Source organism: Zea mays, chromosome 5 (assembly GCF_902167145.1).
Source record: "Zea mays cultivar B73 chromosome 5, Zm-B73-REFERENCE-NAM-5.0, whole genome shotgun sequence".
Classification (NCBI taxonomy): domain Eukaryota; kingdom Viridiplantae; phylum Streptophyta; class Magnoliopsida; order Poales; family Poaceae; genus Zea; species Zea mays.
Genome location: NC_050100.1, coordinates 117,622,449 through 117,766,627, shown reverse-complemented (window position 1 = coordinate 117,766,627; position 144,179 = coordinate 117,622,449). Strand labels below are relative to the sequence as shown.

Here is a 144,179-nt window from a genome sequence, read left to right as displayed (position 1 = left end):
CTGGATCCGGTGCTACCTCCTGAGCAGCTCCTTGCTCCGGTACGAGGATGTACTCTCCGTCAGCAAGATTACAGTCTATCGAAATGCAATGAACATGTATGTCATGATTATGCAGGATTCAATAATATTATGCTAAAGAGAACTAGGTTAAGAAGTAACTTAGGGTTTCTTAGTTATGCGGGGCTTCCAGTGGGTTAGGCTTATTACTCTTTAGGCTTGGGTTTTCAGTGAATATAACATAGTGGATTGGTATTGTCTGGATACATTGTAGTGGACAAATTTACAAAGGTTTTAGGATGACATTGATTTACATTATTCATCTTCCTTTCTTTAATTTCCAATTAGGGTTTCTAGTGTAGGTTGAACTACGACAGTGTTTTAATAATTTCCAAAAATTCTGTAAAAATTACAGTGGGTTGTCATTTGCTATTCTAACTTGTTTTAAGAATTTGAGGCTTAAAGTACAAAGGCTAGGCTTTAAACAAAAATAACAATAGTTAGGCAAAATGGGCCACTTTACACTACACCTCTTAGTTAGGGGTAGGTTCTGTCCTAAAGGTTATTTTTGCTGGCATCCCATAGTAATAATAGGCCTCTGTGCTAAAAATCACAGAAAACTAAGGGGTGGTTATTTAGTTATGATTTTCTTAAGTTTAATGTCAAAAGGCTCTTTCTACTACATTATTATTTGAAAAATGTCAAACAGCAGATTTCATATTTTTCCCAAATTCTCCTTAATAAAACATTAGTTATCCCAAGGGTGGGGGTGTTTTTACCTTGGGGTTATTTTTGTAGAGTTTTTCTAAGTTTCACTTGTTTTATTAAAACAAAAGGGATCCTACTTATTTTATACTAAAACAGGGTATGATATATTTTTCCAGTGAACTATATTGAATAAGTATCCTAACAAAAATAGAGGTACTCTCTGGTTTATTAATTAAATTACATTTTCTATTTTCCTTATCCTTAAGCATATTATAGAATAAGGGGTAAAAACTAACTTAATGGAGTGGACAGAGAGGTTTAGCATTTTTATTTGGTTTAGTAGGTAGATACAAACTTCTCAAAAATTTTCTAACCCCAGTCAAATAGTGCAACTAATTTTGGCCCTATTATTAAGCTTTTGGTCAAAACTATAATTAAATCAGAGCTTTAAAGTTTTCTATAGTACATAGGGAGTTTTATATTTTTCTTAAGTAGGTTACATTATTTAGAGTCTGACAAAATTGGTTTGACCAAATTTGGATGAATTAAACAGAAGTTATGCATTTTCAAAGTTTCTGTCCAATTTAAAAACAGATTTAATAAAGGTTTTCTGGAAAAATAGTTTACACCGAGGTCCCTGGGTTTAAACTAAATCAACTTGCGCAAATCTACCCTCGCGCCACTATTCCCCTGTGTCTCTGACATTTCACAAAACCCCCTGACCTTCTCTCCCTCTCACCCGCAGTCCTTCCCCTTATGCAAACAGTAACCGCGGAAAAGAAAAGGGTGGCGCGGCTTACCAGCGGCGAGGGAGGTCCGGCGAAGGGTGGGGTTGGCTCGGGGAGACTCTGGCGGTCACGTCGAGGTACGGCTTGACGTCGGAGATGGCCGGAATCGCCCGGTCCACGCGCGCAGGCGGGTGTTCTCGTCGGCGGCGAGTGTACCGGCCAAACCATGGCGAACTGGTTCAATCCGAGGGCACGGTGAGCTTCACGGGGTAACGTAGCGACCGTGTGCACAAGGAATCGAAGGATGGTGGAGTGGTTTACCCGGTCCACGTACTCCGGCGGGGTTGAGAGCTCCGGCGAGCGTGGACTGGCCTCTCCGGCGAAGCAAACTCCGATTCCTCGCTCGGGGAGCCTCACGGAGGTGTGCACAGTCTTCTCCGAGGGCTGGACGGAGGTGGGAATGGCTCCACTGGCCGGTCTACGGTGGCAGAGGGATTGGGCGGCCGCGGACTCGCTGCGCACGGGCAAACGGCGACGAGCTAGGCTCCGGTGAGGTTTGAGGGTGCGCGGAAGGGTACAATCTAAGTCTGGGAGGGTTTTATAAGCGCGGGCGCGGGCCATGGCGTTGGCTTGGCTCGGGCGCGGCGCTGGGCATGCGGGGGCGCGCGTGAGCGTGCTCTGGCGCGTGCAGAAGGCGTCGAACACGTGGAGGTGTGTTTCTTCCATTGTTCAAACGTCTCCAGAGATCGCAAACGTGCGAATCTTGCCATGAATCCGGCGCAGACCTCTTCCTGGCACCTAGGGCTATCTCACATGTGTGAGTTCCAATGGAGGATACGCCCTAGATCAGGAGATAGACGGGCGCCAAATCTGGCTTGTCTCACTGCCCACATTGCGACAAAACTGATGTCAAGAGCTGTCAAACGTCCGAGTCTCGGCTTCCACTTTTTCCAGGGGGTGCCTCAAGTGGTATACCACATTTTTGGTATAGAACCCAAGTGGTTTTGGCGCCATCTTCAAAGTGAACACGGTTGAACTTTAACTTAGGGTTAGAATTTGACTTAGAGGGAAATAGAGAGCTCTAGCTCTCTCTCCACGTGGAGATTTGAATTGGGGTTTCTCCAGGGGTCTTTTTGCAATATTTCCCTCCCCTAATTGATGGTTACTAGGTTAGTTAAGGTTTGGGTAAAATTTACTCATGCTTTGCACACTTGTTCACTCTCTTTCCCTTCTTACCTAGGGTTTTGGGAGATAGGGTTTAGGAGAGGTCTAGGGTTCTTCTCCCCTCTTATCCTAGGTAGTAAGTGTGCAAGGATTAGAGTAATGCTTCTTATGTCATTGGCAACTTTATTAGCACTTGATCTCCAAGTTCTTATGTGTTGCCCTAAGCCTTTACCCCTTGTGATCACAGCTTCTAGTGCCAAGGTGGGCTCTAGCCAAGGTAACACCTGGGGTGTTATAGAGTCTTTGGTAGCAAATGCTTTATTCTTGTTAAAAGAGGTAGAAAATCTAAATTTGCTCCTAAGACTGTAGAAGGCTTTTTACTAGGATATGATTCAAACACAAGGGCATATAGAGTCTTTAACCAGTCCACTGGACAAGTTGAAGTTTCTTGTGACGTTGTGTTTGATGAGACTAACGGCTCTCAAGTAGATCATGTTGATCTTGATGAGATAGGTGATGAAGAGGCTCCGTGCATCGCGCTAAGGAACATGTCCATTGGGGATGTGTGTCCTAAGGAATCCGAAGAGCCTCCAAATGCACAAGATCAACCATCCTCCTCCACGCAAGCATCTCCACCGACTCAAAATGAGGACGAGGCTCAAGTTAATGAAGGAGAAGATCAATCAAATGAGCCACCTCAAGATGACGGCAATGATCAAGGGGGAGATGCAAATGATCAAGACAAGGAGGATGAAGAACCAAGGCCGCCACACCCAAGAGTCCACCAAGCAATCCAACGAGATCACCCCGTCGACACCATTCTCGACGACATTCATAAGGGGGTAACCACTAGATCTCGTGTTGCACATTTTTGTGAGCATTACTCTTTTGTTTCCTCTATTGAGCTACACAGGGTAGAGGAAGCACTTCAAGATTCAGATTGGGTGGTGGCGATGCAAGAGGAACTCAACAACTTCACTAGAAATGAGGTATGGCATTTGGTTCCACGTCCTAATCAAAATGTTGTAGGAACCAAATGGGTGTTCTGCAACAAGCAAGATGAGCATGGTGTGGTGACAAGGAACAAAGCCCGACTTGTGGCCAAGGGATACTCCCAAGTCGAAGGTTTGGATTTCGGTGAAACCTATGCACCCGTAGCTAGGCTTGAGTCAATTCGTATATTATTGGCCTATGCTACTTACCATGGGTTCAAGCTTTATCAAATGGACGTGAAGAGTGCCTTCCTCAACGGACCAATTAAGGAAGAGGTCTATGTTGAGCAACCTCCCGGCTTTGAAGATAGTGAGTACCCTAACCAAGTGTATAAACTCTCTAAGGCGCTTTATGGGCTAAAACAAGCCCCAAGAGCATGGTATGAATGCCTTAGGGATTTCCTTATCACTAACGGATTCAAAGTCAGAAAGGCCGATCCTACACTCTTTACCAAAACTCTTGAAAATGATTTGTTTGTATGCCAAATTTATGTTGATGATATCATATTTGGGTCTACTAACAAATCTACATGTGAAGAGTTTAGTAGGATCATGACACAAAAGTTCGAGATGTCTATGATGGGGGAGTTGAAGTATTTCTTAGGATTCCAAGTGAAGCAACTCCAAGAGGGCACCTTCTTAAGCCAAACAAAGTATACTCAAGATATTATAAGCAAGTTTGGGATGAAGGATGCCAAACCCATCAAGACACCCATGGGAACCAATGGGCATCTCGACCTCGACGAGGGAGGTAAGTCCGTTGATCAAAAGGTATATCGGACGATGATTGGCTCTTTACTCTATTTATGTGCATCTCGACCGGATATTATGCTTTCCGTATGTATGTGTGCAAGATTCCAAGTCGACCTAAGGAAGCTCACCTTACGGCCGTAAAACGAATCTTGAGATATTTAGTTTATACTCCTAAGTTTGGGCTTTGGTATCCTAGGGGATCCACATTTGATTTAATTGGTTATTCAGATGCCGATTGGGCGGGGTGTAAAATTAATAGAAAGAGCACATCGGGGACTTGTCAGTTCTTGGGAAGATCCTTGGTGTCTTGGGCTTCAAAGAAGCAAAATTCCGTAGCTCTTTCTACCGCGAAGCCGAGTACATTGCCGCAGGTCATTGTTGCGCGCAATTGCTTTGGATGAGGCAAACCCTTAGGGACTACGATTACAAATTAACCAAAGTCCCTCTTCTATGTGATAATGAAAGTGTAATCCGCATGGCGGATAATCCCGTTGAGCATAGCCGCACTAAACACATAGCCATTCGGTATCACTTTTTAAGGGATCACCAACAAAAGGGAGATATCGAGATTTCATATATTAACACTAAAGATCAATTAGCCGATATCTTTACCAAGCCTCTTGATGAACAAACTTTTAACAAACTTAGGCATGAGCTAAATATCCTTGATTCTAGGAATTTCTTTTGTTGATTTGCACACATAGCTCATTCCTATACCTTTGATCATGTCTCTTTCATATGCTATGACTAATGTGTTTTCAAGTCTATTTCAAACCAAGTCATAAGTGTATTGAAAGGGAATTGGAGTCTTCAACGAAGACAAAGGCTTCCACTCCGCAACTCATCCTTCGCCGTCGCTCCGAGCCACTCTCCATTTTTAGGGGAGAGAGCATGAGTCCAAAGCAAAAGAACTTCGTCTTTGGTATAATCTTCACTCATTTATTTATGACCAAAGGGGGAGAAAGTAATTCTAAGGGCTCTAATGAATCCGTTTTTGGCGATTTATGCCAAAGGGGGAGAGAGCATGAGCCCAAAGCAAAAGGACCGCACCACCACCAATTTCAAAATTTTGGTTTTTTTTCAATTGGTACTAATTTTAGAAAGAAGTTTTTCAATTGGTATGATTTTTCAAATTGGTATCTCCTTGTGTTCAAAAAGGGGGGAGAGTAACATTTTCAAAATCAATATCTTAAAACCCTCTTGAACACTAAGAGGAGGGATTTATCAAGGGAGAGTTTTGTCCAGTCAAAGGAAAAGCATTTGAAACAAGGGAAAAAATTCAAATATTGAAAATGCTTTGCAAAACCTTATTCATTTACCTTTGACTGTTTGCAAAAGAACTTTGAAAAGGATTTACAAAAGAATTTGCAAAAACAAAACATGTGGTGCAAGCGTGGTCCAAAATGTTAAAAATGAAGAAACAATCCATGCATATCTTATAAGTGTTTATATTGGCTCAATTCCAAGCAACCTTTGCACTTACATTATGCAAACTAGTTCAATTATGCATTTCTATACTTGCTTTGGTTTGTGTTGGCATCAATCACCAAAAAGGGGGAGATTGAAAGGGAATTAGGCTTACACCTATTTCCTAAATGATTTTGGTGGTTGATATGCCCAACACAAATAATTGGACTAACTAGTTTGCTCTAGTGTATAAGTTATACAGGTGCCAAAGGTTCACACTTAGCCAATAAAAAGACCAAGAATTGGGTTCAACAAAGAGAGCAAGGGATAACCGAAGTGTGCCCTGGTCTGGCGCACCGGACAGTGTCCGGTGCACCAGGGGACTTCACGCTGAACTCTTCACCTTCGGGAAAATCCAGAGGCGCTCCGCTATAATTCACCGGACTGTCTAGTGCCCCAGAGGAGAGCGACTCTGGAACTCGCCAGCTTCAGGAATTCGCTCCGCTATAATTCACCGGACATGTCCGGTGTACACCGGACTGTCCGGTGAGCCAACGGAGCAACGACTACTTCGCGCCAACGGTCACCTGCAGAAGCATTAAATGCACGCCAGAGCGCGCAGAAGTCAGGCATGCACGAAGTGGCGCACCAGACACTCTACAGTACATGTCCGGTGTGCCATCGGACATCCAGGCGGGCCCAACAGTCAGAGCTCCAACGGTCGGAACCCAACGGCCTGGTGACGTGGCTGGCGCACCGGACACTGTCCGGTGCACCATGCGACAGACAGCCCCCACCAAACGGCTAGTTTGGTGGTTGGGGTTATAAATACCCCCAACCACCCCACATTCAAGTCATCCAAGTTTTCAACCTTCCAACCACTTACAAGAGCTAGGCATTCAATACAAGACACACCAAGTGATCAAATCCTCTCCCAATTCCACAAAAGCTTTAGTATTAAGTGAGAGTGATTTGTTGTGTTCTTTTGAGCTCTTGCGCTTGGATCGCTTTCTTCTTTCTCATTCTTTCTTGTGATCAATACTCAATTGTAACCAAGGCAAGAGACACCAATTGTGTGGTGGTCCTTGCGGGAAGTTTTGTTCCCGGTTGATTTGAGAAGAGAAAGCTCACTCGGTCCGAGGGACCGTTTGAGAGAGGGAAGGGGTTGAAAAAGACCCGGCCTTTGTGGCCTCCTCAACGGGGAGTAGGTTTGCGAGAACCGAACCTCGGTAAAACAAATCCACGTGTCACACTCTTTATTCGCTTGAAATTTGTTTTGCACCCTCTATCGCGGACTCGATTATATTTCTAACGCTAACCCGGCTTGTAGTTGTGATTAAGTTGTTAAATTTCAGATTCGCCCTATTCACCCCCCTCTAGGCGACTTTCAGGTAGCAACAGAGAGACGAATGGAGTCACCGCCTCAATATGATTGCGGAGATCGTGTTGTCATCGACGAGGACTCTGCGAAGCACTTTGTGTGTCTGAACATTGATTATGTGAGTACATAACAAATGTCCAAACTTTTGTTATTTTTGCACAAATTTACTAAATTTTTCTCTTGTGGCCATATAGGTGGCGTACGTGTCATTTCTTAGAGTGGTTGTATGGTCCTATGTCCCATTGGTCAGAGCCAGAGGCAAAGGAAAAGAAAAAATGAGTGGGCAGAAGAGTTGAAGTTCGATCTAGTACTCTGCAAATGTGGTATTGAAGCTAAGTTTGTATTAGTTCCTTCCAAGCTTGGTGTTGGCTATTTTTGTGGACATATGGTAGATTACGATGAGGTTGGTATTTATTTTTTTGTTTGCATCAGCTGCACTGTTGCACCCGTACTTATTGCCTTTTGTGTAGGAGACGATGAAATGCAGTTGGGAGAGATACGATGACAAATAAGAGGTGATGCATACAATAAAGTCCAAGAGACTAATGGGGCATAAGATGCATTGTGGATCTTAGCTCGTCGATTCATACATTAACGATCGCATACAGGACATGCGAAGGTTCGCGAAATCAATGAGTTTTGACAGCCCGATGCGTGCAGAGCAGAGGAGATTGAAGGCGGCAAATGAGAAGAGAGCACATGATGCAAGGGAATGGGAGGCGGCTAGAGCCGAGAAACAGATGTTGGGGAATCATGCTGATCGTCTCAGTGGAAGTGAGTGAGAAAAATGACATGATAGTTTCACTTGTACAATTTATTTATCCTGACTTTGCAAACTTATTTGTCTCATTACATTTGCAGAGATTGGATGTGCTGTGAACTATCTTGCAGATGAGGCTCGTGTAAGATACGTTCAGAAAAAAATGGTGATGGTGGAGCTGATGGAGGAGGAGGACACATCAAGGTTGAGTGAGCTTATCGCTCTCGCTGAGGCAGGATTACATGGGAAGAGGAGGACGACACATCAAGGTTGAGTGAGCTCATCGCACTAACTGAGGCAGGATTACGTGCTCAGGAGGAGGAGGATGAGTTTATGTCTTAGGCCGCCGAAGAGGTAGAGGCCGCTTATTACAAGCAGAAGTGTGATGAGGCTGAGGTTGAGGCTGAGGATGAGGATTAGCTATTCTCCCAAGCTGTAGATGAAGTAGAAGCCAATTATTACAAGAGAAATGCAGAAAAGTGTGATGTAGGACAATGCAACAAGTGGAATGAGGTTATCATTGAGGATTGCACGACAGATGACTCTGATGATTAGTTACTTATAGATTGCGATTCTGGTGGTGTGGCTACCTAGTAGGTCATCAGGAAGCAGTCTCCCAAGTAAGGCCTCAACCCTCTGCCTCCAACCATCAGCTGCTGCCTGACCGATCACTGGACAACCCCAAATGCTGAGACCAAGAATCTTCTGACAATCTTCCAGCGTCACGGTCATCTCGCTGCAGGTGGAAAGTGTGAGTCTCTGGCCACCACCTATTGGAACACAAACGAATACAAATTCAGAAGTATGGAAAAATATGCAATGATTGTACATATTAAAAAAATGTGGAAGACTTTACCTGTTGACCATAGTCATCAACGCCGCAGGGTTGAATGTCGGCAACCCACGGCGAACCTGGAACGATACGACGTCCAAGCCAACCCTCTCTAGGCGAAAAGTGTACTTGTCATCGTACCGCATCTCCTCCAGAAACCGGTCGTGGGTCCATACCCGCAAAACGGGCAACACCTAACAATCATAGTAATTTCAGTAGTCAAATATACATTGCATTTACTAATATGAAAGTTTAATATATATGCAAAAAAATTACCTCTCCCTCTATGGTGAGATGGCCCCTATGGTGCTCGTCGTAGTGAGGGTCCAGCAAGTGGAACTGTGCCATCTTGCAAATTAAGAAAATAAGGTTAGTAAAAATATTAAAATGTAACAACAACAATGGCATACTAGAATAACAGTTGTGTACTCTGCGTGCGAGATAAACATTATATCACACCTGACTAAGTGTCCAAATGCATGTATGTGAGTTGTGGCCAAGTCTCCCGCATTTTCCGCATTCATTCTGCTCTGGGTCCACGAGAAAGGGGGACGCTCGACCTCTCCTAGTGCAGCCAGAAACCTGATCCATGACCATGTTGCACCGGCTCCTTTTCCTAGTACCACGTTTGTCCCAACGATGTGCTGGATCAGCAATGTATATCAGACCGGTGTACGTTGGCCACTATGACTTGTCAAGAAATGGCTCAAAACAAGGGCTCCAGGTACGTACTAAGCTCTCCACACTAAACTCCGAAGGGATCCTGTTATTAAATGCAAAGTTGTGATGATGTGCGGCGTCAACATAATGAAAACATGGAAAGTGGTACTGTCTAGGTTTACCACAACCACACGAGAATGCATCAAGTAACACAACATGTGTCCTCGAAGGCCACACCTCACCGTCGGAAGTTGTGGCACCCATCGTTGTTACCTCGTATTTTCCCAACTCCTCATTAAAGCATTGTACCTCATGTCTATTGGTCTGTTCCTTTGCATTATTAAGATGTGTTATTGGTTTAGGTGCCCATATCTAACCTCGCGTCTACATTGCCTTGGCCTATGCGTGTCTATCTAAAAGGGAAATGGGTTTAAAACATTTTCTATAATCGATTTTGGTGTTTGACGTCCATCACAAACCACATAGACTAACTAGTTTGCCTAGTTGTCATTTATCTCATGTGCATAAAGTTCAACAAAAACCAACAAAGAAATTAAGTTGGGGACTCAACAAAGATTGGAGCAAAGACTAGCAATGGTGCTGCTAGTGGCGCACCGGACACTGTCCGGTGCCTAGGCCGAGCACTCCACGAACTGGCCACTCTCGGGATTCTCTGGGAGATGCTCCGCTAAAATTCACCGGACATGTCTGGTGAACCAACGGAGCAACGGTCAACTGCGCCAACGGTCGACTGTGTGAACAATAAAAAGTGCACAGTGCAGAAGTCAGAAGTTAGAGCTACAAAGTCAGAACACACCAGACATGTCTGGTGTGCCACCGGACAGTCCGGTGCCACAAGAGGACAAAGGAATTCAATGGTCAACTGCTCCAAACCCCAACGAGCAGCTGATGTGGCATGCATTGGTGCCATGTCCGGTGTACCACCGGACTGTCTGATGTGCCCATCGATAGCAAAGCCAACCAACGACTAGGAAGTGGTTGGAGGCTATAAATACCCCTCAACCACCTCCATTCAAGCCATCCAAGTTTTCTGAACTCCACATTCAATACAAGAGCAAAAGCATACACTCCAAGACACAATCAAAAGATCAAATCCTCTCCAAGCCTCAAAATCAACTCAATCATTTAGTGACTTGAGAGAGGGTTTTTTGTGTTTATTTTGTTGCTCTTGTTGCTTGGATTGCTTTCTCCTTCTCATTCTTATTCTTCTAAGTGCTTTGTAAAGCTAGCAAGAGATAGCTAAGTGTGTGGTGATCCTTGTGGGTCTTAGTGACCCAAGTGATTAAGGAGAAGCCTCGGCCGGTCTGAGTGACCGATTGAGAGAGGGAAAGGGTTGAAATAAACCCGGCCTTTGTGGCCTCCTCAACGGGGACTAGGTTCTTTGGAACCAAACCTCGGTAAACAAATCACCGTGTTCATTTGTGTTGATCTCCACTTCATTTGTTTCCCTTTCTTTCCTCTCTCTAAAAGTTTCCTTGCTTATATTGATCTGAGTTTGCTCCCAAGGTCATCCGCATTTATTGAGCAACTCATAGCAAGGAGAACTATCTTCCACACTCTAAATTCATTTCTAACACTAACCTCGAGCATAGTGCATGTTCAAAGTTTGTAAATTTTAGGTTTCGCCTATTCACCCCCTCTAGGCGACTTTCAATTGGTATCAGAGCCTGGTGCTTCATTAGAGTCTAACAACTCGAAGTGCTGTTGGGAGAACACGCCAAGAGGGAGATGGTCACCGGTGAAAAGCTCGAAGGCTCAGGAAGGAAGAACGATGAACGGACTCCATCTCCGTACCTCTAGGCAAACCATCATATTTTGATGGTGAAGATTATTGTATGTGGAGTGATAAAATGAGGCACCATCTAACCTCACTCCACGAAAGCATATGGGATATTGTTGAGTTTGGAGCACAGGCACCACAGGTGGGCGACGAGGATTATGACTGCGATGAGGCCGCCCAAATAATGCATTTTAATTCCCAAGCAACTTCTATACTCCTTGCCTCCATGTGTCGAGAGGAGTATAATAAGGTGCAAGGGTTAAAAAAATGCCAAAGAAATTTGGGACGTCCTCAAAACGACGCATGAAGGGGATGAGGTGACCAAGATCACTAAGCGCGAAATGATCGAGGCAGAGCTCGGTCGATTCATCCTCAACAAAGGAGAGGAGTCACAAGCAATGTACAACCAGCTCAAAACAATGGTCAACCAAGTCCGCAACCTCGAGAGCACCAAATGGGATGATCATGAAATGGCCAAGGTTATTCTTAGATCTCTTATTTTTCGCAATCCCACTCAAGTGCAACTAATCCGTGGAGATCCTAGATAGAAACAGATGTCTCCCGAGGAAGTAATTGGCAAGTTTGTGAGCTTTGAACTTATGATCAAAGACTCCAAACACATTGTCAACTTGGAGCAAGGCGCCACCTCCACACCCGAGGTGCAACCTGTTGCATTCAAAGCAACAGAAGAGAAGAAGGACTAGTCTACACCAAGTAGACTCCCAATCGACGCCTCCAAGCTCGACAACGAGGAGATGACTCTTATCATTAAGAGCTTTCGACAAATCCTCAAACAAAGGAAGAGGAAGGACTACAAGCCCCGTTCCAATAGGGTGTGTTATAGGTGTGGTAAGTCCAGTCACTTTACTGCTAAATGTCTATATACAAGTGACAGTGACAGGGACGATGACAAGAAAGGGAAGAAGAAGATGGAGAAGAAGAGATATTACAAGAAAAAGGGTAGCGAGGCGCACATGGGGCGAGAATGGGACTCTGGTGAGAGCTCCACCGACTCCTCCTCCGACGAGGACGCCACCAACATCGCCATCAATAAGGGCCTTCTCTTCCCCAACGTTGGCCACAAATGCCTAATGGCTAAGGACGACAAAAAAAGAAGGTACATTCTAGAGATACCCCCAAATATACTACATCCGATGATGAGGGTAGCTCTAGTGATAATGAAGATGATTTAACTTCTCTTTTTGCTAATCTTACCAAGGACCAAAAGAAAAGGATAAATGAATTGATAGAATACATTAACAAGAAGGATGATCTCTTGGAATGCCAAGAGGACTTGCTCGTTAAGGAAAATAAGAAATTTGTTAAATTGAAAAATGCTTATGCTCTAGAGGTAGAAAATGTGAAAATTTATCCAAAGAGCTTAGTATGTGCAATGATTCAATTTCTTGTCTTAGAATTGAGAATGATATTTTGATTGCTAAGATTGAAGAATTGAATGTTTACAAACCATATGTATCTACTATTGAGCATGTCACCATTTGCACTAGATGTAGAGATGTTAATGTTGATGGTATGAATGATCACATTGCTATGATTAAGGAACAAAATGATCACATAGCTAAATTAAATGCTAAAATTGTCGAGCATGAATTATAAAATGAAAAATTTAAATTTGCTCGAAATGAATTTGGATTAAGAATCAAAAAGATTATAAGCGACAATGGAACGGAGTTCAAGAACTCTCAAATTGAAGGATTTCTTGAGGAGGAAGGCATCAAGCATGAGTTCTCTTCTCCCTAAACACCTCAACAAAATGGTGTAGTGGAGAGGAAGAATAGAACTCTTTTGGATATGGCAAGGATCATGCTTGATGAGTACAAAACACCGGATCAGTTTTGGGTGGAGGCAATTAACACCGCCTGCTACTCCATCAACCGTTTATATCTTCACCGAATCCTCAAGAAAACATCGTATGAACTCCTCACTGGTAAAAAGCCTAATGTTTCTTACTTTAGAGTTTTTGGGAGTAAATGTTTTATTCTTATTAAGAGGTAGTGTAACACCCCTGGTGTTACCGTAACTAAAACTTGAGCATGACATCATAAGCATTAGCATTGCATATGTTTGACACACCTAGAGTGCATTCACTAGGCAAAAATTTCAAACAAGTTGTATTGTTTAAGTGTTTTGCAAATAGGACCCTTGATAGGGAATTCAACCCTAAATAGGGATTAATGGGGTAAAACTTAACCCAAGTTGAGAAAACCTAAAAGCTTTAGGGTAAAAGTCATAAAATGACACCAAGAATAAACTTGAATCACTTTTATACCCCTGGGATACCAGAAACTCTAATTGGAACCCTGGAAAACCCTAAAACCAAAACCCTAGGGGCTTATGTGCAAAAGTGATGAACCTTTGGACTAAAGTGTAAAAACTACTATGTTTAAACATATAAAGTCATTTGGTTCATAAGTATGTGAATTTGCAAGCTAAACCCTAAGTTTTGGGCTTATTTGCAAAAATCACCTCTTAAGTACTATAGAGCCTAAGTCTGAAATTCAGTTTAGTTGGTTCAGCTTTGGAGCCCTGTATCTTTTAAAATATAGGGATTTTGTCCAAAGTGACCATAACAAGTTTGAAGACCAAACATAGGAGAACAACTTTGTTTAAGGATTCAAGCCATGTTCTTATAAGAAATGTGGAGAAAATCTCCACCCAAGTTGGACTGTCAGACTGCTAAAGGACTGAAATCAGGCTAACAGTGAGCTAACAGCAACTTCAAGCCCAATTTCGAGTATGATCTAATGGCTTTTAGTGGCAACACCATATTGCAACATGGTATATGGTACATTGCTCTACAATTTTTCTGCAGAGCTTGACATGGGTTGTCATTAGAAATTGAGAGAGAATTGGGCTCCAAAATTGGCTGTCAGGCCAACTGAATGGTTTTGTCGATGGTACAGTAACCTGCTTGGGTTCAGAGCACTTCACCGCCGTCGATCACTCCTCCGCCGCAATACGTGTCGCCGGCGTTGGGATTCGCGCTCGGGTGGGTGGATAACATCGCGAGAGGAAAGATATTTGTCGTCGGTGGGCTGGAGGTCACTCCGGTGACTCACCGTCACCATCTCCCTCTTGTTTTGCGGCTGAGCAGATAAGCTCGCCGGGGAACCACCGTCGCACGGCCTTGCGCCACGTATCTGAGTACCTCCACCGCATCGCCGCGCTTCGTTTTAGCTTCTCGCCGATCACCGGAATTGTCGCCACGACGGTTGCCACGAGTTCACTTGCACCAGTAGCCTTTTTCCTCTCCGGCCGCCACCGCGCCATCTTCAATTCATGTGCCACCGACGAAGCTGCCTATAAATTGAGCTCGTGGCTAGCTTCGCAATATCATTGTGCACCCCCACACCAAGTATTGCTCCTAGTCAATTCCCTACGAGCTCTAATTTTGCATTCGCCCCAATTCTGTTCAAGCACACCTGAAATCCAACCTCATCGTGGCCAGCGCCCCTCCGGTCAGTAATGATCAAATTACTCTTTGTTTTAGTTAGTATGTGATCTCTTATTGCCCCAGTATCAACCAATCGAATTGCGGCCGAAGCCTTTCACCAGAACGCGTGCTTGCTCAGAAAAATACCGCCGTAACCAACCCTCACCGCCGCCCTGCTCTTCGAGTCTCGTATTACCCAAACCAAAGCGTGTCCAGGATCCCTGGTGAACCCAGGAACCTCTCCCTGGCTTCAATTCATCCAGCCCAACCTTCGGTGATCCGGAACACATAATTCACTTGAACACCCGCACTGACACCGTGGCCAGAACGTGACAGACCGTCCCTAGCAAAATTGATTGAGGGGAAAGGTGCGGATTGAGCCTAATTTGGATCCTGTCGCTTGAAAACTCCAGCTGTGGCGTCATCCGATCGGTCTAGCTCGTCGGAGCTCGGCTCCTAGCTTGGACCGCCGTCGAGGGCTTCATGGTGTAAAGAATTAGAAGATTGAGGACCTATCCGCAAATCGTCAGAGACTCTTAAAAATAGTAACTGAACCCGTTCGCACTTTGACAGAAACGCGAGGGCCCCTATGCAAAATAGCCAGCGCGCGGGCGCGGGCGCGCCCTGTTTCTCAGAGTAGCTGGGCCGTATGGGCTGCTTCCGGCCCAGTTCTATTCACACTTTTTCATTTTCTTTTTCTGAGAAACTTGAGAAATGTGTAGAAAACTAAAGAAAATTCGTAAAATTGTGAAACCAATTTTCCTAGGCTTATTATTTTACCTAGAATTTAATAAAAATATTTTCATGAATTTTAGGTTAAATAAGGAATTTTAAGGCATTTAAAATAGCTTAAAGAAGTAGTTCTGGATTTTTAGAAAATAGATAGTAATCCCAAAATTGCCCAAACTTTTTATGTGAGCTTTTCACAATATTTAGAAGCCATGGGTAGAGTTTGGTTTGATTTGAACATTGTTTGATAATTAGAACCCAAAACCCCTACCCCTGCCCTTTGAACTCCTTTACCGACTCCGGAAACCCTAAGTTCCCGGAATTCCGTGAAGGAAAGTTGTATTCAAGACCTAGTTAATAAACCTTTATTATCTATGCACTCTCATGAGCATGACATGGCATTCATTCTTATATATATACCTATATGGTTATATTTAGAAAACGAAGAAGAGAGTGAAGTGACTCAAGAGAAGACATCACCACCTTTGGAATCTCAGGCAGAGACTTGGCTCTACTTCGACATTTGCGAGTCCGAGCCTGACTCACCTACTAACGAAGGCAAGCCCCGGTGCATGCAACCCCTTTCCTTGTGTTTTTAAAATACTTTTTGCACACTTAAGTCTAGTGAAATGTGCATTAGGTTCATAGGAATTGCTTGAAACCCTTTGATGCATTGTTTTCCTTGATATCCATACCTTTATAGATACTTCTGTGAAGTATCAAAATATGATTTACAAAAATGCTTAGCCTTGCTTAGATCTTGTGGATAGAGGTGGTCCTTAATTTAACTCGAGAAAGGATGGCTTCTACCTGCAAGAATATTTTCATTTGGAGCAATGGTGGGATCTTACTGCAAAGTTCCCTGTGATGCTCTTTCATCCTAAGGAACAGACACAATCCTAAGGATGGAAATACTTAAATTGTGACTTGGGGTAGGAACAGGTGATGTTCTCCCCAGGTTGATTAAGGATTAACGCGTATGTAGGCTTGATGATAGAGGACCCTTTAACTGGTCACATGCCTCGTCATGGGTAAGCCTTGCCTCGGGCAGACTAAGGCCGGAATAAGACAACACGAGATGGGCGTGGAGCGGTGGCGAGAGTAGCGTGTACCCTCCGTGGCAAGAGGCTGGACGGTGGTGTAGCTGTGCTCTCGGTCTGCGTGAACCTGATCCGGTCTTAAGAACCCCGGTGGCGGGTTGACATATGCAAGGGTTAAGTGCTACATATGTCGTGTGATTGGAGATCCTCAGCTGAGTATAATCGATTCGGATCGCCGTACCTTCGCGGTTATGAAGACTTGGTCACTGCCCTGCAACCTAAAGTCAGGATGTGAACACTATGGATAAAAATGATGTTGTATTGATGAGATGTTGAGATTAGACTAGATGCAAATAGAGTCTATTAATACTTAATATGGCGTTAAAAGATTGAAAGTAAGGACTCACTTTAGTAAGCTACTTCTGCAAAAGTATAAGTTGATTTTTGCTAAAGCCTCTCCTTGACTCCTATTTATCCAGCATACCCTTGAGAGTCTTTTCCTTAGTCGGGTAAGACTTGCTGAGTATTCCATACTCAGGGTTTATCCCTTTGTTGTTTTTAGGTGAGGAAGCGACATATTTTTGTTGCTTTTGCTCCAAGGTGGTACCTAACGAGGAAAAACAAGACTGAAGTGCGGGAGGACTCGGTCCTCCACTTAGGATCTTTTGCTTATCGGGAGGAGTTTGTGCCTCCCTTGGTTTGTATAATATTGCTCTGCACTCACTTTTAGTTCTGGTCTGTAATAAAGTAACTCAAGCTTGCTTTTGAAATAAATGTAAGTTTATGTAAATTGCTTCCGCATTTCTTTATCTCCGATGTTCTGTAATGTCTGCAAGACGGGTGAGACGTTCCTGGTGAGGTAAGGAAAGATACCGAACTTGTCAAGTAGTTCAGGGACACCTACAGGGTTGTCTGATGTCCGTTGGACAAGGACAACTGTAGGTGGGCCTAATTACTTGGGAGGTTCCGTCACAGCTGGTATCGGAGCGTAGCCCTTCTTTGCAGATATTATAAGGCATCTTCAAAAGGATTTTCAAAAGCCTTACCTAAAAACTCTTTTCTCTTCTTACCTAAGTATTCTGAAGAATCTATCTTAAAGACCAGATAGGAAGAGTGCAATGTATAGAAGATTGAATCAACTAAGGTTGATTCTGTAATTACACATGCATCATGTCATACAAACTTTAAGTTAAACCCCCTACGTAGCTAGATTCATCTACCTTGTTCATACATCCTTAGTGAATAGAGTGTATCCGTTGCCCTTCTCTATAGATGAATCAACAAGAAGCTCCTACAGGAGTTGGAGAGTTTCTACGAGATTTTGGTGTTCCAGTGGTCCTGTGGCGACTACTTCAAGAGGTCGGATATACCGAAGCACCCAAGTACCAGTGGTCACGCACTATTCTTAGAGGACAACCATGGTATGAGGTAGTAGTGCGTATTCCAGAGCGTGCTAGAAAACCATCTTGGCCGTATTGGATGTTCCATGCCGAAGGAATGACTCCTTGGGAGGGTGCTCAGGTAGCTGCCTTAGAGGTGTTAACAACCATTTGTTACCAGAAAAGGGAAGAAATACAAGCCACATCTATGAGGTTGTTCCCTGCAGTTGCCTTAAGTGACCCGTTGGTGTATCATCACCAGGCCCGATTAATGGAAAGCATTCCTATTGGGCAGGATTCTGTTGAATCGGCATCTGTTCGAGTTTTGATGGCCGTGCTAGAGTTGCAACTTACTCGAGGGCACAGTCGTCAAAAGTGGCAGCAGTTGTACACTGGGAGTTATGCAGCATTTAAGATGATGGAAATGGCCAAGAATAGTGCTTGTACTCAAGCACAAGAACGACTTGGGGAAACAAAGGTTCAAGCGGAATAGGTTATTGGACTAGAGCATCAGGTGACAGAACTTCAGATGCAACACCAAGCTGATCAGATTCGCATTAAGGAGCTTGAGCATCAGCTAACTAATGCTCATTCTAAATCAAAAATTCTGAGTCAGCAACTAGAAGAAATTCACTTGTATGCCGTTGCTGTTAGAGAAGACCTTAAGGAAACCATGAGCTTCATAAGCCATCAGGATCAGGCGATCAAAGAATTGAATCGTGCTCATCCCATGGAGTTTCAAGTAGCACAACGGCTTGTCAACCATCTGCAGCAAGTAGTGCATAGGCTCAATGTTGCCTTTTATCCTACTCCTGCACCGGCGGACTAAGGGTTCCTTGGAAGAATGGCAACAAACATCTGGCAGATGGTGTAGCTAGAGAAGATGTAGTAGATCAATGTAATAAGGTAGGTGTAGATAGACCAGCTTGGTAATAATGACAGGTTAAACTTTGTTGGAAAGAGTTTTCCCTGTTTCACCTAGATCATGTAACATGTGAAGCTTTTATATGACTATGGTGTAAGAAACGACTGCCGGTTTCTGAGGCAACTTTTAATATCTACAGTAGTTTGTCAAAATTCAAGAGTTAAGATGGTTATTCCTTTGGATATTCCATGTGGATCACCATGTTGCCTTATTAACCTAACCTAGGAAAGACATGTTATCTATCGAAGGCCTACCAACTTAATCCTTGACCTGGTGATCCCTATGATGGGCATAGAAATATGTTTGGGCTGAATTACGAGTCTCCCATCATACTTCTTTCATCAAGTTTAGGTTATGGCCATGCTTTGTTCACTTCCTTGGGCCATGATCTATTTGGATCTCTACTTGTAATCGTACTTACAGGTGGAGCCTCTTTTGTACCTTGTCATCCTTGATCAGTCTATTTGTGTTGTGCAAGATTTCTTATTGGTTATGTCTGGTATTGGCGTTATGACTAAAATTGATGATGCTGCGCCAAAACCGAGAGCCTCTTGTGGGTATACACACAAGGTTGTGCTGCTCGATGCACGCTTGTATCACAGTTAGTAGTCATAATCCATTATGAGATTATATCAATATGTTATCTCTACACAAATTGTTCTTGCCACGAGAGATCCATTATTGGTGTCAGTTTTGTAATGGTGTCATGGTTAAGAACTTATGGTACCGCGGCGAAACTAAGAGCCTCCTGTGAATGTACACACAGGATTCTGCTGCTTGGCGCATGTTGGTATCGAGGTCTCTGGTCATGATCCATTGTGAAACTACACTGATATGTGATCTTCTGTGGACTCCTTCCTTAAAACAATTTCTTGTTGTTTGTAAAGAGATCAAGCAACATCTGTCATTTCCATTGGATCAAAAGGGCATACCACTTTCATGTGTGGTCTTATTTCTTTTAATCTTGGTAGTGACTCCTCATACAAGTTCCCTTTACATCCTTTGTGTAAAGGTGAAGCCCTGGAGCTTTTTAGTGTTGGACAACAACTGATTAGCTCCTAAAATGGAGATCTGTTTCTCTGCTGTTGAAATGCAGGAGTTTGTTCATTCGCTTTCCTAATTAATCTATGTATTCCCTAACCAAGTGGATAATTCATCTCGCTTGAAGAAACGGATGAACAACCTGACCAAATGGACTTCTACCCAAATGCATGACCTTTGCGAGTAAATGTGAACTCTCGACCATTGGCTTACCGATAGTACTGAGAGGACATGTCCAATGTCAATAGTAGTTCAACAAGTTGGTTTTACTAACTTGAAACTGTTTTGTAAACAAAGGTTGAGTTTAGAGATCGTTTTATCGATTTGCCTGAGCTCACTTTGGTTCAACCTATTTTAAGAAAGTACTCACAAAAATTAAGTTAAGTTGGCCAGTAACCACCTAGTCGTCGCTCTAGTCGTGCCTCGATTGCCTCACGTGTGCTTTTCCAGCGTGTGTGATCATGTCGAGCCATGCCTAGTGCTTGATAAAATGGACTAGTTGCAAAGTCCGCATTTTTAGATCCATCCACTGGTGATTTTTCTTGAATCAATATCACCTTTCGTGAATTTGGATTCCCTGGCTAACACGAGTTGACCGTGATGTTATTCGACATTCACACTCGTCTCGTGTGCTATGAACTTACTGTAACCACTTGTTGGTAAACCTCTTCTTGTGTGTTTTACCCAAGATGGTGCATCTGATTCTATTTGGGTAAAGTTGCATAATTGCCACCCAACAGACTCAGATAGTACAGTGTCATCAGAAAAAGCAAGTTGCACACGTGGAAATGGGAAGATATTGTATGGACTTTATCATGGGATTACCCAGGACTACAAAAGGGTATGACTCTATTTGGGTTATTGTTGATCGGCTTACGAAAATTTCTCATTTTCTGCCAGTCAAGATCGATCCCCAGTTACTGTCTATACCCAATTGAACATTGCTCACATTCTTAGTCTGCATGGTGTTCCGAAGACCATAGTGTCGGATCGTGGATCGCAATTTGTATCCAAATTTTGGGAAGAACTTCATAAATCCCTGGGTACTAAGTTGCTCCACAGTTCGGCCTATCATCCTCAAACCAGTGGACAGACTGAGAGAGTGAACCAAATACTTGAAGATATGCTGCGGGCATGTGTCCTGGACTTCTCACCAAAATGGGATGAATGTTTGCCTCTAGCGGAGTTTTCATACAGTTATCAAGAAAGTATCATGATGGCACCTTTTGAAGCTTTATATGGGCGACGGTGTCGAACTCCGCTAAATTGGTCTGAACCTGGAGAAAGATACTTCTTTAGGCCTGATATGGTGAAAGAGGTCGAAGAAAAGGTTCAGAAAATTATTCATAATATGAAGAAAGCTCAGACTCGACAAAAGAGTTATGCAGACCGACGACGACAACCCTTATGCTTTCTGGTAGGCGATTATATCTACTTAAAAGTTTCACCAATGAAGGGTGTATCGCGTTTCGGGGTTAAAGGGAAGCTTGCACCCAGATACATTGGTCCATTCCTGGTGCTTGAGCAATGTGGACCAGTGGCATATCGACTTCAGCTCCCCGAAACATTGTCTGCTATGCACAATGTGTTCCACGTGTCACAATTGAAGAAGTGTCTTCGGGTTCCCGATCGAACCGTTGAAGTGACTGATGTTGTCCTGGAACCAGATTTAACACACTCGGAGCATCCTATTCGAGTCTTGGATCTAAAGGACAGGATCACCCGAAGAAAGACTCTCAAATTCTACAAGATACAGTGGAACCAACATTTTGAAGATGAGGCTACTTGGGAAACTCAAGACTTTTTGAATAAGAATTTCCCAGGCTTTTTAGCCTCTTGTAAATTGTAAAGCCTGTATAACTGTGTAATAGAGAGGTGACCCTCACATCACCCCTGCCTTGTACCAGAATTTGGGAAATAAAAATGTGATGTGTTTCCTTTACCATTACCTACCCTAGGATTTTTAATCTCGGGACGAGATTCTTTTATGGGGGGAAGGATGTAACACCCCTGGTGTTACCGTAACTAAAACTTGAGCATGACATCATAAGCATTAGCATTGCATATGTTTGACACACCTAGAGTGCATTCACTAGGCAAAAATTTCAAACAAGTTGTATTGTTTAAGTGTTTTGCAAATAGGACCCTTGATAGGGAATTCAACCCTAAATAGGGATTAATGGGGTAAAACTTAACCCAAGTTGAGAAAACCTAAAAGTTTTAGGGTAAAAGTCATAAAATGACACCAAGAATAAACTTGAATCACTTTTATACCCCTGGGATACCAGAAACCCTAATTGGAACCCTGGAAAACCCTAAAACCAAAACCCTAGGGGCTTATGTGCAAAAGTGATGAACCTTTGGACTAAAGTGTAAAAACTACTATGTTTAAACATATAAAGTCATTTGGTTCATAAGTATGTGAATTTGCAAGCTAAACCCTAAGTTTTGGGCTTATTTGCAAAAATCACCTCTTAAGTACTATAGAGCCTAAGTCTGAAATTCAGTTTAGTTGGTTCAGCTTTGGAGCCCTGTATCTTTTAAAATATAGGGATTTTGTCCAAAGTGACCATAACAAGTTTGAAGACCAAACATAGGAGAACAACTTTGTTTAAGGATTCAAGCCATGTTCTTATAAGAAATGTGGAGAAAATCTCCACCCAAGTTGGACTGTCAGACTGCTAAAGGACTGAAATCAGGCTAACAGTGAGCTAACAGCAACTTCAAGCCCAATTTCGAGTATGATCTAATGGCTTTTAGTGGCAACACCATATTGCAACATGGTATATGGTACATTGCTCTACAATTTTTCTGCAGAGCTTGACATGGGTTGTCATTAGAAATTGAGAGAGAATTGGGCTCCAAAATTGGCTGTCAGGCCAACTGAATGGTTTTGTCGATGGTACAGTAACCTGCTTGGGTTCAGAGCACTTCACCGCCGTCGATCACTCCTCCGCCGCAATACGTGTCGCCGGCGTTGGGATTCGCGCTCGGGTGGGTGGATAACATCGCGAGAGGAAAGATATTTGTCGTCGGTGGGCTGGAGGTCACTCCGGTGACTCACCGTCACCATCTCCCTCTTGTTTTGCGGCTGAGCAGATAAGCTCGCCGGGGAACCACCGTCGCACGGCCTTGCGCCACGTATCTGAGTACCTCCACCGCATCGCCGCGCTTCGTTTTAGCTTCTCGCCGATCACCGGAATTGTCGCCACGACGGTTGCCACGAGTTCACTTGCACCAGTAGCCTTTTTCCTCTCCGGCCGCCACCGCGCCATCTTCAATTCATGTGCCACCGACGAAGCTGCCTATAAATTGAGCTCGTGGCTAGCTTCGCAATATCATTGTGCACCCCCACACCAAGTATTGCTCCTAGTCAATTCCCTACGAGCTCTAATTTTGCATTCGCCCCAATTCTGTTCAAGCACACCCGAAATCCAACCTCATCGTGGCCAGCGCCCCTCCGGTCAGTAATGATCAAATTACTCTTTGTTTTAGTTAGTATGTGATCTCTTATTGCCCCAGTATCAACCAATCGAATTGCGGCCGAAGCCTTTCACCAGAACGCGTGCTTGCTCTGAAAAATACCGCCGTAACCAACCCTCACCGCCGCCCTGCTCTTCGAGTCTCGTATTACCCAAACCAAAGCGTGTCCAGGATCCCTGGTGAACCCAGGAACCTCTCCCTGGCTTCAATTCATCCAGCCCAACCTTCGGTGATCCAGAACACATAATTCACTTGAACACCCGCACTGACACCGTGGCCAGAACGTGACAGACCGTCCCTAGCAAAATTGATTGAGGGGAAAGGTGCGGATGGAGCCTAATTTGGATCCTGTCGCTTGAAAACTCCAGCTGTGGCGTCATCCGGTCGGTCTAGCTCGTCGGAGCTCGGCTCCTAGCTTGGACCGCCGTCGAGGGCTTCATGGTGTAAAGAATTAGAAGATTGAGGACCTATCTGCAAATCGTCAGAGACTCTTAAAAATAGTAACTGAACCCGTTCGCACTTTGACAGAAACGCGAGGGCCCCTATGCAAAATAGCCAGCGCGCGGGCGCGGGCGCGCCCTGTTTCTCAGAGTAGCTGGGCCGTATGGGCTGCTTCCGGCCCAGTTCTATTCACACTTTTTCATTTTCTTTTTCTGAGAAACTTGAGAAATGTGTAGAAAACTAAAGAAAATTCGTAAAATTGTGAAACCAATTTTCCTAGGCTTATTATTTTACCTAGAATTTAATAAAAATATTTTCATGAATTTTAGGTTAAATAAGGAATTTTAAGGCATTTAAAATAGCTTAAAGAAGTAGTTCTGGATTTTTAGAAAATAGATAGTAATCCCAAAATTGCCCAAACTTTTTATGTGAGCTTTTCACAATATTTAGAAGCCATGGGTAGAGTTTGGTTTGATTTGAACATTGTTTGATAATTAGAACCCAAAACCCCTACCCCTGCCCTTTGAACTCCTTTACCGACTCCGGAAACCCTAAGTTCCCGGAATTCCGTGAAGGAAAGTTGTATTCAAGACCTAGTTAATAAACCTTTATTATCTATGCACTCTCATGAGCATGACATGGCATTCATTCTTATATATATACCTATATGGTTATATTTAGAAAACGAAGAAGAGAGTGAAGTGACTCAAGAGAAGACATCACCACCTTTGGAATCTCAGGCAGAGACTTGGCTCTACTTCGACATTTGCGAGTCCGAGCCTGACTCACCTACTAACGAAGGCAAGCCCCGGTGCATGCAACCCCTTTCCTTGTGTTTTTAAAATACTTTTTGCACACTTAAGTCTAGTGAAATGTGCATTAGGTTCATAGGAATTGCTTGAAACCCTTTGATGCATTGCTTTCCTTGATATCCATACCTTTATAGATACTTCTGTGAAGTATCAAAATATGATTTACAAAAATGCTTAGCCTTGCTTAGATCTTGTGGATAGAGGTGGTCCTTAATTTAACTCGAGAAAGGATGGCTTCTACCTGCAAGAATATTTTCATTTGGAGCAATGGTGGGATCTTACTGCAAAGTTCCCTGTGATGCTCTTTCATCCTAAGGAACAGACACAATCCTAAGGATGGAAATACTTAAATTGTGACTTGGGGTAGGAACAGGTGATGTTCTCCCCAGGTTGATTAAGGATTAACGCGTATGTAGGCTTGATGATCGAGGACCCTTTAACTGGTCACATGCCTCGTCATGGGTAAGCCTTGCCTCGGGCAGACTAAGGCCGGAATAAGACAACACGAGATGGGCGTGGAGCGGTGGCGAGAGTAGCGTGTACCCTCTGTGGCAAGAGGCTGGACGGTGGTGTAGCTGTGCTCTCGGTCTGCGTGAACCTGATCCGGTCTTAAGAACCCCGGTGGCGGGTTGACATATGCAAGGGTTAAGTGCTACATATGTCGTGTGATTGGAGATCCTCAGCTGAGTATAATCGATTCGGATCGCAGTACCTTCGCGGTTATGAAGACTTGGTCACTGCCCTGCAACCTAAAGTTAGGATGTGAACACTATGGATAAAAATGATGTTGTATTGATGAGATGTTGAGATTAGACTAGATGCAAATAGAGTCTATTAATACTTAATATGGCGTTAAAAGATTGAAAGTAAGGACTCACTTTAGTAAGCTACTTCTGCAAAAGTATAAGTTGATTTTTGCTAAAGCCTCTCCTTGACTCCTATTTATCCAGCATACCCTTGAGAGTCTTTTCCTTAGTCGGGTAAGACTTGCTGAGTATTCCATACTCAGGGTTTATCCCTTTGTTGTTTTTAGGTGAGGAAGCGACATATTTTTGTTGCTTTTGCTCCAAGGTGGTACCTAACGAGGAAAAACAAGACTGAAGTGCGGGAGGACTCGGTCCTCCACTTAGGATCTTTTGCTTATCGGGAGGAGTTTGTGCCTCCCTTGGTTTGTATAATATTGCTCTGCACTCACTTTTAGTTCTGGTCTGTAATAAAGTAACTCAAGCTTGCTTTTGAAATAAATGTAAGTTTATGTAAATTGCTTCCGCATTTCTTTATCTCCGATGTTCTGTAATGTCTGCAAGACGGGTGAGACGTTCCTGGTGAGGTAAGGAAAGATACCGAACTTGTCAAGTAGTTCAGGGACACCTACAGGGTTGTCTGATGTCCGTTGGACAAGGACAACTGTAGGTGGGCCTAATTACTTGGGAGGTTCCGTCACAGGTAGAAATTCTAAATTTGCTCCTAAAGTAGTAGAAGGCTTTTTACTTGGTTATGACTCAAACACAAAGGCATATAGAGTCTTCAACAAGTCCACCGGATTAGTTGAAGTTTCTTGTGACACTATGGTTGATGAGACTAATGGCTCCCAAGTGGAGCAAGTTGATCTTGATGAATTAGACGATGAAGAGGCTCCGTGTGTCAGGCTAAGGAACATGTCCATTGGAAATGTGTGCCCAAAAGAATGCAAAGAGACTCCACAAGCATAAGATCAACTATCATCTTCCATACAAGCATCTCCACCAACTCAAAATGAGGACATGGCTCAACAAGAAGAGGATGAAGATCAACACGATGAGCTACCTCAAGATGAGGACATTGATCAATGGGGAGATGAAGATGATCAAGATAAGGAATATGATCAAGAAATTCAGGATCAAAGACCGCCACACCCAAGAGTCTACCAAGCAATTCAAAGAGATCACCCCGTTAATTCCATTCTTGATAACATCCACAAGGGGGTAACCACTAGATCTCGAGTTGCTCATTTCTGTGAACATTACTCTTTTATGTCTTCTATTGAGCCATACAGGATAGAGGATGCACTAAGAGATCCGGATTGGGTGGTGGCAATGCAAGAGGAGATCAACAACTTCACGAGGAATGAGGTATGGCATTTAGTTCCACGTCCTGACCAAAATGTTGTAGGTACCAAGTGGGTATTCCGCAACAAACAAGATCAGCATGGTGTGGTGACAAGGAACAAAGCACGACTTGTTGCAAAAGGTTATTCACAAGTCGAAGGTTTGGATTTCGATGAAACATATGCACCCGTAGCTAGGCTTGAGTCAATTCGTATATTACTTGCTTATGCTACTTACCATGGCTTTAAGCTATATCAAATGGACATGAAGAGTGCCTTCCTTAATGGCCCTATCAAGGAAGAGGTGTATGTTGAGCAACCTCTTGGCTTTGAAGATAGTGAGTACCCTTCTCATGTTTATAAGCTCTCAAAGGCGCTTTATGGGCTCAAGCAAGCCCTAAGAGCATGGTATGAATGTCTGAGAGACTTTCTTATCACTAATGGCTTCAAAGTTGGAAAAGTTGACCCTACTCTCTCCACTAAAACTATTGCTAAAGACTTGTTTATATGCCAAATTTATGTTGATGATATTATATTTGGATCTACTAACAAGTCATCCTGTGAAGAGTTTAGTAGGATTATGATACAAAAATTCGAGATGTCTATGATGTGGGAGTTGGAGTATTTCCTTGGATTTCAAATCAAGCAACTCCAAGAGGGCACCGAGGAAGTTTGGGATGAAGAATGCCAAACCCATCAAGACACCCATGGGAACAAATGGGCATCTCAACCTCAACACGGAAGGTAAATCCGGAGATCATAAGGTATACCGGTCGATGATAGGATCCTTACTCTATTTATGTGCTTCATGACCGGATATTATGCTTTCCGTATGCATGTGTGCAAGGTTCCAAGCAAATCCTAAGGAAGTTCACCTTAGGGCCGTGAAAAGAATCATGAGATATTTAGTTTACACTCCTAAGTTTGGGCTATGGTACCCCAAGGGATCTACCTTTGATCTAATTGGGTATTCCGATGCCGATTATGCCGGATGTAAAATTGACAGGAAGAGCACATCAGGAAATTTTTAGTTTCTAGGAAGAGTTATGGTGTCTTGGGCTTCAAAGAAACAAAATTCAGTAGCTCTATCCACCGCCGAAGCCGAGTATATTGCTGCAGGACATTGTTGTGCACAATTACTCTGGATGAGGCTAACCCTTATGGACTATAGCTACAAGTTGAGCAAAGTCCCTCTCCTATGTGATAATGAGAGTGCAATCCGCATGGCGGATAATCCCATTGAACACAGCCGCACTATGCACATAGGCATCTGGTATCACTTTTTAAGAGATCACCAACAAAAGGGGATATCGAAATTGCTTATGTTAACACCCACAACCAATTAGCTGATATCTTTACCAAGCCCCTAGATGAAAAGACTTTTAGCAAGCTTAGGAATGAGCTAAATATTCTAGATTCTTAGAACACTGATTGAAACATTGCACACATAGCTTATTTATATACCTTTGATCATGTCTCTTTCATTTGGTACAAATGTATATTTCTTATTCTTCTTGTGCCAAGGCTAAGACTAATGTGCTTTTAAGTGTACTTTTATGATTAGTCTTAGATTGAAAGGGAAATGGAGAATTCGGCAAAGGCAAGGCTTCCACTCAATTCTGTCGGTATCATTTATCCTTTGCCCTCCTCATAAAATTTCACTCATATTCCTTTTACCAAAGGGGGAGAAATTAGGCCCCAAAGGGGGATAATTGCAAGGCCTCTCAAGATTCTTCATTTTTGGCGATTAATGCCAAAGGGGGAGAATTTATAGGCCCAAAGCAAAAGGACCGCACCACCATTCATTTCACAAAATTTTTCAAATCCCATTTCACAATGGGGAAGAAATTATTTCAATTGCAAAAACCCTCTTGACAACTAAGGGGAGAACTTCTTTAGGGGGAGCTTTTATTTAGCTAAAGGAAAAGCATTTGAAACAGGGGGGAGAACTTTCAAAATCTTGAGAAGTGCGTTTTGAAATCATATTCTTATACCATTGGCTATTTGCAAAAGGATTTGAAAAGACTTTTCTAAAAGATTTGCAAAAACAACCTGAGTGGTGCAAATATGGTCCAAAATGTTATAATAGAAGAAAGCAATCACATTTACTTAGACATATGTAGGAATCCTTTCAATTGGTTTAAATATAAGTAACCTATGCACATCTGTCATAATTGCAAACTAGTTACATTTCTACACTTTATATTTGCTTTGGTTTGTGCTGGCATCAATCACCAAAAAGGGGGAGATTGAAAGGGAAATGGCCGGACACTGTCCGGTGCCCAGGCCGAGCACTACATGATCTGGCCACTCTCGGGATTCTCTGGAAGACGCTCCGCTAAAATTCACTAGACTGTCCGGTGAGCCAACGGAGCAACGGTCAACTGCGCCAACGGTCAACTATGTGAACAGTAAAAAGTGCACAGTGCAGAAGTCAGAAGTCAGAGCTGCAAAGTTAGAACGCAGCGGACATGTCCAGTGTGCCACCAGACTGTCCGTGTAACGCCTCGAATTTGGAGTTGATTTTTTTTTCCTTTTCTTCACTCGCCAAATTTGGGTGTTACCCTTTCCTTTTTCTTTTTCTCCTCGCTAAGCCTTGATCTTTTCCAAAGTTATAGCGAGAATTAGCTCGACACCTGGTGTAAGTAAACCCTAGAAATATTTCTTTTGGTTGATGCATCATGTCGGATCATACATTTTTGTTGTTCGATTGAGAGGGTTTGTGAATCATGCGGTCTAGTGATGAATTTTAGCTAAAATAGGAAAAAAATAGAAAAAGGAAAACCCCCAGGCTTCTTGGGCTCGCTCGGCGGCCCAACCAAGCCCCCCCCCCGCTCCCCACGCGTGTGGAGCGCGCGGCGGTTAAGCCGCCGCCGCCTCCCCCTGTGGGCCCCGCCTGTCATCCCCCTCCTCCACCCCAAAATCCTCCTTCCCTCTCTCCCCCGCGCACAATCCCCTTCCCCCCCCCCGCTCGGCTCCCCTGCCCCCGTCCGGCGCCGCCCTCGCCCCCTCCCCGCACGGTGAGCCCCCTCCCCCTCTCTTCCCCGCCTTCCCACTCCCCTTCTCGAGCTTAGCGCAGCCCCCTCCCTCCCTCTCCCCCCCCTCCCGCGCTCACCGGCCATGGCGGCTCGCCCTCGGCGCGCCCAGCCCTGCCCCTCCCCGCGCGGCCGTGGCCCCGGCGTCCCGCCCCGCCCCGGCGCGTTCCCCCTCCCCTTCCCGGTGTGGGCGCGGCCCGGCGCGGCTCTCCCGCCACTGTCCCCTCCCTCGCGCGCGGCCCGGCCCCGGCTCTCCCTCCCTCGCACCCCATCCCGGTGCGGTCGGCCATGGTGCGGCCTCGGCGCGGCGCGCCCGCGCGGCCTCGCCCGCTGCACGGCTCCCCTGCCCCCGGCCCGTTCGGCCGCCGTCCCCGGCGCGGCCTCCCCTTCCCCGCCCCGTGCAGCCCCGCCCCGTGCAGCCCCGCCCGATGCGGCTCCCCAGCCCCGGCCACCATCCCGGCGTGCTCGCCATGGCGCGGCGCGCGTCCGCCTCGGTCGTGGTGGCGCGGCCCGGCCCCTGCTCTTGCACGGCGTGGTCCCTGCGCAGCGCGGCCCCGGCCCGACGCGGCTTCGGCTAGCGCGGCCACGGTGCCCCTGTGTAGTGCGGCGCGTGCGCGGCTCGGCTCCGGCGTGTGCGCGGCCCGTCCGCGACGCGTCAGCGCGGCCTTGCGCGCGCGCGTGCTCACGTGGTGTGCACGGTGCTTTGGCACGGCTCGTCGTGCCCTTGGCGCGCTCGTCTACCCCTAGATGTGCCTGTCTACCCCTGTGTATTCCATGCGTAGTGATCATGTTCTCTATATTAATGAAAATGGAAACTCAATTCAGAAATTGATTACGTTAGTTATTTCATGTAGTTAATCATTGACCTTGTTTAATGTTGATCAATTGAAAATAGTTATAATTCTATTAGTGCATGTGACTAATACATGTTAGTGTAACTAGGTGGAACTAGATCACATAATGATTAGCTATGCATCTACTCGTAATACGCTTCGATTATAGCTTTAACCACTGCGAGACCTTCCCTCTTCTCTTTCTAGCCATGGTGAATGCAATATCGTATGTCATATCTTATGCATATTTGACTTATCTGCTCTCTTGTATGGTGTACTATTTATTTCCTAATTCGAATGGATGGATGTATGTATGTTTGCGCTCGCATAGAGAAAGATCTAGTTGAGGAGCCCGAAGAACTCGCAGGAGAAGCCCCTGAGCAGTAGCTGGTTGGTGGAGGCAAGTGTCCCTTGACCTATCTTTGTCCTATATATTCCTTAATTTACTTTCCGCATTTACACAGTTATACCTAAGGATTGACTAGCTTTTGTTATCCATGTCCTTGCTTACCTATTTGGGTTGGATTATTCTGGTTTAGCTTCATGCTAGTGCTTAACATTAACCAATGAACATGATGAGATTTATCTATGATACGTTGTTTTATCTCTTATTTATGATGATATACTTGTGGCATTTAAGGGGGCTCGAGCGGTTTCTCGAGTGCCTCTCCGTAAGGACCTGTTCGTTGGATGACCACCCGGGAAAATAGTGCAACCATGAGGGTGGAGTGGGATGCCCTTAGCTGAATAATTAGAGGAACCGGGGTGTAGTTCGCTTAGCCGTCGTGCCGTTAATGGGGCTCGGTGTATGAGGCTCGTTCTGCCAAGTTGGTTCGCCCCTTGGAGAGGAGTGTGGTGCATTTAGGAAACCTAACGGGCGGCTACAACCCCGGGGAATCTTTTTAAAGGCTACATAGTGATACCCTGCTGGGTCACCTTGGTAGTGATCAATGGAGAGTCATGATCTCTGGGCAGAAAGGGAATCACGGCTTGTGGGTAAAGTGCGCAACCTCTGCAGAGTGTTATAAAACTGATATATCAGTCGTGCTCGTGGTTATGAGCGGCCAAGGGAGCTCCATTGATTAGTGATACTTGATCAGAGATGTTCGGTTTACAAGTGGTGATGAGAATGTTGGTTTTGGCATTGACTCTGATGATGATAAGTGGTATTCTTTCCGTTTGGAAAGGGTACGTTTGGGTTAATAACGTGGGTTAATTCTAAAACTTGGCTTTCTCTACTAGTAATAATAATCCGACCAACTAAAAGCAACTGCTTGACTTACCCCCACATAAAGCTAGTCCACTACAGCCAAACAGAACACTTGCTGAGTATGTTGATGTGTACTCACCCTTGCTCTACACACCGAACCCTCCCTTCCCCAGGTTGTCCGCATTGCAACCACTGCTCAGGAGAAGATGAAGCCATGAAAGGACACTTTCAGGAGTTCCAAGATTACGACGAGTTTTAGGCGTGGGTTAGCGGCAACCCCCAGTCGGCTGCCTATGAAGGCCGCGTGTATCTACGTTTCTTTTCCGCACTTTTATTATTGTAAAGACTATGTGGATGTCTCAGACATATGATGTAATCGACTATTATTACCCTTTTATGTTATTATTTGAGCACTGTGTGATGATGTTCAGTTATGTAACTGCTGTGTACGTGAATTGCTGATCCTGCCACGTACATGGTTTGCATTTGGTTTGCCTTCTAAAACCGAGTGTGACATAGGTGGTATCAAAGCCGTGCTGACTGTAGGACCGCTAACCTAGACTAGAATGGTCGTTCTAAGGATTATAGACCCCTTTTATCACCTTGACATTGGTATCCCTTCAAAAGTTGGTCATATCGACCAAACCTATGTTCTACTATATATTATACCTTGCTAAAAATCTTTTTGTTTACTCTAATTCCTCATTTTATTTATGGTTTATTACTTGCTGGTCATATTAGTTCTGTTCTCACTCTTGTGCTTACGGTGTCTTATGTAGATGGCTCGTCTTAGACACACTGCACGGAAGTCTGTCATCCCCTTCTTACCCTCCCATCTCACGGAGTGTCTGCTTTGCCGTCCAGTGACTAGACAGTCCCGCCACTTGGAGAGGCTGCACCATCGCCTGCACGAGGAGCAGGAGCGTCGACGACAGGATCAGGAGCAGTAGGGCTCTTCTTTCTCGCTCCAGCAGGAGATAGAGTCTGTGAGGAGCTGCTCCCCTGTGCTCCCGCTGGAGGCGCCCCCTGCACCACCACTGAGCGCCCCAGCCCCTGGAGTAGCTCCTGGAGGAGACCCAGACGACGGAGGTGGCGAAAACAGCTCGAGCTTCAGCACCGACCTTTCTGCCGACCAGGAGCTGGAAGGATGGGTTGCTCGACCCATCACTCGTGACGCTGCTCGCGGGTGTCACTTCCACGATGCGCTCGACACCCTGCTACGTCGACCATTTGACCGGCGTACTTGGTCCATCAAGTATCGCTGTGTGGTCTTCCAGCACAGTCGCGGTGTTTACCCAGACCGCTGGGAGGTGACCTGCTTGGTGTGTCGTCCGGAGAACAGTCTCCAGGGTGCGGAGGTCTGCTCAGAGCACTATTCCATCTCTAAGCGGGACTCAGCTGAGGCAGCCATGCAAGATGCCGCACGGTGTGCGCTTTTGCACTACTGTTCAGTGCTCGGTGGGGTAGCTGATGGTCTCAACCTGTTGTATTACCCCCGCCGTCCATCTGGCAGCACATGAGGCATGATTGTCTCACCTGTTGGTGAGGACAATCCTAGGTTGAGCAGCACAATCAACCTAGCCACCGTGCTAAACATGGAGCTGGACCATGCACTAGACGAGCTGAGTAGGGCTCATGCTGAGATCGCCCAGCTGTGGGCTGAGCGCATGGAGCATCGTCACCTGGAGGATGGCTCCCCCGCTCCCGTCGGGACTCAGCACCCGTACCGCTCACCTCGGCGTGGGCACCAGTCCTATGGCAACCCCGACTGCAGGACCAAGATAAATTTAGAACCATAGATTGTCAGTGTTGGATCCTGTAATAAATGCTTAATATAGAAGTTTTAGTCTTAGTCTCAGTCATAGTCTTAGCGTTAGTCTTGCTTTTAGTTAGTCTTAGTTAGACAGGGTAGTTTGCTTATCCTGTGCATTTATGTTTGTCATTATGAACCATGTTGGATTTGGATCTTTGTAATGACTGTCACCAGAGTGTGGGTATCCCCTGCATTTTGGTTTACCTGTTATATGTTAATGAAGTTAGTTATCTAGTTGGGAAGCCTTTTTATTCTACTTTTCTCTTTATCTGAGAAGCTGTGTTGGTCTGTGTTGGAGATCAGTGAAGATGTTCATCTGCTCAGTGTTGTGGAAGAATTCTATACTCTTTTCTTATACTGCAAGATTTGCAAGGTCAGTTCTGATGTGTGGTTGCATTCTACAGATGTCAGAAAACAGGCGTAGAGGAGAAAGGCGTGCTTAGCAGGAGCATGTAGCCCCGCAGGATGAGGCACCCCAGCAACAGCAGCTGCCACCCCCGCCCCCGATGTCCATAGAGCAAATGTTTTTGATGCAAACTCAAGCAGTTCAAGCCATCGGTCAGACATTGGCCGCCATTCAGCAGCAGCAGCAGCCACCACCTCAACCTCAGATGCCCAGGGACAAGCGTGCTGAATTCATGAGAGGTCATCCCCCAGTGTTCGCTCATTCTTCTGACCCCATGGATGCTGAAGACTGGCTGCACACTATGGAGCGGGAGTTGCATACCGCTCAGTGTGATGACAGGGAGAAAGTTTTGTATGGTCCCTGTCTGTTGAGAGGAGCAGCTCAGTCTTGGTGGGAGTCTTACCTCGCCACCCATGCCAACCCCGACGCCATCACCTGGGAAGAATTCAGAGGTAGCTTCCGTCAGTACCATGTTCCTGCAGGTCTGATGACAGTGAAGAAGGAGGAGTTTCTGGCACTCAAGCAAGGGTCGATGTCTGTCAGTGAGTATCAAGACAGGTTTCTGCAGCTGTCTTGCTATGCTCCTGAAGATGTCAACACCGACGCCAAGAGATAGTATCGTTTCCTGAGAGGCTTGGTCGACCCTCTACAGTATCAGCTGATGAATCATACCTTCCCAACGTTTTAGCACCTAATTGACAGAGCAATCATGACAGAGAGGAAGCGTAAAGAGATGGAGGATCGCAAGCGCGAGATCAGTGGACCCTAGCCTGGAAGCAGCAATCGTCCTCGTTTCTCGGGCAATCCACCTCAGCAGTATAGGCAGAACCAGCGCCCGCCTCAGCAGCAGCAGTTCCAAAGGCAGTATCCTCAACACCAGCATCAGAATCGCCAGAACAATCAGTCAGTAGGAGGTCAGTTCCAGAGGTAGAATCAGTAGACACCTCGTCTCTCTGCCCCAGCAAACCAGCAGAACAGTCAAGCAGCACCAGTTTAGAGTGGAAACAGAGCATGTTTCCACTGTGGAGAGCAAGGCCATTGGGTGATGCAATTTCTGAAGAAGGTAGCCCAGCAGCAGTCAGGCCCCAATGCCCCAGCAAAGCAGAATATGCCTCAGCCTGGAGCAGGCAACCGCTCTCAGCCACGCTATAATCATGGGAGACTGAAGCACTTGGAGGCTGAAGCAGTTCAGGAAACCCCCGGCATGATAGTAGGTATGTTTCCAGTCGACTCCCATATTGCAGAAGTGTTATTTGATACTGGAGCAACGCATTCATTCATTACTGCATCATGGGTACAAGCACATAATCTTCCAATAACTACCATGTCAACCTCCATTCAAATTGACTCAGCCGGTTGTAGAATTCGAGCCGATAGCATTTGCTTGAATGTAAGTGTGGAAATAAGGGGGATAGCGTTTCCCGCTAATCTCATAGCAATGGGTACTCAGGGAATAGATGTCATTCTAGGGATGAATTGGCTAGATAAGAATCAGGCAGTTATCAGTTGTGATAAGAGGACAATCAAGTTGATGTCCCCACTAAGAGAGGAAGTGGTGACCGAGTTAGTCCCGCCTGAGCCGAAGAAAGGAAGTTGTTATCAGATGGCTGTTGATAGCAGTGAAGCAGATCCACTTGAGATTATCAAGGTTGTGTCCGAGTTCCCAGATGTGTTCCCAAAGGACCTACCAGGTATGCCACCTAAGCGAAAAGTTGAGTTTGCCATAGAGCTTCTTCCTGGAACCGCCCCCATCTTTAAGAGAGCTTACAGAGTATCTGGACCAGAGTTGGTTGAGCTTAAGAAGCAGATCGATAAGCTATCAGAGAAAGATTACATCCGGCCAAGCACCTCGCCTTGGGCCGCCCCTGTCCTGTTCGTAGAGAAGAAAGATGGCACCAGAAGGATGTGTATCGATAATCGAGCTCTGAATGAGGTCACAATCAAGAACAAGTACCCCTTGCCCGGAATAGAAGATCTGTTCGATCAGTTGAGAGGAGCCAGCGTGTTTTCAAAGATAGATCTGAGGTCAGGTTATCACCAGCTCAGGATTCGACCTTCAGACATTCTGAAGACGGCATTCATTACCAAGTATGGGTTGTATGAGTTCACTGTGATGTCCTTCGGTCTAACAAATGCACCAGCCTTCTTCATGAATCTAATGAACAGTGTATTCATGGATTATCTTGACAAGTTTGTGGTGGTATTTATTGATGATATTCTCATATATTCTCAAAGCGAAGAAGAACATACAGATCATTTGAGGATGGTTTTGCAGAGATTGCGAGAGCACCAGATGTATGCAAAGTTGAGCAAGTGTGAGTTCTGAATTGATGAAGTCCTGTTCTTGGGTCACATAATCAACAAAGAGGGATTAGCTATGGATCCGAAGAAAGTAACAGACATTCTGAACTGGAAAGCTCCAACAGATGCCCGAGGAATCAAAAGCATCATTGGAATGGCCGGATATTATCGGTGATTCATCGAAGGGTTTTCAAAGATTGCGAAACCAATGACAGCTTTGCTAGGCAACAAGGTTGAGTTCAAGTGGACCCAGAAATGTCAAGAGGCCTTTGAAGCGCTGAAAGAGAAGTTGACTACAGCACCTGTCTTAGTCTTGTCTGATGTGCACAAGCCCTTCTCAGTGTATTGCGATGCTTGTTACACTGGTTTGGGATGCATGTTGATGCAGGAGGGAAGAGTTGTGGCTTACTCGTCCCGATAGATGAAGGTTCACGAGAAGAATTACCCAATCCATGACCTAGAGTTGGCAGCAGTGGTTCACGCACTGAAGACATGGAGGCACTATCTGTATGGGCAGAAATTTGATGTTTACACAGACCACAAGAGTCTGAAGTACATATTCACTCAGTTAGAGTTTAATATGAGGCAAAGAAGATGGTTAGAGTTGATCAAAGACTATGAGTTGGAGATCCATTACCATCCAGGCAAAGCGAACATAGTGGCAGATGCTTTGAGCAAGAAGAGTCAGGTCAACCTGATGGTCGCTCATCCGATGCCTTATGAGTTGGCCAAAGAGTTTGACAGGCTGAGTCTCGGGTTTTTGAACAATATGTGAGGAGTAACAGTTGAGTTAGAACCCACCTTGGAGCGGGAAATCAAAGAAGCACAGAAGAATGATGAGAAGATCAGTGAAATCCGGCGACTGATTCTAGACGACAGAGGTAAAGATTTTTGGGAAGATGCAGAAGGTGTGATAAGGTTCAAAGACCGCTTGTGTGTTCCCAATGTCCAGTCTATTCGGGATTTGATCCTCAAGGAAGCTCATGAGACCGCTTATTCGATACACCCTGGAAGTGAGAAGATGTATCAGGATCTGAGGAAGAAATTCTGGTGGTACGGAATGAAAAGGGAGATCGCAGAGAATGTGGCTATGTGTGATAGTTGTCGACGGATCAAGGCAGAGCATCAGAGGCCAGCTGGATTGTTGCAACCGTTGCAAATTCCTCAGTGGAAATGGGATGAAATCGGTATGGACTTCATAGTCCGATTGCCTCGCACTTGAGCCGACTACGATTCCATTTGGGTTGTAGTGGACCGCTTAACCAAGTCAGCCCACTTCATACCTGTCAAGACCAACTACAGCAGTGCAGTATTGGCAGAATTGTACATGTCTCGGATCGTTTGTCTTTATGGTGTGCCAAAGAAGATAGTGTCAGATAGAGGAACGCAGTTCACCTCTCATTTCTGGCAGCAGTTGCATGAAGCCTTGGGTACACATCTGAATTTCAGTTCAGCTTATCATCCGCAGACAGATGGTCAGACCGAAAGAACCAATCAAATCCTCAAAGACATGTTGAGAGCCTGTGCATTGCAAGATCAGTCCGGATGGGACAAGAGGTTGCCTTATGCAGAGTTCTCCTATAACAACAGTTACCAGGCCAGTTTGAAGATGTCACCATTTCAGGCGCTTTATGGAAGGAGTTGTAGAACTCTGTTGCAATGGGACCAGCCTGGGGAAAAGCAAGTGTTTGGACCAGACATTCTGCTTGAAGCTGAAGAGAACATCAAGATGGTTCGGGAGAATATGAAGATAGCACAATCAAGGCAGCGAAGTTATGCGGACACAAGAAGAAGAGAGCTGAGTTTCGAAGTCAGAGATTTTGTCTATCTGAAAGTGTCACCTATCAGAGGAGTCAGAATATTCGCAGTCAAAGGCAAGCTAGTGCCCCGCTATGTTGGTCCGTATTAGATTCTCGCAAGGCGTGGAGAAGTGGCCTATCAGCTCAGTCTGCCAGAGGGCTTGTCCGCAGTGCATGATGTCTTTCATGTGTCTCAGTTGAAGAAGTGTTTGCGTGTGCCAAAAGAGCAGTTGCCAGTGGAGGGTCTTGAAGTCCAAGAAGACTTGACCTATATAGAGAAGCCAGCGCAGATTCTTGAGACTGCAGACAGAGTCACCCGGAGGAAGACTATCAAAATGTGCAAAGTCAGATGGGGTCATCACTCTGAAGAAGAAGCAACTTGGGAGCGTGAAGATGATCTGATGACTAAATACTCTGAGCTCTTTGCTAGCCAACCTTGAATCTCGAGGGCGAGATTCTTTTAAGGGGGATAGGTTTGTAACGCCCCGAATTTGGAGTTGAATTTTTTTCCTTTTCTTCACTCGCCAAATTCAGGCGTTACCCTTTCCTTTTTCTTTTTCTCCTCGCTAAGCCTTGATCTTTTCCAAAGTTATAGCGAGAATTAGCTCGACACCTGGTGTAAGTAAACCCTAGAAATATTTCTTTTGGTTGATGCATCATGCCGGATCATACATTTTTGTTGTTCGATTGAGAGGGTTTGTGAATCATGCAGTCTAGTGATGAATTTTAGCTAAAATAGGAAAAAATAGAAAAAGGAAAACCCCCAGGCTTCTTGGGCTCGCTCGATGGCCTAGCCAAGCCGCCCCCGCTCCCCACGCGTGTGGAGCGCGCGGCGGTTAAGCCACCGCCGCCTCCCCCTGTGGGCCCTGCCTGTCATCCCCCTCCCCTTCTCTAGCCCGGCGCGGCCCCCTCCCTCCCTCTCCCCCCCCCCGGTGCTCGCCGGCCATGGCGGCTCGCCCTCGGCGCGCCCAGCCCCGCCCCTCCCCACGCGGCCGCGGCCCCGGCGTCCCGCCTCGTCGCGTTCCCCCTCCCCTCCCCAGCGTGGGCGCGGCCTAGCCATGGTGCGCTCGCGGCGGCCCGGCGCGCCCGCCCGGCGCGGCTCTCCCGCCCTTGTCCCCTCCCTCGTGCGCGGCCCGGCCTCGGCTCTCCCTCCCTCGCGCCCCATCCCGGCGCGGCCGGCCATGGCACGACCTCGCCTGCGGCGCGGCTCCCCTGCCCCCGGCCCATTCGGCCGCCGGCTCCGGCGCGGCCCCGCCCGCGGCACGGCTTGCCCCTGCCCCGGTGTGGCCTCCCCTGCCCCGCCCCGTGCAACCCCGCCCGATGCGGCTCCCCAGCCCCGGCCACCGTCCCGGCGTGCTCGCCATGGCGCGGCGCGCGTCCGCCTCGGCCGTGGTGGCGCGGTCCGGCCCCTGCCCTTGCACGGCGTGGCCCTTGCACAGCGCGGCCCCGGCCCGGCGCGGCTTCAGCTCGCGCGGCCGCGGTGCCCCTGCGTAGCGCTGCGCGTGCGCGGCTCGGCCCCGGCATGTGCACGGCCCATCCGCGACGCGTCAGCGCGGCCTTGCGCGCGCGTGCTTGCGTGGTGCGCACGGTGCTTTGGCACGGCTCGTCGTGCCCTCAGCGCGCTCGTCTACCCCTAGACGTGCCCGTCTACCCCCCCCCCCCCCCCCCCCCCCCGTGTATTCCATGCATAGTGATCACGTTATCTATATTAATGAAAATGGAAACTCAATTCAGAAATTGATTACGTTAGTTATTTCATGTAGTTAATCATTGACCTTGTTTAATGTTGATCAATTGAAAATAGTTATAATTCTATTAGTGCATGTGACTAATACCTGTTAGTGTAACTAGGTGGAACTAGATCACGTAATGATTAGCTATGCATATACTCGTAATACGCTTCGATTATAGCTTTAACCACTGCGAGACCTTCCTTCTTCTCTTTCTAGCCATGGCGAATGCAATATCGTATGTCATATCTTATGCATATTTGACTTATCTGCTCTCTTGTATGGTGTAATGTTTATTTTCTAATTCGAATGGATGGATGTATGTAAGTTTGCGCTTGCATAGAGAACGATCTGGTTGAGGAGCCCGAAGAACTCGCAGGAGAAGCCTCTGAGCAGCAGCTGGTTGGTGGAGGAAAGTGTCCCTTGACCTATCTTTGTCCTATACATTCCTTAATTCACTTTTTGCATTTACACAGTTATACCTAAGGATTGACTAGCTTTTGTTATCCATGTCCTTGCTTACCTATTTAGGTTGGATTATTCTGGTTTAGCTTCATGCTAGTACTTAACATTAATCAATGAACATGATGAGATTTATCTATGATACGTTGTTTTCCCTCTTATTTATGATGATATACTTGTGGCATTTAAGAGGGCTCAAGCGGTTTCTCGAGTGCCTCTCCGTAAGGACCTGTTCATTGGATGACCGCCCGGGAAAACAGTGCAACCATGAGGTTGGAGTGCGACACCCTTAGCTGAATAATTAGAGGAACCGGGGTGTAGTTCGCTTAGCCGTCGTGCCGTTAATGGGGCTCGGTGTATGCGGCTCGCTCTGCCAAGTTGGTTTGCCCCTTGGGGAGGAGTGTGGTGCATTTAGGAAACCTAACGGGCGGCTACAGCCCTGGGGAATCTTTGTAAAGGCTACGTAGTGATACCCTGCTGGGTCACCTTGGTAGTGATCAATGGAGAGTCATGATCTCCGGGCAGAAAGGGAATCACGGCTTGTGGGTAAAGTGCGCAACCTCTGTAGAGTGTTATAAAACTGATATATCAGTCGTGCTCGCGGTTATGAGAGGCCAAGGGAGCTCCATTGATTAGTGATACTTGATCAGAGATGTTCGATTTACAGGTGGTGATGAGAATGTTGGTTTTGGCATTGACTCTGATGATGGTAAGTGGTATTCTTTCCGTTTGGAAAGGGTACGTTTGGGTTAATAACGTGGGTTAATTCTAAAACTTGGCTTTCTCTACTAGTAATAATAATCTGACCAACTAAATGCAACTGCTTGGCTTACACCCACATAAAGCTAGTCCACTATAGCCAAATAGGACACTTGTTGAGTATGTTGATGTGTACTCACCCTTGCTCTACACACCAAACCCCCCCTTCCCCAGGTTGTCCGCATTGCAACCACTGCTCAGGAGAAGACGAAGCCGTGGAAGGAGACTTTCAGGAGTTCCAAGATTACGACGAGTTTTAGGCGTGGGTTAGCGGCAACCCCCAGTCGGCTGCTTGTGAAGGCCGCGTGTATCTACGTTTCTTTTACGCACTTTGATTATTGTAAAGACTATGTGGATGTCTTAGACATATGATGTAACCGACTATTATTACCCTTTTATGTTATTATTTGAGCATTGTGTGATGATGTCCAGTTATGTAACTGCTGTGTACGTGAATTGCTGATCCTGGCACGTACATGGTTCGCATTCGTTTTGCCTTCTAAAACCGGGTGTGACAGTCCGGTGCCACAAGAGGAAAAAGGACTTCAACAGTCAACCGCTCCAAACCCCAACGGATAGCTGACGTGGCACGCACCGGACAATGAACAGTGTCATGTCCGGTGCACCACCGGACTGTCCGGTGTGCCCATCGACGTCAAAGCCAGCCAACGGCTAGGAAGTGGTTGGAGGCTATAAATACCCCCAACCACCTCCATTCAATCCATCCAAGTTTTCTGAACTCCACATTTAATTCAAGAGAAAAAGCATACACTCCAAGACAATCAAAAGATCAAATCCTCTTCAAGCCTCAAAATCAACTCAATCGTTTAGTGACTTGAGAGAGGGTGTTTTGTGTTTCTTTTGTTGCTCTTGTTGCTTGGATTGCTTTCTCCTTCTCATTCTTATTCTTCTAAGTGCTTTGTAAAGCTAGCAAGAGACACCTAAGTGTGTGGTAATCTTTGCGGGGTTTTAGTGACCCAAGTGATTAAGGAGAAGCCTTGACCGGTCTGAGTGACCAATTAAGAGAGGGAAAGGGTTGAAATAGACTCGACCTCTATGGCCTCCTCAACGGGGACTAGGTTCTTTGGAACCGAACCTTGGTAAACAAATCACCGTGTTCATTTGTGTTGATCTCCACTTGATTTGTTTCCCTTTGTTTCCTCTCTCTAAAAGTTCCCTTCTCAAATTGATCAGCGTTTGCTCCCAAGGTCATCCGCATTAATTGAGCAACTCATAGCAAGGAGAACTATCTTCTGCACCTTGAATTCATTTCTAACACTAACCCCAGGCATAGTGCGTGTTCAAAGTTTGTAAATTTCAGGTTTCGCCTATTCACCCCCTCTTGGCGACTTTCACTATCATTAAACCACGCCATGAGCTTATAGAAAGTGAATGTTACTATAACATTGACTAGCATGCCACGTATACCCTTCAACACACTATTAAATGGCTCTGCCATGTTCCTAGTCTGGAACTCGAACGTCCAACCACCTTCGTCGTAGGCCCTTGTCCACTTCTGGGGTTCCCTCGGCAATCCAGCAATCTAATTTTTACCTTCAGCATTTGTTGCATGTTTTAGTTCCTTCAACTTGTCCTCGAAGAACAAAACCTCCAACTATCGATAGACCTCCTCAAAAGGGGGAAATTAGCCTTGGTATGATCTTTTCGAAGAAGATTTTATGCTAAATGTTGAGTGCACCATCTGTGGTGCATGGGTACGAAGCTAGGAATCTGCTCTTGCACTGCATTAAAAATACTCTGGATTCTGTCAGATATGACACCAACCTCCCGACCAGGGCCCACGACATGGATCCGAACAAGTCGCAAGAACCAAGACCAACTATCTTTGTTCTCCCTCTCAACCAAAGCAAATGCCAAAGGAACCAATGTGTTGTCTGCATCACATGAAATGGCAACCAATAATGTGCCCTTATACTTCCCAAGCAGAAAAGTACCATCAATAGAGAGCACAGGACGATAATGCCTGAAGGCCTCTATGCACTACGAGAAACACCAGAAAGCATGAAAGAATATCTCTCTGCCATTCCTCCGTTCGTTAGGTTTAGGGATGTACTCGTAATGTGAAAGGGAAATAGGGTTAACATTTTCCTACAATTAATTTTGGTGGTTGAATGTCCAACACAAACATATGGACTAACCAGTTTGCTTTAGAACTCATGTATTACAGGTGCATAAGGTTCAACACAAACCAATAAAAGATTCAAGTTAAGGACCCAATTCAAAAGGAGCAAAAGGACTTGAGTGTGCTGTGGACTAGCGCACCGGACTGTCCGGTGTGCCACCGGACAGTGTCCGGTGCACTAGGGTCATACAGGTGCCAAGCAGCCACTCTCGGGAAAACATAGGCGCGCTCCGCTATAATTCACCAGACTGTCTGGTGTGCCACCGGACTGTCTGGTGAGCCAGCGGGGTAACGGCTACCTGCGCGCAACGGTCGACTCTAACAGCGCTACAGTGTTGCGACAGAAGTCAGGGCAGCGGGTTAGAGTGGCATCGGACTGTCTGGTGCACCACCAGACTGTCCGGTGCCACAAGCAGACAAAGGCGCCAGCGGTCGACTGCTCCAGAACCCTAACGGTTGGGTGTCGTGGCGGCGCACCGGACACTGTACAGTGAGTGTCCGGTGGCGCACTGGACTGTCCGGTGCGCCCATCGATAGCAGCCTCCCCAACGGCTACTTTGGTGGTTGAGGGCTATAATTACCCCCAACCACCACAACTTCAAGCATCCAAGTTTTCTGAATATCACATTCAATACAAGAGCTCTAGCATTCACTCCAAGATACAATACAAAAGATCAAATCCTCTTCGAGTCCCAAATTCACTCCAAACACTTAGTGGCTTGTGAGAGAGAGATTTTTGTGTTCATATGAGTTCTTGTCGCTTGGATTGGCTTTCTTCTTTTCCCATTCTTACTCTCAAGTGCTTTGTAAGCGAGGCAAGAGACACCAAGTGTGTGGTGGTCCTTGCGGGGTCTTAGTGACCCATGAGATTAAGGAAGAAGGCTCACTCGGTCTAAGTGACTGTTTGAGAGAGGGAAAGGGTTGAAATAGACACGGTCTTTGTGACCTCCTCAACGGGGACTAGGTTCTTTGGAACCGAACCTCGGTAAAACAAATCACCGTGTTCAACCGCTTGATTCTCATTTGATTTGTTTTCGCCCTCTCTCCCGGACTTGATTTTAGTTCTAACGCTAACCCTCGACCCTAGTGCGTGTTTAAAGTTATAAATTTTAGGTTTCGCCTATTCACCCCCCCTCTAGGCGACTTTCATAATGCATGCTTGGTTTTTTTGCTTTCAATGCATTGAACAATGCTGGCAACTTCTTGTAACCCTCCTCCCAATCCCCGTATATCATCTTCCATGCTCGTTGCTTTGCCCTCCATGCTTTCCCATACTTGATCCTATGACCAAACAACTCCCGTGTCATGGTCATAATTGACTTCACCTTCAAGTTTGGCTGGCCCTTCAATGTCCCCAATAGCCTTTTCGCAATTAGGGTAGATGTCAACTGACGATGCTTAGAGCTCAGCTCTGTCTGGGCACAAGTGTGTAGACCTACAAATTTTATGATCTTAAACTTTCTAGTTTCCTTCTGCCTGCGGGCACATACCCTCCAATTACAATTAGACACCTCGCACACAACTGTGTAACGACGTTGTGCATACGAGTGTCTCACCTTGAATGGCCTCTTGCGGTTCACGGAATATTCCTGTAGCCATTGTCTCAGTGTAGACAGGTCCTTGAAAATTAAGCCTACCTTTATCTCAATGCTATCGGCGTTATCCGGAGCCTCTAGCAGTTCATCATCCCGTCCTTCGGCGTATGCACTATTGGAATGAATTAGACTGCTAAATTCATGTACTACAAGGTCACGCTCTGGACACAAACGTCTGATGAGTTCAATTTCTTGCTCGGTCAATTCTTGAACCGGACGGTCATCATCAGAATCTAAGGCCCGTGCAGCCTCATATGGCTCCTCCTCATCCTCAATCTGAACATCAACACTATTTAAGGCCCTGCAGATGTGGTCCATATTGGATGATAAGGGCACAAGAAGATAAGCACCATTATCTAGTTGTGGAACTCGTGCATCGCATTGAAGGAGCAAATACTACATTAAAGTATAATCAAACGAATTAACGATGCATATGAATAGCATGTTAAAGACACTTACTAGGATTATCCTGGGTTGGATCCTGGGTCAATGGGATCTCCTGGGGGTGTACCACCAGATTCGATGCCCCACAAACGCCACGAACAGGACGAGAAATCTCAACCTGGTTCGGGGCCGATTGAGCATCCGGAACAACAACCACTTCTTCCAGAAGCTCAGCCAAAGGTGCTTCATAAGGAGAAGCATTTGGTATTTGTGGAGATAACCCGATTGGCGCATCGCAATGATCAAATGATAACTTTCGAACAACCACATCCAAACATGGAGGAACAACCGTCTTCACTATTTTGATATATTTGACCCAGTCATCTTCAGAGCCAATGGAGATCAACCATTGGACAACTATCCCAGATGCAACGTGGGACAACAAACCCTCAAGCGATATGCCAGGGTCGTTTAAATTGCAACTAATCTCCTTACAAGCCCTAGCGAAAATCTGGGCAAAACAGGGCCTTTTATCAAACATAATCGTCACCTTCTTCATTCTATCAAAACTAACATTACCATAAACATCTTCATCCACGCTTCCTCCATGGTATAGTGTCACTAGGGTGTCCATCTATTGTAAACACTGATTCATAACTCAATAACCATTAAAGATGGTACCTGACTAACACTATCAACTAATGCCTAACTTATTACTATACCCATCTACTAATACCTAAATACTCACTAAGTAATAAATAAGAATTCCGGCAGCACCTCCCCTATATGGTGAGGTTTCTGAAACCTGCAGAGAATCGAACAACACGATGGCTGACATGCACACTCAACAATTGAGATAACAACGCGATGGCTGACATATACAAGGACTAAATATACTCACATATAAATACCTAGCTAATTATATACTAACAAGTAAATAGCTAACTAACTATCACTACAACACATATGACCTTCTATGACGAATATACTATGACACTAGTGGGAATCATCATTAAATCGTTCGTTTTATGACGATTTCGATGAGACATCTAACTTTAATGACAAAAAATTAACCATAGTCATTAAAACTTTCATAACTCGTGCTAACATGCTTTTTGTGATGATGATTTATGACAATATTGGTGTGTCATAAGAATAAATCGTCATAACTTACTCTACATCATAATTACGGCAATTGTATGAAAAGCTCATTCGTCATTGATATGTGATATATATTTTTAAAATAAAATAACATATAATTGATGTAATAACTGGTCCACCATCAAGGCTAAATGGGTTCCACGTGAGGTGTTCATTGAACATTAACATTTTTATTTTTCATCTATTTGTATTGAAGTACCTCTAGTAGTTAGCTAATTTGTAGGATTTTATCTCCCATCACCTTGATTCTTAACCCATAACTAGTTAGTTGCCCATGCGTTGCTACGCTATCTATATATCATACATGTACATCTTGCTTAAATGAAATATTCAGTGAAATAATCTGTTTTTGTTCTTAGAACAACATTCTGTTCAATTTAATCAATAATTCATAATCGTTCTTCTTCTGTCGTAGATAATGCCCAAATTAGCAAAAACAGACAACAATGCTCATCCCTTGTTCTTTCGCTTCTACGGTTGTAAGGTGCAAGCCTACAATATCTTGTTCCTTAAACTTGGCTACACATTTCATCTTAACCTAAATTCAGAGGCAAGTACCTCCAAACAGAAATAGAGAATACTGATCCAAAGTACGGGCTTGAAACGACTTATATTTTGGATATGAGGATGCCTTGGCTAAACGTGAATCCAGAAAGTAAACATCAAACCATGTGTACAATCTAATGTGCTCACATCCTGTAAATATGCATAAAAAATTGCAACTACAATCAGCCAAACAAGCATGATATTTAACATTGTTAGATAAATAACAATAAAAAAAGACAGAGAACTAAGCTCTACGCTACAATATGCCAGAAGCAAAGAGGACTTACAATCAAAATTGAAGCAATGTGTAAGTGCTAACCTACTCCACCACTACATACAATGATGTTAAAAGTGTACACATGCCCTTGAATTAATCATGACTCAAGAAGATCGAATATTTTGATCTAACAACAAAGCTTCATTCTTGATCAAGCTGTTAGAAAGTACATCTCTTGAGCACAACCTGCTTAGCAATTCTCTTGCCTCTTTCAAATAGCCCTCATAAAACAAACCTTCTATGAGTATAATGTAGGTCGATTCATCAGGCATACAACCACAGGACACCATATCAGCAAGCACATCAATAGCATAATTTGTTTTCCCATTTCTGCAAAGCCCTAACAGTACTGTATTGTAGAGTACTGTCTGGGGTGATATGCCTGAATCTTGCAGTTTATGAACCACCTGGACTACCTCTTCAATTTTATCCTCTTTATTCAGACTCTTAGTTAACACCAGGTACATCTTATCTGTGTTGAATCCTTTGTTGGCCATTTCATTCAACAACTCAAGGGCTTGTTCCATCTTGCTAGCCTTGACTAGTCCACCTATTATTGTACTGTAAGTGGTAGAGTTAGGATTGCAGCCTTTCTCAGGCATTTGCTTAAAGACTTCTAAGGCCTGCAAAATCAATCCCTTTTGACACCAGAAACTAATAATAGTATTGAATGTCGAGTTATCTCGGAGGCGATCATTCTGGGACATCTTAATCATTAGCTCCTCGGCATCCTCCCACCTATCAGCACTACACAAACCCTTTAGCACAGTGTTGTAGGTGACAATATCGGGTTTACAACCAAAGGATTGCATGTTGCTTAGTAACTCCAAGGCACTATCCACATTTCCTTGCTCACACAACCCACCGATTATAGCATTGTATGTAACAACATTTGTCGTGCATCCATGCTTTGACATTTTCTCTAGATATCGAGTAACTTTCTGGAGCAATCCTTTTCGACACAAGGTATTGATGGTCACATTGAGTGTTGCTTCATTTGGTGGGCAATTCTCGCTAACCACCTCGTCTAGAATCTCATTAGCATCCACCCATCGCTCGATGCTACAGAAACCCTTCAAAACAGTGTTGTAGTTGACAGTGTTGGGCTTGCAACTTCTAGAAGGCAAGCTGTTCAGAAGCTCGCGTGCCTGATCTACATCACCTTCTCTGCACATAGCGTCGATGATGACATTGTATGTCACGTTGTTGGGCTCACACCCCTCTGCGCGCATGAAATCGATGAGCTCAGGGCCTGCCGGTATCCTCTCCCCTTGCACGCCGCCTGGAGCAGGATGTTGTAGTTGACCACATCGGGCGCGCACCCGCGGCAGAGCATGCCGTCGAGGACCATGAGGGCGTCCGCGACCCGCCCGCGCTCGCAGAGCGCGTGGATGAGCGGGTTGTGGGCGTACGCGCTGCTGGCCTGCACGTGCGCGGGCATTCCGCCCACGCGACGCGGCGCGCGTCCTCGAGCAGACCCACGCGGCAGTACCCGTCGACCAGCGCGCCGTAGGTGGCGGCAGTGGCCTCGGGCCCGTACGCCTCGACGACGCACACGGCGTTGGCGGGGCGGCCCCACCGGCAGAGGTCGCGGACAAGATGGTTGGCGAGCGGAACGTCGAGCGGGCGCGGCAAGGAGCCCACGAGGCGGAGCGCCGCGTCTAGGTCGCCCCGGTGGATCAGGGCGCTGAGGCGGCGGTCTGCTCCGTGCAGTCAGCGCGGCGGCAGCGGAAGCGGCCTGGTGCTGGTGTTGGGGATGCCCGGTGGGCTGGGCCTTGAGCTGCGGACGCACAGGCGGCAGCGCGTGGGGTGGCGCGAGTAGTGTCTAGGCCGGACACCCGCCCGGACACCGCCAGCGCGGTGATGCGGCGTGCCAGATCCAGCTGCTCGTAGGGGTCCCGCGGCAGCGCCGCCTGGAGCTCGTCTAGCAGCACGAAGTCCGCCGCCTCCGCGTCGTCGCCCAGTGGCATCGCCTCCACCGCCAGATCTCTCCGCGGAGGCCGGGCGAGATGAGTGAGACGGAAGCCGAATCGGATCGGGCCCGCTGTATGGAAGGGAGCGCGGGATTCGAGGGTGGGGGATCCGCGAGGATGGAAGGGAGCATTGGGGAGCCGCGCCGTCAAAGCTCAAAATGGAAGGAGGGCGGTGGATGAGGGCGGAGGATGGAAGAGCGAGGAGGGGCTGCCGGCGGGATGCGGGGCGGGGTGCGCGAGGCAGAACATGCTGGTGCGGACGCCTACATTGTTCACATAATTAGTAGTAGAGATATATTAACTTGTCCACGAGGACAAATCTTTCCCATGTGCACATATGGTCAACTATTTTTTTTATCGGCGCAGAGAGGCAATGGTAACTTTGTTTCACGTCATCTAATTCCCGACCTATATAGCGTCTTCGAACAAGAATGGGTCTTAAAAGAAATTTTTACTTCAAAAGAAATGCGAGCACATTTAAAGTGTTTAGGGTCTCAAAACAAATTCTTTACTTCAATAGCTAGACCTTAAATAATGCTATTTAGAAAATAAATCACATTATTAGGAAAGAAAATAGTTGTAGATTAAGAAAAAAGAAAAAAAGGACAAATATATGAGGTATTTTATTTAGGACCCGAGAGACCGAACCCTTTAATCGTTGATGAATTTCTATAAAATAGGATCATCTCTTTGTAATAGAATTCTTTGCACAAAATATAGGGAATCTAATTGACACGTTCGTAATATTATTATTAATTCGTAGGTGTCATTTATCAGCGGAATAAAGTTCGTAATTTATCTAAGAAATTTATGGTGGTATTTTCCAGCGACGAAAAATAACAATATGTGCATGTTCCAGTTGAACGTTATTTTTGCCTCTCCGTGTGCTGTGGCTGCCAACGTTCGAAAAAGGGGCCCTAAAAAATCACTGTTGCAATCGCTAAAATATCGGCTAAACCAGTGGCCCACGCTCGTCAAGTTATCGGTTCCACAAAATCCTCCACGCTCAGCACATTTATTTCCCTTTTCCTCCTAACTTTCCTGACTACCTCGCCTCTCCATCCTTGCCACTAGCGACTTCACGACCTCCCCATCCTTCAGCTTCTACGTCCCAAGACAAAGATGGCTACAGGCAATGGCGGACCTAGGTTTTTTATAAGATGTGCCACGACAATTTTTTATATACAATTTTGTATTATCAGTGTTGATATACTTAGGTCAAATTAGTGTTGCTGCTTAAAATAATCATAATTTAAACCATGAATTCCCATTATGATCAACATATACTACTACTCCAACCCCAAAATACACACGCAAAATCTGAGACATGGACCCTGTTTGTTTCAGCTTTTTGGAGCTTCTGGCCACCAAAAGCTGCTGCGGACTGCCAAACGCTCAGCTTTTCAGTCAGCTTCTATAAAATCTGTTTGGGTAAAAACCATTCAAAATCAACATAAACACATAATCGGTTGAGTCGTTGCAATAGTAGTAATCTGTCACTTTCTATATCCTGAGTCCTATGAATACCTTTATCTTCCTCCGCACGTAATCCTAATGATACTCAGATTCTCTATACAGCCAGATTTTCCCCACAGCCAGATTCTCAGAAAAGCTGGTCAGAAAAAAGCTGAACCAAACAGGCCCATGGCAAGCAAGTATGACATAATTGGGAGATTATTAATTGAATCATCATAAAATAACCTTAGACACCCTAACTTCACTGATAAAAAACTGAAAAGATAATACAGTTAGAACCTCGACACACAGTGGCTATGCATGAGCACTGCTGATGTGGCGGCTGTGCACTAGGGTTAGGTACGGCTGGGTACGGGACTGCAGGTGTTGGATGCTGTCACAGCCGATTTTAGAAGGCAAATCGAATGCGAACCATGTACGTGCCAGGATCAGAAACTCACGTACACAGCGATTACATAATTGGACATCATCACACAATGTTCGAAATAAATAGCGGAAAGGTATTTTAGTTACATCAAGATGTCCAAGACATCCATAGAGTCTCATACATAACCATTGTCTTTAACATAAACATCAAAGTGCGGAGAAACGAAACGTAGGTGATAAGCCTACACAGGCAGCTGACTGGGGGTTTGCCACTAAGAATAAACTAGAACTCGTCGTAATCCTGGAACTCCTCGAAGTCCTCCATGTTGCCAGCATCACCTCCAGAGCACTGAGTACAGTGGGGACAACCTGGGGTGGGGTGGTTTGTAAAGCAAGGGTGAGTACACATCAACGTATTCAGTAAATGTCCCGTTTGGCTAAAGTGGACTAGATGTATGTGGGGTTGAGGTTAAGCAGTAGCTTTTAGTTGATCAAGTATTTATTATTAGTAGTAGAGCCAAGTTTTAGTAGTATACCCAGTAATTACCCAAAAGTACTCCCTCAAAGAGGAAATATCAGAGATCAGAATTATATCATCATTGTTAACCATCATCATAAAAGTAATCAGAATTCTTCTAATCAAAGAGGATCCCAAGGCTGCTCTTAACCGTGAGCTCGGCTGATATACCAGTTTCTAACACTCTGCAGAGGTTGTACAGTTTACCCACAAGTTGTGATCCCTTTCCATCCTGGGTTGTACAGACCCGATCTTCACTACCGAGGTGAATGGCCAGGGATACACTACGTAGCCTTTACAAAGACTCCCCTGGTGCATAGCTGCTCGTTAGGTTTCGCCAGTCGTACAAACGCAGTACACCTCCCCAAGTTGGGTGACTAACAAAACCAAATCGAATGAACCTCTGCAGCCCCCTTAGCAGAGTGAGCACTATGCCCCGGCCCCCAATGACGTCCCTCATGCAAAGCCAACTACACCTCAGGTTCATCTAATTAATCAGCTAAGGGCGTGCCATTCCACCCTCATGGTTGCACTGTTATCCCGGGTGGTCACTCCACGAACAGGTCCTTACGGAGAGGTACTTAGGGAAAATGGCCTGAGTCCCCTAGAGTATCATAATATCAACATTGGGATAACATCACCGTATCATAAATAATAATATCATGTTCATTGATTTAGTTAAGGCAATAGCAAAATGCTAACCATGATAACCCAAAAGGTAAACAAGGATAAGGTAAACACAGACTAGTCAATCCTTAGGTTAAGAAATGTAATGTGGGACAGTGAATCATAAAGTATGTAGGACATAGTAGGTCAGAGGACACTTGTCTTCACCAGGTTGTTGCTCAGGGAGGTCTCCAGCAACACACTCGGGAACCTTGGACTGCTCGTTGTCTAAATAAAGCGAGCATGCATTCAATACATTTCAAAAGTACAAATGAACATCACACCAAACATGTACAAACATTGGAATACATCTTAAAAAAGCACAATACTAAATATACTTCAACTCCTAGGGTTTTTTCCTTTCATTTATTTTATTAAATAAACAAATCTACACATATACTAGTTCATAGTTAACCATAAAATTAGAATGTACAGTTTGTAAATGGAACTAATTTATTTAAATAGAGAATATTCCTATGAACATTTTGCAATTTGAATCACTGAATTTGGAGTTCATATGCAAAAGATATGAAATAAACAAGTTTGGGAATTTAAAATATGAAAATAGGTCTAATTCTACAATTATTTAAAAGCCTAGGGTTCAATCTGCAAGATTACAGGGGCCTGCATATAAAGTATAGGGACGACGGGTTCTATTCAGGGAAAACCGAGGGGGTCTTAAGCAAAACAACCACAGCGAAAGGGTATCCGGGCTTCTCGGCCATCCGATCGAGAACGGACGCCCGAGATTAGAAGCGGGCGCGCGGGATCGGACGCGAGGGCTGACCGACGGGTCCCACGCGTCAGCGACCCGGGTATCCCCGGTGCGGGATGCGAGCGCGAGCGCTCTCTAGCGGGCGGGGCCCACATGTCGGCGACTCAGGTACTTGGGAGGGGGAAACGACGGGGGTCTGACAGGCGGGGTTAGGGGGAGGTCGGGCCCGCTAGTCAGTGGTAGAGGCATGCGCAGGTGCGACTTCGCGGGTGTGCCCTGACGGTCGAGGCCCTCCAGGCAGTGGCACAGAACGGGGAAAGAAGGGAGAGACTGACGGGCGGGTCCTCCTTGTTAGGACCGCCGTCTACCTTGGTCGCACGCACGACGTGAGCGCCATGGCCGGAACTAGCATCTCCGCACGGGCGAAGAAGGCACGGGGCGATGGCGGTTGGCCGGGGGGGTCTCGGTTCAACGGCGCGGTACCAGTACCAGCGATCACCGGCGACCAATCGACGGCACAGAGAAAACGGGGGAGAGAGAAAAGAAAGTCCGACGGGGAAATTCACCTCGGGTGGGGCGGGAAAGGTGGCGAGGCTGGGCCTGACGGTGGCGGAGCACGGTCACGGACGACGGCCGAGCACAACCGGCGGCATGTTCGGGCGTAGGAGGTCTGGCGACGGGGAAGCTCCGACGGGCTTGAAAAACGGATGCGCGCGGCTTGGGTGAGTGGGCAGTGGCGAAGTGAGCGAGGCAGGGGAAAGTGGGGGTGTGCAAGGACTTGTAGAGGAGGTCGGGGTGCCGGTTTGGAGCTGGGTGGCGACGTGGGCGCGACGATCTCGACGTGCATGCGCGCGGTCCACGCAGGCAAGAAGTTGAAGGAGGGGGAGGGACTGGCGAGCGGGGCCCACGGGACAGCGGTACAGGCGTGCGAGCACACGACGGGCCAAAGCGCCGACAAGATGGCCCCACAGAACAGCGAGAGGGAGAGAGGAAGAGGGGCGCGGGTCGGGGCCGACAAGATGGCCCCACAGAACAGCGAGAGGGAGAGAGGAAGAGGGGTGTGGGTCGGCGCCGACATGGAACACATCATGCACAGCGGATAGATTCTCTGGTAAGCTGAGTTGGTAAGCCACTTCTCCGCGTCTTGCTTGAATCTGATACGACCCGATATATCGAGCTGCTAGCTTGCCCTTTACTCCGAACCTTTTGATTCCTCTGATTGGTGACACCTTCAAGTAGACATAGTCTCCTGTTTCAAAACTCAGTTCTCTTCTTCGGGTGTCAGCAGAGCTTCACTGTCTGGACTGTGCTGCCTTCAAATTCTCTCAGACCATTGTGATGTTCTCTTCAGCTTCAAGCAAAATATCTGGACCGAACACTTGTCTTTCACTAGGTTGGTCCCAATGCAATGGAGTTCTGCAATTTCTCCCATAAAGCGCTTCGAATGGTGACATCTTCAAACTGGCTTGATAGCTTTTGTTGTAAGAGAATTCCGCATATGGTAACCTCTTGCCCCAACCTATCTTGTTTTGCAAAGCACAAACCCTCAACATATCTTCCAGAATCTGATTGGTTCTCTCTGTTTGACCATCTGTCTGCGGGTGATAAGCTGAGCTGAACTTCAAGTGTGTGCCCAAAGCTTCATGTAACTACTGCCAAAAATGAGAGGTGAACTGAGTGCCTCTATCTGATACTATCTTCTTCAGAATGCCATGCGAGCACACAATCCGAGACATGTATAGTTCGGCCAACACTGCACTGTTGTAGGTGGTCTTGACTGGTATGAAATGGGTCTCCTTTGTCAAATGGTCCACTACTACTCAGATGGAGTCATAACCAGTACGAGTGCAAGGCAAACCAATTATAAAGTCCATTCCGATCTCATCCCATTTCCACTGAGGAATCTGCAATGGCTGCAACAACCCTACAGGTCTCTGATGTTCTGCTTTAATCCTCTGACAACTGTCACAAACAGCCACATACTCTGTTATTTCCCTTTTCATACCGTACCACCAGAATTTTTTCTTTAAGTCTTGGTATATCTTCTCACTACCAGGGTGTATAGAGTATGTTGTCTCATGAGCTTCCTTGAGAATTAGTTCCAGGATCAATTTGATGTCGGGAACACATAGTCTATCCTTGAACCATACCACTCCTTCTGCATCTTCATGGAAATCCTTGCCTTTCCCATCTATGATCAGCTGCTGGATCTCGTTGATCTTCTCATCATCCTTCTGGCCCTTCCTAATGTCTTGCTCTAGAGTGGGTTCCAACTCAATTGTCACTCCTTGGGTGTTGTTCAGAAATCCAAGACTCAATCTATCGAATTCCTTCACTAGCTCATACGGCATCGGGTGAGCGGCCAACATATTGACTTGGCTCTTTCTACTTAGAGCATCTGCAACCACATTTGCTTTGTCTGGGTGATAATGAATCTCCAGCTCATAATCTTTTATCAATTCTAGCCATCTTCGTTGCCTCATGTTTAACTTTGACTGAGTGAATATGTACTTGAGACTCTTGTGTTCCGTGTAGATATCACACTTCTGCCCATAAAGATAATGCCTCCAGGTCTTCAGTGCATGAACCACGGCTGCTAATTCCAGATCATGAGTAGGATAATTCTTCTCATGAATCTTCAATTGGCGGGATGAGTATGCCACTACTCTCCCTTCCTACATCAACACACATCCCAGTCCGGTGTACGAAGCATCATAATATACTGAGAATGGCTTGTGAACATCTGGCAGAATCAATACTGGTGTCGTTGTTAACTTCTCCTTCAATGTCTCAAAGGACTTTTGGCATGCTGGGGTCCACTTGAACTCAACCTTCTTTGCCAACAAGGTTGTCATTGGCCTAGAGATCTTGGAGAAACCTTCAATGAAACGTCGATAATAACCGGTCATTCCGATGAAACTCTTGATTCCTCGGACATCTTTTGGTGCTTTCCAGTCCAAGATAGTTGTTACCTTCTTCGGATCTACAGCTAATCCCTCTCGGTTTATAATGTGACCCAAGAACATAACTTCATTGATCCAGAACTCGCACTTGCTGAGCTTGGCATATAGCTGACAATCTCGTAGCCTCTGAAGTACTTTCCTCAAATGCTGAAAGGGAAATGTGCCCTTGGGCCATTTCTAAGTATTTTGGTGATTGAGTGCCAACTCAAGTGCTTAAATGTGAATTTATGCAATGGATGAATAAAGTGCAAATCAAGAGCAAAGGTATGTTTCTAAGTCTTAGTACATTGGTTTTGTGTACTAATATATTTATCTAAGTGTTAGAAACAGAGAGAAGAAGAAAAGGAGATTGTTGGCTGTGTACAGCCAACAGGCTGTTTCGGTCTGGGGCACCGGACTGTCCGGTGGTGCACCGGACAGTGTCCGGTGCGCCAGGCTGCCTCGACCTAAAGACGCCGCTCTCGGGAATTTGCCGACGGCGTACGGCTAAAATTCACCGGACTGTCCGATGTGCACCGGACTGTCCGGTGAGCCAACGGTCGGCCGAGCCAACGGTCAGCCGCGGAATCTGCGCGCGACACGTGGTCTGGCCAACGGTCGGAAGGAAGCACCGGACTGTCCGGTGTGCACCGGACTGTCCGGTGCGCCAAATCTGCAACGGTCGGCAACGGTCGGCTGCGCTGTTTAAGGAAATAAATCGGGCACCGGACAGTGTCCGGTGTGCACCGGACTGTCCGGTGCGCCCGATGACAGAAGGCAAAGATGGCCTTCCAGATTTGCTCTCAACGGCTCCTAGCTGCCTTGGGGCTATAAAAGGGACCCCTAGGCGCATGGAGGAGAATACCAAGCAACTCTTGAGCATTCTTGATCATCCACACTAAGTCTTTGCGCATCCATTTGTTATTCTAAGTGATTCGAGCTCCGTTCTTGTGAGAAACTGTGAGATAGTCTTTGAGCTCGAATCTTGGCCGTGTGTGTGCGCGTTTCGCTGTGGATTTGTGTGTGTTGCTTCCCTCCCTTACTCCGTGCTTCTTTGTGAATCTTAAGTGTAAGGGCGAGAGACTCCAATTTGTGGAGATTCCTCGCGAGTGGGATAAAGATAAGCAAGGCAAAACACTGTGGTATTCAGGTGGGTCTTTGGACCGCTTGAGAGGGGTTGATTGCAACCCTCGTCCGTTGGGACGCCACAACGTGGAGTAGGCAAGTTTTGTACTTGGCCGAACCACGGGATAAATCACCGTGTCTACTCTGTGTTGAATTCTTTGTGATTGTCGTATTGTGCAAGATCTCCTCCTTAGCCACTTGGCAATTATTGTACTAACCCTTAACAAGTTTTTGTGGCTATAAGTTAAGTTTTTACAGGATCACCTATTCACCCCCCCCCTCTAGGTGCTCTCAATTGGTATCAGAGCCGTTCTCTTCAAGAAGGGGTCTAACCGCCCGAAGAGATGGATCCTAAGGGGAAGGGAATCGTGATCAACGACAAGGAAAAGGAGTCCTTCGTCAACGAGCCAAAAGATGATAAATCCAACGACTTTGGCTCGGGCCACAGACGTAAAGATGGGAAGAAGAAGAAGACAAGGCGCATCAAGGAGATTGTCTACTACGACAGTGACGAATCCTCTTCTTCCCAAAAGGACGACGACAACGACTACAGGAAGACGGTCAATTCAAACTTTTCATTTGATTATTCTCGTATTCCACATAGTTCGAATTCGCATTTGCTTTCCATTCCTCTTGGCAAACCTCCACACTTTGATGGGGAGGACTACGGATTTTGGAGTCACAAAATGCGTAGTCATTTATTCTCTCTCCATCCAAGCATATGGGAGATCGTAGAGAATGGAATGAAATTTGATAGCTCGGATAGCCCTATGTTTATTAATGAACAAATTCACAAAAATGCACAAGCTACTACTGTGTTGCTAGCCTCTTTGTGCAGGGACGAATACAATAAGGTGAGCGGCTTGGACAATGCCAAGCAGATATGGGACACCCTCAAGATTTCTCACGAGGGGAACGACATCACCATGCTCACTAAAATGGAGTTGGTGGAGGGCGAGCTTGGAAGGTTTGCAATGATAAGGGGCGAGGAGCCAACCCAAACATACAACCGGCTCAAGACCCTTATCAACAAAATAAGGAGTTATGGAAGCACGCGATGGACGGACCATGACGTCGTCTGACTATTGCTAAGGTCCTTTACCATTCTTGATCCTCATTTGGTGAATAATATTCGTGAGAATCCCAGGTACACCAAAATGTCGCCCGAAGAAGTCCTAGGAAAATTCGTCAGCGGGCGAATGATGATTAAGGAAGCAAGGTACGTGGACGACGCCTTGAATGGACCAATCAACGAGCCGCAACCTCTTGCTCTCAAAGCAACAAGAAGCAAGGAGGCGCTACCTAGCAAGGTGGCACAAATTGAGGCGGCCGGACTTAATGATGAAGAGATGGCTCTCATCATCAAACGCTTCAAGACGGTGCTAAGAGGTCACAAGGGGCAGCCAAGCAAGACCAAGACAAAGGGGAAGCGCTCATGCTTCAAGTGCGGTAAGATTGGTCATTTTATCGCTAACTGCCCCGATAACGATAGTGACCAGGAACAGGGGAACAAGAGGGAAAAGTAGAAGAACTACAAGAAGGCCAAGGGCGAGGCACACATTGGAAAGGAGTGGGATTCGGATTGCTCCTCCGACTCCGACAATGAAGGACTCGCCGCCACCGCCTTCAACAAGTCATCCCTCTTCCCGAACGAGCGTCACACATGCCTTATGGCAAGGGAGAAGAAGGTGAGTACTTGAAACTCCACTTATGCTTCTTCTAGTGATAATGAGTCTAGTGATGATGATGACATAGACTATTCATGCTTATTCAAGGGTTTAGATAGATCTAAAATAGACAAAATAAATGAATTGATTGATGCCTTGAATGATAAGAATGTGCTTTTAGAAAAGCAAGAAGATTTGTTGTATGAAGAACATGACAAATTTGTAGAAGCACAAAAATCACTTACATTAGAGATTAAGAGAAATGAAATACTTTCTTGTGAGTTGTCTACATGTCATGATTCAATTGCTAGTTTAAAGAGCAAAAATGATGATTTAAATGCTAAACTAGAAAAATCTAGCAAAACAACATCTTGTGTAGAACATGTTGAGATTTGCACTAGGTGTAAAGATTTCGATGTTGATGCCTGTAGTGATCATTTAGTTTCAATTTCCAAACTAACTGAGGAATTGGCGAGTCTTAATGCTCAACTTAAGGCTAGCAAAAGCGAATTTGATAAGCTAAAATTTGCAAGGGATGCCTACACGATTGGTAGACACCCCTCAATTAAGGATGGACTTGGCTTCAAAAGGGAAGCCAAGAACTTAACAAGCCATAAGGCTCCCATTCCCGTTAAGGAGAAAGGGAAGGCCCCTATGGCTACTAGTGCTAAAAAGAACCATGCCTTTTTGTATCATGATAGGAAAAATTCTAGAAATGTTTTTAGAAATTATGATGCTTTTGATTCACATGCTTATGATTCTTATGCCATGACTGCTTCTAGTTCTTCCTATATGCATGGTAGAGATATGACTAGGAGAAATGTTATTCATCATGTGCCTAGAAAGAATACTATTCATGCTCCTAGGAAAGTAGTAAATGAACCTTCTACAATTTATTGTGCTTTAAATGCTTCCTTTGCTATTTGTAGAAAGGATAGGAAGATAGTTGCTAGGAAGTTAGGGGCAAAATGCAAGGGAGACAAAACTTGCATTTGGGTCCCTAAGGAAATTGTGACTAACCTTGTAGGACCCAACAAGAGTTGGGTACCTAAGTCCCAAGCCTAAATTTGCCTTGCAGGTTTATGCATCCGGGGGTTCAAGCTGGATTATTGATAGCGGATGCACAAACCATATGACGGGGGAGAAGAAGATGTTCACCTCCTACGTCAAGAATAAGGATTCCCAAGATTCAATTATATTTGGTGATGGGAATCAAGGCAAGGTAAAAGGATTAGGTAAAATTGCAATCTCAAATGAGCACTCAATTTCTAATGTGTTTTTAGTTGAGTCCTTGGGATATAATTTGCTATCTGTTAGTCAATTATGCAACATGGGGTATAACTGTCTATTTACAAATGTAGATGTGTCTGTCTTTAGAAGAAGTGATGGTTCACTAGCTTTTAAGGGTGTATTAGACGGCAAACTTTATTTAGTTGATTTTGCAAAAGAAGAGGCCGGTCTAGATGCATGCTTAATAGCTAAGACTAGCATGGGCTGGCTGTGGCATCGCCGCTTAGCACATGTGGGGATGAAGAACCTTCACAAGCTTCTAAAGGGAGAACACGTGATAGGTTTGACTAACGTGCAATTCAAAAAAGATAGACCTTGTGCAGCTTGTCAAGCAGGTAAACAAGTGGGAGGAGCACATCACAGCAAGAATGTGATGACCACTTCAAGACCCCTGGAGCTGCTGCATATGGACCTCTTCGGACCCGTCGCCTATTTGAGTATAGGAGGAAGTAAGTATGGTCTAGTTATTGTTGATGACTTTTCCCGCTTCACTTGGGTGTTCTTTTTGCAGGATAAGTCTGAAACCCAAGGGACCCTCAAGCGCTTCCTCAGGAGAGCTCAAAATGAGTTTGAGCTTAAGGTGAAGAAGATAAGGAGCGACAACGGGTCCGAGTTCAAGAACCTTCAAGTGGAGGAGTTCCTTGAGGAGGAAGGGATCAAGCACGAGTTCTCCGCTCCCTATACACCACAGCAAAATGGTGTGGTAGAGAGGAAGAACAGGACGCTAATCGACATGGCGAGGACTATGCTTGGAGAGTTCAAGACCCCTGAGCGTTTTTGGTCGGAAGCCGTGAACACGGCTTGCCACGCCATCAACAGGGTCTACCTTCATCGCCTCCTCAAGAAGACGTCGTATGAGCTTCTAACCGGTAACAAACCCAATGTATCTTACTTTCGTGTATTTGGGAGCAAGTGCTACATTCTAGTAAAGAAGGGTAGAAATTCTAAGTTTGCTCCCAAAGCTGTAGAAGGGTTTTTATTAGGTTATGACTCAAATACAAAGGCGTATAGAGTCTTCAACAAATCATCGGGTTTGGTTGAAGTCTCTAGCGACGTTGTATTTGATGAGACTAATGGCTCTCCAAGAGAGCAAGTTGTTGATTGTGATGATGTAGATGAAGAAGATGTTCCAACGGCCGCTATACGAACCATGGCAATTGGAGAAGTGCGGCCACAGGAACACGATGAACGAGATCAAACATCTTCCTCAACTATGGTGCTAACCCCAACTCAAGACGATGAACAGGTTCATCAACAGGAGGCGTGTGATCAAGGGGGAGCACAAGATGATCGTGTGATGGAGGAAGATGCGCAACCAGCACCTCCAACCCAAGTTCGAGCGATGATTCAAAGGGATCATCCCGTCGACCAAATTCTGGGTGACATTAGCAAGGGAGTAACTACTCGATCTCGATTAGTTAATTTTTGTGAGCATTACTCCTTTGTCTCTTCTATTGAGCCTTTCAGGGTAGAGGAGGCCTTGCTAGATCCGGACTGGGTGTTGGCCATGCAGGAGGAGCTCAACAACTTCAAGAGAAATGAAGTTTGGACGCTGGTGCCTCGTCCGAAGCAAAATGTTGTGGGAACCAAGTGGGTGTTCCGCAACAAACAGGACGAACACGGGGTGGTGACGAGAAACAAGGCTCGACTTGTGGCAAAAGGTTATGCCCAAGTCGCAGGTTTGGATTTCGAGGAGACTTTTGCTCCTGTGGCTAGGCTAGAGTCTATTCGTATCCTGCTAGCATATGCCGCTCACCATTCTTTCAGGCTGTTCCAAATGGATGTGAAGAGCGCTTTCCTCAACGGGCCGATCAAGGAGGAGGTGTACGTGGAGCAACCCCCTGGCTTCGAGGATGAACGGTACCCCAACCACGTGTGTAAGCTCTCTAAGGCGCTCTATGGACTTAAGCAAGCCCCAAGAGCATGGTATGAATGCCTTAGAGACTTTCTAATTGCTAATGCTTTCAAGGTTGGGAAAGTCGATCCAACTCTTTTTACTAAGACATGTGATGGTGATTTGTTTGTGTGCCAAATTTATGTCGATGACATAATATTTGGTTCTACTAGCCAAAAGTCTTGTGAAGAGTTTAGCAGGGTGATGACGCAGAAATTCGAGATGTCGATGATGGGCGAGTTGAACTACTTCCTTGGGTTCCAAGTGAAGCAACTCAAGGACGGCACCTTCATCTCCCAAACGAAGTACACGCAAGACTTGCTAAAGAGGTTTGGGATGAAGGACGCCAAGCCCGCAAAGACGCCGATGGGAACCGACGGACACACAGACCTCAACAAAGGAGGTAAGTCCGTTGATCAAAAAGCATACCGGTCAATGATAGGTTCTTTGCTTTACTTATGTGCTAGTAGACCGGATATTATGCTTAGCGTATGCATGTGTGCTAGATTTCAATCCAATCCTAAGGAGTGTCACTTAGTGGCGGTAAAGCGAATTCTTAGATATTTGGTTGCTACGCCTTGCTTCGGGCTCTGGTATCCAAAGGGGTCTACCTTTGACTTAGTTGGATACTCAGACTCCGACTATGCTGGATGTAAGGTCGATAGGAAGAGTACATCGGGGACGTGCCAATTCTTAGGAAGGTCCCTGGTGTCATGGAACTCTAAGAAACAAACCTCCGTTGCCCTATCCACCGCTGAGGCCGAGTACGTTGCCGCAGGTCAGTGTTGCGCGCAACTACTTTGGATGAGGCAAACCCTCCGGGACTTTGGCTACAATCTGAGCAAAGTCCCACTCCTATGTGACAATGAGAGTGCTATCCGCATGGCGGAGAATCCTGTTGAGCACAGCCGCACAAAGCACATAGACATCCGGCATCACTTTTTGAGAGACCACCAGCAAAAGGGAGATATCGAAGTGTTTCATGTTAGCACCGAGAACCAGCTAGCCGATATCTTCACTAAGCCTCTAGATGAGAAGACCTTTTGCAGGTTGCGTAGTGAGCTAAATGTCTTAGATTCGCGGAACCTAGATTGAATTGTAGCATACATGTATTTATGCTTTCGATCATGTTCCTTGTTGCATTTTGTTGCTTATTATGGTGCTCAAGTTGTACAAACACTCCCTGGACCTCGCAAGTCCGTTGCAAAGTGATGCACATGTTTAGGGGGAGATGTGTTACAACTTGACCCTTTCGAGACTAACCATGTGCTTGAGTTTGATGATTTAGTCTCGAAGGAGGATTGAAAGGGAAAAGGTGGACTTGGACCATGCAAGACTTCCACTGCACTCCGATGAGAGGGTAACTTATTCCAAGTTCATCTCTATAATCTTATTGCCTTTGTACTCTTAATTGAAGATTTTGGTGAGGCAATGGGGTTAAAAGGGGCCAAGATTGATTCCGTTTTGGTGCTTGATGCCAAAGGGGGAGAAAATAAAGGCCAAAGCAATAAATGGATCAGCTACCACTTGAGAGATTTTGAAAATAGTAGAATAGAGTTTTTGTTTTGTTAAACTCTTTTATTGTCTCTCTTGTCAAAAGTTGGCTTCGTATGGGGAGAAATGTTGATTATGGGAAATAGGGGGAGTTTTTGAAATCTTTGATCAATCTCTTTCGGAATGACTCTCTTTATGCCTCAATATGTGTGTTTGACATAGAGATAGAGATTTGAGTTTGATTTCCAAAAACAAACCAAGTGGTAGCAAAGGATGATCCGTATATGCCAAAATTGAATCAAAATCAATTTGAGTTTTATTTGAAGTGATTTTGCACTTGTTCTAGTTGCTTTATGTTGTGTTGGCATAAATCACCAAAAAGGGGGAGATTGAAAGGGAAATGTGCCCTTGGGCCATTTCTAAGTATTTTGGTGATTGAGTGCCAACTCAAGTGCTTAAATGTGAATTTATGCAATGGATGAATAAAGTGCAAATCAAGAGCAAAGGTATGTTTCTAAGTCTTAGTACATTGGTTTTGTGTACTAATATATTTATCTAAGTGTTAGAAACAGAGAGAAGAAGAAAAGGAGATTGTTGGCTGTGTACAGCCAACAGGCTGTTTCGGTCTGGGGCACCGGACTGTCCGGTGGTGCACCGGACAGTGTCCGGTGCGCCAGGCTGCCTCGACCTAAAGACGCCGCTCTCGGGAATTTGCCGACGGCGTACGGCTAAAATTCACCGGACTGTCCGGTGTGCACCGGACTGTCCGGTGAGCCAACGGTCGGCCGAGCCAACGGTCAGCCGCGGAATCTGCGCGCGACACGTGGTCTGGCCAACGGTCGGAAGGAAGCACCGGACTGTCCGGTGCGCCAAATCTGCAACGGTCGGCAACGGTCGGCTGCGCTGTTTAAGGAAATAAATCGGGCACCGGACAGTGTCCGGTGTGCACCGGACTGTCCGGTGCGCCCGATGACAGAAGGCAAAGATGGCCTTCCAGATTTGCTCTCAACGGCTCCTAGCTGCCTTGGGGCTATAAAAGGGACCCCTAGGCGCATGGAGGAGAATACCAAGCAACTCTTGAGCATTCTTGATCATCCACACTAAGTCTTTGCGCATCCATTTGTTATTCTAAGTGATTCGAGCTCCGTTCTTGTGAGAAACTGTGAGATAGTCTTTGAGCTCGAATCTTGGCCGTGTGTGTGCGCGTTTCGCTGTGGATTTGTGTGTGTTGCTTCCCTCCCTTACTCCGTGCTTCTTTGTGAATCTTAAGTGTAAGGACGAGAGACTCCAATTTGTGGAGATTCCTCGCGAGTGGGATAAAGATAAGCAAGGCAAAACACTGTGGTATTCAGGTGGGTCTTTGGACCGCTTGAGAGGGGTTGATTGCAACCCTCGTCCGTTGGGACGCCACAACGTGGAGTAGGCAAGTTTTGTACTTGGCCGAACCACGGGATAAATCACCGTGTCTACTCTGTGTTGAATTCTTTGTGATTGTCGTATTGTGCAAGATCTCCTCCTTAGCCACTTGGCAATTATTGTACTAACCCTTAACAAGTTTTTGTGGCTATAAGTTAAGTTTTTACAGGATCACCTATTCACCCCCCCCCTCTAGGTGCTCTCAAATGCTCCTCATGCTCTTGCTCATTCTCGGAATATATAAGAATATCATCAATGAACACTACTACGAACTTGTCGAGGTAGTCCATGAACACACTGTTCATTAAGTACATGAAGTAAGCTGGCACATTCGTCAAACCGAATGACATGACCATGAACTCATACAGTCCATACTTGGTGATGAATGTTGTCTTCGGTATATCCGAAGGTCGGATTCTGAGCTGATGGTAACTTGACCTCAGATCTATCTTTGAGAAAACACTGGCTCCTCTCAACTGATCGAATAAATCTTCAATTCTAGGCAGGGGGTACTTGTTCTTGATAGTAACTTCATTCAAGGTTCTATAGTCAATGCACATCCTCTTTGTTCTGTCCTTCTTCTCCACAAATAGCACTGGGGCTGCCCAAGGGGAGGTACTCGGTCTGATGTAGCCTTTCTCTGATAACTCATCAATCTGCTTCTTGAGTTCCATCAATTCTGGTCCGGACACTCGATAGGCTCTCTTGGAAATAGGGGTGGTGCCTGGTATAAGCTCTATGGCAAATTCAACCTTCCTTTCAGGTGGCATACCTGGCAACTCCTCAGGAAACACATCTGGGAATTCTGATACTACATTGATAGCCTCCGATGGTTTAATCTCCTCAATATGGGCGGTGACTTGGTGATAGCTTCCTTCCCTTGGTCCAGACAAGACCAACTCTACTAACACTTCTCCTGATAGGGACACTAACTTCACTGTTCTCTTGTCCCTAGGATGGCATCTATAGTTGTACCCTGGTTACCCATAACTATTAGATCAGCGAGGAACTCTATCCTCCTTATTTGAACTCTTGGACTAGGGCAAAATCTATCCGTTTGGGTTCTTCCACCAACTGAACTAACCCTCATAGGTGGATGCATGGGTGCTACTGGTATATTATGTGATTCTACCCATGATGCAGTCACAAAAGAATGTGTTGCTCCAGTATCAAATAACACATTTGCAGAATGGTACTCGACTAAAAACGTACCTAGTGTCACTCCTGGAGTCTCCTGGACTGTGTCGGCCTCCAAGTGGTTCACCTTTCAATACTAGGCACGAGGCTGCCCACGGTTGTTGCCTCCTTGCTGCATTGCATTCTATCTGAATGGGGCATTAGGAGCTGGTTGCTGCTGAGCTGCTTTCTTTGGGCAATGATTCGCCCAATGGCCTTGTTCCCCACAGTGGAAACATGCACGACTTCCTCCTTGCGCTGGCGCTGCTTGGTTGCTCTGGTTGGTTGCTAGGGCAGGAAGGCGGGGTGCCTGGTTGCTCTGACGCTGATATTGATTTCCTCCCTGCTGGTTATTCTGACGGTACTGCTACTGCTGCTGAGGAAACTGCTTCTGGTACTGCTGCTGCTGGTTCTGACACTGATGCTGGTGCTGGTGGCCTTGCTTGAATGGCTAAGGAGGGTTGCCTGAGTAGCAAGGACGACTGCTACTCCCGACCTGAGATCCACCAATCTTGCGTTTCCTGTCCTCCATCTCCTGACGCTTCCTTTCAGTCATGATTGCTCTGTTGATCAGGTGCTAGAAGGTAGGGAAGGTGTGATTCATCAGTTGGTAATGGAGGGGGTCAACCAATCCTCTCAGGAAACGGTACTGCCTCTTGGCATCCGTGTTGACATCTTCTGGGGCATAACATGACAGCTGCAGAAACTTATCATGTACTCACTAATGGACATGGGACCTTGCTTCAAGGCAAGAAACTCCTCCTTCCTTACTATCATCAGTCCCTCGGGCACATGGTAGCGACGGAAGTTGTCCCTGAATTCTTCCCAAGTGATGGCTTCACGGTTGGCATGGGTGGCGAGGTAAGACTCCCACCAAGACTGTGTTGCTCCCCTCAGCTGTCGGGGATCGTACAATACCTTCTCACAATCGTTGCACTGGGCAGTGTGCAACTCACGCTCCACAGTATGCAGCCAATCTTTGACGTCCATGGGATCAGCAGAATGGGAAAAGACTGGGGGATGGCCCCTCATGAATTCTGCCCGCTTGTCTCTGGGCACTTGTGGCATCTGGACTTGCACTTAAGGCTGAGGTGGTGGTGGCTACTGCTGCACCTGCTGCATCGCTGCTAGGGTCTAACCAATTGCTTGGACTGCTTGAGTCTGCATCAGGAACATTTGCTCAATGGTCATCGGGGGTGGCGGTGGCAAATGCTGCTGCGGAGCTGCCTCCTCTTGGGGTGCCTGCTGTTCTGGCTGAGCACGCCTCGCACCTCTGCGCCTGTTCTCAGACATCTATAGAAATCACACACATATATCAAATTTGACTCTATAGTCTTTCAGCATAAGAAAAGATGTATAGAAAATCTTCATAGCACTAAACAAATGACCATCTTCACTGATAACTTCTCAAATAAAAAGGAAAGCGGAAATAAATGGATTACCCAACTAAATAACTGACTTTATTAATAACTACACCAAGTTGCAGGGGATACCCACACCTTGGTGACAATCATTACAAAGATCCAACTTCATTACATGTCCATCATAACAAACATCCAACATAAGATAAGCAAATTAACTCTAACTAAGACTGACTAGACTAAGACACTGAATTAAGCATTATTACAGACTCCGACTCTGTCGATCTATGGATCCAATTCTATCCGGGTCCTGCAATCTGGGGTACCATAGTCGAAGCGACCACGGGCGGTGAACGGTAAGGGTGTTGAATCCCGATAGGGGCGGGAGAACCACCATCCAGATAGTGGCGTGCTGCGCACTCAGCACGCAATTCGGCGACCTCTGCCCGAACCTTGCCAAACTCGTCAAGGGTGTGGTCCAACTCTGTGTTGAGCACGACAGCCAGGATGACCATGTTGTTCATCCTAGGATTGCCCTCGCCCACTGGCGAGGCAATCACACCTCCAGCATTGCCGGTCGAACGACGAGGGTAGTACTTCAGATCAAGGCCATCAGCTACCCCGCTGAACAATGAGCAATACTGAGAAAGTGTTCGTTGTGCTGCATCTTGCATGGCTACCTCGGCAGTATCCCTCTCAGTAATAGAATAGTGCTCCGAGAAGGCCTCTGCACCCCTGAGATCATCGTCTGGACGACGCACCAAGCAAGTAGCCTCCCACTGGTCCGGGTATAACCCGCGATGATGCTAGTAGACTACACAATGGTACTCGATGGACCAAGTGTGTCAGTCGAAGGCCCGACGCAGCAGGGTGTCGAGAGCGTCGTGGAAGTGACACCCGCGAGCAGCGTCACGAGTGATGGGTCTAGGCCTAGCGATCCACCCCTCCGGCTTTGGCTCCTTCAAGAGCTCCGTGCCATGTCTCGAACTGCCACCTGCGTCATCGTCGTCTCCGTCAGGGTCTCCTCCAGCAGCGGGGATGCCCTGTGGTGGTGCAGGGGGCATCTCTGGCTGAGGTGCAAGGGAAGGAGGCCTCTTAGACTCCACCTCATGCTGAGGCGAGGGGGAATAGTCCTGTTGCTCCTGCTCCTGCTTCTAGCGTCGGCGCTCCTGCTCCTCGTGCAGGTGACGATGCAGTCTCTCCAGGTGGTTGGACTGACCTGGCACCGTGCGATGCAGTGGACGCTCCGCCAGGCGAGAAGGCAAAAAGGGGATCACAGACTTACGTGCAGTACACCTAAGACGAGCCATCTACAAAAGACATCGTAAGCACAAGAGTAAGAGTAGAGCTATGAGACCAGAAAGTAAACATAAAGAAAAGTGAGACAAAACTTTTGAGATAAGTAGATAACATAGAGTTGGTCAAGATGACCAACTTTTGAAAGGACACTAAGGTCAAGGTAAGAGTAGGGGTCTTTAGTCCTTAGCGCGACCATTCTAGTCTAGGTTAGAGTCCTACAGTAAACAAGGCTTTGATACCAATTATGTCACACCAGGTTTTAAAAAGCAAACCGAATGCGAACCATGTACGTGCCAGGATCAGAAACTCACGTACACAACGATTACATAATTGGACATCATCACACAATGCTCGAAATAAATAGCGGAAAGGTATTTTAGTTACATCAAGATGTCCAAGACATACATAGAGTCTAATACATAATCGTTGCCTTTAACATAAACATCAAAGTACGCAGAAACGAAACGTAGCTAATAAGCCTATATAGGCAGCTGACTAGGGGTTTTCCACTAAGAATAAACTAGAACTCATCGTAATCTTGGAACTCCTCGAAGTCCTTCATGTAGCCAGCATCACCTCCTAAGCACTGAGTACAGTGGGGACAACCTGGGGTGGGGTGGTTTGTAAAGCAAGGGTGAGTACACATCAACGTACTCAGCAAATGTCCCGTTTGGCTAAAGTGGACTAGCTGTATGTGGGGTTGAGGTTAAGCAGTTGCTTTTAGTTGGTCAAGTATTTATTATTATTAGTAGAGCCAAGTTTTAGTAATATACCCAGTTATTACCCAAAAGTACTCCCTCAAAGAGGAAATACCAGAGATCAGAATTATATCATCATTGTTAACCATCATCACAAAAGTAACCAGAATTCTTCTAATCAAAGAGGATCCCAAGGCTGCTCTTAACCGTGAGCTTAGCTGATATACCAGTTTCTAACACTCTGCAAAGGTTGTACACTTTACCCACAAGTCGTGATCCCTTTCCAGCCTAGGTTGTACAGACCCAATCTTCACTACCGAGGTGAATAGCCAGGGATACACTACGTAGCCTTTACAAAGACTCCCCTGGTGCATAGCTGCTCGTTAGGTTTCGCGAGTCATACAAACGCAGTACACCTCCCCAAGGTCGGTGACTAACAAAACCAAATCGAATGAACCTCTGCACCCCCCCCTTGGCAGAGCGAGCACTACGCCCCGGTCCCCATTAACGGCCCTCAGGCAAAGCCAACTACACCCCCAAGTTCATCTAATTAATCAGCTAAGGGTGTCCCATTCCACCCTCATAGTTGCACTGTTATCCCGGATTGTCACTCCACAAACAGGTCCTTACAGAGATGTACTCAGGGAAAATGGCCTGAGTCCCCTAGAGTATCACAATATCAACATTGGGATAACATCATCGTATTATAAATAATCACATCATGTTCATAGATTTAGTTAAGGCAATAGCAAAATGCTAACCATGATAACCCAAAAGGTAAACAAGGATAAGGTAAAGACAGACTAGTCAATCCTTAGGTTAAGAAATGTAATGTGGGACAGTGAATCATAAAGTATGTAGGACATAGTAGGTCAGAGGACACTTGCCTTCACCAGGTTGTTGCTCAAGGAGGTCTCCAGCAACACACTCGGGAACCTCGGACTGCTCGTTGACTAAATAAAGCGAGCATGCATTCAATAAATTTGGAAAGTACAAATGAACAGCACACCAAACATGTACAAACATTGGAATACATCTTAAAAAGGCACAATACTAAATAAGGAATAATGAGATCAAAGTATAACATGAACTAATTTCATTTAGAAATATATTATTCTTTAAGTGTTGTCCATAATTACATAACCTAGTTTTATTTGTTTTATTGTAACCTAAAAGTTAGACCAGAGATAAATTCATGTGATACATGTTATTAGTCTCACAAAACTAAATATACTTCAACTCCTAGGGTTTTTCCTTTCATTTATTTTATTAAATAAACAAATCTACACATATACTAGTTCATAGTTAACCATAAAATTAGAATGTACATTTTGTAAATGGAACTAATTTATTTAAACAGAGAATATTCCTATCAACATTTTGCAATTTGAATCACTAAATTTGGAGTTCATATGCAAAAGATATGAAATAAACAAGTTTGAGAATTTAAAATATGAAAATAGGTCTAATTCTATAATTATTTAAAAGCCTAGGGTTCAATCTGCAAGATTACAGGGGCCTGCGTATAAAGTATAGGGACGGCGGGTTCTATTCGCGGAAAACCGAGTGGGTCTTAAGCAAAACAACCACAGCGAAAGGGTATCCGGGCTTCTCGGCCATCCGATCAAGAACGGACGCCCGAGATTAGAAGCGGGCGCGCGGGATTGGGCGCGAGGGCTGACCGGCGGGTCCCACGCGTCAGCGACCCGGGTATCCCTGGTGCGGGATGCGAGCGCGGGCGCTCTCTGGCGGGCGGGGCCCATGGGTCGGCGACTCAGGTACTTGGGAGGGGAAACGACGGGGGTCTGACAGGCGGGGTCAGGGGGAGGTCGGGCCCGCTAGTCAGCGGTAGAGGGCATGCGCAGACGCGACTTCGCGGGCGCGCCCTAACTGTCGGGGCCCTCCAGGCAATGGCACAGAACGGGGAAAGAAGTGGGATACTGACGGGCGGGTCCTCCTTGTCAGGACCGCCGTCTACCTTGGTCGCGCGCACGGCGCGAGCGCCATGGCCGGAACTGGCGACTCCGCATGGGCGAAGAAGGCACGAGGCTGTTGCGATTGGCCGGGGGTCTCGGTTCGACGGCGCGGTACTAGTACCGGCGATCACCGGCGACCAATCGATGGGACAGAGAAAATTGGGGAGAGAGAAAAGAAAGTCCGGTGGGGAAATTCACCTCGGGTGGGGCGGGAACGGTGGCGAGGCTGGGCCTGACGGTGGCGGAGCACGGTCAAGGACGACGACCGAGCACAACCAGCGGCGGGTTCAGGCGCAGGAGGTATGGCAACGGGGAAGCTCTGACAGGCTTGAAAAACGGATGTGCGCAGCTCGGGTGAGTGGGCAAAGGCGAAGTGAGCGAGGCAGGGGGAAGGTGGGGGTGTGCGGGGACTTGCAGAGGAGGTCGGGGTGCCAGTTTGGAGCTGGGTGGCGACGTGGGCGCGGCGATCTCGGCGTGCGTGCGCGCGGTCCGCGCAGGCAAGCAGTTGAAGGAGGGGGAGGGACCATCGAGTGGGGCCCACGGGACAGCGGCACAGACGCGCGAGCACACGATGGGCCAAAGCGTCGACAAGATGGCCCCACAGAACAACGAGAGGGAGAGAGGAAGAGGGGTGCGGGTCGGCGCCGAGAGGCAGGGTCCGCTTGTCAGAGATCGAGGGCGCGCAGGCGTGGGCACGCGCGCGTGACTGGGCTTAGTGGGCCGAAATGGCTTTTCTATTTTCCAGGGATTTTCCAATTGCTTTTATATTTATTTTCTCTAGGTTTTCAATTCAAATTCAAATCAAGTTTCAAATTCAAGCTAATTCAAACATGTGCAACAATTCAAAGAATATTTAAACTCAGCATGATGCAACATTTCATGACTCATAATGTTTTGACAAAAATAAATAATTAATCCCTCCTTAATTAAGCTATATCTACTCAAAAGAAAAGAGAGAGAATCTAGAGAGAGATAAAACCTAGGGTGAGAGAGAGAAGAGTAACACCTGAATTTGAATGATAATAAGAAAGAAATTTTATACCCCCAAATTTAGGGTGTTACAGATGCATAGAGGCTACGCATAGGCACGGGTGCACGGCAGACGGACGCCATGGCGGCATCCTGGCGCAGTCGACTCCGCATGAAACCATGAAGACCGAAGGTGAACTGGGGAAGAAGATACAGGGGCTGGGTGTTGGTGGGCTGGCTTAGGGTGTGCCAGAGCCCACCTAGAATCCCTTGTGGGTCCGCCCCTGGCTCCAGGAAGAAATAAAATCTGATTTGTTATTTATGAAATCATTTCATTAGTGCACAGACATCACCAAATGAGGTATAGACTGAAAAAGTACTTCACTGGAGTTCCTACAAATCAAGTGAGGACTACATCACCAGTTTTATGTATGATTGATGATCAATCAAGAGTTCGTAAAATTGTAGTTGGCCCCAAACCACAAGGTATTTGCGATCAAGCTCCAGTTCATCCCTCTAAGTAAACAATATTTTAATTCTTTTCCATAAGCCTCACTTCACTCCAAACCACAAGGTATTTATGTTGAAAAGATGAGGTCCTGCAATTATGAAACTATGTTTCATCAAGCTCCACCCATTTCTACTGTAGTACCATATGTTTTATTTCTTGACATATGATTGTGATGTCCTAATTATTTGTTGAATTGTATTTATTTTTATTATTTACACATGTTACTTGAGGACTACTTCATTTAGTATTTTATTTAAATGCTTTAGTACCTTTTCCATATTTAAAATGCATTTTAAATTGTCATTTTAAAATCCAACCTGTACCTTATTTCAAGACCTCCATTCTTACCGGACTCATTTTATATCATTTCAGAAGCAAGAAAAATATAAGGATGCTGAACCTAGTGCAATAGATTTTTTTAAGGAGATGCAGAAGATAGGTTTTAGTTATTTTGTTTAGAAAGCAATTGTAAGTGCTTGTTTTTCTTTAATGTTTGTTCTCACAACTTGCAACTTGCGGTATACTATACTGATGAATAACCTTTAACCTTTATATTAGGTTGATATGGAATAAACATGGAAGAAATGGTAGCACCAGTTAAGGATGGACAACAACCAAAATCTCATATAGAAGCTTCTTTCTGCAAAGGTTGAACAACTTCAAGATGAACTAGAGACCGAGAAGCAAGAAAAGGATGGACTTCAAGAAGTGGAAACCTTAAAGGCTTAAGAACAGGCATCTCAGGAGACCATTGATAGTATGAAGAGGTTGATGGAAGAAAATAACAACCTCCTTCGTCAACTATTAAGCTTCAATCGAGGCCAAGTATCTCCATTATAAGTCTGGTTGACCACTATAGGACCTGCAACCTTATGGCTACTATAGTGGCTAGTTACAGTAGCTCTAGATTTAAAGTTATAGGATTATTTTAAATGATGCTTAATGTCTAATACTTTGAGTTGAAGCTATTGGATTTTCTTTGGATTTTAAATTAAAGGATTTGCATATATATGTTTTGAAGTTATATTATTCTCTGCTGGATGAAATATTTGTGTTGAACAAATTCATACGATATTTTGGTTGTGATGTGTAATATTCATGATGATACAAATGCATATGATGTGCTCCTTCTAATGACGATTGTATCTATCACAAAAGCTTTGCCACATCACTTGCCACGTCATCACATTTTATGACGAAAATATTCGTCACAAATGCATTGCCACGTTAGTGGCCATCACCTTCGAATTTGTGACGCAATTCTTCGTCACAACAATTTTGTCACATCATCTGCCACGTGGCTTGCCACGCGATCACATCTATGACAAATATTTTTGTCATAAAGATTTGCCACGTCGCATACCACGTCATCACCATTAGCCATGTGGCAATGCATGGTCGTACGAATTGTGACGTTTTTAGAGGCACTTATGACGAAATAGAGTGTCATAGATTTCATGACGAATCTAGTATGTGTCATAAAATCTATGACGATTTTTTTATGATTGTCATTGTAGTCCATTTAACACGCTTCTTCTGTGACAATGACCTTTTCGTCACAATGGCGTCACCAAAATATAACCTGTGATAAATAAACACTAGTTAGAGACATGATCATAATGTCACAGAAGGCCTAAAAGGTTATAGTGTATGCATTAACCAAAGCGAACATGTGCTAACTAAATACTGAAATACTAAACACTAAATAGTTAACAAAGTAAATACTAACTAAATACTAAACACTAATTAACCACTAACTAATTACTATAGAAATACTAACTCATTACCTTGCAGTGGCGGCGTGTAGGACGGACGGGCGGTGAAGTGGTTGGGGCGGAGCGGTTGGGGCCGGCGGCAGTCGCGCCGACGCGGGGCGCGCGACGCTTGGCTCGTCGGCGGCGGCCGCGTTGGGCTCAGTGTCGGTGTCCGGGCCGGCGGCGCTGGGCAACCGTGCTAGAGGTGGGCGCGGGCGACGGGACGTCGACACGAAGAAGAAACGGCGCGTGCGTGAGAGAAATGAGAGGAAGGAGACGGCCAGACGCTTAAGTCCTAGCTTGACACCAAGATCTAGGGCGCCAAGTTAGGCGTCACGTCGGATGTCGCGTCATCCTACCTCAGCGCCAAGACCTGTGGCACCGAGCCCAATAGCGCCGAGCATCAGATCCAAAAGTCGAAATAAGTCATCCAGGGGGTCTAGATGTTATTTTTTGTTAAAAATTTTAAAAAACAAAAAAATCGATGTGTTTCCTCGCAAAACAGATAGGTCACGTCACCAATAAGATCTTAACCGTTGGATCAAGCCATAAAGAAATATGAAATATCTGATTTACATATGATATATTATATTTAGGTCCTGTGTGAATTTCGTTTTGTTGCGGTCCTTCCACGTCTTTTGACAAAGCTGCGCCGGACGCGATGGACTGACTCGCCCTGCACCTGACCACGCTCGCAGATAACTGTGCCGACCTCGCATCGGCTGCGTCGAGCTCAGCACAGCACTGGGCCACTCGCATGGCTCGGCCACCACGCTTCTCCTCTGACCACGCATGTGCCTGCTCCTTCGCTGACCTTCGCATGTGCCTGCAGGCGAGTGTGCAGAGTTGTTGGGAGCATGCATGCTGTATCTGACTATCACTGAAGAATATGTGTGGCCCCATAACATTAGTGAGACAAAAGATGAAAAAAGTAAGAAGGAAGATCCTGACATGTAGTTCCATAATGTCAGTGAGACAAAAGAGGAGAAAACGTTTCTACCAACGTACCAACGGGGTTCCACAATGCTCCAAAGTTTTCTAGCCGACCTCTTCTATACGGAGGAGTAAAAAACCACACTGCTACAAAAGGATTTGAGTCCCCACAAGGTACCAAAGGAACAAAAACAAGAAAAAAATGCTCAAGAATTCTGAACACTACGTCAAAAAATTTATATGGTTTTGGAACCTTCGCAATTGTTCTTTTTTTTCTTTTAATAGCCGCTTGTATGGCTGGATTCTAAATATCCGAATTACATTATAAATTTAATAATTTAATGTAGATGTACATAAAATTTGGTTAATAAAATAGTGTGTGCGGCAATGCTGCGCAAAAAATTTAGTTGATCCCCTTTTAATTTTGCAGTGTACTGTATTTAGTTGATGATTTTTTTAATGATCGTCATTGTAGTCCATTTAACACGCACTTTTTGTGACAATGACCTTTTCGTCATAATGGCGTCACCAAAATATAACCTGTGACAAACAAACACTAGTTAGAGACATAATCATAATGTCACAGAAGGCCTAAAAGGTTGTAGTGTATGCATTAACCAAAGCGAATATGTGCTAACTAAATACTGAAATACTAAACACTAAATAGTTAACAAAGTAAATACTAACTAAATAATAAACACTGATTAACCACTAACTAATTACTACAGAAATACTAACTCATTACCTTGCAGTGGCGGCGTGTAAGACGGACGGGCGGTGAAGTGGTTGGGGCGCGGGGGGCGCCGCTTGACTCGGCATCGGGGGCCGCGTTGGGCTCGACGTCGGCGGCCGCATTGGGCTCGATGTCGGCGTCCGAGCTGGCGGCGCTAGGCGGTCGTGCTAGAGGTGGGCGTGGGCGGCGGGACGAAGAAATGACGCGGGAGTGAGAGAAATGAGAGGAAGGAGACGGTCAGGCGCTTAAGTCCTAGCTCGGCGCCAAGATCTATGGCACCAAGCTAGGCGCCACGTCGGATGTCGTGTCATCCTACCTCGGCGTCAAGACCTATAGTGCTGAGGTGTCTTAACTCGGTGCCACAACCAATGACGTCGAGCATCGGATCCAAAAGTCGAAATAAGTCATCCAGGGGTCTAGATGTTATTTTTTTTTTGAAAAAACGATTAAAAAATAAAAAAATTCGGTGTGTTTTCTTGCAAAACAGACAGGCCACGTCACCAATAAGATCTCAACTGTTGGATCAAGCCATAAAGAAATATGAAGTATCTGATTTACATATGATATATTATATTTAGGTCCTGTGTGAATTTCGTTTTGTTTTGCGGTCCTTCCACGTCTTTTGACAAAGCTGCGCCGGACGCGATGGACTCGCCCTGCACCTGACCACGCTCGCAGATAACTGTGTCGACCTCGCATCGGCTGCGTCGAGCTCAGCACTGGGCCACTCGCATGGCTCGGCCACCACGCTGCTCCTCTGACCACGCATGTCATGTGCCTGCTCCTTCGCTGACCTTCGCATGTGCCTGCAGGCGAGTGTGCAGAGTTGTTGGGAGCGTCCGAGCGTGCATGCTCTATCTGACTATCACTGAAGAATATGTGTGGCCCCATAACATTAGTGAGACAAAAGATGAAAAAAAGTAAGAAGGAAGGTCCTGACATGTAGGCCCATAATGTCAGTGAGACAAAAGAGGAGGAAAAGTTTCTACCAACGGGGTTCCACAATGCTCCAAAGTTTTCTAGCTGACCTCTTCTATACGGAAGAGTAAAAAGCCACACTGCTACAAAAGGATTTGAGTCCCCACAAGGTACCAAAGGAACAAAAACAAGAAAAAAAATGCTCAAGAATTCTGAACACTACGTCAAAAAATTTATATGGTTTTGGAACCTTCGCAATTGTTCTTTTTTTTTCTTTTAATAGCCGCTTGTATGGATGGATTCTAAATATCCGAATTACATTATAAATTTAATAATTTAATGTAGATGTACATAAAATTTGGTTAATAAAATAGTGTGTGCGGCAATGCCGCGCAAAAAATTTAGTTGATCCCCTTCTAATTTTGCAGTCTACTGTATTGAGTTCGGCTAGTAGTTGAGCACACCAATGGATGGCGGGCATCGGACGTGAGGACATCAACGATCTGTTGCAGCACACGAGCACTTTTTCTAGTAAACACTTACACACACGCTCACAGCCTAACAGTAACACAATGTCCAAGGCTTTCCACAATGCGGTGATGCCATACAAAGAAAAATAGGCCCTACGTAAAAAACAGGAGCCACTAGCTGTTCTATGCCTCAACGGGAAGAGCATCACTGCTGTCCCCACATACCCTGTTATTTCTCTTTTCTTCCCTGTTTCTCTCCTCTATCCTTTCTGCTCCCCATGTTCTGGCTTTTGGCATCGATAGCTGCAACGTGGAGAGTGGGGCTCTAATCTTCTCTCTCTCTGTTTTTAGCATCACTTGTGCAACACATTGCGGTGGGCCTAATTGTGGCTACATAATAAACTCCTTGGTCATCTTTGTTCTCTCTCCCAGTAATCTTCCTCTCCACTTTCTTATTCAGTCCTGGTACCAGTGATGCCTATCGAATGGATTTAGATCGTGTAGTTTCTTGAACTTTGGTTTTTGTGTAAGATCTATCTTTTTCGCATAACAGGACCTTGTTTCTTATAGTTTTCATTTCTTCTTTTAATATTGCCGCCATGTCAACAAAAATATCCTATGTACCACCATAATAAACATATATTTATTAAATGACATGAAAACTATCCTCGTCATAACTAATGGTTAGAGTTATTAAGTTGCATGCACCAGCCAGTTGACTATTCTCTCTTGAGTTTCAGACCCATAAGATTCGAATCCGAGATCTTTGGCTCTGATATCATATTAAATTATATGCATCAACCAGTTTAACCTAAAAAAATAAATCGATAGAAAGAGGGTGGACAATTTACCTATATTATATTTCAACAAGAGTGTCCTTAACCTTAAGTATATTATTCTAATAGTAGTGGGAGTAGTTCCGAATACTTTCTTACTAATATCTCTTAGGAAATGTTGTATCTAATATTAATGGTATACAATTAAGGGACTACGTATGCTCTCTATTATAGAGGCGAAAAATTCTTTGTCAGCGTCCGGCACAATGTTGCTTTATCTCAAATTTGTTTTCACTTGCGTGAACAATATGGACCTAAACGGTTTAAGATAGAGAAGGATACACAAGAATAGACACTCGTGACTGAAAGATTATGTTTCTTGTTGGAAATTGATCTTTGCTTTCAATAAAGTAAAGTTTTGTTGATATCAACAACACAGTTACGACATCGATCAAGCGATACAAACATTTTGAAATGAACTCCACGACTTCCATATAAGCGTTCCAAATAGAGTTTTGATTTTGAAGATAAACACAGTAATACTGTCTACCAATCCGTAGGCTAGATCATCACCTGTGTTGCAAAATATCTAGCCACGTTTCACTAAATATTGAAGTGCTACAAAGTAGTCGAATGCCGTGTATCATCTAGCCTCTATCTGAACAAAGCCAGAGGCATGAGGCCACTAGATATAACTTGGTAGATAGCCTTAAAAAAATACTCCATCCGTTCTTAAATATAGTTCTTTCGAGCCCTCTTATTTCTGTCCATATTCAAATAATGATAATGAATATGGACACACATACAAACTATATTCATAAACTATATATATTTATAAGTTAATTAATAAATATATGTTTAGTCTAAAACGAATTATATTTTAGAAAGCATTACATGATATTTTCTTCCTATCAAACACCAAGTCGTTCAAGCTTGCATATAGCCCAATCAGCTGCTGTTTGTCTTGTCTCACAGCGTGCTCAAGAAGATTTGGATTATGAACAAATAATGCAAAGTGATTACATTTCTAGGGATGGGTGGTGCCGAGGCACCAACAAGATGCTCGTGGCGCGATTGGGACACTTCCAGGCATGGCGTTCGCTCGCGACGAGCGATGGATGCTATGATGCGGACCAGATCACCAGCTTATTCTATTCCATTGTAAGTTTGGCAGTCAAGGAATTGGGTGCTTGCATGCATTTACGTGCCCCCCATTCAGACCAGACTAGATCCATGCATTATTGCTATAATGGGCGGATCCACGTTTCAATTCACAACAACTATGCCTGTGTATCAATTCATAAGCATTGAGGGCTTGTTTGTTTTATCGCGAATACATGTGGATTGGATGATATTAAGACCTTGTTCGGTTATTGATATTACATGTGTATTGGAGTGTATTGGGTGGGATTGTGATGGATTTTAACTTGTTATGGATTTAAATCGGCTCAATCCCACCCAATACATGTGGATTATCACCAAAACGAACAAGCCCTAAGTCGGTTTAGATCCATAATAAATCAAAATTCATCTCAATCCCACCCAATACCCTCCAATCCACATGAAACGGAAATAACCGAACAAGCCCTGAGTTTTTTTTCTCTCAGAGACAATTATACATATGATTCTCTAGCAAGACTATTATATTACTACAATGGCTCAATTTTCCAAAATCGTCCCCTGATGGTTATGATACAAACTCTATGTCCTTTCTCCATTCAACATTTAAACGCCTCAAGTCTTGCCATTGTATGCACTTGTAGAAGTGATTGATCTTGGATTAAATTCTTGAATGGGACTGCTGCGTTTCGTTCTCCCATCTCTTCCTCTTCCTCACTTGATTTTGGGTGCATCATATTTGATCCAACACTGTTATTCAAATCTGGTGGACATATGAAGCACAAAAATATATAAGTATATACAGACATGAAGCAAAGCATAAGAACACAGATATGCTTTTTGAAGCCAACGCAGCAAAGCAGGGAAATCAAGCATAGCAAGAGAGGCTTTGACAAAAATGTGAATAAGGACTTCCCGTTTAATCTGTCTTTTTTTATATAAAGGAACCTCTGTTATTTACTTTCAGGGTGCATATAAAACATCCCTGTTCATTTTGGCACATGTCTGTTGGTACATATATGGCTTGGTTTCATCTACTTTGCAATTTCAATAGGACAATAACACTTTGGCCACACGCCGTGGGTTCCATAAATATCATTATGTTCCATTTCTAGATTGCAACCACAGAATTGGGTGCCATGCATTCATATACAACCCTGTTCAGACTATAAACATGGATATAATACAATCTATTCATCCTATCTCTGGTATTTAGCATTTTTGTGCCTACAGTCTACTCACTAGACCATTCATCAATCTTGAAGATGCGAGTGACCGTCGAGGATTAGTAGTGGCCCCTAGAAGTATATATGCACTTAGAAGTGGTCGATATTTCATTCGATTCTTGAAGGTGATCGTTATGTTTCGTTCTAGCATTTTTTTTCCTCCTTCTCACATGATCTTTTTTTATGCATCACATTTTGTCCTAATTTTTTGTTTAAAAATGGTGGGTATATAAAGTAAACAGTAGAAAACATAAAACTAAACCATGAAAAATATGCATGTGTTTATTGCAATACCTGAATTTTTATGTATTAAGTTAAATTTTGTTTGTACAATCGCTATTGTATGTAAGTCTCAAGCCAGGTCGTTGTGTACCCTCTCTCTATGCTGATAATGAAGATGTCATGAGATGAAGAACACTTAATTTTACCATTTTCAAAAACGAAAACAGGTCATTTGATGACAACAGCCATCTTTTTAGTAGAAAACAAGAACCTAAACTGAAAAGGACAGCACAGAAGGGAAATCAAGTATACCAAAAGTACTTATGGGATTTTCACATTAACCTGGATACAAAGCCAAACATAAACTCCATGCCGTACATTTAGGAAGCTTGTAAAATATCTACAATCATTTTGGTTCATGTGTATTAATACATGGATCGATCTCGTGTAGGTATCGATTCTTTGGGACAAAACAACAATGTCTATATGTCGTGAGTTCCATATATATATAGTTATATTTGATTGCAAGATTTGCAACCAAAGAATTGTTTGCTTCCATGCATTCACATACCCCCTTTCAGACTAAAGTCTAGTTATGATACAATCTATTCATCCTTTCTACATTCAACGTTTTGCACCTACAATATTGATTGATATTGAGGATGCCCAGCGATAGGAAAAGTTAGTGGATCCTAGAAGTATATATGCGCTTAGAAGTGGATGAGTTTGGATTCAATCCTTGAGAGGGATTGTCATATTTCATTCTAGTGTTTCTTCATTCTCCACATTTGATTTTTGGTGCATAAGGTTTTTCCAAAAAAAATTATTGAAACACGGTGGCTATATAAAGTTAGAACATGATGTTTTTGAGTGAGTGGTCCATTTCAAAAAGGGTTAAATTTCATCATCATCTTAAGAGCATGGACAATCTAGAATCAACGCAATTGTTGTGTTTTTATGAAATTTTGCCAAGCTTGAATGAGGACTAGTTTTCATCAGGGAAGAGCTACACCTTCGGTGAGGTTATACCCCTCTGCCGCAGGCTTGGTTCTAGGGTAGCAGCCCTAAGCGCTTGAGAGGGTCATTGCAAGGGAGAGAGATTGGTTTGATAATGATATTGCTTGATTTATTCCCTGCTTCCATGCGGCTTATAAATAGCCCTATAGCTAACCAACTTCTCCTACAAACTCTCAACTAACTCCTACTTTCTTGGACTTATCTGCTGCTAACCAACTCTCCACAATTCTCTCATCTCAATCTTATTCTCTAGCCTTATCCCAACTCATCTCGATCTTATTCTCTAGCCTTATCCCAGCCTGGCTGTTGCCTCTCGCTCCCTATGATGTCCATGACATCTCCCCCTCCCTTGAGGACCAGCTCGTCCTCGAGCTGCCATAGACTTACCTAACACGACTTAAGGTTAAGCCTTTTACATCTCGACTTACCTTTATTATTTAAGACGAAAATACAAAATAATTGTGGAACTAAAATATAAATTTGAACTGCAGCTATGTCCTCCTGTCCTCCTGGATCCCAGGGAAAGAGCTGAACTGCGGACTTCACGTTGGATGAAAGGTGAAGGAGGAACCAGCCCGTTCTTATGTTGGGTCTGTCCAGCACCAAGGCAGTTGCCCGAATGAAGGAGACGACCCTCTTTGGCCGTGCAGGGGGGCTGCATACCCAGATCTCGACTTCTGCAGGGGGTTCAAAAAGTATAGACGAGACCTGGTGGTTGGGCGCGCAGACTGCGAGTTGGTGCAGCGATGAGCTGATCAGCAAGTGCAGCTTCCGCACCGCCCGCCTAACAAGGAAGCCGCGCACTGCGGCTTGCAGGCGCACCAAAGCCTGCTCATGTGATGACGGCCATGGGGTGGCCCTGGAGGCCACAGCAAGGTGCTTCTCCCCACGAAGGGACTGTACCTGGCGACGTGCCAAGAACCCTCGCGCTGCCGCCTGAAGCCGCACCGCTGCTTGGAGTTCCTTCTCTGTCTTCTCCTTGTAGCGGTGGAACATCACAACGAATTGATCCCACTTCTCTTCGAGCCGCGTGAATGCATCTGGAGTTGGAGAGGGCGGGTGAGAGGGCGTTGCGGCGGCAGATGGCGCGGCGGCTGGTGGTGGTGAGGGATGGGCGGCTGGTGGTGGTGAGGATAACCTGGAGATGATACCAGGTGTCATGGACCTTCGGTCCATGGGGATAGCTGTCTTCTCCGGCGAGGTTATACCCCTCTGTCGCAGGCTTGGTTCTAGGGTAGCAGCCCTAGGCGCTTGAGAGGGTCATTGCAAGGGAGAGAGATTGGTTTGATAATGATATTGCTTGATTTATTCCCTGCTTCCATGCGGCTTATAAATAGCCCTATAGCTAACCAACTTCTCCTACAAACTCTCAACTAACTCCTACTTTCTTGGACTTATCTGCTGCTAACCAACTCTCCACAATTCTCTCATCTCAATCTTATTCTCTAGCCTTATCCCAGCTCATCTCAATCTTATTCTCTAGCCTTATCCCAGTCTGGTTGTTGCCTCTCGCTCCCTATGATGCCCATGACATCCGGCGAGGTTATACCCCTCTGCCGCAGGCTTGGTTCTAGGGTAGCAGCCCTAAGCGCTTGAGAGGGTCATTGCAAGGGAGAGAGATTGGTTTGATAATGATATTGCTTGATTTATTCCCTGCTTTCATGCGGCTTATAAATAGCCCTATAGCTAACCAACTTCTCCTATAAACTCTCAACTAACTCCTACTTTCTTGGACTTATCTGCTGCTAACCAACTCTCCACAATTCTCTCATCTCAATCTTATTCTCTAACCTTATCCCAGCTCATCTCAATCTTATTCTCTAGCCTTATCCCAGCCTGGCTGTTGCCTCTCGCTCCCTATGATGCCCATGACACCGGAGAAGACAGCTATCCCCATGGACCGAAGGTCCATGACACCTGGTATCAGTTAGTTGAGAGTTTGTAGGAGAAGTTGGTTAGCTATAGGGCTATTTATAAGCCGCATGGAAGCAGGGAATAAATCAAGCAATATCATTATCAAACCAATCTCTCTCCCTTGCAATGACCCTCTCAAGCGTCTAGGGCTGCTACCCTAGAACCAAGCCTGCGGCAGAGGGGTATAACCTCGCCGGAAAAGACAGCTGTCCCCATGGACCGAAGGTCCATGACAGGGCACAAGGGGTCTCTCATCTCTTTGTTCTTGCATGGTTGTGCCAAGTGAAAATTGATGTTTGTGTGAGATCATTTTTAATGTTTTTAGTTTAGTGTTGAGCATGTACTTTTTGTTGGAGTGTTTTTGGCTGTTTTGCTGTATGGATTACAAGCCTTTTCTTCTTCTTAATATAACGATATCCAGTTTTTCTATGTGTGTGTGCTGTGTTTTAAGATTTGCCAAAACCTGAAATCGATTTATACTTATGTTAAAGTTTGTTAATCTTAGTACTAAATTGACATTGCACAATCATCCTTTTATAGAAGTCTCAAGCTATGTCTTTTTGTACCCTGTCCATGCTGAATGCTTGCAACAGTGGCGAAGCTGTTCATAGATCATGGAGATGTCATGAGATGGAGTGCATTTAATTTCACCATCTTTGAAAAGAGAACGTGCATGTGTTAGGAGGTGTTTGGTTTAAGGAATCGCTCTATTTATGATGAAGTGGTGCATCATGAGTTCATTTCTCAAATTTGGTGAGATAACCTCATTTTTTATGTTAATACTAACTAACTAAATATGCGGAATGAGGTGGTGATATATCAACTCATTCCGTTCCACAAACCAAACAAAAAAGTGAAGACTGAGAAGATGATGGACTAGCTTATTTCTCAAACCAAACACATTATTAATGATAAAGGCCAACTTTAGTAGCAAAAAAGGACTAAACTTGAAGCTGATGGAAGATAAGTGAAATCAAGTACATCGGAAAAAGCTTCAGTAAAAAATGTTAATAAGGAATTTTACCTTTAACTATTATTCCATGGTCTTTGAGAACAATAGCCATTCTTAGTTGAATATAAATATTTAACTTATTCTAGCAGACTAACATGTGAAAAAAGAAGATAAATACGCCTAAGCTTAATCATAATAATGCTAGATAATACAATAGCCACAACCATAATAATGTTCTTAAATGAAGATACAGAATTCAAAGATAGTCACGTGGATCAGGTAGGGGCACAAATAAGCTTTACTGAAATATTTTACAAACTAAAGAAGCTGATCCTGGTTTTGTTATGTATCCATAATAAAGTAGAGCATCTTCAAAGGACTATTCATTTTTGGCTCTCTATTTGACTTTCTATTTATTTCCCATAAAGATTATACTTTATATGTATCATCTCACTCTAATAGATCATCTATTTAGTTTGGCTAGTCAGGGTGGCTAGCCAAGTTTGGCTAGTGATGAGTCAATTTAAAAAGTCGGATAGCTTGGTGAGTTCTATGACTAATCTATTCGAGAGTTATTTTGCTGTTGAGTAGTCAAAATTTAGCTTGACGAGCCATTTAGCTAGTCTCTTGGAGATGCTCGGACTTCAGTTTCGTTTCGAAGTAAAATTTAATTTATTCCATAGTGTGAACTACGATAAAAGTGAATGATAAATTAGCAGAACCTCTTTTTCTATAAATTAAATGAACACATCATCACAAAGAAGATTTGAGCAGTTTTGATATTTCGTTGATTGCCATGGGCAGTTCGCACTGGGCTGGTAGTGTGACACATATATGCTTGGTATAGTAAGTGTAGACTACATATGAACAAAACAAATAAAAGTGGGAGAAAATTGTGTCTGATACCTGAAATTGGTTGGTATAGTGGAGCTGATGGCATTTTGCTTGAGCGATGTGCCCGGAGATGACTACCGTCTCTCCACATTGTGACATTCCAGATTCCACACCGTCGCGGCCGCGAGCGTTCAGTGTGCTTCTGTCTTGGACTCTTGGTCCCGGACGACGAGGCGAGCTGCCGCTAGATACGGACCTCCTGCAGCTGCTGCCCGAGGCTGACCACGCCGGCGACGGTCTTGAGCGCCGAGCGAGCGGAGCAGGCGTAAGAGTTGGCTCTCCCGGCGGAGCAGTCGCAGGGCGCGGCGGTGTGACTGTGAGCCCGGTGCGCTCGAAGGCGTGGTTGGGAAAGGCTGGACACCGTTGCTGTCACGGTGGCCCCAGTCCCCGTGGAGGCTGGGATCTGAGGCGCATAGAACGGTGGGGCGAGATGAAAATAGGTAGAGCAGAGCTGGTGGCGGCCCAATCCGATTTGCGCAATGGAGGAGCACGGACACGGTTGAGGAGAATGGGCAGCGGCTGCCGGCTGGTGATGTAGGGAGAGGAGACGGCGGCGACGGAGCCGGAGGACAAAGCTAGGCCGCTGGCCTGCTTCCTGGCCCAACAGACGTCGCTAGACTGCTGCCGGTTGGGCCGGATCTTCGTCCTTTCCTTCTCTTATCTTCTTTATCTCTACTGCTATTTCTTTTCTCTTTTCTTCTCTTCTCACTCTATTATTATAAAACCACATAAAACATGTATGTTTATTCCCCTTCTCCTATTAATGAGCATTTATCCCCATTTATTGGCCGTAAAAACACACAAACCTCCATTAATAGGTCGTTATCCCACAGATAGACCGTGAAAGATTACCCAAACACAACACGATAGAAAAGTCACATATAACACAACACTTCACTTCTACATAGTACCACCTAGGAGAACGAGCGATCGAGCAAACTAATAATTGTTCTTGTGCGTCGTTGTAGACATTAAGCATTATATAGTATAAAGTAACAATGGTATAAAGAACAAACTTCATTCTCAGCCATAAAAACTTATTTGCTATAAATGTTGGCATACATGTTGGGGTGTTCTATATCGTCATCCAACGATTCGAAACCCAAAACCAATATGACCCCTTTTGGTAGGGCCCCTTCAAGGACTCTTCCAATATATCCTTGAAAAAATCTACAAAAGTGAGGCTCTATATTTAGTAAAGCTCTTCCTCTGCCAACTTCAATCTTAACTCTGTTTTTTTTAAAACAGATTCCTGCTATTTTTAGGAAGAGCTCTAGAAAGATTATCGATATGCGCTGCGAACTGCACAAGGAACTGGCTCCTCCCACGTCTATGGTCGTCGTCGCCATCGTCCACCACTTCAGTCTATGGATAGAGATATCCAGACGCAGATGTAAATAAAAAGGTTACATGCCGGTCGTCGTCCAGGACCCACCCTTCTAGTGAGGTGAGGTCATCCCGTGCGTAGCGCCGCCGAGGTTGTCGGCTGACGTGCTGTTACTTACTGCTGTACGGAATTGAATTGCCCTCCACTACAAAAATTACAGGAGTTGTTTGAATGCCATTCAAAAATTTCAGATGAGCTCGTATGCGCTGCGAACTGCACAAGGAAGAAACTAATTGTGCAACGATCTTGATTAATTTAGATGAGCTTCTTACGTGCGGCTCTTTCTCCACTTCATGTTTCAGCCTTTTTATAGATATCAAACTTTCGTCACCGTAACCGTCCAGGAGGAGGGCCACTAACGAACAGATTAAACTCGGCCCAGAGACGAAAGATGAAGTGGTCAACCGTAGTTGATGTTGGATTAATGCGGCCTTACTCAAAATTAATATTAAATAATAATCAATATTAAAAGTCTACTATAATGCTATACTAATAATTTAGTATCATACTATAAATTCAAAGGCAAATCAATCAACTTAAATAGGTGGACCATTAATGTATCTATTGAGAAATTGAGAATACGACGAAAGACTGCCACATGCTCGCGCGTCGCCGGCAGGGCCAGGCCGTGGCTTGAGAATTTTCCTTCCTAACGATTGCGCATTTTGTCTGGATTGATGATCGTCTGTTTCCTGTCTTATGGCTAGTAACGGAAGGGCTATAATGGCTGCCAGTTTCTAGCTCTTATGGCGATCGTTTCTGTCTGTTCCCCTCCCTTTGCGTGTGCATAAATACGGACGAGGTGGACGCTCTTCCGGTTGAGCGAACAGTCTCTGAGACGTGTTGCACTCAGCCCATTCTCGTCCCACCTTCTACGAGCACAGAGAGAGTGAGAGAGCAGACCTCCGAAATCGCCGTCCACGGAGCTACACTTGCACGGGTGTGCGAGCAAACAAGTTTTTAGGGAGCGTACTCGCGACTGTTCGCTTCGTCCGCTCGACCAACGCTGATCCAGTTCATCGTTGTTGGCGCTGCTCGAGGGACTGCACTGCCCGCATCGACTTTATACACCTACATCGAATATACGCATGAGATGTCTCGTGTGAATGGAGTTACTGGTGTCCGCAGGGTACACTCTGTTCTTCGTATTTGTGCATGTTTTACTGGTGTTTACTGTTTATACGAGTAGTGATACATACTTGCACGTACATATCATCACATATATCACATTGATCTTCTGGATTAAATTAAAACTAATAATGCCTAATTTTCTAACAGTTGAGCGTGAGATCATCACGAGGGCCAGCTAGCGGTCGGTGGTTGGTGATGCTTTGCCACGACCGTCTCCACTGGTAACCACGATGGGTCGAGGTCAACTACCAGATTTGATGCAGCGCTCCCGTATGCATCAGCCAGTAGTAGTAGTGTCTCTTCCCTTGTGATCATTTGTAACCATAAATATAGACTTTGTAGACTGTCCACCTACTGATTCGCATGCTCCCCATAGTTTATTACGAGCTCTCGAGATAAGTGTAACTTTAAATATATACATATATACATATATATATAAATAGAGAAGCGGATAAAAAGGAATCTTCCTCGCAAAGGCTGTGAATCCAAGTTCCAAACTTCCAACGTACACAACAGGTCAACGATCGAGGCGCATGCGTCCGTCCCTGCTTGTGCTTGGACGAACGAACACAGTAGCTTCGCGGGCCAAGCAAGCCCGTTGTCGTCACTCGTAAGACGTGAAAGCGTCCCCAACCCATCCGTGCCCGGCTCAAACCGGTGAACGAGAATTCCACTGCCTCTATGCTCTATCATGTGCTTGTGAACAGTAATTAACCCGGCAGCCAGCAGCACCACGCACCGGGACCTTTCCCTGCCTCAACCGGACATCGGACAGCCAGCCCCCACATGTCCTCGTTGCGCGAAGGAAAATGACTCCAACACAGTGGGAACTCGGGAACGGGACAGAAACGTGCGCCCCAGCCTGTGCCACATGCTGGTGGTACTGGTGCCACCTTGGTTGCTCCCTCCCCCGACCTACCGCTTATACACCCCGCTGTTTCTTTAGTTAGGATTTTAAAACAAATCAGTATTAAATTAAACCTGTACATCTTCCACTTGTGTGTATATAAGATGATATACATGTGTGTATATATAATACTACTACTCGCAGTAGCAACAAACACGCACATGATCACTATACTTATATTATAAATTATACTAGATTTTAAAAAGGTTAAAGATTGGTATCTAGTGGGGTGACTCATGTCTAAGGCACCAGTATTTTTCATTCACACGAGTTAACATTGCGTTGTTGCTTGAACTAACAGAGCACAACCGACGCACATAGATGTTCGCAGTGCCGTTTCTCATGCATCCATTATAAAAAGGAAGAAGACGATCTAAGAGAACACCCGAAACACGATGATGATTAGCGACTAGTAGCGGAGATGCTTCCCAAAGACTTGATTGACCGTACACCCGAGCAGGTGCCACAGATGCAATGGTGGCCAAAGGCGTACTCTCCTAATACCCTGTGCACACATATGGTTGAGATGAAAAAATGCAATTCAACACAGAAGGGAGATGTAGCTTATTAGGATTGAGGCATACTCTCCCAAGGGCCTCGAGGGGCCTGAATGCATTTAATATGTGTCCAGAATTATTATAATTTAATTAAATAAAATATGAGACGTGCCCATATTAAATCTAACGATATCCATCAAATATAACACATATAAAAGTTCTTACTTCTCAATCATTTGATTACACACCAATGTCTTGATGAAGATTTTTAAGTTGAACATCCATCTAGGAAAGAAGTTACACTTCTTCATAACTGAACAATGGACTATGCCTTGAATTAACAGTTTTGTGCGAACTAAGTTTCACCTAAACTCTTCACTAATATTAGGTTTCCAAAAACATCTCCTCTAGTTGGAGCATATGAGTCAAACCCCACAGCATTTCATGAGTATCTAGAGATCGCTTAAATAATAGACCATAACTAGCAATCAAACTCATATAAATGTGTTTCTTAAAAAATGTCCTACAAGATAATACCTTTGCTTCAATAAGCCACTTGAAACACATTCAGGTAAAAACTAACCTACCTTACATAATAGGAAAGACATGCATCTAAGATGGACCTAGTAAGGGTCTTTCTTCTTAGGCTACCACTAGCTTGTTTCATTGTCCTACTTCACGGGATCTTCGGTCATATATGACCAGTTATTAATATGATAGACTTCATATGGTTATCAATACCATCTCACTCAACGCACAACCTATCACAATACGTGATAGACACTTAGTAAATTGACTATCAAATTTTTAGATGTATGGACCTAATCCAATGCTATCACTCTAGAGTTCCTCTATTTTCTGATAGATTTTAATCACCTCTTTACATGCCTTGTGGACTTCATGTTATCATTAGAGCTATTTATCTTGATTATCATAACAATAGAAATAAACAGTATAGGTTTTTCAACTACCAGTAAATCCACAAGGAGTTCACTAAGCCACTCAACCTCAATAGAAGTAGTATCTAATGCTACGAGTTCTGCTTCTATAGTTGACCTTGTTAAGATGGTCTACTTTCAAGACTTCCATGAAACAATGATATATCCAAGTAGTATCATATATTCACTTGTCGTGTACATATCATCATTTGCATCATAATAACCATATAGTACCCTTGGGTACCTATTATAGTGAAGGTCATAACTCATTGCATCATAATAACCATATAGTACCCTTGGGTACCTATTATAGTGAAGGTCATAACTCATTGCATCTTTGAGATAGTGCATTATTCTCTCAAAAGACACCAATGATTATCTCCTAGATTGGACACAAACCGGCTTAACTTGTTCACATAAAATGAGGTGGCAGGCCTTGTAGCGCTACCTAGATACATAACGAAACCAATTATTTGGTAGTATCTCAATTGTTCCCTTACTATTCTTTGGTTCTTCCTTAATAGCACACTAGGATCATAAGGCGTAGATGTATATTGCCAGTCATAAAACCCAAAGCAACTAAAAAACTTCTCCACATAATGGGATTGCACAAGTGTAACTGAAAGTCGCCTAGAGGGGGGTGAATAGGGCGAATCTGAAATTTACAAACTTTAAGCACAACTACAAGCCGGGGTTAGCGTTAGAATTATAAACGAGTCCGAAAGAGAGGGCGAAATCAAATCACAAGCAAATAAGGCGGATGACACGGTGATTTGTTTTACCGAGGTTCGGTTCTTGCAAACCTACTTCCCGTTGAGGTGGTCACAAAGACCGGGTCTCTTTCAACCCTTTCCCTCTCTCAAACGGTCACTTAGACCGAGTGAGCTTCTCTTCTCAATCAAACGGGACACTAAGTCCCCACAAGGACCATCACACAATTGGTGTCTCTTGCCTTGGTTACAATTGAGTTGAACACAAGAAAGAAGGAAGAAGAAAAGCAATCCAAGCGCAAGAGCTCAAATGAACACAAGTCTCTCTCTCACGAGTCACTATTTGATTGGAATGATCTTTGGACTTGGGAGAGGATTTGATCTCTTTGATTGTATCTATAGCTCTTGTAAGGTGTTTGAAAGCTGAAAACTTGGATGCAATGAATGTTGGGTGGTTGGGGGTAATTATAGCTCCAACCACCAAACTAGCCGTTTGGTGGAGGTTGTTGTCGCATGGCGCACCGGACAGTCCGGTGCGCCACCGAACACTGTCCGGTGCGCCAGCCACGTCACCCGACCGTTAGGGTTCGACCGTTGGAGCTTCTGTCTTCTGGGCCACCGGACAGTCCGGTGGTGCACCGGACATGTCATGTAGACTGTCCGGTGCGCCTTCTGGCGCGTGCCTGACTTCTGCGCGCACTGTAGCGCATTTAATGCCTTTTGCAGACGACCGTTGGCGCGAAGTAGTCGTTGCTCCGCTGGCACACCGGACAGTCCGGTGCTACACCGGACAGTCCGGTGAATTATAGCGGAGCAGCTCCCAGAATTCCCGAAGGTGAGCAGTTCGGAGTCGGGTTCCCTGGTGCACCGGACACTGTCCGATGGTGCATTGGACACTGTCTGGTGGCACACCAGACAGTCCGGTGCGCCAGACCAAGGCACACTTCGGTTGTCTTTTGCTCTCTTTGTTTGAACCCTTTCTTGATCTTTTTATTGGTTTATTGTGAACTTTTGGCACCTGTAAAACTTATAGTCTAGAGCAAACTAGTTAGTCCAATTATTTGTGTTGAGCAATTCAACCACCAAAATCAATTAGGAAAAGGTGTAAGCCTATTTCCCTTTCAATCTCCCCCTTTTTGGTGATTGATGCCAATACAAAACAAAGCAAATATAAAAGTGCAGAATTGAACTAGTTTGCATAATGTAAGTGCAAAGGTTGCTTGGAATGTAACTAATAATTATTTCTACTAGATATGCATGGATGGTTTTCTTCTAATTTAAAATTTTGGACCACGCTTGCACCACATGTTTTGTTTTGCAAATGTTTTGAAAATTCTTTTCAAAGTTTTTTTGCAAAGTAGTCAAAGGTAAATGAATAGGATTTTGAGAAGCATTTTCAAGATTTGAAATTTTCTCCCCCTGTTTCAAATGCTTTTCCTTTGATTAAACAAAACTCCTCCTTAATGAAATCCTCCTCTTAGTGTTCAAGAGGGTTTTGGATATTAATTTTGAAGAGGGTATACCAATTTGAAATTATGTCACAAATAAGATACCAATTTGAAAAACACTTCTTTAAAAACAATTGAAAGACTAAAATTTTTGAAATTGGTGGTGGTGCGGTCCTTTTGCTTTGGGCTAATACTCTCTCCCCCTTTGGCATGAATCGCCAAAAACGGAGTCATTAGAGCCCTCCTAACTACTTTCTCCCCTTATGGTAAATAACATATGAGTGAAGATTATACCAAAGTTGGAGAGTGGAGTGACGGCGAAGGATGAATGATTTGATGGAGTGGAGTGGAAGCCTTGTCTTCGCCGAAGACTCCAGTTCCCCTTTCAATCTATGACTTAGCTTGAAATACACTTGACAACCACATTAGTCATATCAAAGAAAGAGATATGTTCAAAGGTATATAAATGAGCTATGTGTGCAAAACATCAATCAAAATTCCTAGAATCAAGAATATTTAGCTCATGCCTAAGTTTGGTAAATGTTTGCTCATCTAATGGCTTGGTAAAGATATCGGCTAATTGTTCTTTGGTGTTAACATATGCAATCTAGATATCCCCCTTTTGTTGGTGATCCCTTAAGAAATGATACCGAATGGCTATGTGTTTAGTGCGGCTATGCTCAACGGGATTATCCGCCATGCGGATTGCACTCTCATTATTGCATAGAAGAGGAACTTTGGTTAATTTGTAACCATAGTCCCTAAGGGTTTGCCTCATCCAAAGCAATTGCGCGCAACAATGGCCTGCGGCAATATACTCGGCTTCGGCGGTAGAAAGAGCCACCGAATTTTGCTTCTTTGAAGCCCAAGACACCAGAGATCTTCCCAAGAACTGGCAAGTCCCTGATGTGCTCTTTCTATTAATTTTACACCCTGCCCAATCAGCATCGGAATAACCAATTAAATCAAATGTGGATCCCCTGGGGTACCAAAGGCCAAACTTAGGAGTATAAACTAAATATCTCAAGATTCGTTTCACGGCCCTAAGGTGAACTTCCTTAGGATCGGCTTGGAATCTTGCACACATGCATACGGAAAGCATAATATCCGGTCGAGAAGCACATAAGTAGAGTAAAGAACCTATCATCGACCGGTATACCTTTTGATCTACGGATTTACCTCCCGTGTTGAGGTCGAGATGCCCATTAGTTCCCATGGGTGTCTTGATGGGCTTGGCATCCTTCATCCCAAACTTTGTGAGTATGTCTTGAATGTACTTCGTTTGGCTAACGAAGGTGCCCTCTTGGAGTTGCTTCACTTGAAATCCTAGAAAATACTTCAACTCCCCCATCATAGACATCTCGAATTTTTGAGTCATGATCCTACTAAACTCTTCACATGTAGATTCGTTAGTAGACCCAAATATGATATCATCAACATAAATTTGGCATACAAACAAATCATTTGCAAGTGTTTTAGTAAAGAGAGTAGGATCGGCTTTTCCGACTTTGAAGCCATTAGCGATAAGAAAATCTCTTAGGCATTCATACCATGCTCTTGGGGCTTGATTGAGCCCATAAAGCGCCTTAGAGAGTTTATAAACATGGTTAGGGTACTCACTATCTTCAAAGCCAGGAGGTTGCTCAACATAGACCTCTTCCTTGATTGGTCATTGAGAAAGGCACTTTTCACGTCCATTTGATAAAGCTTAAAGCCATGGTAAGTAGCATAGACAAGTAATATACGAATTGATTCAAGCCCAGCTACGGGTGCATAGGTTTCACCGAAATCCAAACCTTTGACTTGTGAATATCCCTTGGCCACGAGTCGGGCTTTGTTCCTTGTCACCACACCATGCTCATCTTGCTTGTTGCGGAAGACCCACTTGGTTCCTACAACATTTTGGTTAGGACGTGGAACTAAATGCCATACCTCATTCCCTGTGAAGTTGTTGAGCTCCTCTTGCATCGCCATCACCCAATCCGAATCTTGAAGTGCTTCCTCTACCCTATGTGGCTCAATAGAGGAAACAAAAGAGTAATGTTCACAAAAATGAGCAACACGAGATCGAGTGGTTACCCCCTTATGAATGTCGCCGAGGATGGTGTTCACGGGGTGATCTCGTTGGATTGCTTGGTGGACTCTTGGGTGTGGCGGTCTTGGATCCTCATCATCTTCCTTGTCTTGATCATTGGCATCTCCCCCTTGATCATTGCCCTCCTCTTGAGGTGGCTCATCTTCTTGATCCTCATCATCTTGAGCTTGATCCTCATCTTGAGTTGGTGGAGATGCTTGCATGGAGGAAGATGGTTGATCTTGTGCATGTGGAGGCTCTTCGGATTCCTTAGGACACACATCCCCAATGGACATGTTCCTTAGTGCGACGCACGGAGCCTCTTCATCATCTAGCTCATCAAGATCAACTTGCTCTACTTGAGAGCCGTTAGTCTCATCAAACACAATGTCACAAGAAACTTCAACTAGTCCAGAGGACTTGTTAAAGACTCTATATGCCCTTGTGTTTGAATCATATCCTAGTAAAAAGCCTTCTGCAGACTTAGGAGCAAATTTAGATTTTCTACCTCTTTTAACAAGTATAAAACATTTGCTACCAAAGACTCTAAAATATGAAACATTGGGCTTTTTACTGGTGAGGAGTTCATACGATGTCTTTTTGAGGATTCGGTGTAGATATAACCGGTTGATGGCGTAGCAAGCAGTGTTAACCGCCTCGGCCCAAAACCGATCCAAAGTCTTGTATTCATCAAGCATGGTTCTTGCCATGTCCAATAGAGTTCTATTCTTCCTCTCCACTACACCATTTTGTTGTGGTGTGTAGGGAGAAGAGAACTCATGCTTGATGCCCTCCTCCTCAAGGAAGCCTTCTATTTGAGAGTTCTTGAACTCTGTCCCGTTGTTGCTTCTAATCTTTTTTTATCCTTAAGCCGAACTCATTTTGAGCCCGTCTCAAGAATCCCTTTAATGTTTCTTGGGTTTGTGATTTTTCCTGCAAAAAGAACACCCAAGTGAAGCGAGAATAATCATCCACAATTACAAGATAATACTTACTCCCGCCGATGCTTATGTAAGCAATCGGGCCGGATAAATCCATGTGGAGGAGTTCCAGTGGCCTGTTAGTTGTCATGATGTTCTTGTGTGGATGATGGGCTCCAATTTGCTTCCCTGCTTGACATGCGCTACAAACCCTGTCCTTCTCAAAATGAACATTGGTTAGTCCCAAAATGTGCTCTCCCTTTAGAAGCTTATGAAGATTCTTCATCCCAACATGGGCTAGTCGGCGATGCCAGAGCCAACCCATGTTAGTCTTAGCAATTAAGCAAGTGTCGAGTTCAGCTCTATCAAAACCTACTAAGTATAGCTGACCCTCTAACACTCCCTTAAATGCTACTGAATCATCACTTCTTCTAAAGACAGTAACACCTAAATCTGTAAAAAGACAGTTGTAGCCCATTTTACATAATTGAGAAACCGAAAGCAAATTGTAATCTAAAGAATCTACAAGAAAAACATTGGAAATAGAATGGTCAGGAGATATAGCGATTTTACCCAATCCTTTGACCAAACCTTGATTCCCATCCCCGAATGTGATTGCTCTTTGGGGATCTTGGTTTTTCTCATAGGAGGAGAACATCTTCTTCTCCCCTGTCATGTGGTTTGTGCACCCGCTGTCGATGGTCCAACTTGAGCCCCCGGATGCATAAACCTACAAAACAATTTTAGGCCTTGTTCTTAGGTACCTAAACGATCTTGGGTCCTTTGACATTAGAAACAAGCACCTTGCATAAACAAAAGTCTTTGACCCCTTGTGTTTGCCCCCAACATATTTGGCAACTACTTTGCCTGATTTGTTAGTTAGCACATAAGATGCATCAAAAGTCTTAAATGAAATATTAGGTTCATTTGATGCAATAGGAGTTTTCTTCTTAGGCAATTTAGCACGGGTTGATTGCCTAGAACTAGATGCCTCACTCTTATACATGAAAGCATGATGAGAGCCAGAGTGAGACTTCCTAGAATGAATTCTCCTAATTTTGTGCTCGGGATAACCGACAGGATACAAAATGTAACCCTCGTTATCCTAAGGCATGGGAGCCTTGCCATTAACAAAGTTAGATAATTTTTTAGGAGGGGCATTGAGTTTGACATTGCCTCCCTGTTGGAAGCCAATGCCATCCTTAATGCCAGGGCATCTCCCACTATAGAGCATACTACGAGCAAATTTAAAATTTTCATTTTCTAACTCATGCTCGGCAATTTTAGCATCTAGTTTAGCTATATGATCATTTTGTTGTTTAATCATAGCCATGTGATCATGAATAGCATCAATGTTAACATCTCTACATCTAGTGCAAATAGTAACATGCTCAATGGTAGATGTAGAGGGTTTGCAAGAATTTAATTCAACAATCTTAGCATGTAATATGGCATTTTCATCTCTAAGATTGGAAATGGAAATATTGCAATCATTTAATTCCTTAGCCTTAGCAATTAATTTTTCATTCTCAATTTTAGGGCTAGAGAGAGATGCATTTAACTTGTCAATCTTGGTAATTAAACTAGTATTATCATTCCTAAGACTAACAAGAGAATCATCACAAACATTTAAATTCTCAACCTTAGCAATTAATTTAGCATTCTCATTTCTAAGGTTGGAAATAACATCATGGCAAGTGCTTAGCTCACTAGTTAATTTTTCACATTTTTCTACCTCTAGAGCATAAGCATTTTTAACCTTAACATGTTTTTTGTTTTCTTTAATTAGGAAGTCCTCTTGACTATCTAAGTGTTCATCCTTATCATGAATAGCACTAATTAATTCATTTAATTTCTCCTTTTGTTGCATGTTTAGGTTGGCAAATAGGGTGAGTAAATTATCCTCATCATCACTAGAATTATCCTCATCACTAGAAGTTGCATACTTAGTGGAGGATTTTGCTTTTACCTTCTTCCTTTTGCCGTCCTTTGCCATGAGGCACTTGTGGTAGACGTTGGGGAAGAGAAGGCCCTTGGTGACGGCGATGTTTGCGGCATCCTCGTCGGAGGAGGAGTCGGTGGAGCTCTCGTCGGAGTCCCACTCCCGGCAAACATGGGCATCGCCGCCCTTCTTCTTGTAGTACCTCTTCTTTTCTCTTCTCTTTTCCTTCTTGTCGTCGCCCCTATCACTATCACTAGATAATGGACATTTTGCAATAAAATGACTGGGCTTACCACACTTGTAGCAAACTTTCTTGGAGCAGGGCTTGTAGTCCTTCCCCCTCCTTTGCTTGAGGATTTGGCGGAAGCTCTTGATGATGAGCGCCATCTCCTCATTATCGAGCTTGGAGGCGTCGATGGGGACTCTACTCGGTGTAGAGTTTTCTTTCTTCTCCTCCATTGCCTTGAATGCCACGGGTTGCACATCGGGTGTGGAGGAGGTGCCTTGCTCGATGATTTTCTTAGAGCCTTTGATCATCAACTCAAAGCTCACAAATTTACCTATTACTTCCTCGGGAGACATTAGTGTGTATCTAGGATCACCACGAATTAATTGAACTTGCGTAGGGTTTAAGAAAACGAGTGATCTAAGATTAACCTTGAATATTTCATGGCCATCCTGTTTGGTGCTCCCGAGGTTGCGCACTTGGTTCACCAAGGTCTTGAGCCGGTTGTACATCGCTTATGGCTCCTCCCCTTGGTGAAGCATGAAGCGACCGAGCTCTCCCTCGATCGTCTCCCGCTTAGTGATCTTGGTCACCTCGTCTCCTTCGTGCGCGGTCTTGAGCACGTCCCAAATTTCCTTTGCGCTCTTCAACCCTTGCACCTTATTATACTCCTCTCGACTTAGAGAGGCGAGGAGTATAGTGGTGGCTTGGGAGTTGAAGTGTTGGATTTGTTCCACCTCCTCCAAGTTGTAATCCTTGTCTCCCTTCTTTGGTACCTGCGCTCCATACTCAACAATATCCCATATGCTTTTGTGGAGTAAGGTTAGGTGATGCCTCATTTTATCACTCCACATAGAATAATCTTCACCTTCAAGCATAGGTGGTTTGCCTAATGGGACGGAAAGTAATAGAGTGTGTTTTGAAATACGAGGATAGCAAAGGGGCATCTTACTATACTTCTTGCGCTCATGGTGCTTAGAAGTGACGGATGCCGATTCCGAGCCGGAGGTGGAGGGTGACGAAGAGTCGGTCTCGTAGTAGACCACCTTCTTCATCTTATTCTTCTTGTCACCCTTCCGCTGGGACTTGATGGAGGAAGAGGATTCCTCCTTGTGCTTGTGGGTGGACTCCCTTGAATGTGTTCTCCCCGAGCTTGCGGACATGTCGCCGGTCCCGATCTCCCTCTTGGCGGATGCTCCCGACATCACTTCAAGCGGTTAGGCTCTAATGAAGTACCAGGCTCTGATACCAATTGAAAGTCGCCTAGAGGGGGGTGAATAGGGCGAATCTGAAATTTACAAACTTTAAGCACAACTACAAGCCGGGGTTAGCGTTAGAATTATAAACGAGTCCAAAAGAGAGGGCGAAATCAAATCACAAGCAAATAAGGCGGATGACACGGTGATTTGTTTTATCGAGGTTCGGTTCTTGCAAACCTACTCCCCGTTGAGGTGGTCACAAAGACCGGGTCTCTTTAAACCCTTTCCCTCTCTCAAACGGTCACTTAGACCGAGTGAGCTTCTCTTCTCAATCAAACGGGACACTAAGTCCCCACAAGGACCACCACACAATTGGTGTCTCTTGCCTTGGTTACAATTGAGTTGAACACAAGAAAGAAGGAAGAAGAAAAGCAATCCAAGCGCAAGAGCTCAAATGGACACAAGTCTCTCTCTCACGAGTCACTATTTGATTGGAATGATCTTTGGACTTGGGAGAGGAGTTGATCTCTTTGATTGTATCTATAGCTCTTGTAAGGTGTTTGAAGGCTAAAAACATGGATGCAATGAATGGTGGGTGGTTGGGGTATTTATAGCTCCAACCACCAAACTAGCCGTTTGGTGGAGGCTGCTGTCGCATGGCGCACCGGACAGTCCGGTGCGCCACCGGACACTGTCGGGTGCGCCAGCCACGTCACCCGACCGTTAGGGTTCGACCGTTGGAGCTTCTGTCTTCTGGGCCACCGGACAGTCCGGTGGTGCACCGGACAGGTCCCGTAGACTGTCCGGTGCGCCTTATGGCGCGTGCCTGACTTCTGCGCGCAATGTAGCGCATTTAATGCCCTCTGCAGACGACCGTTGGCGCGAAGTAGTCGTTGCTCCGCTGGCACACCGGACAGTCCGGTGCTACACCGGACAGTCCGGTGAATTATAGCGGAGCAGCTCCCAGAATTCTCGAAGGTGACCAGTTCGGAGTCGGGTTCCCTGGTGCACCGGACAATGTCCGGTGGCACACCGGACAGTCCGGTGCGCCAGACCAGGGCACACTTTGGTTGTCTTTTGCTCTCTTTGTTTGAACCCTTTCTTGGTCTTTTTATTGGTTTATTGTGAACCTTTGGCACCTGTAAAACTTATAGTCTAGAGCATACTAGTTAGTCCAATTATTTGTGTTGAGCAATTCAACCACCAAAATCAATTAGGAAAAGGTGTAAGCCTATTTTCCTTTCAGTAACCCCACTGTTGCCTTCTTTTAGCAGCTTGATATTTAGAATAACATTAGCTTCTCCCAAATCTTTCATTTCAAAATTATTGGACAAGTCTCCACTTTCTTGATCACATCAAGACTGGTTCTAGAGATTAGTATGTTGTCAACATACAAACATAAGATCACACCATTACCCCTCCATATCAATAGTAACTGTTGGGGGCCTTCTTCTCCGCCGAAGGTCCTCTAAGCAAAAACACCTTCGGCAAGATGACATGCAAACAGGCATGACGTGAAGCTGTATGCCGAAGCTTCAATCGAAAAAGCTTTGGCATGATGATACGTTTGAGACGAAGGGTGGCACCGACTTAAAGAGGAAAAAACCACATAGTCCTTGATAGTTCGTATCATGATTATGATTAGTTGTCAAGGGCATAAATGTAATTTTGTTCGGGCTACGTCCTATGACTATAATTAGATGAACAGTACCCCCGTACTGTTCACGCTGACTTGTATTTACTTGCTCGTCACTCTTGAATTCGTACCTTCTGTCAAGCCGAAGGTATAAATGTAATTTAATATCCTCGATGTTTGTTCATGATTATTTAGTGAGAATATAGATAATCTAATGATTTGATATGATTATTCATATTCTTTATATGTCCTATATGTTCCTGCTTTTCATTACATATTGAGATGATGAAGGTATGTCCTTCATAACCTTCGTCTGAAGATCATTATATCCTAAGGGAGATAATGCTTCGAAGGATGAAGGTCTTTAACCATTAACATTTGTGTTGCCTTGTTCTTAACTCGTAGCATTTGAGAACAAGTAACCAACATTGGCGCCTACCTCTGGTGAACTCACTTCCACTGTTGTGACAATGGCTTCGTACAATGACTAAGCTGAAGCACTTTCGATCACGAAGCTGGTGTTCCCAATCACAGGCAGTTCAAGCTTAGAGCTAGCTAACAAGAAGCAGAAGAAGGAAGCATAGAGAAGAGTGCATCATGTTGGGGTGCAAGGACCCTTCATCAGATCCAAGTGGTCTCATATCCCAATCACCTTCTCCCAGGATGATCTTCAGCTTAAAGACTATCCTCACAATGATGCCATGGTTATATCTTGTGTCATCAAGGGATTCCTGGTCCACAATGTTCTGGTTGACACAGGCCATGCAACGGATATCATATTTGCAAAGGCTTTCAGACAGATGCAAGAACCAGAAGACAAGATTCATGATGCTACACACCCTCTTTGTGGCTTCGGAGGAAGACATATTGTGACACTTGGTAAAACGACAGTGTCAGTAACCTTCAGATACGTCCACAACACAAGGTCTGAACAAGTTGTCTTTGACATCGTTGACATGGAATATCCATACAATGCAATCATTGGTCGAGGGACGCTTAATGCCTTCGAAGCCATACTTCACCCAGCATACTTATGCATGAAGATACCTTCGGAATAAGGGCCCATTGCTGTTCACGGGAGTCAAGAAGCTGCCAGGAGGGCTGAAGGGAGTTGGACGGATTCAAAGGCGATCCATAACATAGATGGAGCCAAAGCTTGTCAACAATATAAACACAAAAGAGAGAAGGCCGCTTCGGCAGATCAGCCGAAGCCTATGCTCCTGTGTGAAGATATAGCAGATCAAAGGGTACTGCTGGGATCTTAGTTATCTGATGAACAAGAAAAGACTCTGCTAAGATTTTTGTTCAATAACAAAGATGTCTTCGCTTGGACAGCTAATGGTCTATGTGGTGTTAACAGAGATGTCATTAAACATTCACTCAATGTGGATCCATCTTTCAGACCAAGGAAGCAAAGACTTCGGAAAATCTCTGAGGATAAAGCCGAAGGTGCTCAGAATGAAGTAAAGAGACTTCTCGGTGCTGGTGTTATCAGAGAAGTAACATATCTAGAATGGCTAGCCAACACTGTTATGGTGAAGAAGGCTAATGGGAAATGGAGAATTTGTATTGATTTCACAGATCTCAACAAGGCATGTCCGAAGGGCGAGTTCCCTTTACCAAGAATAGACTCCCTTGTAGATGCAGCAGCTTCTTCGGAACTCATGAGTCTATTGGACTACTACTCGGGCTATCATCAAATTTGGATGAAGAAAGAAGATGAGCCAAAGACAAGCTTCATAACTCCTAGTGGTACTTATTGTTACCTTCGGATGCCTGAGGGGCTCAAGAATGCTGGAGGAAGCTTCAGCAGAATGATAGGCAAGGTTCTTCACTCTCAAATAGGCAAGAATGTGCTAACTTATGTTGATGACATCATAGTAAAAAGCACGAAGCAAGAGAATCATATTGCTGACTTGCAAGAGACGTTTGCCAACTTCAGGCAAGCTGGTCTTAAATTAAATCCAGAAAAGTGTGTTTTTGGGGTAAAGAAGGGCAAGTTCCTTGGCTGTCTGGTATCAACGAAGGGAATCAAAGCTAACCCAAGTAAGATCAAAGCTATCCTTCGGATAGAGCTGCTAAATTCAAAGAAGGGGGCTCAACGATTGGTAGGAAGGCTGGCATCGTTAAATAGATTTATATCAAGATCAGCAGAAAGGAATCTGCCATTCTTTGAAATACTGAAGTTAGCCGAAGTTTTTCAATGGGGTCTGGCTCATCAAAAGGCTTTTGAAGAGCTAAAGCAATACTTAATAGACTTGACAACTCTAACTCAACCTTCATCAGGGACTCCATTACTCCTGTATGTGGCAACCTCTCATTCTGCAGTCAGTGCGGCACTTGTACAGGAGAAGCAAGATGGCTAAGTAAAAAGACAAGCACCAGTATACTTTGTCTCCGAAGTACTCAGTTTATCAAAGCAAAATTACACAGAATTGGAGAAGGTGCTGTATGCTGTGCTAATGGTCTCCAGAAAGCTTCGGCACTATTTTCAAGCCTATCATATAATTGTACCTTCATCACAACCTCTGAAGGACATAATGAGAAACAGAGAAGCTATAGGAAGAATTGGAAAATGGGTTGCAGAACTTAATGAATTCACTATTGATTATGTACATAGATCCTCAATTCAGTCCCAGGCGTTAGCAGATTTCATTGCTGATTGGACACCTGGGGCTCAGGGAGAAGAAGCAATAAAAGACGCCGAAGCTTGGACAGTATTCTGTGACGGTTCTTGGGGAACCTTCAGAGCAGGAGCGACTGCTATTCTAGTAGCACCCTCTAAAGTCAGGACATGCTACGTAGTAAGGCTGGACTTTAGTTGTACAAATAACATTGCTGAATACGAAGCCCTTATGTTAGGGCTTCGGAAGCTAAAGGCAATGGTAATAAGAAGGGCAGTCCTTAAAACTGACTCTCAAGTTATTTCTGGCTATGTAGACAAAAGCAGCAAGGCAAGGGATCCGAAGCTTGAAAAATACTTGGATACAGTTCGAAGATTGGAGGCTTCTTTCGAAGGATTTTTGTAAAAAAATATTCCAAGAGGGGAAAATGAGCATGCAGATCTGCTAGCTAAGTAAGCGGCACAGGGGCTCCCTCTGCCTTCGGAAGTATTCTTTGAGACAATAAAAGCACCTTTGGTTGAACTTATGGAGAGAGTAGTGCTTGCAATATCACCTGTACATAGAGAAGATTGGAGGACTAAAATTATATCTTTCCTCCAAGGTAACTGTCTTTCGGATGATGAAGTTTACAATAAAAGAATGGAAGCAAGAACAAGACCATATGTGACAATACAAGGGGAGTTATATAAACATGGAGTCTACTCTCCACTACACAAATGTTTATCCAGGACCGAAGGTCAAGAGCTGATGAAGGAAATACATGCAGGTTTATGTGGATCTCATATTGGGTCTAGGCCTTTACTGGGGAAGGTTTTCAGGCAAGGATTTTATTGGCCGAAGGCAGCTTCGGATGCAGCAGAACTGGTTCAAAAGTATGAAAATCGTCAAAGATGTGCAAAGGACCAGAAACAACCTTCGTCTCTAACTCAGTTAATATAGCCAACTTGGTCACTGCAAAGGTGGGGTCTGGATTTGTTAGGTCCACTTCCACCTGCACAAGAAAATTTGAAATATGTCTTTGTAGCAGTGGAATATTTCTCCAAGTGGATCGAAGCAAAACCCTTAGCCACAATAACTTCGGCCATAGTACAGAAATTCTTTTGGCAAAGCATTGTTTGCCGCTTCGGCGTGCCGAAGGCAATAACTATGGACAATGGAACACAATTTGATGCCAAAACATTCAAGGATTTCTACGACCGAATTGGTACAAAGATTCATTTTGCATCAGTAAGGCATCCAGAATCAAATGGGCTGGTAGAAAGAGCAAATGACATTATAATGACAGGAATAATGAAGTTAATCTTCAACCAGCCCAGAGGAAAATGGCTAGATGAGTTGATTAAAGTGGTGTGGAGCCACAACACAACCGTGTCAAGGTCAACAGGATTTACACCCTTCAAGCTCATGTTTGGTGACGAAGCAATAACACCAGAAGAAGCAAAGACAGGATCAATAAGAACAACAGCTTCGGCGGAAGACGAAGCTGATTATCAAACAACAAAAGATACTATAGAAGGGACCAGACGTCAGGCTATAGAACACATCAATAAATATCAGGCCGAAACAATAAGGTGGCGTGATAGGAAAGTTCGATTAAAAAACATCAAGCCAGGGCATCTGGTGCTTCGGAGAGTGGCCAACCTAGATACTGTGGGCAAGTTATAACTGAAGTGGGAAGGTCCTTTTCTAATAGTATCTTCGTCAAGACCCGGTTCTTATAGATTGAAGGATATGGACGACAACGACATACCCAGATCTTGGAATGCGGAAGAGCTTCGACGGTACTATGTGTAATTTGATGTAATCTTTTTTCATTTTTTCTATGGCACCCTTTTCCTTTCAGGAGGGGAGAAAGGTTTTTAATGGGGCCATAGCTTGTAATTTTTCATTCTTATTTAGCCCTACACAATACAAGGGCCAAAATTCCTCAAAGGTGTAATATGTAAAATCAGAGTTTGCACCATCGAGTGCAAAAAGAAAAAAACAGGGAGAAGCTCAAAAGACGTCCCTAAGGGGATACAGAGCATGACGAAGCTACAAAAAGTCGTTACTAAGGGAGCGCAGCGTAAGTTCCAAAGCTCAGAAGTCGTCCCTAAGGGGATGCAGAGCATGACGAAGCTACAAAAAGCGTTCCTAAGGGAGCGCATAGTAAGTTTTCTGCTCAGAAGTCGTTCCTAAGGGAATGCAGAGCCAAATACCACCGAAATATAAGGTGAAGAAGCTCCAAAGTCGTTCCTAAGGGGATGCAGAGCTTAAATGCCACCGAAATAGAAGGTGAAGAAGCTCCAAAGTCGTTCCTAAGGGGATGCAGAGATTAAAGACTCCAAAGTCATTCCTAAGGGGATGCAGAGTCTGTGTGTGGCTTCGTGTGTGTTCGGGACATTCATTTGCACATTACATTACATCATTCATTGCAATTATACACATTCATTTGGACATTTGTAGGATCATCATCATCATAACATGAAGCACGAACATAAATACTCTATCTTCGATGACAGTGCTTCAATGAATACAAAGAAGCTTCATTTCAAATGAATACATGTGACACAACATCATGCTTCGTTGTGTACGAAAAGAAGGGAAGGTATTTTTCGCCTTCGGCTCAAAAAATACAAGTTTCGTCCACAGAAAAGCAACTTGTACATGGATGAAAAGGTAAAAATATATTACAAGGTATGGACTGTTATACACAGTATTGTTCAATCCTCGATTACAGTTTTTTCTACAAAGTTAATACAAATGTTCCTAAGCTCTATATAGGCAGGCCTAAAGAGAAGCTGCAGCAGCCTTCGGAGCGTGCTTCGAATTATCAATCTTCGGCACCACCATCCTGCAAACAAACAAACGGTATAAGGTAAAAAGTAATTACAAGAAAAGGCAAGCAACATGAATAAGTTCCATACCGGTTTGAGTAAGTTTCAGGCTTCGTCGCCAGCCAACTCTCGCCCACCCTTAGCCCAAATCTGTGTTATAAATCTGTTCCCTATGCTTCGGACTTCACTAGGGATATCAACCAAACCTGTTGGAGACAGGCTGAAGGTTGGTCTATTCATAGTCTTTGCGTGCGTGCAGCCAGCCTTCAAAAATGCTGCAGCTGTGCCGCGAGAAGCTAGCAAGGCACAGAAGTCACTGTACCCGGCTATCACTTCATCAAGAGCATCAACTTCATTTTCAATTTGATCGAAGGTGTTTGATATGTCTTCAGCCGAAGGGGTAATATCTTCAGAGCTGGCCCCAACTGAGCTGAAGACCTTTTTCAATCGCTGCACGCAACTGCTACCGAATTCCATACACTTATTCCGAAGCTCTTTCAAAGACTCCTGCAACTTCGTATTATTATCAGCTTCGGCTTTGCATTTTGCTTTTAGTTCTTGTTTCTCTTGCTCGAAGCATTCTGAATTTTTCTTTAAAATTTCTTGAGCCTGGAGAAGTTCCTCAGTTAATCTGGCATTTTCAGTTTGAAGCTCTACGAGGGAACCCTCCATTGCCTGAAGCAGGAAGTCTTTCTTTTCAAGAGAAGCTTCGTAATCTTTAATTTTGTTTTCCAAGCCCTCGATTATGATTTCATTCTTCTTGTCTTCGAGGTCTTGTTGCATTCTCAGTGCCTTACTCAGCAACATACTCTGTAGAGATAAGCCGACATCAAAAAACCTTGCTTCATCACAAAAAAAGAAATTCAGACAGCAGAATTTTACCTTGAAGTTGGAGTAAAACAAACTGCCAACGATACGTTGTCGTTGGTAGCCGCTGATATCAGCTTCAAGCTTCGGAAAACCGACACTCTTCGCCAAAGTGTCGATTATCTTTGCCCCGGCGCAGTCTCGGATACATCCTAAGGCCCCTTCATTGATTCCACCAAAGAGCATAGCTCCTGGCTGGTAGCCACAGGATATACTATATTCCTGTAGCTCCTTCTTTTCTGCCTCAGATAATTCTTGACCGATCAGGTTCCGAAGGTCGAAGTCCATTTCCTACGAAGCAGCATCGACAATCTTTTTGCCTTTGCTAGACACTGTGGCAATGGCCTTCTCTGCAGCCGCAGCTGTTTCTTCCACAGCCATATCCGAGAGCATTTTATCAATCCCAGACAATGTACTCTCAAGGTTGGCAGCTTTGGCAGCAGCTGCAGCTTCGGCAGAGGTATTAGCTTTGGCAACAGCCTCGGCGCTTGCAATGGGTGTTATTTTGGATGCCGAGGCCAACAGTGGCGTCCGTTCAATGGCTTGCATAACAATAATGATTCTTTATTTTTTCTGCCCATCCCCCTTCTTCTTTGTAGCCGAATGCTCGTCCTTCTTCTGTAAAAGTTTCATCAGTTCTGACCCTAGAGGACTTAGCAGCTTGACGGGTAAAGATTCAGTCATTACCTTTAAAATTTCTGCTATTTCGGCAGCAGGAGGAGTCGAAGGAGTCTCCTCTGCTGCCTCGGTTATCTTCGACTCTAGACTTTCAACCTTCCTCTTCTTCACAGCAGCAGCCTTCGGCTCAGGAGTGGTTTTTCTTTTCTTTGAAGCCTTTTCATCCACCTTCACCATTCTAGCAGCTTGCCTGCTCAGAATACTGACAACTCTTTTTCTTTTTACACCTTCGGCACCCTTATCAAGTCTATCATAATCAGGGTATTCAAATTTCAAGGCATCCATCACCCGGGTTAACCTTCGTTTTGGTCGGGTGCCGAAGGCTGCTATCATCAATTGATCTTCTTTCTTTGTATAATTCCCAAGTATTTCATTACACATTGTCTCGATCATGTCCAGCCATTCTTGGCAAGGCTCTTTAAACTGTTTTCAAACTTGAAATGATAAGCTAGTCGAACAAGTTCATGCTTCTTTTTCGTTTCTTTCATCTTCGACATTCCCCAGCCGCTTGACGTTGGATATGTCCGGTTAGCCAGATATTCCTGCACTAGGTCCCTGATACTGATTTGCTCAGCTACCACTCTAAACTCCACTTTAGCCAGCTGACATGGCGACCCCAGTTGCATGTTGCATAGAGGCCTGGTCATTCTGAAGTTCAAAGACAGCAGACTCATGACCATCGTCATCAGTTTCCCTCTCTTTTTCTCATCGACTTTCATGTAAAACCATTCATTTTCCAGCCAGTCGGCCACTTTGTACGGTAGCTGAGGATTGGTGCCTTTGTATCCTTGCATTACGCAAAATTGTAACAACCAAAAATTTCGTGAAGACCATCTGCCCCAGCCTTTGTCTGATAGTGCAGCTCGTGCACTCGGCAGAACGCTTCGGCATCTGGGCTCATCCCTTGGCTTTGGAGGGCCTAGATGAAGACGCTGAGCCTAACGATAGCATTAGGAGTCAGCTGATGATGATATATTTCGAAATTCTTTAGGACTTCCCCTATAATCTCGTTTAGAGGAAATCGCAGTCCCGCTCTGAAAAAGCTCTTGAAAACAACAACTTCATCTACCTTCGGCACCGGGGTAGTTTCTTCTCCAGCAAATCAAACAAGTTTGCTTTCAGCTTCTCCAAAATAGCCCAGTTTCATCATCATGGGCATGTCGTCTTCAGACTTAGTAGATTTCTCAAAATCTAAATGACTGGGCTTTGTTGGGATCAAAATACTGTAATCTTCACTTTTATGAACATTTTCTTCTTCAACAACAGTCTGTTCAGCTTTGACATCACGAGCACCTTCGTCAATAGCTCCCTCTGTCACAACTAGACCTGATCGTTCCATGACTTCTGAAATTGGTGCTGTCTCAGTAACCTCGGTCTCTTCTCCCTCACGAGACACCCTTGCAGTTGATCGCATTCTGGCATTTGGATGGTTTTTACAATTTGATGAAGCTAACTCGTCTGACGAAGTTAACTTTAAATGATGAAGTGCTCGCTTTAGAGCGCAGTGCAGAAAGCATCGGCTATGGTTAAAATTTTAACAGCACAACAGTGCAATGGCAATGAATGTTGTGGTAACTCCTCACCAACCCGTCTGTTTATATAGTGCTGCAAGTGGGAAGACGAACCGCCAGGTCGCCCGCACTCGCTGAACAGTGGACCACTCAGCGCTCGGAATATTATAATCGTTTCTCGGCAACGAGCTCAAGGAAGGTGTTTTTCGGACCTTCGGCATTCTGAAGCCTACAAGTTTTTTCACGAATCGAGCTCGTTACGAAAAACGATCTAGCACCGCGAAGGGGCTACTGTTGGGGGCCTTCTTCTCCGTTGAAGGTCCTCTAAGCAAAAACACCTTCGGCAAGATGACATGCAAACTGGTGTGACATGAAGCTGTATGCCATAGCTTCAATCGAAAAAGCTTCAGCATGATGATACGCTTGAGACGAAGGGTGGCACCGACTTAAATAGGAAAAGACTGCATAGTCCTTGATAGTTCGTATCATGATTATGATTAGTTGTCAAGGGCATAAATATAATTTTGTCTGGGCTACGTCCCATGCCTATAAATAGATGAACAGTACCCCCATACTATTCACGCCGACTTGTATTCACTTGCTCGTCACTCTTGAATTCTTACCTTCTGTCAAGCCGAAGGTATAAATGTAATTTAATATCCTCGATGTTTGTTCATGATTATTTAATGAGAATATAGATAATCTAATGATTTGATATGATTATTCATATTCTTTATATGTCCTATATGTTCCTGCTTTTCATTACATATTGAGATGATGAAGGTATGTCCTTCATAACCTTCGTCTGAAGATCATTATATCCTAAGAGAGATAATGCTTCGAAGGACGAAGGTCTTTAACCATTAACATTTGTGTTGCCTTGTTCTTAACTCGTAGCATTTGAGAACAAGTAACCAACAGTAACAAAGCTGACAAATGTTATAATTCTATTGAACTTCTCATACTATTGCTTAGGTGCTTGTTTTAGGCTATACAAGAACTTCAATAATTTACACGACATGCCTTCTTTACCATTTTCTACAAACCCATCTGGCTGATTCATATGGATATCCTCATCTAAATCTCTGTTTACGAAAGTTATCTTAAAATCCATCTGATGAATAAGAAGACCATGTGAGACTATCATTGTCAATGAAGTATTGACAAGTGTAATCTTATCATGAGACAAAAGGATGTGACTAGGACCACCGAGGACTATATGACCTCAAGGATGGAACCCCACATCTAAATGCCTACTAACAAGCCCATGTCATTAGCTTAATAGATATGTCTCACTAAATGAGTGATATGAGACATTAAAAGCCTGACAAGCATGTTGTTGCCATGACTTAGACTGAAGTATATTCAAGTCTTGTATATTGTGTGTGCATCGATCCTATAGCCACACTACACACATGAAGTGTGCCATATTATTAAGTATAAAAGACTACATCGACTACCAACTACGTCGTACTGAATAGTATGGGCCAAAATGCTCGTGGATGCAACATGTCATACATGCACCTATGACAGGTATGAAAACCACTTGGTGACGGGCATCTCTAATACCACGCGTTGATTGAAGGCATGACCTTTGGTATGACTCTAAGAATAGGATAAGATCAAGGGTAGTCGAGCTTAGCCAATAGAAGCTAGGGTTCATGTTACTTTTCTCATCCCTTGCACTATAAAGGGGAGGGATAAAGTAACATTTAGGAGGATCCAAAGTCAATAGAATTCTCCCTGCATATAGGACAATCATAAAGGTATATTAGGACTATTAGGCTAGAACTCCCGCTAGAACTAAGAGGTGAGGGGGATCTAGGAGGCATTAATTCTCACTAGTGTTTGAACTTGTAATATTCTTCACCTTTATATTCATAATCGATGAGTAACAAGAGGACATAGGGAACTACACATATTGTGGTATGAACTGCGGGGACGGATATCCCCCGAGTCCACTCGGGGGCAAAAACTTCATCTGGGGCCACATGACAGTCGCCCCTCTATGACACCCCGTCGTGGTCGGGCAAAGGGAAATGATGGAAGCGGGCCGACCCAGGAGCGCGATGGGCCCACGCCCGGACTAGTCGCGGTTTGGGCGTGATCGTGTTGAGGCCTTTCGTTTTTCCCGCGCCCGACATCCTCAACCGCTAGAGATAGCTCGGAGCGGAGGCATCGAGTTTTCCTCAGGATAGTGAAGGTTCTTTGCTATTAACTAGGAGATAAGCAGGAAAAGTATGATCAGCATGTATGCGAGAAGCACCCTACGGTCGTGTATATAAGGCCAAGGGGGATCCCCTCCATTTTCATATCATTATCATCTCACCGTTCGGTAGACACCACCTGTAACCACCACTCACATACAAATCCATCCTAGGAAGTAGGGTATTACGCTCCTCAAAGCGGCCCGAACTTGCTGAAATCCACTTGTCTCTCTCTCTCGTGCCTAAGCGTGAACCATCGAGTTATGATCCACGACACCGTCCTACCCAAAAGCACCACGAGGGTACCCCCGGGTGTGCGGTCGGACACAAAACACCCACAGCTGGCGTGCCAGATAGGGGGTGTGTCGTCGATCAACGCTAACTCCATGGCCATCAACTTCAAGAGCAAGATCACCTTCAGCCCGGGAGCTATTTTTTGCTTCGGGACCATCTCATGCATACCGGATGTAGAGGGAACTTTGCACCACATAGAAACTCCACCCAAGAAGAAATCCTCCTCGGGAAAGCCATAGGGAGCTATAGTGAAGCCACGAATCGTGCCCCTGCTAACAGCACAACAGGGCATGGTCACACGCAAGTCTAGGCTTAGGAGTCCCTAGAGGGTAGAAGGCCAGTCAACCACGGCCTCCCCAACCCAGTGAACTCTGTTGTCCACCTCACCTACTAAGGAGTGGACATGGATCGCCCAACGAAGGGAAGTGGATATTCTGCACCAAGGAAGGAAAGCACAACTGGCAATCATCCCGACACCTCCACCCAAAGGAGGATGAGAAGAAGCACACCGCTGCACCAACTCCTTTCTTCCCTGACATCCTCTTCATTCAGGGGAGACTAGATTCATCACCCATCTCTAATGATGAACCCACCGTGCTGGGGGAAGAACCTCCCCAACATGATGCTCGGCGATGGAGAAACAGGTGACGTAACGTGTGGCGACATCATGAAGCCGGAGAACAGGACCCGACACAGCCCGTCTCTTAGGATGAAGCCTTAGAGATGGGGGAGACCCCGACGAAAGAGCATATAGAGAATGGCGCAACTCTCGCCGCCACGACCGCCGTCAAGCTTAGGAACACAAGCGGGAACTAGCCGAACAAGATGCTAGACTCCGACGGGAGAATTCGCTCCTCGCCCGAAATTTGTACCCCAACTTCGCCCGAGCATTGAACACGCCAACCGAAGTTGGAGGAGTCCTGCCATAGATAGCCGATGGCCTCCCGTGAACCCCAGACGCGGAGGGCTATCCATGGGTGCTTACTCAGGCAGCCAATCATCTTCTACCTCTCGCCCACCCACCGAACGACCTACGTCACGCCATCAACAGCCGACAAGATGCACGGAGAAATATTAGTGCTTTATGCAATCGTTGGCATGAGAATGAAATAAGGCACCGGGAGGAATACAACCGAGATCATGGTATGCTGGCACACAGCCGCACAACCCGGATCGAGTCAGCAGCAGCCTCAAACAACAGTCCGACCCAAGGATGGTCGAGGCGACCTAATACTCGCTCCCCTCTCTGGGATCGACGACATGATCATCGATAAGAGAATATGTGCGAGGTCTCCGCGCTCACCCCTCGCCTCTTGGCCATCCAATGGCCTCCCAATTTTAAAGTCTCCAATGTCGACACATATGAGCCCAAGAAGGACCCAGGGGGTTGGTTGGCCGTCTACACAACTGCTGCCTAGGCTGCTGGGGCAACAGAGGACATCATGACAGGGTACTTGTCCATTGTTTTGGGGCAGGACGCACTGCAATGGCTACGATATCTACCTCGACACTGTATCGACGATTCGGGGGATTTCTATCGCCGATTTATCGCAAACTTTCGGTCCCTCTCCGATAAACCGACACAGCCGTGGGATCTCAAATCCATTAGGCGATAGAATGATGAAACTCTTCGTTCGTTCCTCTAAAGGTTTCAAACAATGAGGAACCGCATCCCCGAGGTCACTGAGGCAGCTCTAATCGAAGACTTTTATCGGGGATCCAACGATCCGGCTTTTGTCTAAGCCATACTTCAAAAAGCACCCGCCACCTCTTAACAACTGTTCATGGAGGCAGACGTCTACATCACCACGGATGAGCAGGCTCAAGACCTCATTGGAGGCGCAAAGCCTATACCACCCGCACTGCGAAGGGACACGAACCAGCAACCAAACAAACGCTGAGAGAAGAGACCCCGGGAGGAGGTGCACACTGTTGGGCCACCTGCTGCTCGAGCCTGCGGTGCACCCCACGGAGGGGTAAGGACACTGGACGAGACTCGTGACTCCCAGTGCTCGTACCACAAGGACATGCGGCACACCCTGTGGAACTATAGGGATTTCAAAAACTCCATTAGTCATGACCGACCATTCCAGCCGCTGCCACCTCCCCCGCCTCGAGGAGAGCCTAATGAGCCTAGGCAGCCTCAGCAATAGGAAGGGGGAGAGGTGGAGCTTTTCCGCGCATTGACAGGAAGGTCAATGTCATATTCAGAGGCCACGGGGCACAAGAAAGCAGAAGGCAACAAAAACTTAATGATCGACAAGTTCTAGTGGCCACAAACAATGCTCTGGCTCCTTACCGATGGTCGGAGCACACAATATCCTTCAACCGAGCTGATCAGTGGCTTAACTTCGATCACCCCAGCAAATACCCACTACTCGTTGACCTATAATCCGAGAAAGCTGGGTTAAGAAGGTACTGGTGGACGGTGGTAGTAGCATCAACGTCACCTTTCCCCTAACGCTTCAGGCCCTGAGTGTCACACCCGGTTTTGGAAAGGCAAACCGAATGTGAACCATGTACGTGCCAGGATCAGAAACTCACATACACAGCGATTACATAATTGGACATCATCACACAATGCTCAAAGTAAATAGTGAAAAAGTACTTTATTGCAACAAGATGTCTAAGACATCCACTGAGTCTATAACATAGTCATTAACACTAATATCATCAAAGTGTGGAAATACGAAACGTAGAAGATAAGGCCTTCATAGGCAGCTGACTGGGGGTTTGCCACTAAGAAAACTAGAACTCATCGTAGTCCTAATTTCCTCAAAATCCTCCATGTTGCCAGCATCTCCTCCTGAGCACTGAGTACAGTGGGGACAACCTAGGGTGGGGTGGTTTGTAAAGCAAGGGTGAGTACACATCAACGTACTCAGCAAATGTCTCGTTTGGCTAAAGTGGACTAGTTGTATGTGGAGTTAAGGTTAAGCAGTTGCATTTAGTTGTCAAGTGTTTATTACTATAAGTAGAGCCAAGTTTTAGTAATAAACCCAGTTATTACCCAAGATGTACTCCCTCCAAGAGGAAATACCAGAGATCATAATTATACCATCATCATTAATCATTGTTGGGGGCCTTCGTCCTCCGAAGGTCCTCAAAAAACATAATTCAACAATGTCTTCCAAGTATGGCTTATGGACAGGTGCATTCGGATTCATGATAAAAGCGTACATGACGAGAAGAGCATGATCGTGACAAAGGTTGCTGTTGCTCCGAAGCTACGCGCAAGGGAGCTTCGTCTCATTCACAGGAAAAGGAACCGACTTAAAGAAGAAAAGGCTATTTAGTCCTCATAGATTTGTATATAAGTCAATAATAAATGTAAAGGGCATGAATGTAATTTCTCACAGGCTGCGTCCTATGCCTATAAATAGATGAACAGTACCCCCGTACTGTTCACGCTGACTTGTGCTTGCTTTTGCGTCACGCTTGTACTTTTTTGCCTTCCATCAAGCTGAAGGTACTTTTGTAATTCAATATTGTTTCTGCCTTTCCATGATTATATAATTAGAATGAATTAATAATGTTATATAATTGCTTGTGTTGTTTCCTATATGCCATATGCTTCCCCTTTTATTTAACATATACTACGATGATGAAGGTATGTCCTTCATGACCTTCGTCTGAAGATCATTATATCCTAAGGGAAATAATGCTTCGAAGGACGAAGGACATTAACATTTAACATCTTGTGTTGCCTTGTTCTTAATTTATAGTATTTGAGAACAAGTCCCCAACATTGGCGCCCACCTCCGATGAACCCTTTTTCGACCACCTTCGGCAAGCACTGACCTTCGTCATGCCACCGAAGAAAGTTTTAGCGCTAGGGGCTGCCGCACTACAGCCACTAGACCCAAATCAGGAGACCCTCTCTCTCTCTCTCTGAGAGGCCCGAAGCCAGAAAAGGAAGGCCACTAGTCCAACACTCCAGGAGGAGGAGCTGGACCAAGAAATCAGAAACATGGAGATAATCCATCAGCAAGTAGAAAGGAAGAAGGAGAAGATGGCTCGACTGGCTGATCTTCAAAGATAGATTGACGAAGCCACTGAAGAAGTACGCCATCTTGCTCAAGACGAACAAGATCGAAGGCCCCAACACAGGGAGCTTCATCAAGAAGGCTTATTCAACAAGGATGGATGGTATGATGATTTTAATCATAATACCTTTACCTTTGATGATGCTTCTCGCTTGGCAGCAGAACTGCAGGCTATCCCATGGCCTCCATCATACAAGCCACCTCAACTCCCCATGTATGATGGACATTCAGATCCGAAGCAGTTTTTGATGAGTTATGAAGCAACTATATCTTCATATGGAGGCAATGCAGCTGTCATGGCGAAGTCCTTCGTCATGGCTGTTCGAAATGTGACCCAAACATGGTATTCTTCTCTTCGGCCAGGGACTATTACTTCGTGGCAAAAGCTCAAGGATATGCTAGTGACAAGTTTCCAAGGCTTTCAGACGAAGCCAGTCATAGCCTAGGCCCTGTTTCAGTGCACGCAAGACCATGAGGAGTATCTGTCACACCCGGTTTTAGAAGGCAAACCAAATGCGAACCATGTACGTGCCAGGATCAGCAATTCACGTACACAACAGTTACATAACATGGACATCATCACACAATGCTCAAATAGTATTAAAAAGGGAAATAGTCAATTACATCATATGTCTGAGACATCCACATAGTCTTTACAATAAATCAAAGTGCGTAAAAGAAACGTAGATAAACGCGGCCTTCACAGGCAGCCGACTGGGGGTTGCCGCTAACCCACGCCTAGAACTCGTCGTAGTCTTGGAACTCCTGGAAGTCTCCTTCCACAGCTTCATCTTCTCCTGAGCAGTGGTTGCAATGCTGACAACCTAGGGATGGGGGGGTTTGGTGTGTAGAGCAAGGGTGAGTACGCATCAACATACTCAGCAAGTATCCTGTTTGGCTGTAGTGGACTAGCTTTATGTGGGGATAAGTCAGGCAGTTGCTTTTAGTTGGTCAGATTATTATTTGCTAATAGAAAGCCAGGTTTTAGCATTAGCCCAAGTTATTAGCCCGATGTGCCTTTTCCAAATAGAAAGAATACCACTTACCAGCACCATAGTCATAACCAGAACCATCAATCTCATTGCCACCTGTAAACCAAAATGTCTCTGATCAAGTACCACTAATCACTGGAGCTCCCTTGGCCGCTCATAACCGCAAGCACGACTGATATATCAGTTTTCAAACACTCTGCAGAGGTTGTGCACTTTACCCACAAGCCGTGATTCCCTTTCTGCCCGGAGATCATGACTCTCCATTGATCACTACCAAGGTGACCCAGCAGGGCATCACTACGTAGCCTTTACAAAGATTCCCCGGGGCTGTAGCCGCCCGTTAGGTTTCCTAAATGCACCGCACTCCTCCCCAAGGGGCGAACCCAAACTTGGCAGAGCAAGCCGCATACACCGAGCCCCATTGACGGCACAACGGCTAAGCGAACTACACCCCGGATCCTCTAATTATTCAGCTAAGGGCACCCCATTCCACCCTCATGGTTGCATTGTTTTCCCGGGCGGTCATCCAAAGAACAGGTCCTTACGGAGAGGCACTCGAGAAACCGCTCGAGCCCCCTTAAAGGCCACAAGTGTAACATCATAATAAGAAGAGGGGAAAACAGCGTATCATAGATAATCTCATCATGTTCATTGATTAGAGTTGAGCAATAACATAAAGCTAAACAATAATAATCCAACCCAAATAGGTAAACAAGGATATGGATAACAAAAGCTAGTCAAACCTTAGGCATAAATGTGTAATGCGTGAGGTGAATTAAAGAATGAATAGGACAGAGATAGGTCAAGGGACACTTGCCTCCACCAACCGACTGCTGCTCAGGGGCTTCTCCTGTGAGTTCCTCGGGCTCTTCAACCGGATCATTCTCTATGCGAGTGCGAACATACATACATCCATCCATTGAAATTAGGAAACCAACAGTACACCATACAAGAGAACAAGTAGATTAAACATGCATAGAATATGACATGCGATATTGCATTTACCATGGTTAGAAAGAGACGGGGAATGTCTCGCAGGGGTTAAAGCTTATGCTCGAGGCGCACTACGGGTAGACGAATAACTAAACGTTACGTGCTCTAATTCTACTTAGCTTCAATAATAAGGATTAGCTACATGCACTAATGGAAACGTGACCTCTTTTAGTAGATTAACGTTAAATGAGGTAGACGATTAGCTATATAAATTAACTAACGTAACCAATTTCTAAATTGAGTCTCCTATTTTATTAACATGAACAATGTGATTAGCACGCATAAAATATAGGGGGTAGACGGGGACGTCTGGGGGGTAGACGAGGGCACGGCGAGCCGTGCCAAGGCACTGCGCATTACGCGAGCACGCGCGCGAGGCCGCACGCACGTGCCGTGAACTAGACGTGCGCACGTCGGGGCCGCGCGCTGGCCGAGCTCAAGGCCGCGCGCCATAGGCACGCTGGGCCGAGCTCGAGGCCGCGCCGGGTCGTCACGACGCGAGCAGGGCACGCCGGGGCGGGCGGGTGAGCATGGAGTACGGAAAAGGCGAAGCACGGGCGGGGCGGGGCACGGCCGGGGCCAGGACACGGCCGGGGCCGGGACGGCGCGGGGCCGAGGCGGCGCAGCCGGGGCCGGCGGGGCTGGGGGCGACGCGGACGGGGCGGCGCGGCCGGGCCAGGGCGACGCCGGGGTGGCGCGGCCGGGGGCGGCGCGAGGTCGGGGCGGGAGCGGCTCGCCGGGGCGGGCGCGGGGGCGGGGGCGGCTCGCCGGGGCCGAGCGCGCGCGGGGAGGAGGGCGCGGCTCGCCGGGCGGGGCCGAGGTCGGGGAGGGGCGGGGCTCGCCGGGGCGGCCGGGCGGGCGCAAGCGCTGGCACGGCTGCGCCGCGGGAGGACGCCGGTGGGTGGGGAAGGGGGAGGAGGGAGAAGAGGAGAGGGGGCTCACTGCGGCGAGATCGGCGGCGACGGCGGCGCGCAGGGGAGAGGACGGCGGCGGTTAGGGCAGGGGGGAGAATGACGGGCGGGCCCGCGGGGAGGGGGCGCGGCTGGGCCGCTTTGGGCCCAAAGTGGGGGCGCGCGGGGGGGGGGGGGGCGGCTGGGCCGGCCGGGGCGGCCCACGGCGCGAGGGGGAGGGAAAGGGAGGGGGGCGAGGCTGGGCCGGGCGCGAGGGGGAGGGGGCGGCTGGGCCAAAAATGGGGAAGGGGGGGAGGAGAGAGAGGAAAGGATTTTCCTTTTTTCTAAAATCTATTTTCCTAGATGAATGCATTTACATTTTCAAACAATCAAAAAGGATGCACGGTTCGGCATGGTGCATCAAACAAAATAAAATATTTTAGGGTTTTGTTTTACATGGGATCTCAAGCCGAATCCCGCTATAACTTTGGAAAAGGTCAAGGCTTAGCGAGGAGAAAAGGGAAAAGGAAAGGGTAACACCTGAATTTGGTGAGGGAAAAAGAAGAAAAAATTCTACCCCCAAATTCAGGGCGTTACAAACCTATCCCCCTTAAAAGAATCTTGCCCTCGAGATTCAGGGTTGGCTAGCAAAGAGCTCTAGGTATTTAGCCATCAGATCATCCTCACGCTCCCAGGTTGCTTCTTCCTCAGAGTGATGGTTCCATATGACCTTGCACATTCTGATGGTCTTCCTTCGGGTGACTCTGTCTGCAATCTCAAGGATTTGCGCTGGTTTCTCTGTGTAGGTCAAGTCCTCCTGGACTTCGAGACCTTCCACTGGCAACTGCTCTTCTGGCACACGCAAGCACTTCTTCAACTGAGACACATGGAAGACATCATGCACAGCAGACAAATTCTCTGGCAGTCTGAGCTGATAAGCCACTTCTCCACGCCTTGAGAGAATTTGGTACGGGCCAATGTAGCGGGGTGCTAGCTTGCCTTTGACTCCGAACCTTCTAACTCCTCTGATCGGTGACACTTTCAAATAGACGAAGTCTCCGACTTCGAAACTGAGCTCTCTTCTTCTTGTGTCTGCATAGCTTCGCTGCCTTGATTACGCTATCTTCAGATTCTCTCGGACCATCTTGATGTTCTCTTCAGCTTCAAGTAGAATGTCTGGCCCAAACACCTGCTTTTCTCCAGGTGGATCCCATTGCAACGGAGTTCTACAACTCCTTCCATAGAGCGCCTGAAATGGTGACATCTTCAAACTGGCCTGGTAACTGTTGCTATAGGAAAACTCTGAATAAGGCAATTGCTTGTCCCATCCGGACTGATCTTGCAACGCACAGGCTCTCAACATATCTTCAAGAATTTGATTGGTCCTTTCAGTCTGACCATCTGTCTGCGGATGATAAGCTGAACTGAAATTCAGATGTGTGCCCAAGGCTTCATGCAACTGCTGCCAGAAATGAGAGGTGAACTGTGTTCCTCTGTCTGACACTATCTTCTTTGGCACACCATGAAGACAAACGATCCGAGATATGTACAACTCTGCCAATACTGCACTGCTGTAGTTGGTCTTGACGGGTATGAAGTGGGCTGACTTGGTTAAGCGATCCACCACTACCCAAATGGAATCATAGCCGGCTCGAGTACGAGGCAGTCTGACTATGAAATCCATGCCGATTTCATCCCATTTCCACTGGGGAATTTGCAACGGTTGCAACAATCCAGCTGGTCTCTGGTGCTCTGCCTTGATCCGCCAACAACTATCACACATAGCCACATGCTCTGCTATTTCCCTCTTCATTCCGTACCACCAGAATTTCTTCTTCAGATCTTGATACATCTTCTCACTGCCAGGGTGAATCGAATAGGCTGTCTCATGGGCTTCCTTGAGGATCAACTCCCGAATAGACTAGACATTGGGAACGCACAAGCGGTCTTTGAACCATATCACACCTTCTGCATCTTCCCGAAAATCTTTGCCTCTGCCATCTAGAATCAGTCGCCGGATCTCACTGATCTTCTCATCGTTCTTCCGCGCTTCTTTGATTTCCCGCTCCAAGGTAGGTTCCAACTCAATGGTGAATCCTCGCGAGTTGTTCAGAAATTCGAGACTCAACCTATCAAACTCTTTGGCCAACTCATAAGGCATCGGACGAGCGACCATCAGATTGACTTGACTCTTTCTGCTCAAAGCATCTGCCACTACGTTCGCTTTGCCTGGATGGTAATGGATCTCCAACTCATAGTCTTTGATCAGCTCTAACCATCTTCGCTGCCTCATATTCAACCCCGACTGAGTGAATATGTACTTCAGGCTCTTGTGGTCTGTGTAAACATCGCATTTCTGTCCATACAGATAGTGCCTCCATGTCTTCAGTGCGTGAACCACTGATGCCAACTCTAGATCATGGGTTGGGTAATTCTTCTCATGAACCTTCAGCTGTAGGGACGAGTAAGCCACAACTCTTCCCTCTTGCATCAACACACATCCCAAACCAGTGTAACAAGCATCACAGTACACCGAGAAGGGCTTGTGCACATCAGGTAAGACTAAGACAGGCACTGTAGTCAACTTCTCTTTCAGCGCTTCAAAGGCCTCTTGACATTTCTGGGTCCACTTGAACTCAACCTTGTTGCCTAGCAACGCTGTCATTGATTTCGCAATCTTCGAAAACCCTTCAATGAATCGCCGATAATATCCGGCCATTCCAATGAAGCTCTTGATCCCTTGGGCATCTGTTGGCGCTTTCCAGTTCAGAATGTCTGCCACTTTCTTCGGATCCACACCCAATCCTTCTTTGTTGATAATGTGACCTAAGAACAGGACTTCACTGATCCAGAACTCGCACTTGCTCAACTTTGCATACAACTGGTGCTCTCGCAATCTCTGCAATACCATCCTCAAATGATCTGCATGCTCTTCTTCGCTTTGAGAGTATATCAGAATGTCATCAATGAATACCACCACAAACTTGTCGAGATAGTCCATGAATACACTGTTCATCAGATTCATGAAAAAGCTTGGTGCATTGGTCAAACCAAAAGACATCACAGTGAACTCATACAGACCATACTTGGTAATGAATGTCGTCTTCGGAATATCCGAAGGTCGGATCCTGAGCTGATGATAACCTGACCTCAGATCAATCTTGGAGAACACACTAGCTCCTCTCAACTGGTCGAACAGATCTTCTATTCTGGGCAAAGGGTACTTGTTCTTAATGGTGACTTCATTCAGAGCTCGATAATCGATACACATCCTTTTGGTGCCATCTTTCTTTTCCACAAATAGGACAGGGCGGCCCAAGGCGAGGTGCTTGGCCGAATGTAACCTTTCTCTGACAGCTCATCAATCTGCTTCTTAAGTTCAACCAACTCTGGTCCAGATATTCTGTAAGCTCTCTTAAAGATGGGGGCGATGCCAGGAAGAAGTTCTATGGCAAACTCAACTTTCCGCTCTGGTGGCATACCCGGTAAGTCCTTTGGAAACACATCTGGAATCTCAGACACAATCTTGATCCTCTCAATTGGGTCTGCTTCACTGCTATCGACAGCCATCTGATAACAACTTCCTTTCTTCGGCTCGGGCGAGACTAACTCGGTCACCACTTCCTCTCCTAGTGGGGACACCAACTTGATTGTCCTTTTATCACAACTGATAACTGCCTGATACTTATCTAGCCAATTCATCCCTAGGATGACATCTATTCCCTGAGTACCCATTACTATGAGGTTAGCGGGAAACGCTATCCCCCTTATTTCCACACTTACATTCAAACAAATGCTATCGACTCGAATTCTACCACCGGCTGAGTCAATTTGAATGGGGGTTGACATGGTAGTAATTGGAAGATTATGTGCTTCTACCCATGATGCAGTAATGAAAGAATGCCTTGCTCCAGTATCAAATAACACTTCTGCAATATGGGAGTCGACTGGGAACATACCTACAATCATGCCGAGGGTCTCCAGAACTGCTTCAGCCTCCAAGTGGTTCAGTCTCCCATGATTATAGCGTGGCTGAGAGCGGTTGCCTGCTCCAGGCTGAGACACATTCTGCTTTGCTGGGGCATTGGGGCCTGACTGCTGCTAGGCTGCCTTCTTCGGACATTGCATCACCCAATGGCCTTGCTCTCCACAGTGGAAACATGCTCTGTTTCCAACCTGAGCTGGTGCTACCTGACTGTTCTGCTGGTTTGCTAGGGCAGGAAGACGAGGTGCCTGCTGATTCTGCCTCTGAAACTGACCTCCTGACTGATTGCTCTGACGGTTCTGATACTGGTGCTTAGGATACTGCCTTTGGAACTGCTGGTGCTGAGGTGGACGCTGGTTCTGCCTGAACTGCTGAGGTTGATTGCCTGAGAAATGAGGACGATTGCTGCTTCCAGGCTGGGGTCCACTGATCTTGCGCTTACGATCCTCCATTTCCTTACGCTTCATCTCTGTCATGATTGCCCTGTCAATCAGGTGCTGGAATGTCGGGAAGGTGTGATTCATCAGCTGATACTGAAGAGGGTCAACCAAGCCTCTCAGGAAACGGTACTGTCGCTTGGCGTCGGTGTTGACATCTTCAGGAGCATAGCGAGACAACTACAGAAACCTGTCTCGGTACTCACTGACAGACGATGATCCTTGCTTGAGGGCCAGGAACTCCTCCTTCTTCACTGTCATCAGACCTGCAGGAACATGGTACTGACGAAAGCTACCTCTGAACTCTTCCCAGGTGATGGTGTTGGGGTTGGCATGGGTGGCGAGATAAGACTCCCACCATGACTGAGCTGCTCCTCTCAACAAACGGGGACCATACATGACTTTCTCCCTGTCATCGCACTGAGCGGTATGCAACTCCCGCTCCACAGTGCGTAGCCAGTCTTCAGCATCCATGGGGTCAGAAGAGTGGGCGAACGTTGGGGGATGACCTCTCATGAATTCAGCACGCTTGTCCCTAGGCATCTGAAGCATCTGAGACTGAGGTGGTGCCTACTGCTGCTGCTGCTGAATGGCGGCCAGAGTCTGATCGATGGCTTGGATTGCCTGAGTCTACATCAGAAACATCTGCTCGATCGACATCGGGGGCGGGGGCGGCAGCTGCTGTTGCTGGGGCACCTCTTCCTGCTGAGCGGCTTGCTCCTGCTGAGCACGCCTTCCTCCTCTGCGCCTGTTCTCTGACATCTGCAGAATGCAACCACACATCAGAACTGATCTTGCAAATCTTGCAGCATAAGAAAAGGGTATAGAATTCTCCACCACACTGAACAGATGAGCATCTTCACTGATCTCCAACACAGCTTCTCAGATAAAGAGGAAAGTGGAATAAAAGGCTTCCCAACTAGCTAACTAACTCCATTAACATAATAGGTAAACCAAAATGCAAGGGATACCCACACTCTGGTGACAGTCATTACAAAGATCCAAATCAAGCATAGTTCATCATGACAAAATAAATGCATAGGATATAGCAAACTACCCTGTCTAACTAAGACTAACTAAGAGCGAGACTAACGCTAAGACTGTAGCTTCTATGTATATGTATTTTGTATTAATTACAAGATCCGACTCTAGCGATCTATGGTTCTAGATTTATCTTGGTCTTGCAGTCGGGATTGCCATAAGACTGGCGTCCACGCCGAGGTGAGCGGTACGGGTGCTGAGTCCCGACGGAAGCGGGGGAACCATCATCCAGGTGACGACGTTCCGCGCGCTCAGCCCGCAGCAGGGCGATCTCAGCACGAGCCCTACTCAGCTCGTCTAATGCATGGTCCAGCTCCGTGTTTAGCACGGCGGCTAGGTTGACTGTGCTTCTCAACCTAGGATTGTCCTCACCAACAGGTGAGACAATCACGCCTGCTGTGCTGCCAGATGGACGGCGGGGGTAATACTTCAGGTTGAGACCGTCAGCTACCCCACCGAGAACCGAGCAGTAGTGCGAAAGTGCACACCGTGTGGCATCTTGCATGGCCGCCTCAGCTGAGTCCCGCTCAGAGATGGAATAGTGCTCTGAGCAGGCCTCCGCACCCTGGAGACTGTTCTCCGGACGGCGCACCAAGCAGGTTGCCTCCCAGCGGTCCGGGTAGACCCCGCGACTATGCTGGTAGACCACACAGCGATACTCGACGGACCAAGTACGCTGGTTAAGTGCCCGACGTAGCAGGGTATCGAGCGCATCGTGGAAGTGACACCCGCGAGCAGCGTCGCGAGTGATGGGTCGAGCAACCCATCCTTCCGGCTCCTGGTCAGCAGAGAAGTCGGTGTCATGGCTCGAGCTGTCGTCGCCACCTCCGTCGTCTGGGTCTCCTCCAGCAGCTACTCCAGAGGCTGGGGCGCCCAGTGGTGGTGCAGGGGGCGCCTCCAGGGGAAGCACAGGGGAGCAACTCCTCACAGACTCTATCTCCTGTTGGAGCGAGAAAGAAGAGCCCTGCTGCTCCTGTCGTCGACGTTCCTGCTCCTCGTGCAGGCGGTGGTGCAGCCTCTCCAAGTGGCTGGACTGTCCGGCCACGGGACGGCGAAGCGGACGCTCAGCAAGGCAGGAGGGTAAGAAGGGGATGACGGACTTTTGTGCAGTGTGTCTAAGACGAGCCATCTACAAAAGACACCGCAAGCAAAAGAGTGAGAACAGAGTTAATATGACCAGCAAGTAATGAACCATAAATAAATGAAGGATTAGAATAAAACATAATTTTCAGCAAGGTATAATATATAGTAGAATATAGGTTTGGTCGGTATGACCAACTTTTGAAGGGATATCAAAGTCAAGGCAGGGACAGAGGTCTATAGTCCTTAGAACGACCATTCTACTCTAGGTTAGCGGTCCTACAGTCAGCACGGCTTTGATACCACTTATGTCACACCCAGTTTTAGAAGGCAAACCGAATGCGAACCATGTACGTGCCAGGATCAGCAATTCACGTACACAGCAGTTACATAACATGGACATCATCACACAGTGCTCAAATAGTATTAAAAAGGGAAATAGTCGATTACATCATATGTCTGAGACATCCACATAGTCTTTACAATAAATCAAAGTGCGAAAAAGAAACGTAGATAAACGCTGCCTTCACAGGCAGCCGACTGGGGGTTGCCGCTAACCCACGCCTAGAACTCGTTGTAGTCTTGGAACTCCTGGAAGTCTCCTTCCACAGCTTCATCTTCTCCTGAGCAGTGGTTGCAATGCTGACAACCTGGGGATGGGGGGGTTTGGTGTGTAGAGCAAGGGTGAGTACACATCAACATACTCAGCAAGTATCATGTTTGGCTGTAGTGGACTAGCTTTATGTGGGGATAAGTCAGACAGTTGCTTTTAGTTGGTCAGATTATTATTTACTAATAGAAAGCCAGGTTTTAGCATTAGCCCAAGTTATTAGCCCGATGTACCCTTTCCAAACGGAAAGAATACCACTTACCAGCACCATAGTCATAACCAGAACCATCAATCTCATTGCCACCTGTAAACCAAAATGTCTCTGATCAAGTACCACTAATCACTGGAGCTCCCTTGGCCACTCATAACCGCGAGCACGACTGATATATCAGTTTTCAAACACTCTGCAGAGGTTGTGCACTTTACCCACAAGCCATGATTCCCTTTCTGCCCGGAGATCATGACTCTCCATTGATCACTACCAAGGTGACCCAGCAGGGCATCACTACGTAGCCTTTACAAAGATTCCCCGGGGTTGTAGCCGCCCGTTAGGTTTCCTAAATGCACCGCACTCCTCCCCAAGGGGCGAACCCAAACTTGGCAGAGCGAGCCGCATACACCGAGCCCCATTGATGGCACAACGGCTAAGCGAACTACACCCTGGATCCTCTAATTATTCAGCTAAGGGCACCCCATTCCACCCTCATGGTTGCACTGTTTTCCCGGGCGGTCATCCAAAGAACAGGTCCTTACGGAGAGGCACTCGAGAAACCGCTCGAGCCCCCTTAAAGGCCACAAGTGTAACATCATAATAAGAAGAGGGGAAAACAGCGTTTCATAGATAATCTCATCATGTTCATTGATTAGAGTTGAGCAATAGCATAAAGCTAAACAATAATAATCCAACCCAAATAGGTAAACAAGGATATGGATAACAAAAGCTAGTCAAACCTTAGGCATAAATGTGTAATGCGGGAGGTGAATTAAAGAATGAATAGGACAGAGATAGGTCAAGGGACACTTGCCTCCACCAACCGACTGCTGCTCAGGGGCTTCTCCTGTGAGTTCCTCGGGCTCTTCAACCGGATCGTTCTCTATGCGAGTGCGAACATACATACATTCATCCATTGAAATTAGGAAACCAATAGTACACCATACAAGAGAACAAGTAGATTAAACATGCATAGAATATGACATGCGATATTGCATTTACCATGGTTAGAAAGAGACGGAGGAAGGTCTCGCAGGGGTTAAAGCTTATGCTCGAGGCGCACTACGGGTAGACGAATAACTAAACGTTACGTGCTCTAATTCTACTTAGCTTCAATAATAAGGATTAGCTACATGCACTAATGAAAATGAGACCACTTTTAGTAGATTAACGTTAAATGAGGTAGATTATTAGCTATATAAATTAACTAACGTAACCAATTTCTAAATTGAGTCTCCTATTTTATTAACATGAACAATGTGATTAGCACGCATAAAATATAGGGGGGGTAGACGGGGACGTCTGGGGGGTAGACGAGGGCACGGCGAGCCGTGCCAAGGCACTGCGCATTACGCGAGCACGCGCGCGAGGCCGCACGCACGCGCCGTGAACTAGCCGTGCGCACGTCGGGGCCGCGCGCTGGCCGAGCTCAAGGCCGCGCGCCATAGGCACGCTAGGCCGAGCTCGAGGCCACGCCGGGGCCGTCACGACGCGAACAGGGCACGCCGGGGCGGGCGAGCGAGCACGGAGTACGGGCGGGGCACGGCCGGGGCCGAGGCGGCGCAGCCGGGGCCGGCGGGGCTGGGGGCGGCGCGGACGGGGCGGCGCGGCCGGGCCGGGGCGACATCGGGGTGGCACGGCCGGGGCGGGAGCGGCTCGCCGGGGCGGGCGCAGGGGCGGGTCACCGGGGCGGGCGTGTGGGCGGCTCGCCGGGGCCGAGCGCGCGCGGGGAGGAGGGCGCAGCTCGCCGGGCAGGGCCGAGGTCGGGGAGGGGCGGGGCTCGCCGGGGCGGGCACGGGGTGGCTCTCCGGGCGGCCGGGCGGGCGCGGGGCTCGTCGGGGCGGCTCGCCGCGGCAGGACGCCGGCGGGTGGGGAAGGGGGAGGGAGAGGAGGGAGAAGAGGGGAGGGGGCCTCACCGTGGCGAGATCGGCGGCGGCGGCGGCGCGCAGGGGAGAGGACGGCGGCGGTTAGGGTAGGGGGGAGAATGACGGGCGGGGCCCGTGGGGAGGGGAGAGAAATTTTGGGGGGAGGAGGAGGGGGCGCGGCTGGGCCGCTTTGGGCCCAGAGTGGGGGCGCGCGGGGGGGGGCGGCTGGGCCGGCCGGGGCGGCCCACGGCGCGAGGGGGAGGGAAAGGGAGGGGGGCGCGGCTGGGCCGGGCGCGAGTGGGACGGGGCGACTGGGCCAAAAATGGGGAAGGGGGGAGGAGAGAGAGGAAAGGATTTTCCTTTTTTTCTAAAATCTATTTTCCTAGATGAATGCATTTACATTTTCAAACAATCAAAAAGGATGCACGGTTCGGCATGGTGCATCAAACAAAATAAAATATTTTAGGGTTTTGCTTTACATGGGATCTCAAGCCGAATCCCGCTATAACTTTGGAAAAGGTCAAGGCTTAGCGAGGAGAAAAGGGAAAAGGAAAGGGTAACGCCTAAATTTGGTGAGGGAAAAAGAAGAAAAAATTCTACCCCCAAATTCAGGGCGTTACAGTATCTCTAGGCATATGTCCGAAGGTTCTTGCGCCTGAGAGCACAAGCGCCTACAGTTCCCAATGAAATTGTCATTGAGGCCATGATTAAGGGGCTTCGTCCAGGACCTACTGCCTAGTATTTCGCTAGAAAGCCTCCACAGACTCCAAAGAAGCTGCTTCAAAAGATGGATGAGTACATCCGGGCTGACAATGACTTCCGCCAAAGAAGGGAGGAAGCTTACAGGTTCTCTGAGATGACCAGGGGCTTCGAAGGAAGAATCCACCCGAGGCATGTCAGGTCAATTCACAACTCCACTCAGAGTGATGACAGAGGAAGTCAGCTGCAGAGGCCGCAGTATACTTCACAATCTTCGGGGCAGCAACAAAGCTCCTTCCGGCCGCCAGCTCCAAGAGGCAGAGCGCCAGGGGCTTCGGAGGAAGATATGGGGATCAGCCTAGGAAGATCTACTGCCTATTTTGTGGTGAAGACAAGGGCCATACTACAAGAATGTGCCAAATCACCATTCAAAAGCAGAAGGAGATCACAGAAGTTGAAGCCCGGCAAAGTCAACCGAAGCAGGTCCTGCACACTGCTTCGTGTCACTCACCCTACATACCAGAATATGTGGGTAATCATCATGCAGCTTCTGTTGCTTCGGCTAGTCAGCCACAGGCTTCTTGGCCACAGCTTCCACCTCCGCCACCACTACAACCTGCCTATTCACGAGGTCAGCAGCTAGAAGGGAGCCAACAGACCCATCAACAGCGAGATTTCAGGGAGGAATCCGAAGCTCGCACAGTCAAAAATACTGTGCCAGAATCAAAACACATCTATTGAGAAATATCCTACCTCTGAAACATTTTTACATTCATTGTCATTTTCTTTTTAATAAGGAACAATCAATGTAAACCTAGTTTTCTTGTCATTTTTAATTTCTTGTAATAGCTTCGTTCTTGTCATAGTGAAATATATCTTTTCCACAGACTCACAAAGCTCAAAAATTGTTGAAGCTCAAAAGTCGTTCCTAAGGGAATGCAGAGCTAAAAATCGCAGTGCAAGTTTCACATAAGTTACAAAAAGTCGTTCCTAAGGAGCGTAAGTTTGCCAAAGCTACAAAAAGTCGTTCCTAAGGGAGCGTAGTGTAAGTTTTCTGCTCAAAAGTCGTTCCAAAGGGAATGCAGAGCCAAATATCGCCGAAATATAAGACGAAGCGCGAAAAGTCAACGCGAATACCGCCGAAATAGAAGGCGAAGAAGTTCAAAAGACGTTCCGAAGGGGATGCAGAACTTACACCGAAAATAAGCGGTGAAGCCGAAAAATAAATGGCAAAGAGATTTTGATCGTTCCTAAGGGGACACAGAGATTGTGTTTCAGCGTGGGTATGTGTCTTCGGCATTAGCATCATTCTTTGCATCATATCATCGCATCATGCCGCATAGCATCACATCATATATCATATCACATCAATGACACGAATTGGAAACGAAGCCGATCTTCGGAGAATGCTTTACAAAAATGAAAAGGTGCTAAGGCACAAAGCAAGCTGAGAATTGCAGCTTCATCAGTTCTGATGTGGAAGACGGGATCTATTATTTACGAAGCATTGATGTTTTTACGAAGTATGGATGTTCTCACGAAGCATAAAAATTCTTCTTTACGAAGCATGAAAAAAAGGGAAGGTGTTTTTTCGCCGAAGGCTCAAAAACGGTATGTACACAAAATTTCATGCATCGCAAAGAATTGAATTACAAACAACTTACATATTAGATTCAAAATTATAAACATCAAATATTACAGTCTTAGTTCAGCAAATATTACATTAATATCCTAGAAATGTTTTTACAATAACTACTATTCTTCCTTTAGAACTTTTTCTGCAGCTTCGTTAAGCAGCTTGGTAACAACTTCGTCGACAATAGCTTCGACCATATTAATGATTTCTATCGCTTTCTTTGTCTCCGGATCGGCCAGGGGGTCGAACGGCTCCGGTGGAGGAGGTAGCTCAGCTGCGATAGAAAAAATCAATTAGTTCGAAGTCACGAAAATAAACGACAAAGCTAAAAGCCATTAAGTAATACCTATCCGTCTCTCGAGTTCCACAGCTTTCTTAGCTTCTTTCATTGCTTCTCGAGCGTCATGAATATCTTTTTCGCTCTTCTTCACTATTTTATGAGCCATTTCTCGGCCGCCATTTTCCCAGATATCAGTGAAAAATTTTCTGCCTATTAAACTTGCTTCGGCCGAGGGGTCCTTCGTGTCATCCACGGAGAAGGCAACTTCGACCTGGGCCAAGGTTTTAACATGATCGCAACCCGCCTTCTCCAGGACGGCTGCAACTCCTCTCGCACCAGAGAATGCGCAGACGTCCCCACGATCACTTAAGATTTCCTCAAAAACTTCGGCTTCACCACTGATCCACTCGATAACGCCTTCGGGGTCGCCTCGTATGAAGTTGTCTTCGTTTGAATATGCGCCTACGTTGGCGAAGCTAGTCTTCATCTTCTTTACGCACCCCACAGATTTTTCAAAACATCTTTCCTTGGATGCACGAAGCTCTGCAACTGTTTTTTCTAAATAATTTTTCCAATATTCGCTGGCATCTCTATTAGCTTCAGCGACAGCGCATTTTTCTTAGGCCTCAGCTAGTTGTTTCCGAAGGTCTTCGATTTCATTCTTCTGGGCCTCAGCTTGAGCTTTGGAACTAGCTTCGTCTTCTTTTATTTTGTTTACCAATAAAATTAATATTTTATCCTTCTCAAGGCCTTCATTCCTTAGTTCAATCACCTCTGAACGAAGGTTGTTCAGAGCCATTGTACACCCTTCATCTTCGATATTTTTCTGTGCTCTGAGGGCATTACTAAGGATCAAGCCCTGCAAGAGGAGTATAACATTAAGTATAAACAAATGAAGTAATTCGTTTTCAAATACAAAATTGATATTCATACCTTTATGCTATTATATGCTAAACTGTCAGCCAATTCATCCTTTGACAATACTGAGAGGCCATCTTCTAGCTTCGGAAATCCGAAGCTTCTTCCTATCTCCCGGCTGACGGATATCTCTTTGTTATCTGGGAGACAGTACAAAAAATCTTCTTCCCCGCTGCCATTAAACACCAATGCCCCCTTTAGGTATTTCAGTTTTCGGGCATAATGTTGAGCTTCTCGTTTTTCTTCCTTAGAAAGTACTTTTCCCGAAGCATGGCGGATGATGTAATCAATGCTCTCTTTCAAAGCTTCGGGAGTAGGAGTAGCAACCTTTTCAGGCGAAACTTGCTCTGTGGCCTTTTCTCCTATTACCCTCTCTTAAATTTTCTAAGGTTTTTTCTCGGCGAGCTCTGAAGGCCCAGCTTCGGCACTAGCTTGGACTACTGCAGCTTCAATTTCGGCCGACTTTGTTTCATCTTCGGTTTGCATTTTTGAAGCCTCGACAATTTTCCCTGAAGGAGTAGAGCTTAAAGCCTTTACTGTTTCTAACACATCTAGTACATTTGCCATCCTTCTTCTTTTGGGAGTTGCCGCAAAACTTTTTTGCGCCTTCGGCACTGTTACTTCTACCGAAGGGCTTAAAATTTCTAACATTTTTGTTCCTTCAATTTTTGGCTCTTCGGCCTTATCTTTATTAGTCTTTGACTCAGCTAGCTCGGCTGAGGGTGCCTTCGGCATGATAGCCGGATCTTCAGTTTTCTGCGTAGGCGGAATGAGCTCTTTTGGTTCAGCAGCGGAAGAAGTCTCCCTGCCAAACTCAGGCACCACGGCCGGTTCAATATAGCGTGACCGGTGGGTAAGGACTTTCAACTTTTTGCTCTTCGACGCAGGCTCATCTGGAGTGGCCAAAGCAGCAGTCTTGGTCGAGGCAGCAGTTTTCCTCTTCTTTCCCTGTCCCTGCAGCGGGTAGCAGTAGTCGGGGTAAACAAAACCAGTGGCATCAAAAACTCTGTTCAGTCTCTTTTTCCCCGACCCCAAAGGATGTGGATAATGCATTATCTTCTGCTTTGGAATACGGCCCAAGCAGTTCATCACTTGTAGCTTCGATATATTTCAGCCAGTCGTCATTTGGTTCATCAAATTTATCTCCATATCTGAAGGTGTATTTCCGTCGAACCAGGTCACCTTCACTAGACTCGGTGACAGTCTCCTTCGGCATTTCCCAGTTCTCTACAAGCGGCCCTACTCTGAAGGCTATATGCTCTTGGATTAAATCTCTTGTACCAATAAAAAAGCAGACAATACCAAAAGTCTTTTGGCATGCTTCGGCGGCTTCGTCAATCTCAACCTTCGGCCTTCGGAGGCCGAAGCGGGACCAAATGGGGCGCATAATAACCTCCTTAACATCCTCCCTCGCTACTAAGTCGTTCTTCACATAAAACCATTCTTCCATCCAATTTCCTAGCCATCTTTTCCGAAATGTTGGCACTAGGTAGCTTGAGTTGGGACGGGTGATAAATCCATAACAACCGAAGTTGTTGTGATATTGTTCTTTTCCAGTGGCCTTCGTTTCATACATAAGTTCGTGCATGCTGCAGAAGCATTTTGCGCTTGGGTCTATACCTTGGCTCCTTGTTGCCCAGACGAAGACTCTCATCCTCAATATAGCTTCGGGGGTCAGTTGATGAAGGAAAATTTGGAAGGTTTTCAACACTTCAACTACAAACCTGCTCAGTGGGAACCGAAGCCCAGCTTTAAAGAAGCTTCGGAAGATCACAACTTCATTCTCCTCAAGCGTAGGAGTGTTATTGTCTTCGCCAGCCCTCACAATAGATATATCTCGAAAGTACCTCCCCCTCATGCTCTCAGGGTGACTTTGCTTGATGGTCGACTTCCCAAAAATTGTATGGCTTGGCCTCCATGGCAGATCTTCGGAATCTTCACCCCCACTCTCTGCATCATAGTTGTCACTATCACCAGTATCTTCAGACAGGCCCTCCAATATCTCTTTTGTAATCTTCTCTGTATTTGATTTTGCCATTGATTCTAGAAACCCAGCTATATAAGGATTCGCAGCCTTCTTCTGTTCAAAGAGCTTCTCCTCTTCGGTTAGCTTCGTCTCAGCAACAACTTTCTTGTCTTGAGACATCCTTTCTTCGGAAATGACGAAAACCTGTCCTTCAAAACGAAGCCTAGAAAACTTGAGAAACTAGCAAGCGTTGGTGAGCAAGAGCTATAAAATTGAGAAAGCAAAGCAAATTGCACAAACAGCGAAACAGCGTACCAAATGTGGTCAGGGTGAGTTCTTATTTATATGCTCGGCGCGCCCTGAATTGGAGGGTCCCGTCTGTCATTGACTGTTGCTATTCTAGCAAAGGGAAGGTGTTTTTTCGGACCTTCAGCTTGAGGCCTTCGTCCATTTCGCAGTCTGAATTTGTTATCTTAAATAAATTAATACTGCGAGGGGCTACTGTTAGGGGCCTTCGTTCTCCGAAGGTCCTCAAAAAACATAATTCAACAATGTCTTCCAAGTATGGCTTATGGACAGGTGCATTCGGATTCATGATAAAAGCGTACAGGATGAGAAGAGCATGATCGTGACAAAGGTTGTCGTTGCTCCGAAGCTACGCGCAAGGGAGCTTTGGCTCATTCGCAGGAAAAGGAACCGACTTAAAGGAGAAAGGGTTATTTAGTCCTCATAGATTTGTATATAAGTCAATAATAAATGTAAAGGGCATGAATGTAATTTCTCACAGGCTGCGTCCTATGCCTATAAATAGATGAACAGTACCCCCGTACTGTTCACGCTGACTTGTGCTTGCTTTTGCGTCACGCTTGTACTTTTTTGCCTTCCATCTAGCCGAAGGTACTTTTGTAATTCAATATTGTTTCTGCCTTTTCCATGATTATATAATTAGAATGAATTAATAATGTTATATAATTGCTTGTGTTGTTTCCTATATGCCATATGCTTCGCCTTTTATTTAACATATACTATGATGATGAAGGTATGTCCTTCATGACCTTCGTCTGAAGATCATTATATCCTAAGTGAAATAATGCTTCGAAGGACGAAGGCCATTAACATTTAACATCTTGTGTTGCCTTGTTCTTAATTCATAGTATTTGATAACAAGTCCCCAACAATCATTATCATAAAAGTAATCAAAGTTCTTCTAGTCAAAGAGGATCCCAAGGCCGCTCTTAACCATGAGCACGACTGATATACCAGGTTCTAACACTATGCAGAGGTCGCACACTTTACCCACAAGTTGTGATTCCCATTCTGCCTAGAAAGAGCCAATCTCCATTAACCACTACCTAGGTGGCCTGGCAGGGTATCACTATGTAGCCTTTACAAAGATTTCCCAGAGGTCATAGTCGCCCGTTAGGTTTCTCCAGTTTGATAAACACAGTATCTCTCCCCAAAGGAAGGGTGACTAACAAAACCATATCAAATACCTCTGCAACCGGCCTCGGTAGAGCTAGTATTGTGCTCGGACCCCCATTGACGGTCGTACGGCGAAGCCATCTACTCCTCTGGTTCCTCTAATTAATCAGCTAAGGGCGTCTCATTCCACCCTCATGGTTGCAATGTTATCCCGTGTTGTCGCTCCCCAAACAGGTCCTTACGGAGAGGTACTCAGGAAAACGGCCTGAGTCCCCTAAAGTATCACAAGAACATAATTGGGATAACATCATAGTATCATAAATATTCACAACATGTTCATTGATTAAAGTTAAGCAATATCGTGAAGCTAATCCATAGTAACCCAAAAGGTAAGCAAGGATAAGTTAAATACAAACTAGTCAATCCTTAGGTTTTAATAATGTAATGTGGGACGATGAATTATAAAGTATGTAGGACATAATAGGTCAAAATACACTTGCTTTCACAAGGTTGTTGCTCAAGAAGATCTTCGGCAACACACTCAGGAACCACGGGTTGCTCGTTGTCTAAATAAAGCGATCATACATTCAATACATTTGGAAAAGTACAAATGAACAGCACACCAAACATGTATAATCAAGTGAACACAAGTTTGATAAAACACTATGAACAAAAAGGGGTAGACTTAAATGCTATGGTTTAATATAATTAAAGATCAGTGATTCCCTAAATATTATGGACTATTTAGTTTAGTGCCACTAATTTTAGTGAGACACAAAATTATACCAGGGGTCAATTCATACACAACATTTTATTAATCTCACAAAATTAAACATCTAAGTACCATTAGCATTTCCTTTTTATTTATTTTATTAAACAAATACATTATTACTTAAACTTGACCTCTAGTCTAGGCATAAAATTAAAGTGCACAAACTATGGATGATTATAATTTATTTGGATAGAGAATATTTCTATGAACATTTTGCAATTTGAACCACTAAATTTGGAATTCATATGAAAAAGATATGAAATAAACAAGTTTTGAAGTTTGAAATATGAAACTAAGCCCAATTCTGTGATTATTTAAATGGTCAGGGGTCTGTTTAAAAGAAGTCAGGGACCTGTGCGCAAAACTCAGGGACGACGGGTTCTATTACCCGAGAACTGAAGGTCTTTTAAGCAAAACTGCCGCATGAAGGGCTATCGGGCTTTTTCAACCGCTAGATCGCAGATGGACGTCTGAGATTAGATCAGGGATCGAGCGCGTGGGCAAGGGCGAGCGAGTGCGGCTGACAAACGGGGGCAGGGTGTCAGCGACCTGAGGGGAAGGCGGGCTGACCAGTCGGGCCTAGTGCCAGGGGGCGCAGGCACTGACCGGCAGGACCCAGAGGTAGAGCGCACGGGCATAAACCGTTATCCATGGATCTGAGCCATTAGATAAGGGGGCATATGGTTGTGATGGGGCGCGCGGGGCTTTACAACTTGGTGGCTGGCAAAGGTAATTAGGCTTACACCTATTTCCTAAATGATTTTGGTGGTTTAATTGCCCAACACAAATAATTGGACTAACTAGTTTGCTCTAGTCTATAAGTTTTACAGGTGCCAAAGGTTCACAATAAGCCAATAAAAAGACCAAGAAAAGGGTTCAACAAAGAGAGCAAGGGATAACCGAAGTGTGCCCTGGTCTGGCGCACCAGGGCACTCAAGGCCGAACTCTTCACCTTCGGGAATTTCCAAGGGCACTCCGCTATAATTCACCGGACTGTCCGGTGAGTCACCGGACAGTGTCCGGTGCACACCGGACTTTCCGGTGTGCCAGCGGAGCAACGGCTACTTCAGCGCCAACGGTCACCTGCAGAGGCATTTAATGCGCGCCAGAGCACGCAGAAGTCAGACACGCGCGAGACGGCGCACCAGACAGTCTACAGTACCTGTCCGGTGCACCACCGGACAGCCAGGCGACCCCACCAGTCAGAGCTCCAACGGTCAAACCCTAACGGCCGGGTGACGTGGCTGGCGCACCGGACACTATCCGGTGCGCCCGTCGACAGCAGCCTCCACCAACGGTCAAGTTTGGTGGATGGGGCTATAAATACCCCAACCACCCCCACATTCAAGTCATCCAAGTTTTCCACCTTCCAACTACTTACAAGAGCTAAACATTCAATACAAGACACACCAAAGAGATCAAATCCTCTCCCAACTCCACACAAAGCTTTAGTGATTAGAGAGAGTGATTTGTTGTGTTCATTTGAGCTGTTGCACTTGGATTGCTTCTTTCTCTCATTCTTTCTTGCGAACATCCCAATTGTAATCAAGGCAAGAGACACCAATTGTGTGGTGGTCCTTGCGGGAAGTTTAGTTCCCAATTGATTGAGAAGAGAAGTTCACTCGGTCCGAGGGACCGTTTGAGAGAGGGAAAGGGTTGAAAGAGACCCGGTCTTTATGACCACCTCAACGGGGAGTAGGTTTGCGAGAACCGAACCTCGGTAAAACAAATCCACGTGTCACACTCTTTATTCGCTTGCGATTTGTTTTACGCCCTCTCTCTCGGACTCATTATTATTTCTAACGCTAACCCGGCTTGTAGTTGTGATTAAGTTTGTAAATTTTAGATTCGCCCTATTCACCCCCCCTCTAGGCGACTTTCAATTGGTATCAGAGCCCGGTGCCTCATTAGAGCCTAACCGCTCGAAGTGATGTCAGGAGATCACGCCAAGAAGGAGATGGAGACCGGCGACAAGCCCACTACAAGCCACGGGAAGACTTCATCGGAAGAGTCCCGCAACAAAGGGAAGGGGAAGGAAAAGAAATCCTCTTCCCACAAGTCGCGTCGGAGTGGCAACAAGAAAAAGGAGATGAGGAAGGTGGTCTACTACGAGACCGATACTTCATCGCCTTCCACCTCCGGCTCCGACGCGCCGTCCGTTACTTCTAAGCGCCATGAGCGCAAGAAGTTTAGTAAGATCCCCCTACGCTATCCTCGCATTCCTAAACATACACCTTTACTTTCCGTCCCATTAGGCAAACCACCAACTTTTAATGGTGAAGATTATGCTAGGTGGAGTGATATGATGCGATATCACCTAACCTCACTCCACAAAAGTATATGGGATGTTGTTGAGTTTGGTGTACAGGTACCTTCCGTAGGGGATGAAGATTATGATAAGGACGAAGTGGCCCAAATCCAACACTTCAACTCCCAAGCCACAACTATACTCCTTGCCTCTTGTTGGGGACTTGTTCTCAAATGCTATGAGTTAAGAACAAGGCAACATAGAAAATGTTAATTGGTAAAGTCCTTCGTCCTTCGAAGCATTATTTCCCTTAGGATATAATGATTTTCGGACGAAGGTTATGAGGGGCATACCTTCATAAATACACTATACAGTGACGAAGGATGAATCATAATGAATATGAAGGATAACATAGACAACTGTATATCATTATTAACTTATTTTTGCATTATTATTATGTAGAAACAGAAATAACATCGAATTACAAATGTACCTTCAGCTTGAAGGAGATGAAAGTACAAGCGTGACGCAAAAGCGACTGTCAAAATCAGCGTGAACAGTACGGGGGTACTGTTCACCTATTTATAGGCACGGGACACAACCCATACAAAATTACATTCATGCCCTTTACATTTGATAATAATTCTATAGTAATCTATCGAGGTCTGAATAGCCTTTTCATCTTTAAGTCGGTTTCACTTTCTGCTACCATGCCGAAGCTTTCCTGTTCACATCTTCGGCGCTGTATCAACCTTCGTATTATTCTGGTCTTCTCCTGCTGTGATACCGACTTGAGTCCGAAGATACCTGCTCACACATTATACTCCAGAAATATTGTTAAATCCTGTTTTTGAGGACCTTCGTAGGCCGAAGGCCCCCAACAGTAGCCCCTCGCAATATTAATTTGTTTTAAAATAATAAATTTAGATTGCGGCATGGACGAAGGCCTTACGCCGAAGGTCCGAAAAAACACCTTCCCTTTGCTAGAATAGCAACATTCACTGACAAGCGGGGTCTTTCAATTTTCAACGCACTGGGCGTATAAATAAGATCATACCGCAAACTCATTTGGCACGCTCTCTTGCCATCTGCTCCCGCTCACTCAATTTTTAGCTCTTGCGCACCAAGATTTGCTGAGCTTTTAAGTTTTGAAGCTTCGGCATTGAAAACAGTTTTTTAGGATTCCCGAAGATGTCTGAAGATAAGAAGGCTGCTACCGAGATGAAGCTGAGTCTCGATGAAGAGAAGAATCTGGGGTTTCTTATAGCGATGTCGAAGACCAATACAGAAAAAATCACCAAGGAGATTCTGGAAGGTTTGTCTGAAGATACTGGTGACAGCGACAGTTATGATGTGGACAGTGGTGGTGAAGACTCCGAAGATCGCCCTTGGCGACCAAGCCATGCGGTTTTCGGCAAATCAACTATCAAAGAAAATCATCTTGTCAACATGAGAGGAAGGTATTTCCGGGATTTGTCCGTTGTGAGGGCCGACGAAGGGGAAAAGACTTGTCCACACCCTGAAGAGAATGAAGTCGTAGTGTACCGAAGCTTTTTGAAAGCTGGACTACGATTTCCCCTAAGCAGCTTCGTCGTAGAGGTGCTGAAAATGTTTGAAGTCTATCTTCATCAACTTACCCCCGAAGCAATTATAAGGCTGAATATCTTCGTATGGGCCGTGAGAAGCCAAGGTCTGGAGCCTGATGCGAAAAGTTTCTGCAATATACACGAATTATCATACGAAACAAAACCTTGGGGTAAAGAACAGTATCACAATAATTTTGGCTGCTACAGTTTCGTTTCTCGGTCTGGGTCAAGCTGTCTCGTGCCAACCTTTCGGAAGAGATGGCCCGGCGACTGGATGGCAGAATGGTTTTATGTGAAGAATGACCTGGCAGTACGGGAAGATGTTAAAGGTATAATTATGCGCCCTATTTGGCAAAGCTTCGGCCTGCGGAGGCCGAAGGTTGAAATGAATGAAGCTGCCGAAGAATGCCAGAGAGCCTTCGGTGTTATTTGTTCTTTTATTGGAACGAGAGATTTGGTACAAGAACATATTGCCTTCAGAGTATGGCCGCTCGCGGAGAAATGGGAAATGCCGCAAGAAACCATAAAGGAGGCCGACGAAGGTGGACTTATCAGGCTGAAGTACACTTTCAAGTTCGGAGATAAATTCGTTGAGCCAGATGATGACTGGTTAAAGAGTATTGAAAATTTAAGTGATGAACTGTTTGGGGCTTATTCGAAGGCCGAAGATACTGCACTGTCAGCAGCCTTCGGAGGCCGAAAAAAGAAAAGGCTGAACCGGGTGTTTGATGCAATCGGGTTTGTCTACCCTGACTATCGTTATCCCATCCGAGGGCAGAAAAGAAAAAACACAACCTCTACGAAAGAAGAAGCTGCAACTGTTCCTAGCGAGCCAGAACCGAAAAGAAAGAGGATAAAGGTCCTCACACATCGGCCACGCTATATTGAACCAGCTTCGGTGCCTGAGTTCACCGGAGAAACTTCTTCGGCCACCGAAGCTGAAAAGCCAACCAAGCCAACCTTGCTGCCAGAAGTCGCAGAAATGGCCGAAGCGCCAACAAGGATAGAATTGGAAGAACCGAAGATTTTGTTACCAGAAACCAAAGAGATGGCCGAAGCGCCATCCACAGAAAAAATGGGAGAAGTGAAAAAACCAACTGAGGAAAAACATCAGAAGTTTTGAGTCCTGCAGCAAATGTTGAGACAGTAAAAAATCAAAAGGTGCCAGCAGCGACTCCGAAAAGAAAGAGAATGGTCAATGTGCTAGATGTTCTGGAAACAATTAAATCTTCAAGCACACCTCCGAAGAAGATTGTTGCCATTCCCGAAGCGAAAACTGAAATTTCTGATACTAAAGCTCCAGAGCAAGAAACTGAAGCCGAAGCTGGGTCCTCAGAGCCCACGAAGATAAAATCCTTGGAAACCGAGGAAGAAAAAATAACAGAGCCAACTTTTGTTGAAGAAATCAGTGTCATTGCCCCCGAAGCATCCCCCAAAGTCCTTGATTATATTGTTCGTCATGCTTCGGGGAAACAATTATCAGAAAAAGAAAAACAAGAGGCCCAGCTTTACGCCCAAAAACTGAAGTACCCAAAGGGGGCGTTAATATTCAATGGCAGTGGAGAAGAAGACTTTTTGTATTGTCTCCCTGACAGCAAGGAGATTTCTGTCTGTCGGGAGATGAGCAAGAGCTTCGGATTCCCAACACTAGAAGACGGGCTCTCGGTGCTGTCGAAAAACGATCTGGCTGACAGCCTGGCATACAATAGCTTAAAGGTACAAAAAATGAGATCTTTGTACTTTTTCTTTGAAACCAAAATGTTTCATTTACTTAAATCTATTGACGCACACATATCCTTCCCCGCAGGGCCTTATACTTAGCAATGCCCTCAGGGCCCAAAAAGATACCGAAGACGAAGGGTGCGCTATTGCCCTGAGCAACCTTCGTTCCGAAGTAATTGAACTAAGGAACGAAGGTCTCGAAAAAGATAAAATATTACATTCATTGATAAACAGAATAAAAGAAGACGAGGCTACTTTTAAGGGTCAAGCTGAGGCTCAGAAACTTGAAATTGAAGATCTTCAAAAACAACTGGCCAGAGCCAAAGAAGAACGCATACTTGAAGAAACGAAGCGAAAACTTAGCGACCAATGGGCAAATCATTTAGAGGGAACTGTTGAAGAGCTTCGTTCGTCCAAGAAAAGATGCTACAACAAATCTATGGAGTGTGTCAAGAAGTTGAAAGCTAGCTTCGCCAGCGACGGCGCATTCTCAAGCGAAGAAAACTTTACAAGAGGCAACCCCGAAGATCCTATCGAATGGATCGATCACGAAGCTGAGGCCTTCGAGGAAATTTTAAATAGCCGCGGAGACATATGTGCTTTCTCGGGTGCCAGGGGAATTGCCACCATTTTAGAGAAAAAGGGCTGCGAGCATGTAAAGATTTTAGCGCAATCCGAAGCTGCCTTGTCCTTCGAAGATGCAAGAGATCCTTCGGCCGAAGCTAGCATGGTTGGTGGAAAAATTTTCACCGATGTCTGGGATAATGGTGGCCGAGAAATGGCCCGAGAAATTATTCGAAAAAGCGAAAAGGGCATTCACGATGCTAGAGAAGTAGCTGAGGCTGCTGAGAAGAGCGCAGAGCCCGAAGGGAAATTAGGTATTAACTAATGGTTTTTATTGTGTTGTAATTTTTGGTTTTAAACTTCGCTTGCAATTTGTAATAGCAATGTAGCCGTATCCTGTCCTCCTTCAGATCCTGCTAAAGCGTCTCCGGGCTCTCAGCCGAAAGGAGACGACGAAATTAAAAAGATGGCTGAAGCTATTATGGACGAAGTTGTCAATCGGCTCCTGAATGAGGCTGCAGAAGTTGTTCTGAGAGAAGATTAAATACTATTGTAAAAAAAACTTCTGAAATGTAATATGTGTGACATCTTGTAGCCCTGAATGTAATATACCTGCTTTTATTATTTAATTCTTTACGATGCATGAAATTTTACATACGTACTGTTTTTGAGTCTTTGACGAAAAAACACCTTCCCTTCTTTTCATGCTTCGTGAAGAATAATTTTCATTTGTCACAACAATATTCGTAGCGTTCTGATGAATAATATCCAAGCTTCGTGAAGATGTTCTCCGAAGCTACACTTCCGAAGATCAATAGTGTATCTGCTTGCAACTTAGCATGATTTTCCCCTTTCAAGACATTCTTCCGAAGATCGATGTCATGTCCCCTTCTTGTGCCATATGCAGCATGATGTATGATGCTTATGCTATGCGAAATGATGCGATGATGTTATGTTGTGTAAGATGGTGTTTATTCCGAAGATACACACACATTCCTGCGATAAAACACAGTCTTTTTGAATCAGCGTTGTCTTTTTACTATAAGCCTCCCTTAGGAGCTTCTTCGCCTTTTACTTCAGCGGAATCAGCGTTTATTTTTCGCTGTAAGCCTCCCTTAGGAGCTTCTTCGCCTTTTACTTTCAGCGGTATTCGCGTTGACTTTTTGCCCTTCGCCTTTTACTTAGGCGGTATCAGCGTTGACTTTTCGCTGTATGCTCTGCATTCCCTTTGGAACGACTTTGGAGCAGAAAACTTACACTGTGCTCCCTTTGGAACGGCTTTTTGTGACTTCGGCAAACTTACTCTGCGTTCCTTAGAACGACTTTTTGTTGCTTCGAAGGATTTTCGATAATTCGAAGGTCCTCTTTTTTATCACAAATCTTTAAACTTCAACAACTTAAGCCTGTGAAGAAAATATATTTTCCTTGTGGGAATCAACGAAACTATTTACATGAAACCTAAACAATGTCCTTTATTACACAGAAAATAAAACTGAATGAAAAAGATTGCTATTAAGGTAGGATATTTGTCAATATATGTGCTTTGACTCTGGCACAGTGCTGTTGACTGTGCGAGCTTCGGACTGTTCTCTGAAGTCCCTTTGGTGTGGAGCATATTGGCTCCCTTCTGGCTGCTGGCCTTGTTGCAGCGGTGGTGGAGGAGGAGGCTGTTGCCAGGAAGCTTGAGGTTGACTCGCCGAAGCAACAGAAACTGCAGGGTGATTGCCTACATATTCTGGGATGTAAGGCGAATGATACGAAGCAGTGTGCATGACCTGCTTCGGCTGAGCCTGTTGTGCTGCAGCTTCGGCTATTTCCTTTTGCTTTTGGATGGTAACATGGCACATCCTGGTGGTATGGCCTTTGTTCTCACCACAGAACAAGCAAAAAATTCTTCTTGGCTGATCGCCAAATCTTCCGCCGAAGCCCCTGGCACCTCTGCCTCTCGGAGCTGGTGGTCGGAAGGAGCCTTGCTGTTGCCCCAAAGCCTGTGAGGAACACTGTGGCCTTTGCTGTTGGCTCCCTCTATCATCATTTTGAGTAGAGTTATGAATTGATCTAACGTGCCTCGGATAGAACCTCCCTCCGAAGCCCCTGGTCATTTCAGAAAACCTGAAAGCCTCCTCCCTTCTTTGGCAAAAATCATTATCGGCCCGAATGTACTCGTCCATCTTCTGGAGCAGCTTCTCCAAAGTTTGAGGAGGCTTCCTAGCGAAGTACTGAGCTGACGGTCCTGGTCGAAGCCCCTTGATCATGGCCTCAATGACAATTTCGTTGGGCACTGTTGGTGCCTGTGCCCTCAAACGCAAGAACCTCCGGACGTACGCCTGAAGGTACTCTTCATGATCCTGGGTGCACTGGAATAGAGCTTGAGCCGTGACCGGCTTCGTCTGGAACCCTTGGAAGCTGGTTAACAACAAGTCCTTCAGCTTTTGCCACGAAGTGATCGTTCCTGGTCGAAGGGAGGAGTACCAGGTTTGAGCAACACTCCTGACAGCCATAACAAAGGATTTGGCCATGACCGCAGTATTGCCACCATACGAAGATACTGTTGCTTCGTAGCTCATCAAAAACTGCTTCGGGTCTGAGTGGCCATCAAATATGGGAAGCTGAGGCGGCTTGTAGGACGGAGGCCAAGGTGTAGCCTGCAGCTCAGCGGACAGAGGAGAAGCATCATCAAAAACAAAATTCCCATGATGGAAATTGTCATACCAGTCA

At 45.5% G+C, this 144,179-nt stretch overlaps 1 long non-coding RNA gene and 1 pseudogene across 1 annotated transcript; both read right to left on the bottom strand.

Annotated features, from left to right (window-relative positions):
• Nucleotides 1-47,115: 47,115 nt before the first annotated feature.
• Nucleotides 47,116-76,064, bottom strand: LOC109939757 (pentatricopeptide repeat-containing protein At1g09900-like; annotated as a pseudogene).
• Nucleotides 76,065-79,632: 3,568 nt separating this feature from the next.
• Nucleotides 79,633-86,178, bottom strand: LOC103626816 (uncharacterized). The gene is made up of 2 exons (XR_553173.3): nt 85,499-86,178; nt 79,633-80,024 (listed from the first exon to the last, which is right to left on the bottom strand). It is a non-coding gene; the product is annotated as an uncharacterized lncRNA (long non-coding RNA).
• Nucleotides 86,179-144,179: the final 58,001 nt, after the last annotated feature.